Consider the following 144,179-nt stretch of genomic DNA (forward strand, 5'->3'; position numbering starts at 1 on the left):
CAGTGGTTTGCAGAGTATAAATATAGACATAGATGTTGACGGCACCACATTTGTCATGTGATACAAATTGTATGATTATCTCTGGATGAAACCGTAATTCCCGATTAAAAGTAATCAATCATCATTCTGTTGTTACAGAGTTGACATTCACATTTTCTCTAAATTAACATCTTCTTCTTTGCTACTAAGTTATTAAGGTGCTTGTGAATCTCTATGGCCTCTTTGTACATGTATACATGATAATACATTATCTTTGCTAAAATACCTGTATCACTGAATTTTATTTTGTGATTTTCATCTCAAAAAATATGTTCTGCTATGGCTGATTTGTCAATATGTTTCACATAGCAGTTCCTTTTGTGTTCAACTAAATGGTTGTTAACACTTCTATTTGTGGTTCCATTGCATACTTACCTATATTTATATGGAATTTTATACAACCCAGGTGTCTTAGTGTATGCCCTACATCTTCTGCTGATCTTAAGCATTCCTTTATCTTCTTGTTGGGCCTAAAGGTGCATTTCAAATCCGTTCTTGTCCAAAATTTTTCCAGTCTATCCAAAAGTTTGTTAAGATATAGAAGGAAAACTTTCCCATTAGATGGCCATTGTTCGTCATTGTATATGGCTTTCTCTCCTCTTGGTTGGAATGCGTGGTACACCTCCTTTCTGGACAAACCATTCTTCTTGAAAACTGACTGTAAGTGATTCAGTTCATCTTGTAAATAAACTATTTTACAAATTTCATTAACTCCGTCCATCAAGGTTTTAATGACACCTTTATTGTCTTGGAAGATGATTGGAATTCTTATGGAGGTATCAATCATTGTATGTAGCTTTCCTGTATGCCTTATGGCCCAAAGTACCATCCACCCATTTGACCACACATACATCCAGGAAATTAAGTTGCCCATTCCTTTTTTTTCATTGTAAATTAAATTTTTTGGGTTGAACTTACTGAGATACACCGTGTGGACAGCTTACTCCTCTTCACTGTATGACCACACTAGAAATGTATTATCCATATAATGATGCCACTGAGCTGGTCTTTTACTGGCTGTCTGCAGTGTTCTTTGCTAGAAAATCTGTATAAACAAATAGACAATAGCTAAATTAAGATAGCTGCCCAGCATTAAACCATCAATATTCTCATAAAATTCATTTTCTGCAGTGGAAATAGGTTGTAGTGAGACAGTGTCTAAATAAAGCTACTGTACCAGTCAGAAAAATGTCTACATCTGAAATATCTTCATTGAAAAGAACCATCAAAAATAAAAACACAGTATCAAAGCTGGTAAGATGATCACCTGGGCCCATGTTCATGTCATCTAGTTTTTCCATAACATGTACTGAGTTTTTAATACAACTGTAAGTTCTGCGAGAGCACAATTGCACAAGTGGCACTAGATATAACAGCACATCATGCATGGATGCCCCATTGCACTCACAATAAGTCTCAAAAGAGCTTCCAGTGTGTGCACTTTTCGTAGGCCGTATGGTCTGGGCAGAGAAGCTTCTGTCCTGCAGAGTAATTTCTTATGGCCTAAAAGAAAGAAGACACTTTTACCAGTTGACTGGTAATTCTTAAAACATTTGTTCTAGGGATTTACAAAGCCTTTTATAAGTAGTTGACTCCAAAAGGTCATTAATCTTCTTATGATAATCTTCACTATTCATTACAGCTGTGGCATTCCCTTTGTCAAAGACAAGGACAGTCATTAAAACCTTAATGGACAGAGTTAATGAAATTTGTCTACATTGATATCCCCCATTGCCTTCTTTTTTGCTTGTAAATATTATTACCATAGATGGCTCAGATTCAATAATATTCTAGTGGTTTACTCCATAATTTCATGTCATTTCACTGTCTCATCTTGACCTTTCCAGTCACAAACAAGATTGTCCTGCAGTACATCTTTGTGGTAACTCATCAAGTCAAGCTAAAGTTTTCTGAGTACAAAAAATGTATAATTAGAATCATTGTCTAATGTGAAATCAAGATCATCCTACAGATGCCTGTCTAGGAAACAAAGTATACCAACTACTGCCTCCCAATATACTCATTCCTTAATGAAATTTGTAATTAAAAATTATATACCTCTTTTTCAAATGATGTACTTAGTTTATGGAATTAATATTACAAATATGAATAACCTTCACAAAGATATGCAGTCAACCACTTTGGTCAAGAAAGGTATGCATTATTCAGGAATGCACTTTTTCAATAACTTGCCAGCAGCCATATAAAGTTCATCTACAAATGAAGTTCATTTTAAGAGGAGCCTAAAGCATTTATTGATGGCTAAGTCCTTCAGCTCCACTGATGAATTTCTTAGCAGAACGGATTGATGTGTATATGTTACAAAATAATATCAAATAATGTGAGTATTATGTACAATCAGACTTCTCTACAATTTCGGTGCAATAATGCAATCACTGTAAATAAGTATTGTAAAATGACTTATCTATCTATTGGTGCATTGCTAAAACAGCCTAAGAATTATCTTATTCGCCTCAGTGTATTAGACATTTACATGTATAGTAACAAGTTTGTTATTACAGGGTGACAATATTATTGAACTATATTAAAAAAAATGTAAATCAGTTACAAACTACAGCATGTCCATACTTTGTTCAACATGTAAACATCACTATATATATTCAGATTTAGTTTATGACTTATTCGATATGCCTGACATCATTGATGATAATGTGGCGCAAATGAATAGCAAAATTCTGCATGACCTGCTGAAGCGTCGGAACATCGATGCTGTTGATGACCTCCTGAATGGCTGTTTCAGCTCAACATTGGTTTTGGGGTTATTCCTGTACACCTTGTCTTTAATATAGCCCACAAAAGAAGTCACACATATTCAGATCTGGAGAATATAGCAGCCAATCGAGGCCCATGCCAGTGGCCTCTGCGTACCTCAGAGCCAGAATGCAGTCCCCAAAGTACTCCTCCAGGACATCAAACACTTTCCTGCTTTGGTGGGGTCAAGCTCTGTCTTGCATGAACCACATCAGGGTCACTTTGGATAATGGAAATCACATCATCTTCCAAAACCTCCACATACTGTTTGGTAGTCACTGTGCCATCAAAGAATATCACAACAATTATTCTGTGACTGGACATTGCACACCACACAGTCACCCATTGTGGGTGAAGAGACATCTTGATCATAAATTGCTGATTCTCAGTCCCCAAAATGTGCCAATTTTGCTTATTGATGAACCCATACAAATGAAATAAGATTCATCGCTAAATCAAACCATACAGTGCGTGCTAATTCTCATCATGCCCCATAGCCAACCACGCAGTTTGAACTTCCTAATGCGAACCATTCAGAAGTTATGATGATTTTATTTCATATAGTTCAATAACTGTCACCCCATACCATTTAAATGAACATATATTTAAGGCTTTTTAACTTATTTGACATCCAATTTTTGTTTTCTTTCGTGTTCTACACCCTGGAGTAAAATTGCATCTAAAAAATACAAAACACAGCTGAGCCTATACTGTGCATGATGTCGTATAGAACCGTATTGAATAGTGTTTAATTTGCCGAAGAAGTTACAATGCTGTATAATGCATACATATGATTTTGGGCCACTCAGTTACACAATTTAACAAGTACAGAGCACAAGTGGTTGGTTTGTTTGATGGCTAGGTAGCCTCCACTGTGGATAAATCATAGGGGTAGGTGTCTGCAGTGCCAGGGGAATTGGATCTACTATTTTGGACTGCATTCATATCAACAGGTCAGCCATCTTCGTTTCTAACATCGCTGAAGATGTCATGATTGCAATCTTGTATTCTGAACCATGCAGGTTAGTACTTGTGCAGGAATAATGATATCCTCCTCAGTAGTTTATTGTCTTGGAGAAGTGCTAGAAATTCATAGCAGAGCCTTCATTCTTGATGCGTAGGAAGCCTGGATGCTACAGGTAAGCTGTAGATACAAATCTGCTGGAAATCTTAGATGTCATACATACAAGCCTCACTGCCACCCTATGTGAGCTGCAAAATTGCCGCCTCCCCCCTCCACCTCCATTTTTTAAAAAAGTTTGTGTAATGTTAAAAAACGTCCATTATTTGGTATGTGTGGTAACTTGACTTAAATAGTTAGTCACATGATTTAACAACTCCAGCTCTTAACATTTATTTTAATAAACAATGTGACTTTATTGTTACCATAAATGAACAGTTTTTACAGTTATGTCTCAATAATCTACTCTGTGGAAAACAAAATATATTACAACACAGTTTAAAATTTTCATGTTAATTTGCTTTGAAGAATAAGGTATAAATAATAATTTATTTCACATTGAACAAAATAAAGCATAATATTCGAAAGAACTATACCTCTGAATACTAAGAAAAGGAAAAAAAAACAGACAAATCAGACTTTCCTGGCTTTTGCTTATGCAAACTCTTTCACTTGATCCACATAATTTAAGTCCTCTGCAAGCTTGTGCTCAGTAAATATTGTTGGAGGTTCACTTAAATGAGATTGGCTCATTGTTGAACTGAGATATGTTTTCATCAATTTCAGTTTTGAGAAACTTCTCTTTATTTATTTATTTATTTCATTCGTGTTCTGTAGACCCAGTAGTGATAAATCGCTTGGGTGTAGAACATGTCATTTAGATAAATTTGAGACATTTCTTTATAATAATAGGTTGTACAATGAATAATATATTACATAGAAAAAATATTTACAAGAATTGTTTTTTTGTAAAAAGTTACAAATTACATTGAACAGACTTACAATAGATCAAAATCAATTCACATATTCTCTTAGATAAATTCGTCCAGTGAGTAAATGGTTTTACTTAGCAGATATTGTTTAGGTTGATCTTTAAAAGTATGTGGATCAGTAACTGACATTTTTATTGCCTGAGGGAGAGCGTTAAATATTTTTATACAAGAGTAGTGTACTCCTTTTTGTACCATGCTTAGATTCTTTTGTTCAAGATGAAGATCATTTTTTACCCTAGTGTCATAGTTATTATACATGCTCTTCATTTCAAAAAGGGTATGGTTTTTACACAAGAAACACATGAGAGAGAAAATGTATTGAGATACTGTTGTGAGTATTCTCAGCTCTTGGAAGTGTTTCCTGCAGGAATGTCTGTACTTGACACCACACAGAATCCTAATGACTCTTTTCTGGGTTATGAGGATTTTGTTTGCCTTTGGCTGGTTTCCCGAGAATACAATTCCATAGGCCATCAGGGCATGAAAATAACCAAAATAGGCAGCTTTCAAAGTATTTAAGTCACTGAAGGATGCAATCGCATGAATAGCGTAAACTGCTGAGCTTCGTTTTTTATATAGGTAAGGAAAGTGTAAGGACCAGTTTAGATTGCTATTAACAAGAAAACCCACGAACTTTGTTGATTCCACTCTTGCTAAATTCCCATCATTTTATTTAACTTTAATCTCACCTTCGATATTTTGGCTTGTATGGAACTGAATCAAAAGAGTTTTCTCAAAATTTAGTGTTAGTCCATTAGAGGTAAACCAGTTAAAGATCTCCTGAAAAATTGCATTTACAGTGATCTCAAGATTAGTATTTGTTGAATTGTCTACCAGAATCGTCGTGTCATCAGCAAAGAAAGTAAATTTCACCATAGCCCTTGTACACATTGGAAGGTCATTTATGAAAATAAGGAAAAGTAGAGGACCCAGAATAGCGCCCTATGGGACTTGACAGTTTATTGTACCCCAAGAAGACGACACTGGTTCCCCATGAGTGTTGTTTACCATGACTTTGTGTTTCTGGTCCTTTAAATAGGAGGCAAGCCACATCCCTGCTTCTGCAGTTAACCCATAAAATTCTGCCTTTCTCAGAAAAATCTTATGGTTCACGCAATCAAACGCCTTAGAAAGGTCACGAAAAATTCCAGTTGGAGACATTTTATTATTGATTGATTCAAGAATTGCGTTGGTGAAAGTATATATTGCATCTTCTGTTGAGATGTTTTCTGGAAACCGAATTGACTTTTATTGAGAATATTGTATTTACTAAGATGTTCAATGAATCCTTCTGTGTACAAGTTTCTCGAGAATCTTGGAGAAACAAGTTAAGCGTGAAATAGAACGATAATTGGTTACTTCGTTTCTGTCACCCTTCTTGTACAATGGTTTCAACAACTGTCATCAGAAGTGTTTGGAGAATTCTTTGGGAAATGTTAATACCGGGACAAAAATTATGTCTTCCTATAAACTTCGAAGTATCTGTTGGACTTATTCTGGGTTTTGCAAACGCTGAAAGGACTTTAAGTTCTTGCCTCAACTCCAGCACGTCAATGATGCTTGACTCATTAACTGTACCTCTAAATGTAGTTGCGTGTGTAGAACTAAACGTTTCAGTAATAGTAACGTTAGATCTTCTAGCTCTAATTCTGTGGTATGTTCTTTGGAATCTGTCAAGAAAGACACAAACTTTTCTTCTGTTTTGCAGTTCTCAAAATATACTTTCATACTTTCAAGTATTTCTACAGCCTCAGAAATATTTATGTCAGTACTCTGCAGGAGGGTCTTACTGACTACACTGATGTGAAGCAGTACATCATATCAGATTACTGGAGAAGTTAGAAAGGTGTAATTTTTTATTTGATTCACAAGTCCCATAGTTTTGTGAGCAGTCATACCATTGAATTCTTCTGATATGTGAACAAACGTGACATAAACTCCTCCAGCCTGAAACTTCAGGGGAGTTGTGTGCATCAATATAGCTTTCCCACCTAGTATTGCTCAGCAGTTTTAGTGTCAAGTTAGAAAGATACTTCTTCAAGGTAGTCCAACACTGAATGGAGGAGGAGAAGAAATCGTAGAAGCTATTCACTGTCAAAAACATGGAAACAGCATATTGAGAAGACATAGCAGAATCCTTTACCACAAGAATGAATGACTGACTGCTACATGGTGCATAAAATGCTCTTTTGTTCAAATATAAAATTCTTTTCTGGAGACCAGAATACTTTCCATTCATGGTCACCCCACTGTCACACCATTGACCTCTCATATTCTAAAATGAATTTTTTTTTATCTTCCAAGGACTTGAGTATGAACCTGCATCAGAGTGGAGCTTGAAGAATTGGATATTGAAAGGAATCTCAGGAAATGCCCCAGAACTCAGGTGTCGTATACCCCTCCAAGTCATGTCTCCTGGATTAAGCATACCACAGTTGTCATAAGCTCAACATTTAAAATACCTGGTGTGCAATCCAGAGTGATACTGTAATACTTTGCAGACATCATCATTACTAAAATAATGACCCTTGTCTTACCTTTCTTTGTTCTATACAGGTTCTCTATCATCACAGCTCCAAACTTTTTCAAATAATTCAATGACTTTAAAGAACTTTCCATTGTCATGCTGAAAAAGTTTATCAGTACTTCTTCTCAAGGGCAGACATTGCTGGTCCAGGAAACTTATTATAATTATTAAATGCTGAAGAACATTTTTCCAATGTTTGCTTTCAATATTCAGTAGCCTTTTATGATGGGTGTCAACAGTTCATGAATTTTTCAGTCCTTTAGAAAAGGCAATCACCTTTTTGTGTGAATTCAAATCCTCAGTAGACTGCCCATGAGTTTTGAGTTAAGAAGTAAGATGCCACCAGCTGCTTATACTGGTCCTTGCAAGTTTTACTGTAGATGACAAAAAAAGTTTGCAACAAAAGCGGAAGATAGCTGTTGGAGTTTACCAAGCAATTTCTGTCTGCTTTTCATAGATTTGTTAAAGAATAGCTGTAATGTACAGGGCTGAAGCGACAGTTGTCCACGTTTTTAGGACGTTCTTCAGCTTCTTTAACATGCTCTGGAGGAGCTTGTATGACCAAGATCATTCAAATGCAATCATTAATAATTTCCAGCCATCTTCTGGAATCGGAGTCCACTGTGTCTTCAAGTTTAGGCTTGCCTTCAATCCCACCTGTGGTGATGCCTGCTTAAGCTGATTTTCCCCTGGTATTTTAAAAGTCGAGTCATCTAATTTCATTTCTGCATGATGTGTCATTCTCGGAGCTTCTCTCATAAACCAGGTCTTCAGTCGAGTGGAGGCCTGTAGAACATCCTGTGGATGGCCCACTCTCAACATTGCTGCTGTCTTCACTGGTCACAAGGATGTTCTTGCCAGCTTTGTGGTGCTGTCCTGAAGAACTACGTCTTATTAAATTCAGTAGTTTTCCAGTCTCTTTGGTCTATGGCTCAGCATACATCTTTCCATCCTCGATGCTCCTGGATTGTTCTCCCTTTGGGCTGAAATATCTTTGTAGTGCATCCTTTTACTTCTCATTGTCTCTTCTGTTGCACGTGTCTTGACCCAGCTTGTAAAGAATGAGTACATAAAACTAACTGTTGATGTCAGTGCTACTGTAAGATTTATCTTCATTTGGCTTTCATCATCTCCACTTGCCCCTTTTTTAAACTAAAAAATTATAGAAAAGTGGGAAGGATGGCCCCTGGTGGAAACTAAGGAATGATTCCGGCATTGGTCTCATGGAGCTGAGGAATCCTTTTCTTTTCCTATCATTTATTGAGATTATTTTCCATTTCATCATACCCATAGACTTTTCTTTCTAACTTACTAATTAGGCCCTCGGAATTTTATGTAGATTGGGTTTCTGGCAGTTCTTAGAAATCATTTTTTCTGAATTAAAATTTCTTGAACTCACACATTAACAAAACTAATCAGAATATTATAGAACTTCATACCATGAGTTATTGATGATGTAACAAGTCAAAATTTATCCAAGGAGTGAGCTGAAGTACAGTGAACATAATAAATAACTTGTTGGCACAACAATTTAAATTTAAAATTCTATTCAAACAACTAGGCTGTTCAGTTTGAGTTCAACATATTTTTTGTTGGGGAAAAAATGCTTACACACAGGGCTCTCTGTGTTCACTAGTAATTTCTATAAATATAAAAAATTGCGTTTCTCAATCAAATACTTTAGGAGGAATAACCACTTAAAGTTGTCATCCCAACAACCTGTACTCTTGATTGACTACGTGATATAAAATTTGATTTCTGATAACCAAAATATACAATATTATTATGTCAAAATCAACTTAAATCCCTCTCTCCAGTTGCCTTTTTGTCCACCCTGTGAAACATGGTCTTTTCCTCCTCATTCCTATGATATTTTTCTGAACTTCTCATGCAACAGCAAAGCAAGCATTTCAGACAAGTGCAGCCTGCTGAGAGGATCTGACTTCATGGTTCAATAAGGCTCAATTTCATAAATTTTTATCACTTTCTTTGGAATTTGCTGTTTCATATGTAGGACGTAGTGGAGACTATGTGATTCATAATAGCATCTTCAGAGATAAGGAAAAGATTTCTCGCAATGCGAAGCAAACTGCATGATGTTCTTTACCTTTTTGCTTTATAATTCTGAAATTAAGAACATCATAGAAGGTAAACAGAAAAGTATTAACGCAGGGCACCACAGTCACTAATTAGAAAGAACTACCACTGGACATATGTCACCCTTACCATGAATTATGAGGTAAGTCTTTCATGTCTGATTATTCAATAAAGGGTAACAAACTAGTCTTCATCATCATATAATTTCACTTTTCTTCCCTTTATTTTCAGTCTTGCTATTGGGGTAACACATGCTTATTTGCAGCCCTGCCATTTTTTCAAGTAATAGATCATAAGAAAACAAAATTTTCCTTTCTGCAACATTGAAGGAAAAATGTCTTAACTTATGAGCAACATGCATGCACAATATTAATTGTACTGTACATAACATCAGTTTAAATTACATAATCCAAATTTATAACAAGTTTTTTTCTGTGGTTAGGGAAAGTAATGAATGTACATCAGATCAGTCTTGACTCTCTCTATTGTTGTGACTCGCCAATCTTTCAAAGTGCGTCCTCTACATGCGGCGCTGTCTGCCAGCCATGCAGCACCCGCCCCACCTAAGCGGCCAGCCAGCCAGCAGCCGCTAGACTCGGACTCAGTTGTGATTTGACTGTGAAAGTGTACACCCGTCTTACTCTGTTTACTTGATCTGTGACTTTCATGTATTGCATCTTCCTTGAAATATATTTCTTCAACTTGAAGTTATAACAATTGGCGACGAGGTATTGAATTTTCTTTTCCATCGTTGACCCACATGTTTCCATGGCTACTTTAGAGCAACTACTGCAAGATCTCATAGAACAGCAAACGCTTCTCACAAATGTGATTCGTGATTTCGTCACGGCATCAAATGCGGGGCGTCTCTTGTCGTTGTCTATACCTCCTTTTCCTCCTTACGACGAGACGGCGGAAGACTGGTCTGATTACGAAAACCGTCTTCGACAGCACTTCTTGGCATTTCATGTCGCGGACGAACAAACATGTAAGTCTCTGTTCCTTTCGTGGATTTCACCTCAAATGTATCGGTTGTTGTCGCAATTGGCTCCTTTGAAAGAGCCTGCGTCTTTGTCCTTTGCTGAAATGTGCTCACTTCTCTCCGTCTATTTTCAAAAGCAAAAGCATGTGGTAGCCTCTCGTGTTGCCTTTTATCGTTGCAAAAACAACCAAATCAATCCCATCGCGCTTGGGCTGCTGAACTTCACGGCCTCAGTAGAAAGTGTCAATTTGTTACTGAAGTTTACAAAGAATCCTACGCCGATTCCTTGGTACGGGATGCTATTATGCCATCGGCGCCAGACAAAGAAGCTAGGCAACGTGCCCTTCAGTTGGCAAATCCGACTCTAGATGAAGTCCTATCCACCACTCAGTCTTTTGAAATTTCTCGCGCCGCTGGAGCGCAAATAGAGGCATGGGGCGACGTTGGGGAAATACTCTGTGCGATGTTGACGAAGCGTCCGGCGTGTCCCCCACCGGCCGGCGTGGCCGCAGTACGCTCCCAAGCGCAGCCTCGGCCTAACCGTAAACAAACCTCTAACAAGGGAACCTCCCCATCGCACCCCCCCCCCCCCCCCCCCCCCAGATTTAGTTATAAGTTGGCACAGTGGATAGGCCTTGAAAAACTGAACACAGATCAATCGAGAAAACAGGAAGAAGTTGTGTGGAACTATGAAAAAATAAGCAAAATATACAAACTGCGTAGTCCGTGCACAACATCAAGGACAAATGTTAGCTCAGGAGCGACGTGGTCCCTTGGTTAGCGTGAGAGTGAAAAGCTTACATTCTTTATTTTCGCAAAGTTATGATCTGTCCATTCGTTCATTGACGTTTCTGTTCACTGTAATAAGTTTAGTGTCTGTTTTGCGACCGCACCGTAAAACCGTGCGATTAGTAGACGAAAGGACGTGCCTCTCCAATGGGAACCGAAAACATTTGATCGCAAGGTCATAGGTCAACCGATTCCTCCACAGGAAAACACGTCTGATATATTCTATACGACACAGGTGCCGGCATGTGCGTCACATGACAGAAATATGTTGTCGACCCACCTAACTTGTACACTTGGCGAATGGGTTTTAGCTTGCACGATTTAGGTTCTCTTGTGGATGTGATAATCACTCCCAAAAAAGTGATGAAAACATAAGAGTGTCACATAAACTGCTACAAATGAATGCAACAGTTTCACAGTCGCACGGTTTTCCCTGTGCTCTGTCAAAACATATGTTTTAACGGTTTTTAACGTTTCAAATTATTCATTGTGTAGAGCGTCAAATCCTGAATATGTCCAAGCAAATCTGAACATGTCCTGGAATTTTGGAGAGCGAAGTTGATTATGTGTGAGTGCCTGAACTTTGATAATTGTCTGAAAATAAAAAATTAAACTTTTCACTCGAGGAAAGACTTGAAGCAAGATCTTCTTTCTCCGCAGCTGCACACACTAACCACGGGACCACGTCGCTCCTGAGCTGACATTTGTCCTTGATGCTGCCTATGTTGCGCACGGACTACTCAGTTTGTATATTTTGCTTATTTTTTTATAGTTCCACACAACTTCTTCCTGTTTTCTCGATTGATCTGTGTTGAGTTTTTCAAGGCCTATCCACTGTGCCAACTTATAACTAAATCTGAGGGGGGTGCGGTGGGGAGGTTCCCTTGTAAGAAACATAAATTGGGTTCAATAGCTGCTGCAACATCATTAAAAATGAGCACCCTTGTACCCAGTAGAGCATTACATATGTTAACACAATACTGTAATATTGAAATCTTATACTTTCGTTCTTAACTACTGCAATTTTTTTTCTTTGTTCGTAACTTTTACAAATTCATTCTGTCTCATGCAATGAAGAATTAAAATTGGCTGCGTAGAAGGAACATCTACCTACCACACTGTACGTCACAGACACAGCTATAGTTCCATGGACTGCACATTGAAAATGATTAAGAAACTGTATGATACCAAGTTTAGTTGTGCAAGGGCAAAAACAGAATGTATAGTTCACAATGTATTGGAGCCATCGTGCAAAGAGCTTCTTACTGAAGACCTTAATGAAATGAATTTTATAAGCATTTCTATTGATACCAGCAATCATAAATCAACTAAATTACTTCCTCTCATTGTCAGATATTTCAAACCTGTAAGTGGGGTACATGTGAAGTTATCAGATTTCTGTTCTGTTGAAAATGAAACATCAGCCGTCTTATCAGCATGTACAACATGTTCTACAGGCCAATAACCGGAAGTCAAAATTTGTGTGTCTCTCAGCTGATAAAATGAATAGTATGTTTGGTGGAGTTAAGAGAGGGGCTAAACAAAATGTTTCCAGCAAATCAAAAGTCAGTCCTAAAAAGCCTCCTATAGGGATTGATTGCATGGCATATATAATTCACAACACCACAGTAACAGCAGTAGCCCACTGGTGTGGAAAACAATGTGTGTAAAATTTATAAGCATTTCCACATATACAGTGTTCTGGTGGAACGAATACAGAATTCTGTGATGTTGTGAATATTGAATATTAGCAAGTACTGAGTTACAGCAGAGCAAGGTGGTTAGCATTATTGCCTGCACTTTTAAGGATTGTGAAACTGTATCCTGCTTTAAAATCATTTTTCCTGTCAGAACCAGGGTGTTCTGCTACTTTGTATTCATTTTTCAGTAATAAGGAATCAGAATTATGGTTATGCTTTGCGCACAGTCAGCCAAATATCTTTTGAACAAGCATTCTAGAAACTTAAAGGCAGAATATTTGTGTTGCGTAAGCATTGCATTGTTATAAGCTACTAAAAACAAAGGTAAAAAATCTACATCTACATTTATATTCCGCAAGCCCAACGGTGTGTGTGCGGAGGGCACTTTACGTGCCACTGTCATTACCTCCCTTTCCTGTTCCAGTCGCGTATGGTTTGGGGGAAGAACGACTGCCAGAAAGCCTCCGTGCGCGTTCGAATCGCTCTAATTTTACATTCGTGATCTCCTCGGGAAGTATAAGTAGGGGGAAGCAATATATTCGATACCTTATCCAGAAACACACCGTCTCGAAACCTAGAGAGCAAGCTACACCGCGATGCAGAGCGCCTCTTTTATTTGTTAAACATCTGCGTAACGCTATCACGCTTACCAAATATGCCTGTGATGAAACGCGCCGCTCTTCTTTGGACCTTCTCTATCTGCTCTGTCAACCTGACCTGGTACGGATCCCACACTGATGAGCAATACTAAAGTATAGGTTAAACGAGTGTTTTGTAAGCTACCTTGTTTGTTGATGGACTACATTTTCTAAGGACTCTCCCAATAAATCTCAACCTGGCACTTGCCTTACCAACAATTAATTTTATATATTCATTCCACTTCAAATCGTTCCATACGCATACTCCCAGATATTTTACAGAAGTAACTGCTACCAGTGTTTGTTCTGCTATCATATAATCATACAATAAAGGATCCTTCTTTCTATGTATTCACAATATGTTACATTTGTCTATGTTAAGGGTCAGTTGCCAGTCCCTGCACCAAGTGCCTATCCGGTGCAGATCTTCCTGCAGTTCGCTGCAATGTTCTAATGCTGCAGTTTCTCTGTATACTACAGCATCATCCGCGAAAAGCCGCATGGAACTTCCGACACTATCTACTAGGTCATTTACATATATTGTGAAAAGCAATGGTCCCATAACACTCTCCTGTGGCACGCCAGAGGTTACTTTAACAGCTGTAGACGTCTCTCCAATGAGAACAAGATGCTGCGATCTGTTTGCTAAAAACTCTTCAAACCAACCACACAGATGGTCTGATATTCTGTAGGTCCTTACTTTGTCAGGCGACAGTGTGGAACTGTATCGAATGCCTTCCGGAAGTCAAGGAAAATGGCATCTACCTGGGAGCCTGTATCTAATATTTTCTGGGTCTCATGAACAAATAAAGCGAGTTGGGTCTCACACGATTGCTGTTTCTGGAATCCATGTTGATTCCTACAGAGTAGATTCTGGGTTTCCAGAAATGACATGATACGCGAGCTAAAAACATGTTCTAAAATTCTACAACAGATAAATGTCAGAGATATAGGCCTATAGTTTTGCGCATCTACTCGATGACCCTTCTTGAAAACTGGAACTACCTGTGCTCTTTTCCAATCATTTGGAACCTTCTTTTCCTCTAGAGACTTGCGGTACATGGCTGTTAGAAGGGGATATAATAATTTTTTGTCCAAGTTAAATCCATCTTACTGAAATTGTATGTGTGTGACCGAGCAGCTCAAGATAGATTTTATTCATCTGCAAATATCTTCTACTGTGTAGCATATGACTATCTAGTTTCATGGAGTCAGAAATTTCCGTATAACACTGACTTATGTTGGTCTACTTTGAAATCAGAACTAAAATGGTCAGATGAAGAGGCCAGTATTTCCACAGTACAAGACATGGGTAATACAATCCTTGATTGTTCACTCTTGTTTGATGAATTTTGTATGGCTAAAACAATTACAGCAGAAAAATTATGTGAATGGAATGCTAACACTGTAGCAGTACAGGATAGGTGGGTGGGAATTTTCGATCTATTTAAGGAGAAAAACATTCCAATAACAATCCTCCCTAAGGTTAAAGAATTTATCATTTGCCTTCCGGGCTCAAATGCACTCATATAACGTATTTTTTAAAAAATGATTAAGTGCTGGTCATGTAAAAAGACCAATGTTTTGGAATCTATGATCGTGAATTCTTTAATGCTACAATGTAATTTCACTTTCCCATGCACAGAAATGTATACCAGAGAGTTGACTCTCAGAAACATTTGTGAAAATATTCACTGCAGTGCAAAATATGTAAATAAGCAAACTTGAATGACTGCATGATATTTGCACTATACAGAAAAGATTTATAAAAATGTTAAATGGTTTTAAACGTGATAGTGTTCTTTCTTTTAACTACTTATTACTTGTTTTACATAAATAACAATGGCTCTTTGTTATCTCTGAAATGCAATTTCCTTACATGAATATCGATGGTAAAAGTCATTATTATCATATTCCAGTCACAAAAAGCAATTGTTGATCCATTTCAGTTCCAGTTAAATAGGATCAATAAGTTGTTTTAGTGGATGCCTAGGTCATCTTTGTGTCAGAGAGTGACACTGGAGTATTTTTGTAGGTGTCCCGTATATTTGAAAAAAATATATGGTAGGCTGAGCCAAAGTCGTCCACACATCTGTATGGACTATTATAGCACTTTTTCTTACACAAGAACCTTTACAAATGTGTTGCGTGTGGTGTTAAAAACTTTGATGCCGCTTCTGCTATGCCTCAAACCTTAGAAAGATAGCTGTGTATAGTCTACAAGCCTACATACAACACATTGTGGGGAATATCTTAAATAACTGCTAACTGGCCCCTTTTGCTATTCTACTTGCATATAGAGCAGTGGGAGAATCGATATATACCACTGACAAGTACCTTTAAGTGTTCAAATGGGGTGAACACATGTGACTTGTACTCTGCAATATGGATCGTTAAGGAGATACTACTTATGGTCGACATATCTGAACTGATGTTCTATTATGTCAAGTATTAGCTGGAGTTCTTGACATGTAGAGAGAGAGAGAGAGAGAGAGAGAGAGAGAGAGAGAGACAGGAGACAGGAGACAGAGAGACAAAGACAGGAGACAGAGAGACAAAGACAAGAGACAGGGAGACAGACAAGAGACAGGGAGACAAAGACAAGAGACAGGGAGACAAAGACAAGAGACAGGGAGACAAAGGCAAGAGACAGGGAGACAAAGACAAGAGACAGGGAGACAAAGGCAAGAGACAGGGAGACAAAGACAAGAGACAGGGAGACAAAGACAAGAGACAGGGAGAAAGGAGCGAGGGAGACAGGAGAGAGGGAGACAGGAGACTGGGAGACAGGAGACAGACAGAGGAGGGGGAGGTGTTTGGACCCTTTTGCTACTCCATGTGCTTATGGAGTAATGGGAGAACAAATACATGCCTCTGTTAAGTACCTTCATGCCTTCAATTGTTGTGAGTCTACGTGATTTATACTCTTCAATATGGGTCGCTATGGGGAGACTCAGTCTGTGGTGGACATAGCTTAAAGTACTCTTTGATTATGTTTATTTATTTATCTATGTATTTAGCTTTGGTCCTGTGACATCTTGTACAGATATTGGACAGGTCAATAAATGATTCACGAAGTTAAAAATTACACACACACACACACACACACACACACACACACACACACACACACAGGGTGGTCCATTGATCATGACTGGGCCAAATATCTCACGAAATAAGCGTCAAACGAAAAAACTACAAATAACGAAACTTGTCTAGCTTGAAGGAGGAAACCAGATGGCGCTATGGTTGGCCTGCTAGATGGCACTGCCATAGGTCAATTGGATATCAACTGCGGTTTTTTTAAATAGGAACCCCTGTTTTTTATTACATATTCGTGTAGTACATAAAAAAATATGGATATTTTAGTTGGACCATTTTTTTCGCTTTGTGATAGATGGTGCTGTAATAGTCACAAACATACGCCTCACAATTTTAGACGAACAGTTGGTAACAGGTAGGTTTTTTAAATTAAAATACAGAACGCAGGTACGTTTGAACATTTTATTTCGGTTGTTCCGATGTGATACATGTACCTTTGTGAACTTATCATTTCTGAGAACACATGCTGTTACAGTGGGATTACCTGTAAATACCACATTAGTGCAATAAATGCTAAAAATGATGTCCTTCAACCTCAATGCATTTGGTAATACATGTAACAACATTCCTCTCAACAGTGAGTAGTTCACCTTCTGTAATGTTCGCACGTGCATTGACAATGTGCTGATGCATGTTGTCAGGCATTGTCAGTGGATCACAATGGCAAATATCCTTCAACTTTCCCCACAGAGAGAAATCCGGGGACGTCATATCCGGTGAACGTGAGAGCGATGGTATGGTGCTTCGACGACCAATCCACCTGTCATGAAATATGCTATTCAATACCGCTTCAACCGCATGCGAGTTATGTGCCTGACATCCATCATGTTGGAAGTACATCGCCATTCTGTCATGCAGCGAAACATCTTGTAGTAACATTGGTAGAACATCATGTAGGAAATCAGCATTTAGATTTCCATCGATAAAATGGGGATCAATTATCCTTCCTCCCATAATGCCGTACCATACATTAACCCACCAAGGTCATTGATGTTCCACTTGTCGCAGCCAACGTGGATTTTCTGTTGCCCAATAGTGCATATTATGCCGGTTTACGTTACCGCTGTTCGTGAATGATGCTTTGTCGCTAAACAGAACGCGTGCAAAAAATCTGTCATCGTCCCGTAATTTCTCTTTTGCCCTGTGGCAGAACTGTACACTTCCAAGTCGTCGCCATCGCCATGCAATTCCTGGTGCATAGAAATACGGTACAGGTGCAATCGATGTTGATGTAGCATTCTCAACACCGACGTTTTTGAGATTCCCGATTCTCGCGCAATTTGTTTGCTACTGATGTGCAGATTAGCTGCAACAGCAGCCTTCTTGGGCATCATCATTTGTTGCAGGTCATGGTTGACGTTTCACATGTGGTTGAACACTTCCTGCTTCCTTAAATAACGTAACTATCTGGCGAACGGTCCGGACACTTGGATGATGTTATCCAGGATACCGAGCAGCATACATATCACATACCCATTCGGCATTTTGATCACAATAGCCATACATCAACATGATATGGACCTTTTCCACAATTGGTAAATGGTCCATTTTAACACGGGTAATGTATCATGAAGCAAATACTGGTACTGTCTGCACTGGCGGAATGTTACGTGATACCATGTACTGATGCGTTTGTGACTATTACAGCGCCATCTGTCACAAAGCGAAAAGAGTGGTCCAACTAAAACATTCATATTTCTTTATGTACTTCATGAATATGTAATTAAAAATGCACTCACTCTGTCTTCTGCCCACGAGTGGCCTACCGGGACCATCCGACCGCCATGTGATCTTCATTGGAAGATGCGGATAGGTGGGGCATGGGGTTAGCACACCGCTCTCCCAGTCGTTAAGACGGTATTCTTGACCGAAGCCACTACTATTCTGCCGAGTAGCTCCTCAATTACAAGTCTAAGTACACCCCGAAAAATGGCAACAGCGCATGGAAGCTGGATGGTCACCCATCCAAGTGCCGGCCACGCACAACAGCGCTTAACTTCGGTGATCTCAAAGGAACCGGTGTATCCACTGCGGCAAGGCCGTTGCCACAATAAAACATGGGGGTTCCTATTTAAGAAAAACGCAGTTGATATTCATTTGACCTATGGCAGCCCCATCTAGTGGGCCAACCATCTGGTTTCCCCCTTCAAGCTAGACGAGTTTAATTTGTTGTAGTTTTTTCGCTTGATGCTTATTTCATGAGATATTTGGCCCAGTCACTATCAATGGACCACCCTGTATATATATATATATATATATATATATATATATATATATATATATATATATATATATATATATATATATATCAATACAATGCTGTGGACTACAAATATCTACATTCAAACAACATTAAATGTACAGCTAGTACACTTTAATAAACAAATAATTGTCATAAAATGTTTATTAATTTAACATTATAAAATTCTGTTTCATTCTGAGTGGTATTCATTTACAGAGTAGAAACTGTGGTCCATCAGAAATGACTTCAGCTTTTTTTTTGAACAAGCTGTCTTGCTTTACCAACTTGATGTTGTTAGGGAGGTGGTTTAGACGATTGTGTGCTTCTATGAAGGACACTTTTCTGGTAGGCTGTTGTTCTAGCATAGGAGACACGAATGTTATTGCCATTTCTTCTTGTGTAATTGTGCACAGAGCTCTTCAGCTGATAGGCATTGGAGGTTCTTAAATATTCTGTTACAAAGACTATTGTTTCAAATATATATAGGCATGCAAGGTTCAATATCTTTAGAGTAGGAAAAAGAGAGTGACATGATCCTTGGCTCTTCATGTTGCAGATGATTCTGATAGCTCGTTTCTGGGTTTTGAAAACAAATAGACTATAGGGTGCATATTATTCCATATCTGATTGCTGACTGGAAATGTGCATGATGTGCCTGTATTACTATTTCTCTATTACAGCTTGTGCTTAGTATCCGTAGCATTCAACAGATTGATGATAGCTTGATTGTAAGAGCTTTAATGTGTGTATTCCACTTGAGATCACTCTGCAGATATATTCCAAGGAACTTAACATCACCATTAATTCTACAATCTTGTTGTTTATTTTCAATGCGTGTTCATTTTGTTGTTTATAGTGGGACATATGAAAGTTCATGGCCACCATTTTCCCAGTGTTAATTATAAGTTTATTTTTCTCAAACCAATGTGTTAGCTCCAGCAATGATGCACCTGTAGTTAATTGAAGCTCTTTTCGGTCTGACCCTGTAATCGAAATAATGGTATCATCTGCAAATAAAGTTTTCTGTTTGGCATGGACAATGTCATTCAGGTCATCAACATACAAGAGAAATAGGATAGGACCTAATGTTGATCTTTGTGGCATACCATATTTAATGGTAGTTTTTTCTGAAGTGTATGTTGTTGTTCTTGAAACGTTTTCAGTTATTGCGTCCTGTCTGAGAAAAACTTTTAATTGCCAGCTAGTAAGATATGATCCAATCCATTGATTTGGAATACCTCTAATTCCCTTTCTTTCCAACTTACATAGCAGGATACCATGATCTAAAATGTCAAATGCTTTGGATAGGTCCAAGAATATTCCAGTAGCCATTTCCTTTTCATCTACAGGTTTTAGAATGGTGTGCAAATATTCATAGACTGTTGTGGTTGCGGATCTAGATTGCCTGAAGCCATGTTGATGATTTGACAGCAATGAGTTTTTGTTAACAAACTCTAGCAACCTATTATAAAAGAGCTTCTCAAAGAACTTTGAGAAGCCTCTAAGCTGTGCTACAGGTCTGTAATTGTTAACATTGTCTGTGGCTCCATTTTTGTGCAAGGGTGCTAATTTTGCAATCTTTAGAAAATTTGGAAAGGTACCTTTGGAAAAGGAGTGGTTAACAACATGCTTCAGAGGTTCTACAATTTATCATTTTGTTTGGTTTATAATACATTCCGGAATCTCATCAAAACAACATAAAGTTTCCTTAATGAGCTCATTGCCAGTATGAGCTCACTCTGTGTGACCTGCTTGGGTAACAAAGACCCCATCAGTGGTTTATAGTTCTCAATGTAGTTCATATTAGTATTCTGAAAGTTGCTTTGGATAAGATCATTTGCAGTTTTGCCAAAGTACTCATTGAAGATATTAGCTACAGAGGTAGCATCTGATACTTGTTTGTTTTCCAGCTTTAAGTTAATATTTTTTGCCACTGGTTTTATGTGTGTTTCAAATCTGATGATGTTCCATGCGGCCCGTGTTTTGTTGTTTGATTTGCAGATATATTCATCATTCCCCCTTTTCTTTGCCTCTTTAATAACTTTGTGGTAGATCTTACTGTATTCTTTGATATAATTTTGCATTTCTAATGATAAAGTGTTTTGTTTTTTATACAAATGTAGAAATCTTTTCCTTGCACTGGAGATTTTTATGCCCTTAGTAATCCAACTTTTGTTTCTGGTTGGTTTTAATTTATGTTGCTTTAGTGGGAAGACTGTGTCAAAATAGTACTTATATGATCCATGAAAGTTATGAAACATTCTATTTATATCTGTTTCATTAAACACTTCAGCCCATGTTCCTCACCTTATTATGTTGCAAAAGTTTGTTATAATGCCATCAGTGAAATCCCTGCACTCAGTTATTTTAATGGGAGATATTTTCTCTGAACATAATTCCAGTGATAACAACACAGAATCATGATCACTGTATCCCATCTTAACTGCTTCACTACTGTAGTGAGAAAAGGCTTCTTGAATAAAAATTTGGTCTGGTGCAGTTTTACTACGCCTAGTGATTCGTGTTGGTGTATTTACTGTGGGGATTAACTTGAAACTCTTTGTCATGTACAGTAATTCATCTTTGTAGTTTGAGGGTTTCAAAAAGTCTATGTTGAAGTCCCCACAAATGATTTTCTTTTCTTTAGTTCTACAATATTTAACATCATATCAAATTTATACAGGATTTCTTTTATGTCAGCATCAGGGGATCTGTATATAGTTATAATAACTTGTTGAATGTCAGTAAGTTCAATAACCACCATTTCAAAGACTTTTTCTTTATTCAGTTCAGAATATGTTCGGATTGCTTTATACCTCAAATGCTGCTTTGCAAAGATAGTTCTCCCTCCATGTTTATAATAAGACCTGCAAAATGAACTGACTAGAGAAAAACCATGGATCTTTAGAGTTTCTATTTGTGGTTCTTCTAGCCAATGTTATGTTATGCAGATAACATCAACATTTAGGTCAGAACATAGTATTATTTCTAGTTCTTGCAATTTGTTAGTGAGAGACTGAACATTATGATACATTATATGAAATGGCAGAATGTTAGATTTAATTTGCTTACTGCAGCTACTGCTTTTAGTCATTTCTGATGAACCATTCACCTCCAATAAAGCCCTGACCCTGTTTATCTTGTGTTGTTCTTCTTTGCTCTGTTTTCTACTAAAAATCATTCAGGTGGGAAGGTGGTACCATCAAATGGGGATACTTTGACCAAAATTTTCAATATAAGTGTGATATCAGAACACACAAACAGTTCCTGAAACTGAATATTGTATATTGGGGGCTAGCCACCTAGCTACTGATTAATTTACCTAATAATTTTTTCATGTCACTGGTCAAAGTTACCCCATGGTTGGGGGTTCGCTGGGGAGCTTCTGAAAAGCTTGGAAGGTAGGAGACGAGACACTGGCAGAAGTAAAGCTGTGAGGACGGGCCGTGAGTCATGCTTGGGTAGCTCAGTTGGTACAGCAGTTGCCCACGAAAGGCAAAGGTCCCAAGTTTGAGTCTTGGTCCGGCACACCGTTTTAATCTGCCAGGAAGTTTCAACTCAACAGATCTGAGCTGGATTATGATGTTATAGTGCCTACATCTACATCTACATCTATACTCCGCGAGCCACCTTACGGTGTGTGGCGGAGGGTACTTATTGTACCACTATCTGATCCCCCCTTCCCTGTTCCATTCACGAATTGTGCGTGGGAAGAACGACTGCTTGTAAGTCTCCGTATTTGCTCTAATTTCTCGGATCTTTTCGTTGTGATCATTACGCGAGATATATGTGGGCGGTAGTAATATGTTGCCCATCTCTTCCCGGAATGTGCTCTCTCGTAATTTCGATAATAAACCTCTCCGTATTGCGTAACGCCTTTCTTGAAGTGTCCGCCACTGGAGCTTGTTCAGCATCTCCGTAACGCTCTCGCGCTGACTAAATGTCCCCATGACGAATCGCGCTGCTTTTCGCTGGATCATGTCTATCTCTTCTATTAATCCAACCTGGTAAGGGTCCCATACTGATGAGCAATACTCAAGAATCGGACGAACAAGCGTTTTGTAAGCTACTTCTTTCGTCGATGAGTCACATTTTCTTAGAATTCTTCCTATGAATCTCAACCTGGCGCCTGCTTTTCCCACTATTTGTTTTATGTGATCATTCCACTTCAGATCGCTCCAGATAGTAACTCCTAAGTATTTTACGGTCGTTACTGCTTCCAATGATTTACCACCTATGGCATAATCGTACTGGAATGGATTTCTGCCCCTATGTATGCGCATTATATTACATTTATCTACGTTTAGGGAAAGCTGCCAGCTGTCGCACCATGCATTAATCCTCTGCAGGTCCTCCTGGAGTACGTACGAGTCTTCTGATGTTGCTACTTTCTTGTAGACAACCGTGTCATCTGCAAATAGCCTCACGGAGCTACCGATGTTGTTAACTAAGTCATTTATGTATATTGTAAACAATAAAGGTCCTATCACGCTTCCCTGCGGTACTCCCGAAATTACCTCTACATCTGCAGATTTTGAACCGTTAAGAATGACATGTTGTGTTCTTTCTTCTAGGAAATCCTGAATCCAATCACAAACCTGGTCCGATATTCCGTAAGCTCGTATTTTTTTCACTAAACGTAAATGCGGAACCGTATCAAATGCCTTCCTGAAGTCCAGGAATACGGCATCAATCTGCTCGCCAGTGTCTACGGCACTGTGAATTTCTTGGGCAAATAGGGCGAGCTGAGTTTCACATGATCTCTGTTTGCGGAATCCATGTTGGTTATGATGAAGGAGATTTGTATTATCTAAGAACGTCATAATACGAGAACACAAAACATGTTCCATTATTCTACAACAGATTGACGTAAGCGAAATAGGCCTATAATTATTCGCATCTGATTTATGACCCTTCTTGAAAATGGGAACGACCTGCGCTTTCTTCCAGTCGCTAGGTACTTTACGTTCTTCCAGCGATCTACGATAAATTGCTGATAGAAAGGGGGCAAGTTCTTTAGCATAATCACTGTAGAATCTTAAGGGTATCTCGTCTGGTCCGGATGCTTTTCCGCTACTAAGTGATAGCAGTTGTTTTTCAATTCCGATATCGTTTATTTCAATATTTTCCATTTTGGCGTCCGTGCGACGGCTGAAGTCAGGGACCGTGTTACGATTTTCCGCAGTGAAACAGTTTCGGAACACTGAATTCAGTATTTCTGCCTTTCTTCGGTCGTCCTCTGTTTCGGTTCCATCGTGGTCAACGAGTGACTGAATAGGGGATTTAGATCCGCTTACCGATTTTACATATGACCAAAACTTTTTAGGGTTCTTGTTTAGATTGTTTGCCAATGTTTTATGTTCGAATTCGTTGAATGCTTCTCTCATTGCTCTCTTTACGCTCTTTTTCGCTTCGTTCAGCTTTTCCTTATCAGCTATGATTCGACTACTCTTAAACCTATGATGAAGCTTTCTTTGTTTCCGTAGTACCTTTCGTACATGATTGTTATACCACAGTGGATCTTTCCCCTCGCTTTGGACCTTAGTCGGTATGAACTTATCTAAGGCGTACTGGACGATGTTTCTGAATTTTTTCCATTTTTGTTCCACATCCTCTTCCTCAGAAATGAACGTTCCAGTATTCCAGGTCAGCCAGCATGACAATTGACCATTTTTAATTTCCTTCAAATTTATATTTTGGACCACAGACCTCCTTCCATAGGAAACCCACCAAGCTGTTGTAAATAGCCCAAAAGGTCTGAGCTGGATTGTGATGTAATACAGCCAGTGCCAGTATTCCTGTTCTTGGATTATGATGTTGTAGAGCTCGTCCCAGTATGGGCTGGCCGCCATCTTGCATTTTTGAATTAGGATAATGTCCTACTTCAACAGGAAAGATGCTAGCACAGTTGGGCTATGTTTTGAATTGCCCATCAAAATTTGAATTTCCTGCCAAAATTTGCACTTTTGACCACTTTATGGAGGGGCAATTGACCTTTGTCAGGCAAGGGAGGGGTGGGGTTGGGAACATCTGATGACCAATCAAGTGCATCATCGATGACATCATCAGCAACATACTTTGTATAGTACCTCTACTTGTTAACCTACTCATTACTTCTATCAAGTCTTCCCATAGTGCGAGAAAAAATGGCGGGCCCCACACTTGCCTCTACTTGTTAACCTACTCATTACTTCTATCAAGTCTTCCCATAGTGCGAGAAAAAAATGGCGGGCCTCACACTTGCCACCACCTAAGCATGTTGATTAACTTTTTGGGCTATAATTTCTGTAAAGTATTTATGATTTGTAGAGTATTATTGTCTATTAGCACTCACAATGCACTCAAGTAACACCCTCTGTCTATCACCATCTGTCTATAAGTTTCTTAGCATTACATGTTGGCCCTATAGTTTCCAACATGTTATGATGCACTGATCTCCCAGGTGCATGACATGGTGCAGTCAAGTCCACACTTTTCCACTTGGTGCAGTCTCCTCACTCTAGCTTCTAGATGCTGAGATGAATGTGATTATTTCCATTTTCTTCCTTGACTGTGAGTAGGGGTTTGAGGCAACACAGGAACTGAATCTATAAGAACTGGATTATTTGTGTGTTGTTTTACAGGTTCTGAATATTCATCTTGCACCTCAGATGATTCCCCATGTTCTGTTTCATGAAGCTGATATTCTGTGTCATCTTTGACATCTTTATCATCCAACTCATCAGAATCATAAATATCTTCTCGTGCAGACTCTTCTTCTGGTAAACTGTTCAAGTAGTTCAGTAATTCTCTACACATGTGGAAACACCAATGAGCCACAATAATGAGGAGCCCTGAACTTCTGCAGAGCACAACAATATACTGACAGAGAGCAGCAAGAAACACACGTTTGCACTTCCACTACATCAAGTAAAATGGAAAGAAAGATAGGGATGATCAGAAGAATGAAATAAAATAAGTTAAGCAGATGTAAAAATCCATTTTTGCACATGTAGAGATGATAAATGTAAAAAATACTCTGCAGACTACATAACTGGGTGCCATTTTATGATAAAAATGTTTATAGTTATCCACTTTTTGTAATAGGTTCTTGTCTTTTACAGAAGCTATAAACCACCAAATTACATTAAATAAAGGCATACACTATTTATTGAATGTTAAACAATGCTCACCAGTCAGAATGACTGGTACAGACCTTCTAATGATAAACAGAAAGTGATATTCTAGCTCTCTCTCTCTCTCTCTACACACACACACACACACACACACACACACACACACACACACACACACACACACACACACACACACACACTCCCCCCCCCCCCACACACACACATACACACACAGTGTAATGCTTTCAGGGTGTGGACATCATTATTAGCCAGATGTCCAATTCTGCCCTAGAATGAAGTGTGTGGGAAGTGTGGTTTGTGTTCCACCAGTATCACAGCAAGTGCAGATCAGGAGAACTCAATCAGTAATAATATTCTTTATGCTGCAAGACTTCTGTACAGAGGTTGATGACAGCATCCCAGTGGTCACCCAGGCAATGGTCACTATTTCAGTATAGCTCCATGCTACATGTCCAGCTCAAAGGAGTGTTTGTGTACTAAAGGCAATGATGCTTGCCTCAGCAGAAGACCACAGCTAGCGCCCCAGCTATACTATGTATGGTAGGCACCTATGGCAGCCAGCAGGCTTATGAGGCAATGACTGTGAACAGCAAGTCAGATGCACAGATGCCCAGCACTTGGCCCAGGGTTCTTGATGGTGGCTAGGGTAGCAGATGAAGACACCCTAAAGGACGTCTTCCCTTGGTAGTCCCAGTTCCAGACCCAAAACTATCAGTTCTAGCAGTGGTTCCTACAATGTGCTAGGTGAAGTTGAAGCTGATTTGCCCCACAGAGACAGCTGACCTAGAGGTGGTGTCAGCTGTTGTTGGACATCCCAGAGCCAATCATAGTATGAATAAAAGTGCTGGTAGGTGCTGAGTAATGAGTATGTATAGTAACTCTGCACAGCTACGGTGTGATAGGGCCCTGTCTCTAGTCATGTAGGTGACCATGAAAGTGTAGAATTGTGTCATGACATGTGGAATTTCAGCCCACCACTGTGGCAGACTGTGGTCTTGCAGCATGCTGTGCCAGCAGAATTCTAGCACCCAGTAACAAGATTTCATATTCAGCTCACCTGCCTGACTCTCAATGGGTTGTGAAGTCTGGACTGTGTTACACAAAACATCTTCCTCTTCAGGAATATTCAGTCCTCTGAATCCCTGGCTTGTTCTAAGCCTGTTAATCATTTAAAATAACCTAACACTGTAGCATCTCTGTCCTCTGACACCATTATTTACAATTTCTACATTGAGCGCCTTCTTTCTTTGTTCACTTGATCACATGGTTTATGGAGGCTGGTAGACCCACAATTGTTCAGCACTCTGGGGCTGACACACTTGATCAGTATGTAATAGACTGGAATTTTGGGTCGACAGTTGGTTCTCTAGCATTCATAGACAGAGGTTCGGACTGGGATTAAGATGGTGCCCCAGGATTAAATTACAATTACCATGACTCTGTGCTGGTACCTGCTGCAATATTACTGAATCTATTGGAACATCTGTTCCACACTTATGTGCCCCTTTCTGTGCAGCTATATGATCAATGAGTGATGTCAGTATGGAGTGATGTAGAGGATTATCAAGAAAACACAGCAGTAAATTTGTTATGTTCAGAGTCATAGCTCTTGTTATTGTTGCTGGGAGCTGAAAAGTCAGTCCCAAGATGTCACATTTTGTACCATTCAACAGTGGCCCACTGTTCCATAGCTCTAAGCACTCTGTTCCCCTTGAACATCCCTGCTCATAGCAAGTGCTGATAACTCTAATTAGGTCACACACAGATTGTGCCCAGTAGGGTCCTGTGTTTTGGAAATATGCTTGTTCTGTGAGGATGCCTGTGGGCATCTTCTTGCTCCTGTCCCCTTGAGAAACAGCTGTATCTTGCACATCTCTGTGACAGTTTGAACCATTGTCACAAAATCACTGCACACCACCCCATTCCAGTAATACAATTTCTCTAATGCTGTACCATGTACCAACTGTGTGGGTTACTTCCTCTCCCAATGTTCCATCTAAATCTACAACCTGAAAACATTAGTAGCTATACCTCACTTACAGTATATTTATAGAGAAAAATAAGCAAACACCATCTCCCACCATTGCAAAACAATAGAAATCCCCAAATTACTATACTAACAAAACACTAGAATCAATTCAGACAACCCAAAAGATATTTCCTGCACAGCTGTTAAAATATCACAAGAATGAAATTCATCCACTAATTGCAACCACCAAATTAACATCTCAGTCAAAATACATACAAATTAAAACAAAACTCATTCATCATGTGCACATAATACATTCAGACACTCTCATTATCATGGTATATGAAGCAATAAAATATAAGCACTGCTGTTCTTGCCACAGATGAGTGAACTGTGCCTGACCAACCACTGTGTCATGTATCAACTAATGGCATCATGTGGATGTGGTATGGAGGAGCGGGAGTCAACACACCTAACCCCCAGCCATTGTTGAATAAATATGGTGTCATTATGATGTGGTCGAGTATCTCCTCAGTTACTGGCATCATGAACCTGCGTGTAGCCTGTTCCAGTCCTCCCACCAATGAAAAATTTCTGGCAGCATGGGGAATCAAAACCAAGTCCTCTGTATGGTAATCAATCAAGCTGACTTCTCAGCTATGGAGCTGGATGTGATACATGATATGAGCTATAAAATGCATCTTATAAAACTATAAGAAAATTTAGTACACTGTCATTTCCTCTATACATTTGCTTAACTGTCTGTCTTAATGTGAAAGTGACTTGTATGCAGATTGCACAGAAGTAATCCACTCCACTTGTGTTACATTCTCCTTCCTACATCTTCCCCTTTTTTGGAAATGACACCAGTAATGGCAGTAAAGAGTCGAGTACACCCTAAGGCAGATGGATATGCCCAATATGGATGTCTCGTGTACTTGGAGGAGGTTGTAGCTTCATGTTCACTAATGAAGTATGGACCTCGGTAATAAGTGAAGAATTTGGTACCTTTCCCTCTGGGGTGTAATAGCTTGTTAACATACCAGCTGTCCTACATGGTATTCAGATAACTTAGCATTTCATTACCCCATCCACTGAAGATGTTCTGGGGCCTTTGTATTTGCTCTTTGCACTTCTGTAAGGTTGAGCCAGATAGTAGGGGATTCTATCTTTATTTTATTTCAAAAGGTTTATTTCATTCTCTTGTTATGGTCAAGCATTAGCCAGTAGATCCAGCTGCCTGTAATTTTCTCGTCCCATGGTCTGGCAGCAGCAAGTCACCACCAAGGTGGGCAATCTCAATCACGCACCTACCTCATGTGCTGATGAGGTAATACCACTTAGGCAAAGCTGACCAAGTCATGCTTCAGAACTTTCCATGGTGCTGCTGTGGTTTTCTCGGCTCCTGGCCAATCAGGGTGGAGGAAATTGCATGGCTGCGCTGGAGGTACCCTGCTGCCCATCAGCTGAAAACGCTCTCTGCCACGCGCCCTGTGGCTGTGAACATCATCTTCTCTTCCCGGTGCTGCGGCACCGAGGACTTTGTTTCTGTAGCTGCCATGGCATTCAGACTTGTCCGAATGGCAGCCACCACTTTTCTTTAACTTCACCTAAGTTTGCTGCAAATTATGTTTTGCCCACCACTACATCTTGGCTCACCCTTGCCTTCCCAGGCCTGACTCATGTTGTCCATTTGAATTCGCATCTGTTGGTTTTTTGCCAATAAATGGCCTCATTTCAAGAAAAGGTGTCAGAACAATTTCTTTCAACAAATTCGCCCACCGCCTTAGCCCCTCCTAGCAGAGCCGTTCCTGCACACTTCATTCCATACCTTCTGTAAAGCTCTTGTGGAATTCCATACCTATTCTCCATTCCTCCCTACTTTAGCCTTCACTACCTCAAATAGTGAAGGCATTTTCTGGCCATATACTACCTCACAGTGTGACAGACTTGTACTCTCAGAAACCTTAGAAGAGCCTAAGATCTCCATATCAATCATTGCAAATGATTTACTAGCCTCTGTTAATCTTTGCAGTGGAATATGCTGATGGCTTAATTCAACCCACTGTGCACATGATACATGTACAGTCTTACATCTTCTTCAAGTGTCCACTGCCAATATTGTTTTGCTATATGCTGCTCCATGGTTCTTCAACCCCCATGGCTGGCTAACAAATGATCATGTACCTGTCTCAACATTTCCTTCCACAGTGTGGCTGGAATCACAAGATGGGGGTCCTTGTTTTCTTTTCTTACATAACACTCCACCATGCTGAATGAACTGTAGCTGCATAACTTGCAGTCTTCATCGGATCTTGTGCTTTCTATCACTCTGCAGCTGTGTGACCCACTCACCATAATACACAAACCTTGAGACTGAGGCCGTCTGCGTTCCCTTGTGTTCTGTCTGGTCCATGGATTACCTCAAAATTGAACTCGCTAAGCTTCAGTATCCAGTGCATCAATCTGCTTGATGGATCCTTCAAACTTAATATCCGTGTCAACACCACATACCTGTTATTACTTTTAGTATACTACAATGTGAGTAACATCAAAAGTATGTTATGCCACATATGAGGCTTAAGCATTTCCTTTTTTGTTTTAGAGTAAATTCTTTACAATGTATTCAATCAATGTGAGGAATAGGCAACTGCATGCTCTGCTCTGTCCACTTCCTAACTCAATAAACAGCTAAGCAAATTATTGCTTGCATCATATGACAATACAAATTCATTTTCATAGTTTGAAAAAATCAACACTGTACAAGATCTTAACAATTCTTTTAATTTACTGACTGCATCCCTGCACTCTGATGTACAATGACACATCATTCCTTTTCTCAGTTGGTGAGTAAGTGGCCATGCTACCTCTGCAAATTTCACATTGAACTTTCTATAACAATTCAATAAAACCAAAAACTACTATAGCTCTTCCTCAGAACACAGTGCAGAAAATCTTGCATGGCCCTTACCAACTAGCATCAGTCCAGACCTCTTCATGATTAATCACATGTTTCAATACTCAGTCTTAGATGTGCTGTGCGCAACTGTCAGACACCTTCATTAACAGTAGCACTTGTTCTTCCATATCCTGAGCAAGGTCAGCAACGTCATCCAAATGTACCGTACACTTCCTTGCTTTCAAACCTTGCTAAAATCCATGTGGCAAATGCTGAAATGTGGCTGCCACATTCTTTAATCCAAATGGCATATACCAGTGTTGGTAGTTACCCATAGGAACAATAAATGCATTTTTGGCTGGTCTTCCAGTATTGCTTCTAGCTGGTGATAACCACTCTTTAAGTCCATGGTGGAGTCTATCCAAAATTATCCATAGTTTCTGCTACATTTGAGATCAGATAAGCACCTGTAATCATGCGACTACTGAGTTATCTGTAACTAAAACAAAACTGATATGATTTTGAGCTATCCATACACACTCTTTTTTGGGGATGATCACCACAGGTGCTCCACCGGATTGATACTTTCCTCAATAATGCCCGCAACTGCTGATTAATGAATTCTTCAGTAGTTGGGCTAGGCCAGTTTCAGGATAGTCTGCATTTTTGCTAGATTTCCCCCTCATCTACATCATCGTTAATGATGCCATGCAACTCTGACAGATTTTGTCCCCTCCCCCATCCTTCTGACATAGGTAAACTGCTATAAGTGCAAAATGGTGCGAAAATCAAAAGGTGGTGGGAAACTCAAAAGAGCCAAATTTTGCTACACAGTTTTCCCCCACCCCTTTGACATCACTGTGGAAGTAGGACAGTTCTCCTAAGTGCAAAATAATGGGAAAAAAATATTGTGACTCGTCCATTTGGTTCTGACTGAGACAATACAAAATGGTTTCACAATAATTTATCGATGTCTTTCAGGAGATGACTTTGTGTTTTAGATTGCTTTTATGCCTGATGTGCTTTGTTGAGTTCTTGCATTCACTTCCAAAGTGCTTCTTTTTTCACTCAATTTTCTTTGATGATCTCCCCAAGGTACTTAAATTTATGTACTTTGTTATCTTTGTATTTTATACAAAGTTGTGGTGCATCACCAATTGTACTGGTCATTACTTAAGATTTCTACAACATATTTTTAAGCTAATATGTTCTAGAATTTCTTGTACTTTATCAATTTTGGTCCTAGTAATGTGTATGTCATTTACATTTGTACTCCACTAGGCACCACGCAGTGTGTGACACCATCATTAGCCAACCTAATGTGTTTTCTTTGGATTTGGTTCATTTTGATTTATGTACAGATTTGGGTGTTAGCATAGTGCATTTGTATACAAACTGCATGGCTGGCTCAATAACTTAACATATATGCATGAAGTTCAACAAGACTGGAACAGGAAAGGGAGGTAATGACAGTGGCACGTAAAATGCCCTCCGCCACACACCTTTGGGTGGCTTGCAGAGTATAAATGTAGATGTAGATGTAGATGTAGACATGTAAACTACATATTTTTGGGGTACTCATCCATTTCACATAAATATTTCTGGTATTTATGATGCTAATATATCATTTATCCCATATCTCTTATATTGTATACCATAGGTTGGTTAGGAACAACAATTTAAAAAAGTTTAGAATATGCAACAATGAAAAATGATTAAGTTAAAAAATAATGTATGAAAAGGGATAAGGAAAAAATATATTATCCATTCTAAAGCTCCTTGGGCTCATTCTGATACCAGAAAACTGCCCATATAAAGTACATAGGACTAACGCTGACAGCCAAACGCTACAATAAGAATTCTTTCTTCTTAATGAGAATGAGGCAAAACAATTTTCATATCTTTGTTCGATTCTATAGAACACACCACAGTAAATCTTAACAAATAGTCCAGAAACAATTAGTAAATATTTTGTTTCAAAAAATGAGCAAATCAGTAATAATGGTTAGTGAGTATGGGAAAGATTAGTTTAAGAATACCATACATGGATAATCTTTATTTCAGTCTGAACATGCTAGAAAATTATATCACATGTCATTTTACACTTCATAAAAAATAATCATCACTTCAAGGTCTCTAGCAAGATCCAAATTCTTCCATCCAAACTTAATATTTTGCAATGTCTCCTGCTGATACACTTTTTTTACATCTTGTTAATGCTTCATCAAAATCCTGCATAGTTACTGGTAGATCAACATCTTCTTTCTTGATTTTCTTAATTTCTTCTGGACTCCTGCCACATATTTTATGCCTCATTGCCATAAGGGCAGCATCCCTGAGAAGAGCACACAAAACATGAATAATTACACAAAGGTTTAATTTACTGTTTCAGGATCAAGTGGGGTGGTTTTTTTAGTAACATTTCATGCATTTTATACTGAGCTCTGGAATCTATAACACATTAGAATCCATAACTCAGTACCACAACATAGGTGACCTTCTGCCATTTGTGTTTGAATCCTCAGCATCAATTTGCATCTGAGTCAATACTCAAATGTCTGGTACAACTAAACTGAGCAAGCATTATTTTCTCTGATCTTGCCCGCTTCAAGTTTCTATATCATTCTGACAACAGCAATGATTGTCACTGCAAAGCACAACAGGTAATTAGTACTGGTTCATAAGCATCATGTGTCAGAAATATCAAGTGCTACAGTCTGATGTGACACCAGTTACTGTTTGTTATCACTTATTGTGTTCACTAGAGGCTGTGAGATAGACAGTGATATATTGCAACTGTCCAACTGTACCATTTATTGCTATTTCATTGCATGATATACACTGCAATTTTTCACCATTTTAAATCCAATGTTTACTTAACACACAGCTTGTTGAAAAGCTATGATCTCTATCCATTGGCCTGCAATGTCATCTAAGTTGTAACCCATTGAGAATACTTATTATGTGATGAGGAAAAATTCCTTTCACTGTAGATAGAAACTGAAATTGCCAGAGAAATAGTGGAATGTGTTTTTATTTATTTATTCTGATACACATTCCATTTATCCATTATTGTGTGATCACACATGCTTGTGGAATGACTTGAAACTGTTAACTCATTTTGTATTTTTATGTCAATACAGAGTTTAAAATGTAAATTTCAGATATTACCTAAACACAGCCTTTGATTTATAAAATACAGTAACCATCTTTATAACTTACAGGACACAATGTGATTTATAAGATCTAATTAAAGAAGAAAGAGACAATAAAACAGCAAAACACAGGTAGATATGGAAAATGCTCTTACCTGTGTCTGTTAAAGAATTTGTCTAGAGAACAGAAACTTTTTCAAGATGAAACTGCTCCAGCTTACTTTTAAACATTCAGTTACTGCCTTGTAGGGATTTAATATGACTTGGAGGTGAGTTCAAGATTTTTGTGCTAGTGCATTTTACACATTTTTGCACTAGAGAAAATTCTTCAAGTTTTATTGTATGCCACATTTCCTTCTTGTGTTATGGCGATGGCAGTACTCATTCATTTATTTCATATTGAGAAGTATTGTGACGCATGAATGGCACGATCAAAAAGAGATTTTGAGAGGTAGTAATTAATATCTCTATTTGCTTCAAAAGATTAGGACATGAAATTTTTAGAGGCAGTCCACACACCACTCTGACAATCTTTCTCTGGATGATAAAGACTTTTTTCAGTATCAGTGAACTGCCGCACAAGATGAGCGACTGGAAGTAACCAAAATAAGCAGATTTTGAGACGTTGATGTCTCAGAGTTGGGAGATTATCCTTTTCAAGATTTGAAGGATGTGATGTTCACAGTTAAACCTGTTATTCATTAGTATGCCTAATTATTTCAAACAATATGCCCACTGTATCTGATGGCTCTCAAGTGCAGTGTTAATTTCTTATGGGCTTTCCTGATTAGAATGGAGGTAAATATAATTGGTTTTGATGAGGTTTATTGTCAGGGAATTTACTGTGAACCAGTTCAGAACATCTGCAAGTAATAATATGGCATTAAACTCTACATCTGTGGATGTTTTATAGTGTATCACAATGCTTGTGGATAAGAAATAGCAGGTGACTGAGGACAGAGTCTTGTAGGGCTCCATAATTTACCATTCCCCATTTGGACTCCAGCCCTCTTACCTACATGTTAATCCCATCTGAGATTATTTTCTCTTGTCTGTCATGTAGGTAGGATTTTAGCCTGTGGCTCAATTGTCCTCTGATTCCATACTGGCATCCATAATTCATGCTTCATACTGCGCAGAATTTTTCCTCTTTGAAAGTTAAACAAGGCTGCTTGTTGTCTGTCGGACTTATTAACTCTAATTTGTTATATGATATATGAGAAAATGATGGTTTCATGAAGTAGCTTAAATCATAACAGTGAGCAGTGATTTATTCATATAATGGTCTATTATGTTACAGAGATAAGTGTGACCTGTTGTTATTTATGAAATGAAATTACTGTGTCAACCATTAGCAGTTGGGTCACTGTTACATAAGCTGCCATGCAGCATGACTGACAGTAGTACAGAATATTCAAAGTCTTTCAGTTAATACTATTACTAATATGTTTAACTACTTTATTTAGTATTTTATTAGTGACAGTCTACATTTATAAGCAAGAATATACTGATCATTCATGTAATTTTCTGTGAGTCAACCACTGGCATAAAAACTTGATCATAACAGGGATATTACTAATTGCCTTGTGTAATGCTGAGGTAAACACAGATGGATGCCACTCATAACATGGTATTGTGATCACTGGCCTATTTATTTATGTCTCATGATGTGTGTGTTGTTCAGGTGATCTCCAAGATGCCAGTATGTTCTGGTGCATCATTTAACATAATGAAACAAGAAGATAATTAGAGAAGATAACACATTTCTCTTACACTATTTTCTAAGGTGAATCCTGTAATGCTGAATGACATAATATGTATTGGTGTCAATGGATAAATTAGTGCACACACATGGGTGCAGAAAGACATGAGCAATCATGAATCATGAATTGTGTGCTCTCAAGCACTATTATCTCCTCCAGCACTGTTTCATTTTTCAAGCCATGTCACATCTGTGATATTCACTGGAAAATCATATTTGTCAAGTTGCTTTGGTTATCAGCTTCCCTCATTTAAATGGAAGAAAGATGGTCATAATGTTCTGCCTTAGTAGTGTACTTTGATTTTCAACAAATTGTATTTTACTTACCTACATACATTACTTATGTCTGATCCTGTGTAGCCCTTAAGGCTGTCAGCAACTTTGTTAGTATCTAGAGGAGGATCAACATTTACTCCTTCTAGGCATAGTTTCACCAAGGCAGATCTTGTTTCATCTGAAACAACATGAAACATCCTGATATCAGTAATGACAATCTGTGTAAAAAAGGGTCCATTACACAAAGTCTGTGAAAGAGAAATTGGAAAGGAAGAAACTGCCCCATACAAATAATATAGGATTTATTCTGTGTAATGAAGGCGAATTAATTCTCATCAGTAACACAGACTGTGTGGATACACCAAACTCTTTACGACATCCACTGTCTCTAAGTCAGTTTACGGAATGTGCTCAAATGATGCAGTGGGTTTAAGATACATAACATAGTCTTCACTTGTCCAGTAGAACAAACTCTGCATATACTCTGTGTAGAGTAATTTGTTTTCAAAATTATTTTATACGCATAACATCCTCAAGATCACTACACAAATCTTGGAAGAGAGCCAACAGGTGGATAATTTACTCCTTCCTGTGCATTGCTAGGTTTGTATAAATGTTAGGAAATGTCATTTTTCACTGTTGTATTATATTTATGAAAGATACTGCTGTTTCTGTTTCAACTGCTATTGATTAATGTCAACAAACTTCCTTTCACTGTCATTTCCTGTTGCATTTTTCACTATGAACGTACTATTTTTTGCTCCATTAAAATTTTTCTTTATTGTGGTAATGGAGGATGTCCATGAAGAACTGTGAGACGTACTCCAACTGCCAGTATTGGTGTGGGGTACACGTGGTATTATTGTACTGAAATACGTGAGTTAGGGGCTTGTGGTTGGTGAAAATTACAAAGGGATGAGCTTCTACTGATAGGCGGCAGAATTTTACTGCCTTGAACAATGCAAGCAACTCACAATCCTTAGCACTCCATGTGTGTTGCCACTCTGAAAGCTTCCATGAGAAGAAACTGAGCATCTGCCAGCTGCTGCCAATGCGCTGTTGAAGCACTGCACCTATAGCTGTCTGGTTAGCATTCATGACCACAGCCAGTTGAGCGTCGTGCACCAGGTGAGAGAGCAGTGTCACTTCTGCAAGGCTTTGTTTGGAGTTAATAGATCCTCTCTCCATTGCATACTACCAGTTAACAAGGGTCTCTCCCTTCAAGGTAGGAAAAAATGGTTCAAATGGCTCTGAGCACTATGGGACTTAACATCTGTGGTCATCAGTCCCCTAGAACTTGGAACTACTTAAACCTAACTAACCTAAGGACATCACATACATCCATGCCCGAGGTAGGATTCGAACCTGCGACCATAGCGGTCACGCAGTTCCAGACTGAAGTGCCTAGAACCGTACTGCCACACTGGCCGGCTTCAAGGTAGGACCACGTAGCACCACAGTCAGAGGTTCCAGCAATGTGGTGGCATTAGGCAGATGGCACCGATAAAAATTTATCATGTCAAGATAGTGGCTTAAGCCTTTGTGTGTCTGTGGGTGCACCCTGTTCAACATCCCCTGCACCTTACCCAGTAGTGGCTCTGAGTAAATGCCCTTGAAACTCAATTTGTGTGACCCCAAACATAATTTTTGAGGGATTAACGACTATGCCGGCCTCGCTCAGCCACTGAAAGATGGTCGTTATGTGGCAGTGATGGCATTCAGATGACTTTGAATAGATGAGGATATCAGTGAGGTACATAAAATACCACAAATATGCCTCGTAAAATGCCATCCAGTAAATGCTGCTATGTCTGGGCAATATTCTGTAGACCGAATGACAAGTATAAGCTTTCAAAAAGAATGAAGGGCATTATAATTACTGTTTTCTGAATGTCTTCAGGTACCACAGGGATCTGCATGAACACCTTCGTGCAGTTAATTTTGCTAAGTATAACAGAGCCCACCAAGGCGTGGCTACAATTCTATAGGCGTGGTTTGAGGTATCGGTCTGGCACCGTTTGTGCATTTAAGGTAGGTAGTCTCCTCATGGGCATGGCACGGCCGACTTCCTTCCCCGTCCTTCCCTAATCCGATGAGACCGATGACCTCGCTGTCTGGTCTCCTTCCCCAAAACCAACCAACCAACCAATCTCCTCATGGGCACCAAAAATTATCTATCTTTGGCACAAATTGCAAGGCAGAGGACCATTGGCTACATGGTGGACGAACAATGCACTGTCACAACACGGCCTCGAACTCAGCCTTTACTACAGCAAGTCACTCGGGTGCAAGTTGATGTGGACAGCATGAGGTTGGTGGTCCACATGTAGTCATAATGTGGTGGACTGCTGAATGTTCGACATGCCTCAGTGCACAAGGCAGACAAGTGCGCTCTGGAAATTTGTCCAGTATATCTGCATATGGTCTGGGGAACTTCACTAGTTTAACACTGAACGAGGCAGCCAGCTGTTACTGTAACTCTATTTTCAAATTTGTTGTCAAATCAGAAGGGCACTTGTAATGTCAGCTAATATGTTGTTGTGACCAAGGAAATTCGCACCCCGGATTGGTTTGTTGACATCAGCCACAACAAACTTACAAGGAAAGGTGCGACACAGTCCAGGATCCAAATTTCTGTGACAAGTGCTGTACATTTTTATTGTTGAGTTGTTTGCCACCATAAGAGATTGTCTAGGCCTTCCAGCAAGCTCTTAGCATAAATCAAGGGGAAAGAGACAGATTGGAACCCATGCAGATGAGGTACTTCACGCTGCTAGGCCATTCCATTTTGAGGAGATGCCTGGATATTGCACTGCAGCTGGGTGAACCTAGGCCCATTTGCAGCTGGCATTTGGGTGCAAGCAGAGAGGCCGACACTTTGTCGCTTTATAGCTAAAGCAGGAATGATACCAGCAGTGCCCACTCAGCTGATGCTCTAATGTTGTCGGCTTACCACCAGAATGGCTGGTAACACACTGATGGTGGTGGGAGCCAGATCGGTGGTATCGAAATCTGTGCCACTATGGGGACTGCTGCTCTCTGTTTGTGAGTGTGCCAACTGGTCGACCTGTGTACTGCCACCTTTGCAGCCAGGTCTCGAACTAGGTAGGGCAGGTTGGCATCTGTACTGGTAACTACGGGAGACACATATCACAACAAAGCCAAATTTGCAGGCACAGCAACAGCATTGTAGGCTGCCACGGCGGTGGTATTGGGTGTTGTTGCCGGTGCGTCACACACCCTATCAGCCAAGTTCATGACAGTGTCCAGCTGCATTTCTGTTTGTGCAGCAATGGCTGCTTGCACTTGTGCTGGAAGGCTGCGCATCCAGACAGCACGCAATAGCAAGTCTAGGACCATGTCGGACTGTGCGAGGCTCTGAAAATGGCGCAGGAACTGCGATGGCCTCCTGTCATTGCACATTGAAATAAGCAGTTCTCATAATATGCAAAGATCAGCACATTCCTCAAACTGGGGAACTATCAAGAATGGGGTTCCACAAGGGTCAGTCTTGGGTCTGTTGTTGTTCTTAATATATATTAATAACTTGCCATTCTATATTCATGAAGAGGCAAAGTTAGTTCTCTTTGCTGATGATACAAGTATAGTAATCACACCTGACAAACAAGAATTAACTGATGAAATTGTCAATAATGTCTTTCAGAAAATTACTAAGTGGTTCCTTGTAAACGGACTCTCACTGAATTTTGATAAGACACAGTAGATACACTTCCGTACAGTAAATGGTATGACGCCATTAATAAATATATACCTTAATCAGAAGCATATAGCTAAGGTAGAATATTGAAAATTTTTAGGTGTGTCCATTGATGTGAAATTAAATTGGAAGAAACACATTGATGATCTGCTGAAACTTTTGAGTTCAGCTACTTATACAATAAGGGTCATTACAAATTTTGGTGATAAACATCTTAGTAAATTAGCTTACTACGTCTATTTTCACTCATTGCTTGCATATGGCATCATATTTTGAGGTAATTCATCACTGAGGAATAAAATATTTATTGCACAAAAGCGTGTAGTCAGAATAATAGCTGGAGTCCACCCAAGATCATCCTGCAGACATTTATTTAAGGATCTAGAGATATTCACAGTAGCTTCTCAGTATATATACTCTCTTATGAAATTTGTTATTAACAACCAAACCCAATTGAAAAGTAATAGTAGTGTGCATAACTACAATACTAGGAGAAAGGATGATCTTCACTATTCAATATTAAATCTAATTTTGGCACAGAAAGGGGTGAATTATACTGCCACTAAAGTCTTTGGTCACTTACCAAATAGTATCAAAAGTCTGACAGATAACCAACAAGTATTTAAGAAGAAATTAAAAGAATTTCTGAATGACAACTCCTTCTACTCCATAGAGGAATTTTTAGATATAAATTAAGAAAAAAAGAAAAAAAAAACCAAACAAAAAAATTATTAAAAAAATTAAAAAAAACAAAAAATAAAAAAGTTGTTATATTAACTTAATTATGTTGTTAAATTAACTTAATTATGTCATGTATTGGAAAATTTGACTCGTTCCACATCATTACAAAATATCGTATTCATGATCCATGGAACTAGTATTAATCTAATCTAATCTAATCTCTCCTGTTGTCGCAGCAACTGATTCACCTGTTGTTCCCGCAGTGATGCAATTCACCTTATTAACTCCTCTGTTAGTCACTAATATGAAGACTATGTCGGCGTGGTGGTGATATCCCACACTTTGGCTGCATAGTCTTGATCTAGCTGGCTCATGACATGTCCAAATTTGGCGAGGTCACAGGTGATGTTGCTCATGAAAACTGCCTCCACTTGGCTGAACCACATGATTGGGCCACGGGGCCAAATGGAGGGCAGCCTAACCAAAACACACATCCTGTGCTTTCTGCCACTCCCGTAAACTTGTTCTCCAGTCTCTGGTTGCGCACTAGCAGCTCAAGTATTGTCTGTTGTACACTGTCTATTGTCTTTTGCAGTTCTTCCAAAGCTGTCACCTTGCTTTAGCGCCTAGTTCACGAAGTTTTGTTCGTGAACTCACTCTTCATACGCGAGGACGAAAGCGTTAGATCACTTGTGGTTCTGCATCACTCACACTGATGAAAGTTCATCACCGCGTATTTAGCGTAGCGATCGTGTTGGGGTCACCAGTGAAGCGGGAACGTGTGGGTATCGCCGCTTACATGTCAGTTGTAGAGTGATCCGACTTTACTGACACCCACGCACTTTGTTCGACGGTGTGGTAACAGGAAATTGATAAGTACACTTTCCGAAAATTATTTTGTCAAATGAGTAAATGAACAAGTGACAAAAATGAAATTGATTCGCAATGTCCATTAACCGTCGATCGCGATAATTGTCTTTGCATAACAGTTCCGCTCGAACACCGACCCCAGACGGTGTACCCTCCTCGGTGACGAGCGTGTCGTCTGGTTGTGTGAGGGCAGGAGAACAGTGGAAGCATGTCCGGAACAAAACGAATCTTTTTCTCGTGATCGTGGGGGTGCTGTGTGTTTCGCAGACATGATGAAGCAAAGGGAGAATGAAAAACAAAGATCCTTATGAGTCTGTGGGGAGCTCGCGTTAAGCTCGACCCTCCTGATCCGCGGACTGAAATTACAGAATCTCGAAATTCGCGTCTGTACTATACGACAGCTCAGTTGGCACTGCCGTTGCTTCTTCTGCTGACTCGCATGTGTGCGTGCCACGTGGGACCGTCGTGACAGCTCTGGTCCTTTCACGCATTTTTGCGGCACCCCTTCCACAGACGCACCTGGAGCGATATTAGTTTGTTTTATTCACAGTGCATAGTTTAATTTTTGTTCCCACGTATTTCTTCGAAAAAGTGAATTGTACCTTTGTATTTTACTTTCTAGACTAGTGTTTACTATCTTAAGGTTTTTTGTATAAGTCTTAGTGCATTATCTTTGTGGGAGCCAACATTCTAGTGCAGTTTTGCCCCGTCATAAGCACTACAGTTATGTGATTCAATTTGGATCTCGTGAACACTGGAGACAGTTCTCGCATAGTCAATGTCCGGTAGTCTCAGCAGAGCGATGTGTGTGTAGTGGGAGGGGGGGGGGGGGGGTTGAAATTCACATTAGGGGGACTTCCGGTAACATGACCTCGATTCTCTGCCATGACATTTGGAGCACTGCAAAATTATCAGTACATCATCTCGCTTTCTTATCGAGTGATTTAATGTCTTCCGTATTTGATTTCGTTTCGCAGTAAACAGAACTGGGTTTCATCGCATTGTGTTCCTGATATATGACTTCCCGTGTGTATTGCACTCTTTGAACTGCACTGTGAATAAGCTGATTGTATTCTGCTCGATTTTTGCTTGCATCTGTATTGATTGTTGGAGTAAATAATTCCATATTTGTTTTCGTTTCATATAAAACAGAAATTGGTTTTGCTGCATAGTGTTCTGTTGACATTTGTTCCTGCCTACGAATACGAATGTGAACTGCCCAGTTTAAGTGCATTTTAAGTATATTTCTCATATCCTACTTTATTTTAGTTCACATCCATTCTTCATCTTTCTCCCATTTCACCCAGTGACTTACTAATATTTTTCCCACAGTTGACCATACATTTACTATTTAAATTTACGAAAATCATCATATGTTGTCTTACAAACTTTCCTCAAAGTTATATATATTTTTGATTACAGTTCTTTATAAATCTATCCTCACTATTTATTGAATTGTTGAGGAATGAAGATAACACTGTTTTAGAAGTTTTTGTTGGTGTGATATACCCGAAAAATGCAGGCATGTTCAACGCCACTAGAGTTTCTCACATTCATATCGTGTATCACTTTTCTTCTTCCTTGCTTTACACACTGCACAACTTCTGGGGGGTGTTTTCTTGATGGGATTGGGGAGAATAAACCAAACAAAACCTGAAAGTGTTTGCTTAAAACTCGTAAAATATCGAAAGAAATCGTGTGTGGTACTCACCACCAAACAGACCGATTTCTCAACTTTCCAATGGTATATTACATTCATGCCATCTAGTAACAGCGAAGAAGAAACACTAAGGAGGCGCTATAGCTGCTCGGTCCGTCTCACAGCTAGCAATGTAATGACGGACTTGAAACCTGTGGCTGGCTGTGACACAGCTGTATAAGCTGTATAATCCAATGGGTTTATGGGGACCTCCATTTAGCAGCTTTTGACAGTAATGCTATTCAACTTTATTACATCTTTTCACGCAATGTGTATGTATTTCTGCATTGAACTGTGTGGCTTCTTGCCACTGACCGGGAAAGTACTTGGGCTCGAACAAACACAAATACACCAAAATAGTGTGAGAAATAATGTAAAGGTCTCTTATTGCACTATTGATACTCCCGCATCTGCAAAACTCTGCAGTCGTCCGTTAGAGGCACTGCGTATGCCATGCCGCATTGCACTCTGACCTGTCGGTACGCCAGTCGGGACCAGTAGGGACGGTGCAGCGTGCCTCTGAAGTTGCGTTTTGTGACATTATTTGTGTATTGAAGCGTCAGATGGGTCGGCGATTGATAATCAATCCTGCTAATGTATTGCGATTGGTTGAGAAGAAGTTACGAAGAACCCTTCTTCGCGAAGATGGTATTGGTGTAGAAGACGAATCATTCGCATGTTTTCTGTCGTCTATTATAGCGCAGAAATATGAGCATAAGTTAGAAACAGATACTGTTTTTACACTAACACATAATGATGATGATAGGGATGATAATGACGAACAACTCATTGCAAACGGTAGTGCTACGGCAAGTGCGGGAAGAGGCGATGGAAGCAGTGACAGTGAATACCAACCGTCTCCTAAGAAGAAGGTTAAAGTTGCAAGTATCATCACGGCGTTTGATGACAACACACTCGAGAACATGTACGATGATTATTACGTAAGAGGTTTCGACACATACGACAAGCTTCTGAAAAGATATCCTAAACTGAAGTCTAAAAGCAATATTAAAAACATACTGGATTACGTGGCAAAGAAAAGAGAAGGAAATACAGTTTTCAAAGGAAATCGTACACTGCTGTTCAAGACCATCAAGGAGCGTGTAATGGCGAAATTCGATGAAGCGCGAGAATGCGGTTCCACCGTTCATTATTGGCATTTACAACATTGGGCATTGGACGTAGCCAGAAATCTCGGGTGTACAAACTTTACAGCTTCACTAGGATTTATTACTAATTTGAAAAAGGAGTATAGGATAACATCACGCCGTATCACTATGCTCCAAGCACAAAAAGATAAGGATGACGAAGAAGAGCTGATTGAAAGAGCTCAAACGTTTGTTGTTGACGTCAATGAGCATGTCACGAGAGAAAACATCGATATTAGTTCTGTATGGAACTGTGATCAGTCAGTTCAACTATGAACTTTCTTGTGACAGAACACTATCCACGAAAGGGGAGAGAAACACTGTCGCGGTGTTGCAATCAGTTAACTGTGCAACACATACACTGCTGGCCACCGTAAATGCAACACCAAGAAAGACAAGAGGTAGCACAACAAAATTTATTTTGTAGATAACATGTTGACCAAGTATCAAATGATTACGTTTACAGACGTCTGTGACATGTGGTTCCTGCCAGAATCAGTAGCCAGAGTAGCCGCCATTGTTGGAGATCACCGCTGCCACACGTCTCGGCATTGAGTCAAAGAGACGTTGGATGTGTTCCTGGGGTACAGCAGCCCAAGCAGCTTCCACGCGTTGCCAAAGATCATCTGGTGTGGCAGCTAGGGATGTAATCTGGGTCACTCGTTGAGCAACCATGGACCACATGTTTTCTATCGGCGAAAGATCCGGAGAGCGAGCCGGCCAGGGAAGCACTTCAATCTGGTTATTGACGAAGAACCTTTGGACAATGCGTGCCACGTGTGGTCGCGCATTATCCTGTTGAAATACGGCTGTGGCCGAGCCCTGAAGGTAAGGAAGGACAACTGGCTCCAGCACCTCGGATATGTAGCGCCGACTATTTAAAGTACCGGCAATGCGTACTAGAGGCGTGCGAGAGTAATATCCAATACCGCCCCATACCATAATACCCGGTGCAAGACCAGTGTGGCGGTGCATAATGCAGCTGTCCAGCATCCTCTCTCCACGGTGTCTCCACACCAGAATTCGACCATCGTGGTGCTGCAGACAGAAGCGTGCCTCGTCAGTAAAGACAACGTCATTCCATTCTGCCGTCCACATCCGTCTGTCATCACACCATTGGCGACGGAGACGTCTGTGGTTCTGCGTCAATGGTAGACGAAGCAATGGACGTCTTGCGGACAGACCACTCTGCTGTAAACGGCGTCGAATGGTACACGCAGACACTGGATGATGCGTTACAGACGCAATGTGCTGTACTATGGTTCGGGATGTCACTGAGCGATCCGTCACTGCCATGCGCACAGTTTGCCTATCAGCACGTGCAGTGGTGCACCGAGGTGAATGCGATCGACCACGTCGGTCCGTCGTACCCTCCTGCACCCAACGGTCACATATCTGCATTACAGTTGTTTGGTTTCGTCCAACATGACTAGCGATTTCTCTGTATGATAATCCACAATCTCGGTAAGCCACTATCCTTCATCTGTCGAACTCGGATACTTGATCAAACGATGTTCGCTGTTGTCTACGAGGCATAACTGATCGTCTTGTGAAACAACCACAAGGTAAACACACGTGCCGAACGTACACTCGTCGAAATCGCCAAGCCTTAAATGGCGCTATGAGGTGGCGCCACAGGCGCGCATGATGTGCGTCTGCGCTGAAATTCTAATCAGTTGCATATCTCATCACTGCAATTCCACGGTGTAAATTTCACTTGATTCGGATGCTTCCTTCAGGGTGTTGCATTTACGGTGGCCAGCAGTGTAGTTACACGAGCGATGTTGCTATATCAATGGACGATTCCACGAATCCAGTGGAAAGTTTGGACCCCGCGTGTCAAGGGAAATAGAAACGCGGTGCCCTCCAAATGTCGTCGTCGATGCAAGTGTGAATGGGAAGATGACGAAACAACATCTGAAGACGTTTTTTCTGTCAGTTTTGAATCCACATTTGTCGAGAAAGTCATTAGTACTTTGTGACTCCTGGTCTGGATATAAGGATGAACGAGTACTACTGGAAGCACCTGGTGGAAAACATGTAGATTTAAAAATCATTCCGCCTAAAACTACAAAATATGCACAACCTCTGGATGTGTATTTCTTCAGGCAATATAAAATATATGCCGAGAGAATAAAACACTTCATTAAACTACGCTCCAGTAATATGCAGCCGAAATTGCACGACAGGTTCTTTATCATGAATATGCATTCTGTCATTTACAATCAGTTATCTGCGGGAGTGTACAGACCAATGTTTCGTTACGCGTGGCAGAACGCTGGCTACGATATTGGTGAATCATCCAACAACTTCAAAAGTGTCATTGACGTGGCGTTCAACACTGATATAGAATATGCAAATACGCCATGCGATCAACTTGCATTTCTTCACTGTGCGTTTTGCAGTCATTCGTATTGCTCGGAGCATTTTAATGACATTCCGCATTTACATTTATAGTTAAGATTGCTGCATTGCGTATGGCGTCTACAATTACATCTACAGTGATATCTAGAGCATGACTGCAGAGTTTTGCAGAAAAACGACACCCACCAGCACATTCAGAGGAACATAATGGTCCTGTAACCAAACGTTCATACAGATCTGTTTGTTCGAGCCCAAGTACTTTACTGGTTAGTATGTTTTGTAATATTAGTGACAGAGTTCTTAGTTATTGTGCCATATATTATAACTAGAAAAATTATTCTACGTCGAAGTACATATTTGTACATCGGATTGTGTGCTATAGTTTGAAAACACTTTCACTGAACTGAATACTACTGCATCTAGCAAACTCTAGTTATAGAGGATTCACTAGTAGATCCAATTATGAAAGCTTGTGTGTGTGTGTGTGTGTGTTTGTGTGTGTGTGTGTGTATGTGTGTGTGTGTGTGTGTGTGTGTGTGTGTTTGTGTCTGTGTTATTTCCTATCAAATTTTCACTGGTGTGGAAGGATGATTGTAGTGCATTGTATTGTCAGTAGTCCCTGTTACAGGTGTCCGTTACTACGTCCACAAAGGATACTTAAAGGCAAGAAGCAACACTATACAAAGCAGAAATACATACTTACTTCATGACCAGATGTAATAAAGCTGACTACCAATTATGTCAAAAGCTGGTAACATGGAGTATTCCATTAAATGTGAGAAGTATAAAAATGGATGCAATCTAAAGTAAAGCAGAATACTAGCAACAAACTTGTAATACCTTTAAACTGAGCAGTGCACACACAGATTAGTAAGCAGGAACAAATTTACATGAGTACATACTACACTATCCAATGAAACAGTTCCTATTTTAGTCCTACATGAAACAAAAATAAACATGAAATCAAATACTCCACATAATATTATGAATGCATGCAAAAATAAAGAAGAATATGAGCACATATTCACAATGCAATTCAAAGAGTGAAATATACACAAGAAGTATAATCAGGAACACAGTGTGATGAAATCATCCTCTCTGTATTGTCATGTCAGATGATTTTTTTTAGATTTTGCCATATGCTAAGGTACAATCATTAACACGTGTAATGTATCACGAAGCAAATACCGTCCGCACTGGCGGAATGTTACGTGATACCACGTTCTTATACGTTTGTGACTATTACAGCGCCATCTATCACACAGCGAAAAAAGTGGTCCAACTAAAATATTCATATTTATTTATGTACTACACGAATACGTAATAAAAATGGGGGTTCCTATTTTAAAAAAAAAAACGCCGTTGATATCCGTTTGACCTATGGCAGCGCCATCTAGCGGGCCAACCCTAGCGCCATCTGGTTTCCGCCTTCAAGCTAGACAAGTTTCGTTCTTTGTAGTTTTTTCGTTTGACGCTTATTTCGTGAGATATTTGGCCCGATCACGATCAATGGACCACCCTGTATATTAAAGGTTCTTTTTTTACCTTAGTATTACTTAGCATCTGGAGCTTCTATTTTTCAGCGCTGAATTGAATGTCTGGCTTTTCTGGGAGCCTGCAATTGAATGTCCAAAGTTTCTACAAGTGCGACATGCCTCTTGGGAAATTTCTTGATATTAAGTTTCTCTGTACCTCTCCAGAGTTCTTATTACACCGTCTACCATCTCATAGCAAAAGTTAAGGTCTAATGTAACAGCCTAAAGTTGGCGTGAAAGCGAAACAGTAATCTCAAATACAGGGGTTGTTACCGTCAAAGGTAAGCCATCGTCGAATAGAAACCAGAAGACTTGCACTTTCCGATTGCGGAGAAGGTCCGTCAATTACTTAAGAAAAAAAAAAAAAAAAAAAAAAAAAAAAAAAAAAAAAAAAAAAAGGAGAGAGAGAGAAAGCTGTACACTATAGTGAAAGAGCTCTTTGAATTGGAGTGCATCAGACTTTGAAGCCAGCGTGTATCATTAAGATTTTGAAACCATTTTTGCCTTCGGATGATTTCAAGGACAGTTCGCTTGATAAGTTCCAACCCTTTTGCTGACTCACTCACTTACAAAACTGGTAATACTACTTACATCTTTCATCATACTGCGAACACTAGGCAAGCTGCAGGCCTCCACGGTAGCTAGGTTTAGTTTATGTTATGCAGAATGCATAAAAGTCGCTAGAAGCAGGAGTTACTTTAATCGAAATTGTACACCACTTAACTTTCAAGAGATGTTGGCATCTCCGTCATAACCTTCACATCTCAAATTGTGAACTTGAACGATTTGATCGCTTAATGCAGCACCAGTCAAGTCAATTGCAGACAGGAAGCTTATGAAATCTCCATGCACTGTGCTGTTAGTACATCGAAATACCTGATACATACACTAAATTGTCCTGCACCACTGGTATCCTATTTCGTCGCCAAGGGTAGCATAATATTTCGCTTCGTCGACTTTGGTTCAAATGGCTCTGAGCACTATGGGACTCAACTGCTGATGTCATTAGTCCCCTAGAACTTAGAACTGGTTAAACCTAAGTTACCTAAGGACACCACAAACATCCATGCCTGAGGCAGGATTCGAACCTGCGACCGTAGCGGTCTTGCGGTTCCAGACTGCAGCGCCTTTAACCGCACGGCCACTTCGGCCGGCTTCGTCGACTTTGTTGAGTACCTTTCTTATTATGACAGAATGGTAACAATCAATCATCTAATTATGAGCTTTTTTGCTCAGATATGTAGCATTTTGCAGCGCTGTCTCTAATTTTTTTTTGGAGAGATGAATCAACTGAGTCAACGCGAAATTTTAAAACGGCTTGAAATTTTCCTTGGCCGATTTCATCACTTCATCTCGGCGGCCTCTTAACGGTATATTTTGTCGATAACATAGTATAATAGTATTTACTATAGGAATCAGCCACACTCTCTTTGATTTAATCATTTTCAGTTTCTCTCCGTTTCGATTAAAATATTGGCAGCCTTTTCAGGGTTTTCATATGAACTTTCGAAATGTGTACCAGACAAAGAAACGACGCACCAAGTAGGAGTTATGTAAATTGCTCACAAATTGGTATTCATCAATGTATCGAAGGAAAATGCAAAACTGTAAACTTTGACTGCTGGTGGATGAATGTGTGACACTGCAGCACGGTTTTACTGCGCAGCTGGCAAGGAGAATAAACAGGGGACACGTCAATACTAGGACATAAAATCTTTGCGAGTTTCATTCTGTGGATTCAATTAGACAGCAACTGTACCTCGTAAATGGGCGCGCGAACAGTATACGTAGATATCAGCATTTGAGAAAGGACGTGTAGTTGTTCTGAAAGAAGCTGGTTGGAGTAATCGATGAATTGCTCGACGTTCGGATAGGAGCGATGCTACTATTCGATGATGTTGGCAGGAATGGATTAACCATGGCAGAACACGATGTCAAGAAGGAACAGACGACAGAACATGAGGACCGAGCAATCATCAGAACCACGGATTCATCATTATCATAGAAGCAACGTGCAACTGGTGCTTCATTGACCACAAGGACCATCAATAGGCGGCTCACAGGAAGAGGGCTGAGCTCACGGAGCTCCTTGCACCGACTACCATTAACCTCTGTACACCAACAAGCCTGTCTGCAGTGGTGTCAGCCACTTTCTGCCTGGAGTAGAATTGTCTTCAGTGATGAGTCGCGCTTCAAACTAAGCCTTGATGATCAGCAAAGACGTGTCTGGAAACGCCGCGGACAGAGTGGGATATCAACCTGACTCTCACCCGCCATACAGCCCGACAGTTAGGGGTGATGGTCTTGTGTGCCATTTCATTTCATAGCAGGACCCCTTTGGCAGTCATCGCGGCACCCTTACAGCAAAGCTGTAGGCCGACGATATTCTAGGCCTCGTTTTGTTATCCTTCACGGGAAGCCATGCTGGGCTTACATTTCACCAAGACAATTCCCTTCCGCATATAGCGAGAGTTTCAGCTGCTTATCTTCGTGCTTGCTAAACCCTACCTTGACCAGCAAGGTCGCCGGATCTCTCCCCACTTGAGAATGTTTGGAGCATTACGGGCAGGGCCCTCCAAGCACCTCGGGATTTTGACTATCTATCGCGCCAGTTAGACAGAATTTGGCATGATATCGCTGAGGAGGACATATATCAACTCTTATCAATCAGTGCTAAGCTGTGTAACTGCTTGCTTAAAGGGCCAAAGGTGGACCAATGCGTTGTTGACTTGCTAAATCTGTGAAGCGCTTTCTCTTGAATAAATCGTCCAAATGTTCTGAAACTGTAATGGTTTGTTTGTCTGTAGATGCACAGAACATCTACCGATTTCTGTCATATTCAGGATTCTTTTTCATTTTATATTAGAGTGTATTTGCAAAGTGGACGAGTGGCTAAAGATCCTAGCGCTACAGAATGCTTTCCCCTACCACCTGGACCAGAAAATAGTACGCAAGACAAACATTATGCACCATTCTGTTTTTGGCTACAGACAGTATTTCTTTAGCCAATCCAATTGAAACTTTCTTTCTTGTCTACTCTGGATATTCATAATTCGAGGTGGTTCTGAAGACTGTGTCAGATGTTAATACTTTTCCTCATCGCTAAGTGCTTTTCCTGTTACATAAGAAATATCGAAACGATTTTCAGGTCAGGTAATGTATGTACTAGCCACTCCCTATAGCACTGGGTCGGGCTCTGTTAACAGCAGCCAACAAACTGATGCTTGTACACGAAGTAGAGAATCGTGCACGATGATTCACATGGTTCAAATGGCTCTGAGCATTATGGGACTTAACTTCTGAGGTCATCAGTGTCCTAGAACTTAGAACTACTTAAACCTAACTAACCTAAGGACATCACACACATCCATGCCCGAGGCAGGATTCGAACCTGTGACCGTAGCGGTCGCGCGGTTCCAGAATGAGGCGCCTAGAAACACTCGGCCACCAGCGGCCTGCACGCACGATGAAATCAACAACTTACCAACTAAACTAACTCTGCGGAGCTACTCTACAGGGTTATTTAAAAATAGTCAAAATTCCTTTTAATGGGTTAGAATAATACTCAGCAGCTTCGAAATCCCGAAAAAAATCAGCTGCACAAAAGTTACACATCTGATAACCTACTTGACCGAAGTGTATGAAATAGCTGGTGCTTTGCGCGATTTCGAAGTAGGTCCGATAGTAAAAGTTGTTCTTATGGATGAGTACTTTAACCTGTAAAAGATTATTTACCGATTTTAGGTAAATAATAGAATATAAAACTATGAAATTCAGAGCAGTTGCAGGCGTGCGAAGAAAGCTAGTTTAAAAAGAATTACAAACCGAAGAAACCCGATGATTTATGTTGTATTACATTATTTACATTAAGTTTCACTTCACGCTGTCCCTTGTAGGGCCAGCAGGGAGGAACGAGTGCTCAGACTCGTGTCCACAGGCAGCCACACCACACCTATCGAAAGATCAACGAAATCAACCGAACAAAAAGTCACAAACCCGACTAATCGCGTTTATATGAATTTCATTTAAAACATACAAAATAATCAGAAGGATGCACCTGATGAACGTTTGTGTTGACAATAAGAAGTAGCTGGCATTGTTTTCGGGTAATATTGGTCCATTTTCGCGCGATTCGGCCTCTTCTTTTGCTGTTAAAAAAAAAAAAAAGTAAGAAAACCACTCATTGTTTACTGCACACTACTCTCTCATATACCACGCGGGACCCCGTCGCGGGCGGCTCTGCGGCGGTAGCAGTTGGGCGTCGCTGTTGGTGCATCGCCAATGAGTAGCGTGCGAATTACAGACTCATTATGTAAACAGCTTCTTAAGTAATTTAAAAGTTGATAACATATTATACCTACTTAAAATCGATTACGTTAGGATAAGTAATGAAAATTGTACTAAGAAAGAAGGACAATACGAAGTATTGTATCTGGGTAGACCCTGATGCTTTATTTTGTGGGGGGGGGGGGGGGAGGGGGGAACCTTGAGCCACTTAACCCACCCCCTGCATCCGCAACCGTTGCTACACTTTAAAAAAGTTTATTTATTTTACCACGTATGCTGGTTATTACTCCAAATGCATTTCCATGTTTTATACTGTGTGGAATTCTCTTCTAGCAGCAAGCACACGATTCGGACCAGGCGAACTGCAGTGGCCTTCGTTTCCTGGAGCTCAACCTCGTGGACAGAGCCACATATCAGGTCGAGCGTGATCGTATGGTTACTATAGCAACTAAGATGTCACCTTCTTGAGGTTTTCTGTGGAGGCGGCATGCAGTGATGTAGATGGGAATTTTATTCCCGGCTGCTTCCAGCTCAAGGCTGTAAAGCAGAGTTTGTTGTGTGAGTGGAGCACGCATAATGCATTTGGCGGTATATGTACTAAATCTGAACCCCGCTGATGATGCAGTATGTATTTTATTATTTTGTATGGCAATGAGAAAGATTCCCACAGGAAGGATATTATAAATGCTTAACGAGGCTAAGGATATTTTCCCGGCTACTTATGAAGCGTTCTCCTTCATTCTGTCCATCTCTTCTACTACGGCATCTACGGAAACACGCTTTCCTTGTCTGAAGCGTATAAAAACGTACACGAAGAATGCAGTTTCAGAAGAAAGACTTTCTTCTTTAGCGAATATTTCAATTCAGAAGGAACTTCTACTGCAGTTAATATAAACACAGCATTCTATGAAGACATCACCGACAAGTTTGCACCCTTTAAGTTCAAAATGGTTCAAATGGCTCTGAGCACTATGCGACTTAACTTCTGAGGTCATCAGTCGCCTAGAACTTAGAACTAATTAAACCTAACTAACCTAAGGACATCACACACATCCATGCCCGAGGCAGGATTCGAACCTGCGACCGTAGCGGCAGCTCGGCTCCAGACTGTAGCGCCTAGAACCGCACGGTCACTCCGGCCGGCCACCCTTAAAGGATCCAAGAATTGATTTGGAGTACAACAAAGAAATAAATTCAATTATTTAGATAAGCTTGTATGAATCTAGGTATAGTTTTCTTTCCTGATAGCTCTTCACCTAACTTCCCAGTCACGAGCCGCCACTGTTGTACAATAGGCCTAGGCTTTAGACTTGTACATGCCGAGCAAAGTTGTGAGGGATGGAAAAGTCCAGCCAAAGTTCGACAACCACGTTAGAAAGCTATTACGAAAGCAAAGAGAGTTTGACTGCAAATTTAAAACCAGCAAAAGCCTCACACACAAACAAAAACTAGACGAACCCAAAATCAGCACAGGAGGGCCATGAATGAAGAGTTCAATGAATCTGAAAGTAAAATTCTGTTGACCGATTTGACAGAAAATCCTAAGAAGTTTTGTTCAGATACACTGTGAGCGTAATGAGAATGAAACGGAGGATGACACAGAAAAGGCGGAAATGACTTTTTCTAAAATTGTTTCACAGAGGGAAAGAGCACTGTAGTTCCTTCTTTAAATCGTGGCACAAAATGACAGATGTCGAAATAAGTGACCATGCGATAGAAAGTCTACTGGAATTACTAAACAGAAGAAAGACCAATGGATCTAAAGGAATACCAATTCGATTCTACATAGAGTATGCAAACGAACTTGCCCTCTTCTAGCAGTCTACCGTAGGTCTTTGGAGAAACAAAGCGTTCCTAATGATTGAAATAAAAAAAAAAAAAAAACACAAGTCACTCCCGTTTTCAAGAAAGGTCGTCGATCAAATACACAGAACTATAGGCCTATATCTCTGACGCCGGTCTGTTGTAGAATTTATGCTCGCGTATTATGACATCTCTGGAGACCGACAATCTCCTGTCTGTAGGAATGAAACAGCTATAATGTGAAACCCAGCTCGCTCTGTTCGTCCACGAGACCCAGAAAGTAGTAGATGGAGGCGCACAAGTGATGCCGTGTTCCTTGACTTCCTGAAGGCGTTTGACAGAATTCCGTAATGCCGCTTAGTGAACAAAATATGATCATACGGAATATCACAGCAATTGCGTGACTGTAGTGACAAGTTTCTAGGAAACAGAACACATCATGTCATTCTCACTGACGAGAAATCTACAGACATAAAAGTAACTTTGGACGCAACGCAAGGAAGTGTTTTAGGACCATTACTTCTCACAGTATATATAAACGACCTAGAAGATAACGTCGGGAGTTCTGTTAGGTTGATCGTGGATGATGTTGTTATAGACAGAGAAGTCATAAAGCTAGAAAACTGTAGCAAAATTGCAGGAGGAACTGCAGAGGATCGGCGCTAGGCCTCGTACATAAACAAATGTAACATATTGCGAATACATAGAAAGACTCATTATTGTATGATTACACAAATGCAGAACAATCACTGGAAAGCGATATGCGTAGGAAGCAATCTGAAGTAGAACTGCTGCATACAGCTACTCTTGGGTACGGCAGATGCCAGACAGACCCATTAGAGGAATTCTTAGGAAATGTAGTCCATCGATAAAGAAGATGACTTACAAAACACTCGTTTGACCAACACTTGAATTAATCTAAACATCTATATCTGTACTTTGCAAACCACTGCAAAGAACACGCATTGTCATTAGTCTAAGATGTGTGACAAACAGGACTAATAGAGGAAACAGAAAAGATCCAAAGAAAAGCAGATAATTTAGTTACACGTTCATTTAGTAAGCTTGAAAGTGTCAGAGATGCTCAGCCAACAGTCACAGGGACTGCGAGAGAGTAATTTTGGATCACAGTGTAGTTTACTGTTAAAATTCCAAAAGTGCATGTTCCTTGAAGAGTCAACCAATATAGTGCTTCCTCCTACGTTTAGCTCATGAAAAGACCATGAAGATAAAATCAGAAAGATTTGAGCCAACATGGAGGCTAACCAGCAAATGTTCTTCCTACGAACCATTTGTAACTGCAAGAGAAAAAGAGGGAAGTGTCACTGGTACACGAAGTACCCTCCACCAAACATGATGAGGGTGCTTGCAGAATATAGTGTAGATGTCGACAATAACCCCTCAGGTTACTTGGTGCCCTTATGACAGCTGGGTCATTTCATGGCACTCATATACTGTTCCAGTAGCAGGGGTTGATGTATGGTCTGCTGCTCAGACAGACAGCTCCACATGCTAACTCCTTACGGACTACGCGCATCTGTGTTGGCACTCCTGATGCATCGAGCTGGGTCACCTGTCAAACCACCACATGTCTAGCCACACCTGTCTTTCGTGTCTCACTATCCTATCCAAACTGTGAATAACGTAAAAGGCAAATGACTTGGATCATCTCCATCTGCTTCCCAGTCTCTCTTAGTTGGTGCTCATATTTCATGTGAATGTCGTAACAATGAGAAAATTGGGATTAAGGAAGCAGGCAGGTGTGTTCTGAGTCTTTCTTCTCTCACTAAATTTACAAATTTGGCGGGACAGGGTCTGAGTAATAACGGTAGAAAATTTTCTTTACCAGGGGATAAAACTCTCATAACACTGACTCATGTAAGATGTTGCCGTGACAGAGCTTGTATAATACAATTCTTCTTTTTTGACTACAAATAATGTTTCAATCACTTCTTACGCATTTCGACCACTGGGCCGTCCTCAAAGGACAAAGCTATTTAAAAACAATGTTTGATCTCGGGAGCAACAGTTGAAACACTATGTAGTTTAAGTTTTGCACAGAATGGCATTACACCATACGAGAGGCAACATGTATTAAATTTAAGTCTGATAATGTTTCTTGTAATACCTCTATTGCACATGTTTTAGCGCTTAATTTTTTAATTGCCTGCCCAGAGAGAATCTTGGAAATATATTGCATAAAAACACCATGAGATACAGCAGCCATGTTGCTCTTCAACAACATATACTGAGGTGACAAAAGTCATGAGATACTACCTAATATTATACCAGACTTCCTTTGGCTTGGTGTAGTGCAGCAACTTGACATGGGATAGCCTCAACAAGTCATTGGAAGTCCCCTGCAGAAATACTGAGCCATGCTGCCACTACAGCTGTCCATATTTGCGAAAGTGTTGCCAATGCAGGATTTTGTGCACGAACTGATCTCTTGACTGTATCCTATAAAAATTCAATGGGATTCATGTCATCTGGGTGGTCAAATCATTCACCTGAATTGTCCAGAATGCTCTTCAAACCAATCGCAAAAAAATTTGGCCCAGTAACATGGTGCATTGTCACCCACAAAAATTCCATCATTGTTTGGGAATATAAAGTCCACGAATGGCTGCAAATGGTCTCGAACTAGCTACACTTAGGCATTATCAGTCAATGATTGGTTTAGTTGGACCAGAGAACCCAGTCTGTTCCATGCAAGCACAGACCACACCATTATGGAACCATCACCAACTTGCACAGCACTTGACAACTTGGATCCATGGCTTCATGGGGTCTGCACCACATTCAAACGCTACTGTCAGCTCTTGCCGGCTGATATCGGGAATCATCGGACCAGGCCATGGTCTTCCAGACTTCTAGGATCTAATTGGCTGCCATAGCCCACTAATGCCATATTTCACCATACTGTCCCAATGAATATGTTCTTTATACATCATACATTGATTACTGTTGTTATTTCACATAGTGTTGCTCATCTGTTAGCACTGACAACCCTACGCAAACGTCACTGCCCTCAGTCATTAAGTGGATGCCATCGGCCACTGCATTGTCCATGGTGAGAGGGGTTGCCTGAAATTTGGTATTGTCAGCACACTCGTGACACTGTGGATCTGGAAACGTTGGATTATATAACGATTTACAAAATGGAATGTCCAACGCTTCTAGCTCCAACCACCATTCCACGTTAAAAGCCTGTTAATTTCTGTTGTGTGATCATAATCACATCAGAAACATTTTCACATCAATTAGCGTAGTACAAATGACAGCTTAGCCAGTGCACTGCCCTTCTACATCTACATCTACATTTATACTCCGCAAGCCACCCAACGGTGTGTGGCGGAGGGCACTTTACGTGCCACTGTCATTACCTCCCTTTCCTGTTCCAGTCGCGTATGGTTCGGGGGAAGAATGACTGTCTGAAAGCCTCCGTGCACGCTCTAATCTCTCTAATTTTACATTCGTGATCTCCTCGGGAGGTATAAGTAGGGGGAAGCAATATATTCGATACCTCATCCAGAAACGCACCCTCTCGAAACCTGGACAGCAAGCTACACCGCGATGCAGAGCGCCTCTCTTGCAGAGTCTGCCACTTGAGTTTATTAAACATCTCCGTAACCCTATCAAGGTTACCAAATAACCCTGTGACGAAACGCGCCACTCTTCTTTGGATCTTCTCTATCTCCTCCGTCAGACCGATCTGGTACGGATCCCACACTGATGAGCAATACTCAAGTATAGGTCGAACGATTGTTTTGTAAGCCACCTCCTTTGTTGATGGACTACATTTTCTAAGCACTCTCCCAATGAATCTCAACCTGGTACCCGACTTACCAACAATTAATTTTATATGATCATTCCACTTCAAATCGTTCCGCACGCATACTCCCAGATATTTTACAGAAGTAACTGTTACCAGTGTTTGTTCCGCTATCATATAATCATACAATAAAGGATCCTTCTTTCTATGTATTCGCAATACATTACATTTGTCTATGTTAAGGGTCAGTTGCCACTCCCTGCACCAAGTGCCTATCCGCTGCAGATCTTCCTGCATTTCGCTACAATTTTCTAATGCTGCAACTTCTCTGTATACTACAGCATCATCCGCGAAAAGCCGCATGGAACTTCCGACACTATCTACTAGGTCATTTATATATATTGTGAAAAGCAATGGTCCCATAACACTCCCCTGTGGCACGCCAGAGGTTACTTTAACGTCTGTAGACGTCTCTCCATTGATAACAACATGCTGTGTTCTGTTTGCTAAAAACTCTTCAATCCAGCCACACAGCTGGTCTGATATTCCGTAGGCTCTTACTTTGTTTATCAGGCGACAGTGCGGAACTGTATCGAACGCCTTCCGGAAGTCAAGAAAAATAGCATCTACCTGGGAGCCTGTATCTAATATTTTCTGGGTCTCATGAACAAATAAAGCGAGTTGGGTCTCACACGATCGCTGTTTCCGGAATCCATGTTGATTCCTACATAGTAGATTCTGGGTTTCCAAAAACGACATGATACTCGAGCAAAAAACATGTTCTAAAATTCTACAACAGATCGTACTTTGTGTATGCAATACTACTACCCTCTGGACATGTGTACTGCTATCCACTGACTTTTGTCACCTCAGTGTAATAGTCCTATCTTGACAACAATCATTTATGAATAACACATTGTTATGACATAAAATTTCATGAATGGTCACATGATATTGTTGTATGCACTGGACAACACTTAGTTTCAGCAGCGCACAAGCTGGTCAGCTTATGTTCTTGTGTTGTAATTATAGTGTATTTCTTAGTTTCACTGTGCACCAATTTGTCCACTATGACTATCATGTAGAAAACATATTGGGAGGTAGTAGTGAGTATCCAAACTTTCTGGGAAAGGTTACAAAGTGGGTTATAGGTGGCACACTGTATGTAATTTGGCCAAAAAAAATTTTTTAGACAGAAAAACAAACAATGGGACAAGGTCCCATCTGTTGTCATTATGAACACAACTGCTAGGAATTATATATACTTCTGATAGAAACTGCTTTCTAAGGGACAAAGCGTTCATGTCTTTCTTACAACACATTATGAACTACCGGTATGTTTTATTTAGCACATCTGTTCACTTAGCATACCACCAGTTTCATTGTGCTGTATTGTATTGTATTTTTACTGGTCCAGATTTAACAAGCAGTAGGCCCTAAAGGTTGTACAGACAACTGAATAGGTCTATATAAGATACAGTAAAGTAATACACCAGACTTGAAGTAATTGTGGGGGAAGGGCTGCAAAACAAGTTGAGTAAAGCCAGACAGTATGTTGAAAAATTTGATGCAGTTGTGGACATTCCCACGGAGATGCAAAGCTGCAAACAAGAATGTGTACTATATATATTAGGCGTAAGAAATTCTCTCATCCTGTGTTAAGAACAAACGTTTTTCGTGTTCCACTAATGAGCGAGTACAGGGTTCGAAGTGCAGGCAGCCCAAAAAAGTCGAAAAAAAATTCAGTGTCAGAGGAAACTGCTCAGAAAAATCTATTGACCAAAAAACTGCCAATGGAAACTCATTACCACCATGTACAGTACTATTAGAAGTAAAAATTGTATTAGTGCAACAAATGATGAAATTAAATGCAGTGCAGAAAACCAGACAGTGAATAAGAAACATATCAATGAGTCATGGTAGGGGACTAGCCACAGTCTTATCTGATATTAAGTCAGAATATAAAGTGAATAGAATTTGAAAGCCTGGAGCTCGATTACAAGAAGTGCTCAAAAACCGTGAAACTGCAGTAAAAAGTGATGTAAACTGTGTCATAATCAGAGAAGGAAATGATGTATATAAAAATAAAAGCAGCCTTATTGAAGGAGCACTGATAACACCATACATAATTCTTATAACACACTACCATCACCTGAAAATAATATTGCTCATATAAGTAGAGCATCCCCATAAAATGATCCCATAACTCATTATTGAATGAAAATGTGCAGAAAAAACTAGTTTCTTCATTTTTAAATTACGTATGGCAGTAGGAATTGAAACATAGCCGAACTAATGCACTAAAATAATTCCAGGCCACAGTCCTCCAATTAAAGTTGTGATCCAAAACAGTGAACACTTTCTATTTCTTGTACTTCATTGTTTCAGTAGACTATTTCTGTAGCTTGTAGAGTTATATGAGATGTACTGAACTGAATGTACACAACATAGCACAAATATCATTACATTGCATTGCATTTGTGTTAAAACAACTGATGACGTTTTCTAATCTTTCAACAGCTGCCTTTTCACTTAGGAAATTGATATTACCTCTTATTTCTACACTTATATCATCTACAGAAAATAATAAAATTTGTACTTTTTGAAACTGCAAATGAAGGATTGTTTATGTACTGGTAGATCAGAAACAACAGAGGACCCAAACTTGAACCTTACAGTACACCATGTCTGATTGGTTCTAATTCTGAATGCCTATTGTTAAGTGACTGACAGGCAACAGATACACATTGCTTTCTGTCATTCGCATAAGATAAAAACCAGGAATACACATTGCTTTCTGTCATTCACATAAGATAAAAACCAGGAACCTGCTGTGTCTACTACTTCATAATATTTAAGCATTTCCTTGGGAATACTATGGTTCCCTTAGCTAAGTCACAAAATTTCCCAATGGTAGTAGCTTCTATTTTACTGATTCTAGTATATTGTATACCAAGGAAAAGACTGAACATTATTTTCAGTTAATCCTATGCTGAAATGAGTGCACATCTGCTGAACTCCTTGGCATACATTTCGAGACTAAATTTACTTCAAATAGTCACACGGATGGTATATCTATAATTCTGTCACTTGTTATTTATTTGTTGGGGAAACAATGCACATATGTTTTTAAACAACTATCACTGAGTTCCTATTATGATATCTTCCACTTTCATTTAAAATAAGGTATTGATTTTAGGGTGATTCTCCCTGAGGAAGAAAAAGAAGAAGAGAGAAAAATTAAGAGGGAGAGAAAGGGGGAGGGGGGGAGCATCTGTTTGAACAAGACCAACAGGTGCACATCTGGAATTTCCATGACTAAAATACCTTATAGGCCTTATTCCACACAGTTAAATATATTAACAGTTTATTTCTCTCCATATGCAGTTACCTCTTGCATATAGAAGTAAATTATAGAAGGAATAGCCTAAGCCAACCTGTACACCAAGATAATTCTTGTCAAACATTAAAAATAGAAATACATACAACTCAACTAAATAAAATAGAGTGTACTTACAAATGTCTAGGCATCCTTTGCATGCAGATGCTTGAAGATGGACAAATAAATAAACAAACAAAAGTGTTTACAACTTATATGATCTTCTAAATTTTTTTTTTTGAAAATACTGGCAATAATAAGACAGATTGGTAATTTGGAATAGTGTCTTGACCCCTTTTTTTGTGAAGTTGCAGAAAACAGAACGCTTGTCTCTCTAGGAAAAGATTAGTTGCATAAGTAAGCCAATATATTACTAATTGTAAGCTCAGCTGAACAACATTTCATTATTTTACTTTTGATTTCTTCATAACCACTTGACCATTTATTTGTAAGAGAATTAATAAAATTTGGAAACTTATTTTGGAAATGTAGAAGGATGCTGAATTTTATGTAACTTGTTTTGGAAAGTACTCTATGGAAATATTCAAACCTAATCTATCTGTTATTGGCCAAATAAATTTATGCAGAATTCCTCATTTTTTAAAGAAATTTCTCCATTTTCTGGATTCTTTTCTCCTGTCTCATTTTTTTGGTGGGTTCCAAACAGTTCTTATCTTGTTCTTTAAGGAGCTTATTTTTTATTGATAATACATACCATTTGGCACTCAGATGACTTTACTTGGATTTTTACAGCACAGTTTGAAATGGGCTTTAATCCTATCATCATCCATGTCCCTTGATGACTAGTAGAGTTTTCTCGTAGTTCTGCATGATATTCTGATTACATATGTAACCCAAGGTTCAGATGCATTTAATCTGCTTCCATATTTTAATTTCTTAGGAATGCAGTTTCTATTAGTAGCCTATTACAATGTTACAGAATACATTATGTTTTTCATTAACACCAGGAATGTTGTACATATCTTTCCAGTTTGTATCTGACAATTTCTTGTCCATTTATCACCCTTGTATTTTCCAATTATTTTTATTTATGTGGTGCACTCTGATATTAAACATCAGCAATTGACTATAATATTCTGAGAGGACATTAACTATGGGAATTTCAATAGCACTTTGTAATCTCAATGCATCTATAAAAATGTGGTCAGTAGCAGTAGTGCTCATTCCCATAATTCTTGTTGCAAATTGCATAAAGGAGCTGGATCACATAAAATGGCAAGGAACTTAAGTAAAGCTCTGGAACAGGTGTTCTCTGAAAAATTATATGTCCACATAATATTACCTTATTTTGCTTGGAAGTCAAGAAGTTTAATAATGCATCAATATTTCATAAATAATTCAAAATTAACAGATGGAGTCCTGTATGCTATTATTATTATTAACTTTCCAAGAAAATCTACTTTTGCAGCATAAGTTTTAAAACACTGATCACTGTAAAGTATATGGGTATCAGTGTTTTTATAGTTTCATGCCTTCTTAATGTAACTGGCATCTCCTCCTTTCTCCATGCTTGACCTGCAGTTATTTCTGCCCATATTCAGCATTCCTGTATCAATGGTCAAAGGATGTTCGGAAAATCGTATTACATCTACATGATCTGTGTCAACCTGTTCAAGAGCCTTCATGAGGAATCCTTTCTAATCACTCACAGTCCTGAAACCCTTAGTTAGTTCTGATTTACTGATGACATATTTATGATTTAGAGACCCAATGAAGACATCCCACTGTCATTCATTCAAAATCTTAACACCGGTCTACCACCTGTTTTATATTGTCCTCCTTGGCCCCTAGAGCCACCTTCACTTCACTGATGGCCACTTTCAGACTATTTAAATTAAACCCATCACTCACCAGAAGTACATCCACTCTGCAGCTGCTACCCGTCTTATATAAAAAACGTCTCACCTCCCTCCCCCATACAGACTGGCAACCAGTGGATACCAAATTTTCAGTGACAAGCAATTCTTTTCCTAGGGTACTGAGGATCGTACTGAAGCATCAGCAGAGTATATCAACCCTTCCAACCCTGACTTAAACAGAACTCCTCTACCCCTATTCAGTTGTCCACCAAAATTATGCAGTATCTTTGTGTGTCCTTATGGCCATCTTGTTTTCAATCCCTTGACCTCTGGGTGACATTCCTGTATAAGACCCAGATGCAAGACCTGTCCTATACATCTGCCAACCATTCCTAGACCAATTCTATCACTGGCATCACTCATCACAACTAGAGCCACACATGGAAGCAGTCACAGCATATAACTATGTTGAAAGTACTATGCAGCATTCTATGTAGATATGAGCACTAAACTATCCACTCACATGAACAGATATTGTCAAACCGTGACTGAAAGTTAGCATGCTATGAAAGTGGTTGTCCTCAGCATTTGTTTTACAAGCCATGCTACTTGGATTCTTGCCAACAGCCTTAAGTTTTTCTGAATGTTGTGGGTGGGAAATCTCCCTTCTACATATCGTTCATTCCAGTTAAGATTTCAATATTTGCTAACTCTTGTGTCACACTTGTCCTCCTTCTCTTCTCCCTTCATGTCATCAACTAATGTCACCAATTGTTCCCATAACATGCTCTTACTTTTCCTGTTTCCTCTATCTACTACTCCATCCTTACTCATAACTTTGAACCTTTCGATATCTCCTATATGTATCTACGAGTTTGTATTGTTACCCCAGTACTCTCCCATTTTCCTCTCTGTTTTCATCCTGGCACACCTATCCCTAACTTGACCTTGCAAAACAGTTACATGTTCCATCCTAGCACTATCCTTCATAACTCCCCCCACCCCACCTACTGTACCATTCATCCATCTCCTCACTCTACATATATCTCTGTTCGCCCACCACTTATCCCATTTGACATCATTGCTGACCTCATTTAGATAAACAGCATTGCAATACAAGAGCCTGTGCTGAGTTGAGCATGTGCATTGGTAGTCCTAATAAAGGACATTCTCCAAAAATAAAGCATTTTTGTCTTTTATAAGCAATTACCTACTGTTCAGAATTGCTTCTATTTGGCGGGCAGTGTTCTATCCTACATACATACTATCTCTATTCCTGGATTTTCAGTTACTGATATTGCATGTACATGCACAGTTGTACATTATATGTAGATCTGAGTGTATATGTGTATTGATTTTAGGAATATAATAAGGAGAAAGTTAATATCTTTCCATCAAGTGATGCTAGAGTATGTGTAACAATTCTGTGTGTCATAGCTCAATGATTTGGGTTTAAGTACACCCCTGTGAATCAAATACACAGCTGTATGAATACCATTATTATGATGAATTATGAATGCAGATTTACCGTTTGGAAGAGGAATATATATCCTTTTCTCAAATCTTCGGCGAAATGCCTCATCAATGTTCCATGGATGGTTGGTTGCTGCTAGTACCATTATCACCTTGTTATCTGAACTGAAAAATTTTTGAGAGCACTTTTGTTATTTCTGTATGATGGAGGAATTACACACACACACACACACACACACACACACACACACACACACACACACACACACACACACCTAAGAAATGCTCATAGACTTGATGCACGTGCAGACACATGAAAAGACAAATGGACAGGTATGATATTTACTGCACTATGGCTATAATGCCCTTTAAGACCTGATTTAAAGATTGTTATGTATCCATATTTGATCTTCAGCTGTACCCTGATCAGAAGATTTATATTTGTTATCATTGGAAGAATTATATGCAAGGTAAAAGTGAAGTTTTTGTGTGCTTGGAGGCTTTATTTAATATATGTGCAATGTAACTTGGCATTTTACATGGGGGATGCAGGAAGCAGGGGAGTAGGTATAATCCTCTCCATTACTCCTAGCACAGTGTAAAAGGTTACAGTGCACATTTTGTAGTGACAATTCTTCTTGTTAGTTTGATCACATGGTCAAAGAGAATTACATGTAGCAAAATATGCTACATTTGCATCACTGTGTAAAAAAGCTTCTTGTGTTCCAATACTGATTTAGAGATGGCTGTAGATCACACTTGAAATCAATAATTGTATAAACACAATCAGTGATTATTGTCTGGTATAATAAAAGACAGAAAAATAACTAATTTTTTCAGTCATTGCCCTACAATTATCTTTTATTTCACGAAAGATGCGCACTGTTTACTTATTGGTTTTAACCTATATTTATTAATACATAATATATTTCCATAGAAACATTGAAATTAAAAAATGAAATCAGTTAATTAACTCAGTTCCTGCAAAATCATTTTTCTATTGTGACAACAGAAAAATTGTAACAGACTAGTACTTGAACCTGGATTTAAATTAGACTCATAAATAATAATACAGTAGTAATTTGATTAATGAATCTGTTTCGTAGTTTTCAATGTTTCCATGGATGTTAACGTCCTTGGGTTGGTGGTACAGGGTACAATGTCCATTACCCCTGTGATGCTGCTACCACGTATGCTTTGGAAGAATCTCTTGTTGTAATGTTCAGAAGAAATACAAGGGGAATAGCAATCATACTGAGGCTTTGGGTCACTCTTGGAGACATAACTGGATAGGCTTGCATAACCACAGTAACCAGATGTGTCTCAAAATTCTGATAAATATTGTCTATTCAACTCTTCTATGGTATAAATGGAATTGTCCAAAAAATATACGTCTACACACACACTCTGCCAACTACTGTGACATGCATGACAGAGGGTACTTCTCACAGTATCACACACTACAGTTTCTTCCCAGTTAATTTGCATATGCAGTGTGGGAAGAATGACTTTGTGTACGTTCCAATTAAACTAATTTTGTATTTGCAGTTGGTATATGAGTGAATCTTTTAGGCATCTGCAATACATTCCTAGATTCCATATATATTAATAGTTCTTGAAACTTTGTGAATAGGCTTTCACAGGATACTTGGTCTCCATTTTAAAGCATCTGCCAATTCAAGTTTTTCAGCATTTTCGATGGTCTCCTTCGAGTCAAACAAACATGTGACCACTTGTATAAGTTCAGTATCCCCAATAAGTCCTGTTTAGTATGGTTTCCACACACTTCAACAATATTGTGCTGTGGAACACACAAGTGTTTTGGAAGCAGTCACCTTTGTAAACTGATAGCATTTTACCTAGGCCTATACATTTTCTGGCCAGTTACATTATCACAACACATTATTACACCCACATAATAGGATGAATGGACTGACTCCAACTGTGACTGCTGCTTATGCCATTGCTGTTTCTGTTGTGTGAATATTTCTTGTTATTTATTTTGTTTGCTTCAGTTGTAAAATTAATACCGTATTTTCAGTACAGGTACTTTGTTGTTAGTGATTTTATCCTTTTTGAAGTGCTAGAAACCTGTTGCTTATTGTAATAATTAAGGAAGAATCATTCGCAATTCTTTTCACAGTTTTAAATGTTTTTTTAGTCGTAATATATTGTTCAGTTCTCGTAAAGGTTTTCTTTGCAGGGAATTGGTTTTTGCATAATTTAGCGCCAATTTTGTTGTCTCTGCATATTTCGCCATCATTTTATAGCTTCTGTCAACGGAGTTCGTCGATTTTACTTCTTAAATCTTTAACTTCATCAATGAGCATACTGATAAAAAATGTAAGTACCATCTTTGTTATTAAAATTTAGTCCTAGCTCATCTTCCATGCACAACCATATCTTCCATTTCGAATTCACATTTGCACAAGAGAAATGAAGCAGTTTTATATTTGATGCACACAATTCCTTTAAAGGAACGATTTCCACAGTAGCAAAGACCTGAAACTCTTCGACTTAACGTCGCATTTTGTTCGCTTCTGTACTCTCGAATTTCTCTGATTCTACATGTCTCTTTTCCATAATTTTTGATATTACAGTGCAAGCTAGACACATCCTGTCACTAAATATGTTGATTTTTTTTTTTTTTTTTTTTTTTTTTTTTTTTGCATGTTCAACACGTATTTGCTCATAGTTTACTTTTGTTTGGCGAGCAATTCGACTGATTGTTGGTGCTTAACGCCAAGATGGGGAAACGTTCTGCAGCTCAGAATTTTCATTTATTACATGCGAAATCTTATGTCTTATAAAGCCCACATTTTTTTCTAAATTTGTAATGCATTCTTTCAATTTGACTGTCATAATCCCCATAAATAGGCTACCTGTTTTTATGGCAGAATTGAAACTTTTAGTCCGTAGCTCGTGGTCGTGCGGTTGCGTTCTTGCTTCCCGCACCCAGGTTCCTGGGTTAAATTCCTGGCGGATCAGGGATTTTCTCTGCCTCGTGATGACTGGGTGTTGTGTGGTGTCCTTTGGTTAGTTAGGTTTAAGTAGTACTAAGTTCTAGGGGACTGATGACCATAGATGTTGAGTCCCACAGGGCTCAGAGCCATGTTTTTTTTTTTTTTTTTTTTTTTTTTTTTCCTTGCTTGGTAGAATAGAATAGAAACTTTATTGTCTCATAACATCTAATTGTAAGTGTACAGAATAATTACAGGTATTTTATCATTTTAAGTACCACAAAATGGTTTAAAATAATCATGTTGAAAATAAAGTAAAATTAAGAATAATTATTTACTTAAAGTACTTTTTTAGCATGAGAGAATAAAATGTAACATCAGGCACAGTTATTTGTAAGTTCTTTAAACCATACAGAGCTTTTGTATGTTTACAAACTTTGCCATTAATTTTACTGCAATAACCAGTAGTCTCCAACTATCTCTCCATAGAGAAATGCACTAAAGACATCCAGTTGATAGATGGAAAAGTTATTCTCATTAAAATTAACCAGAAAAAATTTCAATGAAACCAGTTTTGCTACTGCACTGTATACCTCTAAATAAGACAAGCTTTGTAAATTGTCTAAGACTATTTACAACACATCCGCCAGGAAAGCTTGAAGAGTCACAAGACAAGCTTTGTTGGAAACCTTTGCTACAAGACAAGCTTTGTGAGAAACAACATTACCCTTTTCACCCCTTTTTTTGCCTAAAAACCCATTTTCTGTCAATAACATCACATTCATTTGGCTTACATACATAATACCATGTGATGTCTTCTTCTAGGGCTTGCAGCTCTCTTGGTTGAGCATTTTCCAATTTTTAGCTTCACTGCTAGACATTGCTTCAGCATAGGTGCTGGGGTCTTTGTCAATCACTGCTGTCAACAGCTCTGACACATAATCCTCCAATTGATTTGGGTGTTGAATTTTCCTCCTGGATCTAAGATTGTATGTGTTCTTGTCCTCTGCATCCTCTAAAAAAATTTCTGTTTTCACTGTCTTCACTGATTTCTTGCTCTCCTCTAGGCTGACTTTTATTTTCTTCCACAACATCAGTCCTCATTTCTTCTTTCCATTCCTCTAAATCTGAAGCTTCATCTATGTTCTTTTTATCACAATGAATAGTATCTGACTATTTTACATGAACATCAGCTTTCTTCTTCCTTTTGGATACTGCTGGAGGCAAAAAATAATGTCTTGCTGCATCTCAGTTCTCTTTGTGGGAGGTATAAATATTCTGTAGCCCTTCACATCATTATCATAACCCACAAATAAATCTATCTTGTTTTTGGGGCCTAGTTTCAGTCACTTTTCCTTGGGTATGGGGACAGACATATGCGTTTCAAATATTTTCAAATCTGCTAAGGGCAATTCTCTAACATAAAAAGCTTCAAAAGGAGTTTTACTTTCTATAGGGCTTGGACCAGTTTGATTTAATAAATAAGCCACCATGTTAACTGCTTCAGCCCAGAAATGTTTGGGAATTCCTGAAATCATTGAATGAGCAGCTTTAACCAAGGTGTGCAGTTCCCTTTCAGCTTTTCCATTTTTCTGTGGAGTGTACACAACACATCTTTGATGGGCTATGCCATTTTCACTCAAAAATGTACCTAAGTCAGTACTCATAAACTCCAGTCCATTATGACCTCTTAGAACTTTAATTTTCCGACCATTTTCTCTCTCAGTGTTTGCATAAAATACCTAATCAAACATTTTACTTTATTCTCCTGTTTCATAAAAAATACTTTGTGTTAACCACAGTTGTCATCCTTCAAATGCAAAAAATATCTTGCTCCTCCAAGAAGCCGGCCACAGTGGCCAAGCAGTTCTAGGTGCATCAGTCCGGAACCACGTGACTGCTACAGTCGCAGATTTGAATCCTGCCTCGGGCATGGATGTATGTGATGTCGTTAGGTTAGTTATATTTAAGTAGTTCTAAGTTCTAGGGGACTGATGACCTCAGATGTTAAGTTGCATAGTGCTCAGAGCCATTTGAACCAGCTCCTCCAAGCTAATGCATCTCCATGGGTCCACAGACATCTGCACGAATCAGTTCGAGTGAGGCATTAGCTCCAGAGGAACTGACAGGGAAAGCAAGTGATGTTGTTTACATACTAAACATTCTTTACAAATGTTTTCAATGAATCTCACTCCTTTATATGATAAAAACTCTTTCATGTGCGTAATGCTCTGATGTTACAATTATTTGTGCCAGACACTCAAGTTTTCAATATATATAGACAAATTGACATGTTATTACTGTCAACCACAGTGTGTGTTTCATCCACATGCATAAAAGGAACCATTGACAGTTGTGACTGTGTTCCGTTTAGTGAAAACAATGTATGATACATTTTGTTGACATGTTTGAATAATGCACAAACTTTGCCTTTACTCTTCAAGATTTCACATTGTTCCTTGTTTGAAACTAAACACATATCTTTGTGTAACACAGTTCTTACAGAAAACAGATTGAATTTCAGTTCAGGAACAAAAGGCACTCCACTAAGTACTGTTTTGATAAATTTAACTCTGATCCATGCATACAGTTCCACAGTACCATGCTCAGTCACATCAAGAAGTTTACTGTCACCCACAGTAACTTTCATTGAGCTTTGCACACTGTCCAGTTTTGTCAACAGTTCTCAGCACATATGCTCGCTAGCACCTCATCCAATAATTTTCTAGGTCAACTCCTTGATTCATACACATAAAGGCATTTACATTCTGAGCCTTTTTGCCTTCCTTTGATTTCAACAGCCTGCAATCTGACTTCAAATGACATCTTTTCTTACAATAATTGCAACTTCTTAGTTCTATATTTGCTTTACTTTTGCTGTCCTTTGCGTAGTAGCTCGTCTTACCACAAGCATAACAGGTAATTTTTTATTGCCTGCTTAGACTGACTAAAGCTACCTCCGGCTGATTGCACTGATTATTTCTCTCTTCCTCAATGAGCAATCTTGAAATTAAGTCATTAAACATTTCCTTCTCAATGACATTACCACTTTTGTTATGATCATTTTATCTGAAAGTGGTTCTCCCACTTGCTTCAATATTGTGTTGATTTTTTTGTATTTTCGACACAACGGTAACCACTGCGTCATCATCAAACTGGAGCAAGAAACACTTTTGCTGAAGTAGGTAAATACTGTGGACTCTTTTTCATACACAGTCTCAGTTTTGTCCACATGCCAGCTGATGACTGAGTGGTGCTACCTCCATCCAGGTCACAATAAACTCCTGTGTTTTTGTGTCCTTTTCCTGCCATGTTTTTACTTCTGCTTCTCTCTCCTGTGGTGACTGAGTAACAATGCTATTGGCAGTATCTAAAAGGTCTTTTACTCTTAATATCACATCCATTTGGAATTTCTACACCACCTAATTGTCCCCTGCAGACAATATTAAATGAAACTGATGTGTAGATTGTTCCAGTGTGCCACGCCAACACTATGCCGGTGACATTAAAAGTTTTGCTGTTACGCATGACACCAGGAAACAACTCTCTGCCACTACACTGAAAACAGACTTATGCACCTAGAACCATAACCTGTGATCAGGAACAGTAAATGAACCATGAAAATAAGCCCATTTGTACGGAGTTTATTGCAATGTGTAACAGCTTACAACTAATGGCAGACAACAATACAAACACAGAATAAACAGAAAATGCGAAAGCATTTAAAAATGGTAGATAACACAAATCAAAGATAAACAGTGTTGCTTCTTTAAGATATCATTAACATTGTACCATTAACAATTCTTCTGTGGGTCTGACAAATCTGTGACCATTCATACTGTCCTTACACCAAGGACAGCACAAATGGTCACAGATTTATTAGACCCATGGAAGAGCATTATAGAACTACTGCATAGCTTGAGTGTTTTGTAAGCAACCTCCTTTGTAAACAGATTATGTATTCTTAGTGTACTACCAATGAGACAAAGTCTGCCACTTACTTTATCTACAACTATGCTTAGGCAATTTCTCCATGTAATATAACTACAAATTGTTACAACCTTGTATTTGTACAAGTTGACTGATTCGAGTTGTGACTGATTGTTATTGAAGTTGATGGATACGACTTTTTTCATTTTGGGAAATGCACAATTTTATATTTCTGAAAATTTAAAGCAAGATGTGAATCCTTACACCACTTTTAAATCTTATTAAGATTTATCTCAGTAACTGTGCAATTTTTTCAGGCAGTTCTTCATTACACATAAACGCATCTGTGAAAAGTTTGAGGTTAAAAGAAATGGCTCTGAGCACTATGGGACTTAACATCTAAGGTCATCAGTCCTCTAGAGTTAGAACTACTTAAACCTAGCCACCCACGGTGGCTGAGCGGTTCTAGGCACTTCAGTCCGGATCCGTGCGACTGCTACAGTCGCAGGTTCGAATCTCCTGCCTTGGGCATGGATGTGTGTGACGTCCTTAGGTTAATTAGGTTTAAGTAGTTCTAAGTTCTAGGGGACTGATGACCTCAGATGTTAAGTCCCATAGTGCTCAGAGCCATTTGAACCATTTGAACTTAAACCTAACTAACCTAAGGACATCACACACATCCATGCCCAAGGTAGGATTCGAACCTGTGACTGAAGCAGCCGCGCGCTTCTAGACTGAAGTGCCTTGAACCGCTCGGCTACAATGGTTAGTGTTTGAGGTTATTATGAGTGTTGTCTGATAGGTCATTAATATGCAACGTGAACAGCAAGCATCCCAAGAAACCTACCTATGGGTTGCCTGAAGATACTTTTACATTTGTTGATGGCCCTCTAGCCAAGATAACATGCTTCATCCTCTCCACCATGAAATCCTCAGTAAGTCATAAATTTCAATTGATATCCCACAGAATCATACTTTCGATAAGAAGTTTAGGTGAGGTACTGAGTGAAATGCTTTTCAAAATTCAAGAAATAATGCATCTGCTTGACTGCTTTGCTCCATAACTTTCCAGATATCATGTGAGAAAAGTGTGAGTTGGGTTTGCATGAACAATGCTTTTTAATCCATGCTGGTTACCTTGCAAGAGGTGATTTTGTTTGAAGTCCTAGTTATGTCTGAACTCAGAATATGTTCTAAGTTTCTATAATGATGCATGTCAATGATATTGGACATTAGTTTTGTAGATAACTTTTGCTATCCTCCTTGTAGATGGGTGAGAGCTGTGCTTTCTGCCAACCACTGGACACAGTTTTTTTTGTTTGAGAGATCTATGGTATATAATATTTTTACGAGGGGCACTAACTCAGCCACAAATTCTGTATAGAATCTAATAGGAATTCTATCAGGTCATGGAACTTCATTCAGTCTTAGCGGTTTAAATTTTTTCTTAATAGTAGTGACCCTAATATCTATATCACCAATCTTGGCAGTGGTGCAAGCATTAAATTGGGATAGTACTCCTGGAGTTCAGCATTTCTGTTTTTAGGAGTGCTATTAACCCTGGTGCTTTGTTGCAAGTGCTTCAGCAATTGATACTGATAACTAGGACTTCTATACTTTTTTGGGTGGATAGGGGGAAGGTGGCAAGGGGAGTGCATTAATTTTGACCTTACACTGATGCTTTTACAGGTGTCATTACTCAGACAGCATGAAGAGTCAGGTAATATAAAAAAAATCTTTTGTGCACCCCACAAACCATCAACTGTCTTGGTAACAGCTTCTGATGTGTAGTGCACACCTGACACATCTAGACAGACCGTAGATTTCTCTACTCTATGGTGCAATTCTAAGAATCTGTAGCCTAACTTGTCGCAGAACCTCCAAAGTCAAAGTGATTCAAGCCGCCTTCTCAACTGAGAACCAGGGGAAATGCTGCAGAATGTATGTCTGTGAAAATGGCTATTCTTTTCAGCCTTTCCTTCCAGTCGTGGAAGGATTCAAGTATGATTTTGAAGCTTGCCTGACAAGCACTGTTTGTTCAAATATGCTCCACAATACACAGTTGTCTGTTCCTTCAATGGGTGCTGGAACGGCCTCCTCAGAATGTTGAATGGGCATACGTGTGGAGTGCATGTGGTGATCCTTCCCATCCTTTGCTGAAATTTTTCTAAGGGTACAAGTATTCCTGTATGTTATAAGTGTCAGTGCTTAATAGACCCCATACTCTTTTAAATTTTCTCCCCTTGACATGATACACAGCAGATTCCTAAATAAGTGAAGTGAGTCTTACTGGCTCAGTTTCAGTTTCAGTGAAAGACAGAACCTTGAATTCATTGGTTGGGGGTGGGGTGGGTGGCTGTAAAACCTTGAGTTCTCTCTGGTCCCTGTCTCCTCTGTACAGGGCCCTGAGACCTATCACACCATCCACAATGGCGAGTAGTGATAGATCCTGTACTTGCTGTAGAGGAAACAATGGGAAGATTGTATTCGAGGTATCATTGGTATCTTTGGTACATGTTTCTCTGTAGCCCTCCAAGTACACCTGTTTGGTGCAACTCCAGTCATCTAACAGTTGTCAGATCTGTTTCCAGCTGTCTACAAACAGTAAGTAACTCATCGCAGGCCTGAGAACAACATTCGCAGTTGAGCGTATTGTGACTCATGGAATGTTTCACAAAAGAGTAAACTTATAACTTTAAATGAAGCTTGCTGATTTGTGTTTAATTTTTGGATTTGTTATGCTACAAGTATTACAAGTGCCCATTAAGAACTGAATCAATTAACACCCAACGAAGACATTTCTATTATGACAAAAGAAAAACCTGGGATAAAATCTGCTGATTTCCTGAAAGAATTTGTTTTCTGGGGTTACACTCAATAGCAATCTCAGCTAACTAACTAAAAAATAGTGGACACATGCAGTGCACAGTCTGTTATTTTTCAGAGTGTTTTCAAACTTGTTCTTATTTTGAGTTTTAAACACCAGTGGAGTAGTTTGGCATTTTCTGTGACAGAATGAAGCACTTTTTGTTTCAAGGAAAAAATCTGGTCAGATATTCTTTAATTTATAGAGTAGCAGTTGTAGTGACCAAGAGTGCATAACAGCTGGGACACCCAAAAATCCAATACACTACCTGGGAAAATATAGGCTATATTTAATATCCCTTGTATTTACTAAAAATACATCAACACTCAACAGATTCTTGAGAGTATCAAGAAATCGGCACCCTGAATCATGTCATCTGAGAGTTTATCAGTTAAAAAAAGTCTCAGATGAGGACAGGAATCTATTTAGTGCCAAAACAGTATGCTGAGGAATGACACAATAATAAACAGTTACATTCTCTCTCTCTCTCTCTCTCTCTCTCTCTCTCTCTCTCTGTGTGTGTGTGTGTGTGTGTGTGTGTGTGTGTGTGTGTGTGTGTGTGTGTGTGTGTGTGTGTGCATGTTTCAGAACTGCTTATTGTATTTTATGTGCAAAATTTTCACACTGTCAGCTCATCTGGAATTCACAACAATGGCTTAGGGACTACATATGTTTCACAATCTCTGCATTATTAATCTTCCAATGTGCCTGTACCCTAACCTTTTTCTTTTCTCAGACTCTACTCAAACACTGATTGCAGTGTCAACCAACTTATATCTTCATTCACACAGGCAACACTTGTCCATATGACTTAATTAATGGATGTTTCTTTACCATTTGAAGTAAATATGGTGTTCATACCTGTTAGAATTAAGACCATCCATTTGAATCAACAGTTCTGCCTTAAATCTTCGGGAAGCTTCATGTTCTGAATCTGTACGACGTTGTGAACACAGTGAATCTGTTTCATTTATAAAAATAGTGCTTGGGGTATAAAAGTGAACCTGAAATATAATGCATATTATTAAGGAAATATCTTATTCATTGCAGCAAATTAAAATGTTCAAGTTGAAAAACTGGTATGAGTGAGACCCAGAAAACAAAATCACTTTGAAAAATTAATACAAGTATTCAATCACTATTCCAATCATATTGCCTTTTTTCTACATGTCATTATATTTTGAAATGTATATTGTGTATTTGTAATGTAGCAGTATGAGCTGTTAGCCTAGAATATACAGTATATTATAAGAAATGAGTTGATTGGCATATATTTTAGATAAACTTGTTCTACCAATATTGAAACATGTAGGCAACAAATTAGCTTTATGTGATCATATGAACTGAATTATTTGTTATAAAGTACAGGCCACAGCATATGCAGTGGATCTCCTGAAACACTGCTTTACAGAGACACTTTAATGGAGCATTATGATGTGGAGATGCTTGTGTCAAAGTTACTCTCAACTATTTTTAAATAATTAAAATTTTTGATATTTATATCCAGTCTGACAGGACAGTAGCACTGAGCATTTTCCTAACTATGGGTATCAGAGTCTAGGTGTACAATGAATATCCTCTTTAGTTTCTTAATATTCAATCTGGAGTTGCCAAACTTGATTATCTATATTTCTAGTTTCACACTATGCTCCACTTTTTTCTGAGTTGTTGGCTACCCTCTCCACCACTTTCGTCTTCTAGTTTTTAAATCTTATCCATTGGTTTCATTATTTATTTATTTCTTATCCTGTGACAATATGACTTTTTTGACTTGGGAACCTGGTTGGGTCTCCTGCATATCTCTTAAATTGCCCCTTTTCTTTCAGCCCTTTCTTCTATTTTAGTCAATAAAGGAACATCTGATTCCAAAGTCTACTATCTTTATCATCTGCTGTTCTTGTGTTTTTCTACTGGAATCTCATAAGTGTCAATTTTCCATTTCAGTTTAGAATTATTAATATTAGTTGAACTGAGAACAAAGAGTATCAACTTAGTTTACAAATTCCAAGGATTTTAGAAAAGGGAAGGGAAGGGAGGAAAATGCATTGAAACCTGTAAAATAAAGTGTGAGAAGGATGATGCACTGAAAGAATCAGCTCAGAGGACATTAAAAAAATCAGAGTGTAGCAACAAACATATCAATTCTGAAGAAATTAATGAAATGCTATTAAAAACAAAATAGTGTACAATGTAAATGCCTTGAAGTTGTTCTCAGAATGAAACATTAAACCTGAAGTAACCTTTAAGCAACAATAAAAATTCCCAATGGGTTAAAGCTTTATGTCAGACTGAGACCTGAGTATAGATCTTTGCTTGCCTTCCACATAAGTCACATAATTTTAACCTTTCAGGAATATTTCTCTGCAATAAATGTTATACTAGAGAGTAATAATTTAGTTTTGCCAGCACTGTGATCTAGATTGTTCCAGCTTGAATGCAAATGGAGTAGAGAGTATTAAAATGTACTATTAGAATCTGCACAGTTTCAGTTTTTTAACTCAACTGTCCTGTTCTTGAGATTAATAGCAAATTATACCAAACCAACTCCAAAAAGACATACTGTGCTGCATGGTTTGTTTGTAGAAATATGCTCTATAATCTCCTCAGGCTCTGTAACACTAACAGTGCTGTCTTCCCTACTAGATGTGTTGAAGACAGGATTCTTCATTATAATGTCAAATGTAAATATATGTAGTGTTAATGTCAGTCTACTTTTATGACAGTGATAGAACTGATTTGTTCTTTATATAATTAGGACAACTGCAAATGAGTATTTACCCATATACAAAAGAGGGCACTACTTTTTAAAAAATCTGCTTACTTCTAAAAAATAAATTATTATCCATGAACTGGAAAAAAGGAAAGTTACTTTATTTAGACCATTATGGTCTATGGTATGCATATTCCTATTGCTCTCTGAAAAACCCTCAAGTTTTGTACAGATTCTGCATTATCTCACTAACATAAGCATAACTGATAAATACACAAACTGCAAGCTTTACTTTTCATACACGTCAGATGCTTACTTTCGAAATTTAGTGTACCAAAGCAACCCAGGCCACTTTTGTTCCTATATTTTTTTTTCTTATGCTGCATACACTGCCATTGTCTTCAAATGTCTGAAATACAGCTTTTCAACTGGTTCTATAACTTCATTGTTAATTTGTACAATTTTTTTCCTGTGTACTGATTACAAATCATTTGCAGGCAAACAACACAATGTCATCAGCAAAATGAAGATTGTTCTGTTACATTCCATTAACAAATATTTTTCACCATATGTACCTGAAAACATCACCTAGGGCTGCTGTGAATAGCATCGGTGATACAAAACTCCGTACATGCTTCTTTTCTCAATTTTAAAATTCCCGTTATCCTGGTTAAATCTAATGATAGTTATTGCAGTGGTTTATGAATTCATCAGCATAATAACATAGGTTGAATCAATGTATTGTCTGTCAAGGACTGTCAGAAGAGAATTTACTGACATTAAATTTAAAGCTTTCTCAAAATCTCTGAATCGTAGGCAAAGTGCAACTACTTTCATGACTTATAAATGGTTGATTGTGCTATACTGACTTCTAAAACCAGATTGCTACTTTGACTGATTAAAAGTGATTTTTATGCAGTTAGTGAAAACTTAAGTGAATTTCCATTATTGTATAAGCGTACCATTTCAAATAATAGTCGCACAAGCTTTTCTGAGTCTCCACGGTATTTTGAGGTAAGTGTTGCTGAAGAAATATTGAAGAATGTTGAACCACACTCAGTTGCAACTGCCTTAGCCAACATAGTCTTTCCTGTTCCTGGAGGTCCCACCATAAGAATTCCTTTCCATGGTCTTCTTATTCCACAGAAGAAATCAGGCATCAGCATTGGGAGTACCATGGCTTCCTGAAACATAGAGTGCTTTTTCAGCCTATGTAAATGTCAATATGCCATTCACTGGTCAGTAATTGATGATTATATAGAACATTCATTCTGGAAGTTCTCCATTTATCAGAAAGAAATGAGTTTGTAAATTAATAATAAAGTAGATTTAATGGCAATGTATGTTCCGGAAATAGAAATAATTTCACTTGACTGATGCATGTTCTTTGAGGATCTTGGAAAGAATATTTGTAACATTCTCATAGTGGATTTTTTGGCTTCAAAATTAAATTAGTTACGCCAACTTTCTCACTGTATGTCCTACTCAGTTAAGTAACTAAAAATATGACTCAATTAAAATAAAGTAAGTAAAACAGATTTCTTAATAGCACAGGTTTACAGAGCCAGTTTTTCTACAACAGAATATTTGCACCTGTATGAGGTCAGATATATATGCTGATGGGAAACTGATTGCTACCACATTGGAGTAATAGCACTTTTGTTGTTTCACTGAATTGAGTGTTTCAGTATGGTACATGACTGAAATGTAGTCAGACCATGCACTGGCTGTACACAGAACAGCTGCACACAGAAAGGCAAGATGTTTGACTGACAAGTGACACAAGTCAGATGCGAGGGACAGCTTCATCCCTGAAGCTATACAGGTACTGGAGCTTTCATTGGCCACAATTTCCTGTATATACAGTGGCTATGTTGATCCAGGTAATACTGCAACTACAGTTATCAAAATTTAGCTGGTAGGGATTTCCATCACTGGGCTGAGAATTTAACCTTAGATAGACAAACCACAGCCCTCCAGATCACTTGCTATTTTTGTACACAATATTTGGGAAACAATACCATCAAGACCTATCGCATCACCATAAGGTACAAAAACCGCCATCACACAATAAACAATTTGCAAACCACACCTCGCAGACCAGAGCAATTAGCATAAGGGCAAAAACACTGCAAATGGATGCTCAACAAAAGGAAAAGGTCACTAAGGCAGATGAGTTCCAGTAGAGAATTGCATATTTCTAAATGTGTGTGTAATCCTATAATGATCAAGATGCAGTCTAATAAGTGGTAGTCTCTTCATGTGATGAAATTCATATGAGACTGAACGTGACCTCTGGTGCATGTACTCCTATCATTCATAGGCTAAGGATTCAGGTAGTGGCTGGCAGATCATGTGTTTATATTTGTGATTTATAGGGTCCTACTGGAGATATGTATTTTCAGCATGATAATAATACACCCATCAAAAAAAGTTTTGCATCACCTCGGTTCCAAGAGTTCCAGAACCTGTACAGAAAATTGGAATAGAGATCAACATAAACATAATTTCTGCCCTTTTTATTGCTCATGTTGTTGTTGTTGTTGTGGTCTTCAGTCCTGAGACTGGTTTGATGCAGCTCTCCATGCTACTCTATCCTGTGCAAGCTTTTTCATCTCCCAGTACCTACTGCAACCTACATCCTTCTGAATCTGCTTAGTGTATTCATCTCTTGGTCTCCCTCTACGATTTTTACCCTCCACGCTGCCCTCCAATACTAAATTGGTGATCCCTTGATGCCTCAGAACATGTCCTACCAACCGATTCCTTCTTCTGGTCAAGTTGTGCCACAAACTTCTCTTCTCCCCAATCCTATTCAATACTTCCTCATTAGTTATGTGATCTACCCATCTAATCTTCAGCATTCTTCTGTAGCACCACATTTCGAAAGCTTCTATTCTCTTCTTGTCCAAACTATTTATCGTCCATGTTTCACTTCCATACATGGCTACACTCCATACGAATACTCTCAGAAATGACTTCCTGACACTTAAATCAATACTGGATGTTAACAAATTTCTCTTCTTCAGAAACGCTTTCCTTGCAATTGCCAGCCTACATTTTATATCCTCTCTACTTCGACCATCATCAGTTATTTTGCTCCCCAAATAGCAAAACTCCTTTACTACTTTAAGTGCCTCATTTCCTAATCTAATTCCCTCAGCATCACCCGACTTAATTAGACTACATTCCATTATCCTTGTTTTGCTTTTGTTGATGTTCATCTTATATCCTCCTTTCAAGACACTGTCCATTCCATTCAACTGCTCTTCCAAGTCCTTTGCTGTCTCTGACAGAATTACAATGTCATCGGCGAACCTCAAAGTTTTTATTTCTTCTCCATGAATTTTAATTCCTACTCCGAATTTTTGTTTTGTTTCCTTTACTGCTTGCTCAATATACAGATTGAACAACATCGGGGAGAGGCTACAACCCTGTCTTACTCCCTTCCCAACCACTGCTTCCCTTTCATGTCCCTCGACTCTTATAACTGCCATCTGGTTTCTGTACAAATTGCAAATAGCCTTTCGCTCCCTGTATTTTACCCCTGCCACCTTTACAATTTGAAAGAGCGTATTCCAGTCAACATTGTCAAAAGCTTTCTCTAAGTCTACAAATGCTAGAAACGTAGGTTTGCCTTTCCTTAATCTTTCTTCTAAGATAAGTCGTAAGGTCAGTATTGCCTCACGTGTTCCAGTGTTTCTACGGAATCCAAACTGATCTTCCCCGAGGTTGGCTTCTACTAGTTTTTCCATTCGTCTGTAAAGAATTCGTGTTAGTATTTTGCAGCTGTGACTTATTAAGCTGATAGTTCGGTAATTTTCACATCTGTCAACACCTGCTTTCTTTAAGATTGGAATTATTATATTCTTCTTGAAGTCTGAGGGTATTTCGCCTGTTTCATACATCTTGCTCACCAGATCGTAGAGTTTTGTCAGGACTGGCTCTCCCACGGCCGTCAGTAGTTCCAATGGAATATTGTCTACTCCGGGGGCCTTGTTTCGACTCAGGTCTTTCAGTGCTCTGTCAAACTCTTCACGCAGTATCATATCTCCCATTTCATCTTCATCTACATCCTCTTCCATTTCCATAATATTGTCCTCAAGTACATCGCCCTTGTATAGACCCTCTATATACTCCTTCCACCTTTCTGCTTTCCCTTCTTTGCTTAGAACTGGGTTTCCATCTGAGCTCTTGATATTCATACAAGTCGTTCTCTTATCTCCAAAGGTCTCTTTAATTTTCCTGTAGGCAGTATCTATCTTACCCCTAGTGAGATAGGCCTCTACATCCTTACATTTGTCCTCTAGCCATCCCTGCTTAGCCATTTTGCACTTCCTGTCGATCTCATTTTTGAGACGTTTGTATTCCTTTTTGCCTGTTTCACTTACTGCATTATTATATTTTCTTCTTTCATCAATTAAATTCAATATTTCTTCTGTTACCCAAGGATTTCTACTAGATCTCGTCTTTTTACCTACTTGATCCTCTGCTGCCTTCACTACTTCATCCCTCAAAGCTACCCATTCTTCTTCTACTGTATTTATTTCCCCCATTCCTGTCAATTGCTCCCTTATGCTCTCCCTGAATCTCTGTACAACCTCTGGTTCTTTTAGTTTATCCAGGTCCCATCTCCTTAAATTCCCACCTTTTTGCAGTTTCTTCAGTTTTAATCTACAGGTCATAACCAATAGATTGTGGTCAGAGTCCACATCTGCCCCTGGAAATGTCTTACAATTTAAAACCTGGTTCCTAAATCTCTGTCTTACCATTATATAATCTATCTGATACCTTTTAGTATCTCCAGGGTTCTTCCATGTATACAACCTTCTTTCATGATTCTTAAACCAAGTGTTAGTTATGATTATGTTGTGCTCTGTGCAAAATTCGACCAGGCGGCTTCCTCTTTCATTTCTGTCCCCAAATCCATATTCACCTACTATGTTTCCTTCTCTCCCTTTTCCTACACTCGAATTCCAGTCACCCATGACTATTAAATTTTCGTCTCCCTTCACAATCTGAATAATTTCTTTTATTTCATCATACATTTCTTCAATTTCTTCGTCATCTGCAGAGCTAGTTGGCATATAAACTTGTACTACTGTAGTAGGCGTGGGCTTCGTATCTATCTTGGCCACAATAATGCGTTCACTATGCTGTTTGTAGTAGCTTACCCGCATTCCTATTTTCCTATTCATTATTAAACCTACTCCTGCATTACCCCTATTTGATTTTGTGTTTATAACCCTGTAGTCAACTGACCAGAAGTCTTGTTCCCCCTGCCACCGAACTTCACTAATTCCCACTATATCTAACTTCAACCTATCCATTTCCATTTTTAAATTTTCTAACCTACCTGCCTGATTAAGTGATCTGACATTCCACGCTCCGATCCGTAGAACGCCAGTTTTCTTTCTCCTGATAACGACATCCTCTTGAGTAGTCCCTGCCCGGAGATCCGAATGGGGGACTATTTTACCTCCGGAATATTTTACCCAAGAGGACGCCATCATCATGTAATCATACAGTAAAGCTGCATGCCCTCGGGAAAAATTACGGCTGTAGTTTCCCCTTGCTTTCAGCCGTTCGCAGTACCAGCACAGCAAGGCCGTTTTGGTTATTGTTACAAGGCCAGATCAGTCAATCATCCAGACTGTTGCCCTTGCAACTACTGAAAAGGCTGCTGCCCCTCTTCAGGAACCACACGTTTGTCTGGCCGCTCAACAGATACCCCTCCGTTGTGGTTGCACCTACGGTACGGCTATCTGTATCGCTGAGGCATATAGAGGCTCATAAAGACCACATATTGCATGTTGTACCATCACACAGCGAGACCTTCAGAGGTGGTGGTCCACATTTCTGTACACATCGGTAGCTCTAATACCAAGTAGCATGTCCTGTTGCATTGATGCATGCCTGTATTTGTCATGGCATACTAGCCACAAGTTCATCAAGGCACTGTTGGTCCAGATTGTCCCACTCCTCAATGGCGATTTGGTGTAGATCACTCAGAGTGGTTGATGGGTCTCGTTGTCCATAAACAGCCCTTTTCAATCTATCCCAGGCATGTTCAGTAGGGTTCATGTCTGGATAGCATGCTAGTCACTCTAGTTGAGCAAAGTCATTATCATGAAGGAAGTCATTCACAAGATGTGCACGATTGGGGTGCGAATTGTTGTCCATGGAGACAAATGCCTCGCCAATATGCTGCCGATATGGTTACACTATCAGTTGGAGGATGGCATACACGTATCGTACAGCTATTACAGCACCTTCCATGACCTCCAATGGTGTATGTCAGCCCCACATAATGCCATGCTAAAACATCAGGGAATCTCTGCCTTGCTGTACTTGATGGACAGAGTGCATTCAACCTGACTGGGTTGCCTCCATACAGGTCTCCGACGATTGTCTGGTTGAAGGCATATGCGACACTCATTGGTGAAGAGAACATGATGCCAATCCTGAGCAGTCCATTCAGCATGTTTTTGGGCCCATCTGTACCACATTTCATGGTGTCATGGTTGCAAAGATGGACCTCGCCATGGACGTTGGGAGTGAAGATGCGCATCATGCAGCCTATTGCGTGCAGTTTGAGCCGTAACACGACGTCCTGTAGCTGCATGAAAAGCATTATTGCACATGGTGGCGTTGCTGTCAGGGTTCCTCTGAGCCATAATCTATAGGTAGCAGTCATCCACTGCAGTAGTAGCCCTTGGGTGGCCTGAGCGATGCATGTCATGAACAGTTCCTTTTCTCCCTGTAACTCCTCCATGTCCAAACAACATTGCTTTGGTTCACTCTGAGACTCCTGGACACTTTCCTTGTTGAGAACCCTTCCTGGCTAAAAGTAACAATGTGGACATGATCAAACTGTGGCATTGACCATCTAGGCTTGGTTGAACTACAGACAACATGAGCCGTGTACCTCCTTCCTGGTGGAATGACTGGAACTGATCGGCAGTCGGACCCCCTCCATCTAATAGTCACTGCTCGTGCGTGGTCGTTTAAATCTTCAGGCAGGTTTAGTGACATCTCTGAACAGCCAAAGAGACTGTGTCTGTGATACAATATCCACAGTCAATGACTATCTTCAGGAGTTCTGGGAACTGGGTTGACACAAAACTTTTTATGATGTGTGTAAATACCCACATCATCACATCACTCTTGAATGTTGTCAGTGTGGTGCTCTATGGATATTAGAGTATGGTCTAATTTCAGTCCTATTGAGCAAGCCTGGGATTCTACACATCATTAGACTAGTTTCCACTAGATGTGAATCATCAATCAGTAAGAGTCCATGTGGCAACTAGTCTCTTGCAAACCCCATGCCATTACAAGTGTCCACCATCATCATGGTACTGTATGTTACTAAGGAAATGTGTATCATTCCATTACTCTTCAGTGTCTATTTCAATGATGTATACATCTTCATAAACAATCAATAATGCACAGTATGTGAATGTCTAAGTACCTCCACACTTGTTCTCCTATATCTTAGTTCTTCATCGTGATCATAGATGTTAACCTCGAAACTTTATTATTAGGATTTTTGCTGTATTGTGCTTATATGCAAAGTTAACCATCTGAAATGTTAGCCTGTCATCTGAAACACCAGGAACTTTATGCCATACTTTCTAAAATGAAAGCAGCTTCTTGTACCTTTACTTATTTTCTTCAAGTGCTACTAAACACACTTAAGAGCCAAAGAAACCAATTCACCTGTCTAATATCATGTAGGCCCCCCAAAAGCATGCAGAAGTGCCACAACACAATGTGGCATGGACTTGACTAATGTCTGAAGTAGTGCTGGAAGGAATTGACACCATGAATTCTGCAGGGCTGTCCATAAATCTGTAAGAGTACAAGGGGGTGGAGATCTCTTCTGAACAGCATGTTGCAAGGCATACCAGATATGCTCAATAATGTTCATGTCTGGGGAGTTTTGTGGCCAGCAGAAGTGTTTGAACTCAGATATGTTCCTGGAGCTACTCTGTATCAATTCTGGATGTGTTGGGTATTGTTGGAATGCACAATGGACATGAATGGATGCAGGTGATCAGACAGGATGCCTACGTACATGTCACCTGTCAGAGTTGTATCTACACATATCAGGGGTCCCATATCACTCCAACTGTACATGCCCCATACCATTACAGAGCCACCACCAGCTTGAGCAGTCCCCTGCTGACACGCAAGGTCCACGGATTTTTGAGGTTGTCTCCATACCCATAGGCGTCCATCTGCTTGATATAATTTGAAATGAGACTCCTCTGACCAGGCAACATATTTCCAATCATCAACAGTCCAATGTCGGTACTGACTGTCCTAAAGCTTTGTGTTGTGATGTTTCATTGAATGGTTCACACCGACACTTGTTGATGGCCCAGCATTGAAATCTGCAGCAATGTGCAGAAGGATTGCACTTCTATCACACTGAACAATTCTCTTCAGTCATTGTTGGTCCTGTTCTTGAAGGATCTTTTTATGGCCGCAGCAATGTTGGAGATTTGATGTTCTACCGGATTCCTGATATTCACAGTACACTCGTGAAATGGTCATACAGTAAAATCCTCACTTCATCACTACCTTGGAGATGCTGTGTCCCATTGCTCATCTGCTGACTACAAAACCACATTCAAAGTCACTTAAATCTTGATAACCTGCCATTGTTGCAGCAGTAACCTATCTAACAACTGCGCCAGACACTTGTTGTCTTATATAAGTGTTTCCAACTAGAGCACTGTATTCTGCCTATTTGCATATCTCTGTACCTGAGCATGCACACTTTTACCATATTCTTTGGTGCTTCAGTGTATATTCTGTTAATTTAATAACTGAGGTTGCACACCAGGGTTGATATTTTGAACAGAAAAAGATTTTAAAATTTCTGATTTTTTTTACACATTTGTAAATGTATTACTGCATATTTTTCTTTTAACCACTATGCCAGACATAAACATTGTGTTTATAACTCGATGTCTACTGACACATGTTATGCAAGGATGTTGTTCGTTGGGCAGGTGAACTGACAATCTCCCATGATATTCTTACCATTATTTTACTTTATCTTACAAATCTTATATTATGCAATTGAAATCAGTTAAAAATGTTACAGCTACTGGTTAGAAATAGATGTCAATGGGAATACAATAAATGAAACTCTATGTAAAAGTCTAAGCATTCAGATGGATAATAAACTGAGTTGAACCAGCATAAAGGGTAAGTTCTCCAAAAAGCTCCTATCTGTCTGCTTGGCATTTGAAAATCCCTACCACTGTGTAATCTGCAGATTGTGTTTACATACTTTCATTCAGTACTGCACTATGGTGCAGTGACATAATTTCCTGGGACAGTGCAGGAAAGGTTAAAAAAGTATTTTTTCTAAGGGCACATGCAGTTAAAATATTTTGTAAAGTTTCTAACCAAGCATTTTGCAGAATCCTCTTCATAGACTCTGGGATTTTTATACTGGTGCACCAATAAATTTACTTCCTAACATTATTTGTGGTTAATAATAAGTGCAAATTTAGACTACGCATACCTGGCTAGGGTTCAAAATGTATGTGTCAGCCATGAATGTTAGCAGTAATATTGACACAGTTCATAGTAGTTATGTTACTTTCTGAAATGACCATAGGTCTCACAGAGGTCTAGGTAAGCTTTTACATAATATCCACCACAATCAATTTATGCTACATGGTGCATGTGTCATGAAGAAATTACCATGAAAGACAGTTTTCCCTAACATGTATGAATCTGGCAGTGTAAGACGATAGATAATGTTTAAATAAACAGCAATCCTGTTACAAATATGTTAATGTAGGATATGATGTCCTTTGATTTTTCTGATACACCGAGCTGCTCACTTGGTAGGTATAGGAACTTTACCTACATATTGCTGTAAACACTGATAAATGTTTAGTCACTGCCAAAGAGTTTCAGAGGACTGTCATCTGCAACAATAATTTCACACTAAATGTTTAATTTTTTTCTCTGTTGCTATTGCCATATTGTTGAAAAACACTAAAATTTAATTTATGCTGACTAGTCTAAGCTATATGACATATCATGTTTTTACATGTCACCTAGAAAGCAAGAGCAGCTTTCTATATTCATTATCGAATGAGTTATCAAGAATGAAGTATGGATCACATCAACATTATATTCAGTTGATAAAAAGTTAGTTTCAGTATAAATTTTGTAGTCTGATCAGCCTGAAGTAATTACATGCAGAACTGTGAGTAGTATAAAATGTCTATTTTCCCTAGCTTACTATTATTCCGTGAAGAAATGAGATCTATCTGTTTGTTGAGAACGGAGAAGGTCACTCTTCCAGGTGAAGCACCATACATTAGTATTTGTGATTATGGGGCAACTATTCACAAGTCTGAGCTGCAAGAGATGGCTGTCATGTATGTGTGAGGTGTGCTTGCTTGTGTGAATGAATGTGTGTGTGTTTTCTTATTAAAAAAGGCTTTGGCCAAAATCTAAATGTGTAATAATATTTTCATTGTGCCTGTCTCCAGCTCAACATGTCATCTTTATGGTGAGTAGCAATCTATCCTTTTCTTATACAGCTGATATTTCAACCTGGTGTTTCCATTGTTTTATACATGAGTGATTTCAGTTCAATAACCTATTCTTCATTATGAATTATGGGAATATTCTGCATCTAAGAAAAAATAAGGATTTTTTAAACCAGTATGCTTAGAATACTATCAGAAATTCCTATGCGTCTTATGTGTGATTAACATATATGTATTCCCGAAGAAAAAAATTAATGTTTAAATTGATGTGATTCCTAAAGTAGCAAGATTATGAAACTGTGAGACTCCAACGTGTTCAGAACCCATACCATCTGTAACTTCCAACTAAAGGACAGATCTTTTACACAGATGCAAAATGTTCTACATAAATGGATAATGTCCATATAGAACACCCAACATTCCTACATTATCCTTTGTCTGAACTTCAACAATATTATGTAATCTGCCTAGCTCCTTCTGCTTTCACACCACTGACTCTGTCACACTGTTCTTCTTTTTTCTTCCTATTACTATTCCAGTCCTCCCTAACATTGGTTCTATAGACTGATATTTTTCTGAATACCTCTAAATTTTATGTGTGTAATTCACTTTTTACATTAGTATTTATTTAATTTGATATTTATTTAAATATTATGTTTTTATTTTGTTCCAGTATCCAAAGCAATATATATGAGCAACCTCAAAATTATGTTTATCTTCCTGATAACCTTTTTGTTTGAGGAAACGATGTCTTACCACTCAGCAAGTGGAAATCTCCATTTTTTTGTGTGCCTTACTGTCACTCAGTACTATTTTTAAAGGCAAATTGTGGCTGTCTCTACATAATTGCACATCATCATGAGAAACATTCATTGTCTTGCTAGTTAGTGATGATTACATGAAGTAGTAGTGGAAGGCTAACTATGTTATGTACTTAATTATGGAGACAGGAAATGGCGTATCCCATTTCAATGAAATACTACTGATAAAATTCAGCATATACAGGAGATTAAAAATGAGTATGGCTCTGGCAAGGCTGCATTGGCAAAGCATATACATGAAATTTAGAGATGAATACTGTAACTCCCAATAGCATGTCTGGTCCAAGTTAAAGTCTTTCAGAAGATTTATAACATAGAATGTTAAATTTTGGATGTTCTTTCTGTGGAAAGTTGTTAAGGAAACTTTTGAACACCGGTGTGTTATGGAATTTGGTTTTACTTTGTTGTTTTTGTACCTGTAAGGGAAAATCCACATGAGCAAGATAAGAAGCAGTAGGACACACATAGGTCTCATCATGCTTCCTCTACATATAGAACACAGGAGGAAGAGAATGGTGGTCGTGTTATGCAGTACCTGACAGCCACTAACCAGTGGCATGAAGAGTGCAGATGTCAATCAATATCCAGGGCACCTGAGGTGAGGCTATTTGCTCTCATGTCTGATGCAATGATTTAGTATTAAACTGTTCTTTTTATTAAGCAGGAGATATAAAACATAATTTCTGATACCACACATCCAAAGTGTATTTTAAATACAAAAAGTTATTCAAGCAGTAGAGAAACATTTCTCATGTACACCTTCTTCTGGTTTTTTAATACTTTCATCATATTTTGCTGAAATTTTTGATTATTCTTGAGTTGTGTTAGTAATAACATGTAACTCAACAAAATATTACTGTCTAAAATAAGTGTGTAACTGAATATTGTTCATCACCTGAAGTATTGCTTTTGCTTCGCTCAGCCCAGCAACACGGTTCCACTGCACATTAGGATTTCTATGAATGATATCCTTTTCAAGTGTGTCTACAAGATGCTGTTCATACTGGGCAGCCTGGAACACTTTTGGTGGGGTTTCATGAGAATCACTATCTTGTGAAGGTATTGCAGATGGTAATGAAGGCGGTCCCTCATTGCTCCGTCTTACAGGTTCTTGTGTTTTCACGCTCACTGCTGCTCCAGGATGTGACCGCTTTGTCAGGCATGGAGTGCGGTCCATTGAATGAGACTTCCTGGATCGGCTACAATGAAAGAAGTCAAAAGTCTTAATGAAAAATTTACTTGGTGAAATTGTAATGACTTATTGTTAAATGTGTAATGAATTTAGATATTCACTAATATAATACTATGACAACTAGCTCGAAACTGAAGTTATGGTATGCATTTTTGTTTATAAGAATTAATTATGAAGCACATTTATGATTCAAACTTTCAGAAAATATTGATGGTACTTCTTTCCTATCTTTCCACATTTTCAGTCATTGCAAAATTTGTGGTAATCAAAATTCAGACACATCTTAACCACATTTTCATTAATGAATAGCTTTCTAAACCATCTTAGAAGAGGTGATATACTGTGTGAGGGTCAATTTAAACATAGGACAATGTAACAAACTCTTAGTCAATGAAGAACCATCAAACACAGTGAAAACATGAAAGCATGTGACAGTATGGCTTCATGAACTGCCAGTAATGGAGGAGATGCATTGCAGTTTAAGAATCACTAAGTAAGAAATGGTGCTGTCCCTTAACTAAAAGTGGCTCATGTCAAAAGTGTGGCTGTGGTGGTATGCTCCTTCAGAACTACTTTTAGTAAAAAAAAGAAATCCAAACTTAGCGACATTAAAACTATATTATAAACTGTACCATACAGATATGAGTTACTGAATATTAATGACAGGATATAACCCTCTATGGTTGTGCTTAACAAGTTTGTAAGCTTCCAATACATTGTAAAATAGTGCTGTGACAATTTGTTGAATCACTTGAGCAATTGCATCTTGGGAATGTGGAAACATTTGTTTCAGCTCTTCATACTTATTATGAATGATCTTACAAAGGGTAAGCTGTGAACTTTTAAGAAATTCTACAAAAAGTGGATAATTTTGAGAAATATCTGGATAAAAAATTACTATGATAGATATTATTCCAAAACATTGTGACTATTTTCTTTAAGAATTACAAATTTGTTAACTTAGGCATTCACAAGAAAAGTTGTTTTTATATAAAATCAGCCCTACAGAATTTTATGCAAAGAAGAGTAGTGTATTTGCTTGTGTGGCACACAGAGCAGATGGAGAGGGTGGCAACAGTTACTTGAGTGGCTCCTTTAATTATACTGCAGCTGTTTTGTGCTAACAAATAGGTGAGCTACAAGAAACATTTCTGAAAATGGTAAGGTTTTGGCTTTTATCTCCATATTTGCTCTGCAGCATGATTTAAAATTGTTTCTGCGATACTAATTTTCTGTATACCTTTTATGTAGCTCTCAGAGATGAGTTGTCCATCAAGACAATGTTAGACAATAAGGAACTGTTTTCTGGACTTCCACAAAAGATAATGGTTATACAGGTCACAAGTATCTCATTATTGTGTATTTCCATGTGTCAGAAAAATGTATATACACTGCCTGACAAAAATAGTGAAGCACCCAGTTGGGGAGGAGGGAACAAAACGAAACTTCATGGGTTGAGAGGGTATGTGATATTATTTCAGTGATTACAAGATTGGGGCAAATTTACAAAGAAGTTGACAGTAAAGTGGACCCACCTATCAGTATGACATTGCACTCTCTTTTGCCTGGCTTTATTTACTGATACAATTGTCAAGGGTGTCATAAAGCCATTGTACCCTCTCCAATGGCAAGTCATTCCTTGGTATCCTGGATACTGGCACTTTGACAGAGTTGATGTCTCAGCTGGTCCTCAGCATTTTCTATCAACAACAAATCTTGATGTTGCTAGAACAGGAATACCTCAACATCACACAGAGACTTCACAGAGGCACTTTCCATGCATGGATGAGAATTGTTCCGTTGAAAAGTAGCACCACAATACTGTAGTACGAGTGGTAGTATGCGAGAATGCAGGATGTCTGTTATGTACCATTTTGCCATCACAGTTCTGTAACCAGTACCAGCTACGATGTAAAGTCATACCCGATGGCTCTACACACCATGATGCCAAGACTAATACCACTATGCCTCTTCAAAACATTGGAAGAATGGGACATCTTCCCACGTCACTACCATGCTTGTCGACGATGATCATCTAGCCTAGTGCATAATCATGATTCATTGCAGAATACAATGTGACATCTTTCATCAGCAGTCTAGGTTCCATGTTCATGGCACGTCTCCGAACACTGCTGTTTGTGTTGTGGCGTTAATGGGAGCCTACATATGGGAAAGTAGTTCCCTAGTCTGGCTGCTGCTAATCTCTGCTGAATGATGCAGGATGATACAGAACATTGCAGGGAATCCATTACTTGTTCTTGTATGGCAGGCACAGATGTGGAGGGGTTACAGTGTGCTTCATGCACTAATGAACTACGGTGGCTGTTCTACCTGTCACAGAGAATTGCAACTATAATCTTTTACACAAACACTGGTGTTTTATATGTTTGACAGCCGACCATGTCTTCTGGGTGCTTCACTGTTTTGTCAGACAGTATATATAACTACTAAGAAGCCAACATTTAATTCATCTGTAAAATCATTTCTGTAAAAAATAAATAACACTGCATAATATATTATAAAAAACTTGATCAATATGTCTTTTTATCAAATATCAAAATATCTTATATCATACCCTTGTATATTACAAATAGAGCACATACAATATTTTGATTTTATTGATCAATAATTCTGTCCACAAAGAGTTCAGCTCATGGAGAAAGATATCAGCTATCCTCATAAAAGAGCCCTATTGTCACTTTGGAATTCTGTAGATGACATAGAACTAGTAGTAGGCACTCATGTGACCATCCACCATTGACAAATCATTTCAGGCAAGTGATGTCAGTTGTACGAATCACTGCAGTAAGCTAGGTTGAGAAGGAGATGTGACAGAATGGAAAAGGAGATATTGTATTTGGATGTGCATATAACCACACTGTGACTGATGTTGCCCAGTTTGTTAGTGTATCAATGTGGAATGTCGAATGTGTTTACAGGGAATAGTGTACTATTCACAGCCAAGTAACAGCATTTTAACTATGGTCATGATAAGGTCTTAACTAACAGGGATATCAATGATGATCAGTTTCAAACTTGCCAGGAAATGGCATCAGTGAATGCAGTTTCATCTCAATAAGTTGTGAAGGGAGTGCAATGGACATTTAGCGTAGGGTGGTACCTCACAAAAGGCCATTACTCACAAATGCACATAAATCTACTTAATGAGCCAAACAACACAGAGGAATGGAGGCACATAGTGTGGCCTGATGAGTCATAGTTTTTCCTCTTTTCAAATGATACAAGGTGCTGAGTGCATTGGTGGCTCAATGAGGCATTTAAACTATAATGCACTGAGGGTGTAAGTCAGGATGGAGGTGGTCCTGTGATCTTCGAGGGATGATTTTTTTGTACCATGGCTTGAGCCCATTCATTCAGGCTACGGATGTATATTTCAGCATTCTTGCCAAACAGTTATCTTCCCTTCTTCTATATATTCATGGTGATATGTCATGGACACTACCATCTTTCATGATGGCAGCAGCTATGTTCACAGGTCTGCAAGCATATGTTCCTGGTTTGATGAACATTCAGGGACCCTATCAAACCTCAGCTTATAACAGACCAGAAAAGTTCAAACAAAAACTACCATATCACACAAGTATACCACACTGATTGAAAGAAACCGGAAAATTAATAGGTACATCTTTCTACCAAATTCTGTGACAAGGATCATTTTTCCACACAAGTGACAATATGTCATTTGCCACCCCCCCCCCCCTCCCATTTTTCCACACAAGAAACATTTCATGCCCCCTTTCCCTTCTACTTCCCTTGCACGTACATTACCTGCCAAGCTGCAATTCCTTGGGCTCTTCATGAGACCTGTCAAAATAAACCTAAATCTACTGAACATGGAAATGGATTGGTTTTGCTACTAATTATGATACACTCTGTGTCAAATTTTACACAAGAGGCACCTCTAGTGTGCCTCAGCCTGGTGCTTCAAGTGGCCCTTGGCCTTGGACCGTAAACAGGGCCCTCCTGTGGCAACGTAGAGATTATGACTCAGAAACATCCAGACGTGACAGAAATCTATGTAATGGGGAGAGTAAATGATTTTGAATAAACTTACAAAGTTTGTGGAAGTGACCTGGTATGATGAGATATCAGTAGTATGAAAAAGGCAACACCAAGTACTAGTACTGAACTAAGTGTTATTAGTGTTCTATGCCCCACAGAAAATTGGATATAGGTAGATGAGTTAGTTTCAATTTCTACATGAGGCTACATACTGTCAGATTATTTGTGTAAAAGCAGTTATGAGACTAAAAAAGAGTAGAAATGGAAAGCTATTATAAAATTCTTTATACACAGAGATATATGCAAATACAGTTGTTGCTTACATCTATAGCTATGCAAGAAATCAACACTTCTATGTGGGAAATTCAACACTGATTTATATTGGAACTAGCAGTAATGGAGTAAGGTGGAACTATTGACTTGTTCTTATACCATTCCTGATAGTAATATACACATAGGGGACAATTTCACAAAATAGTTAATTTTGTATTCAGGTTGTATTTTATCAGAATTAATTGTTCAAAATATTGTTGCAGAAGAAGCTGAGTAGTGCAGCCGCTGTAGTGTAGTGGTTATGATACTAGACTGTTGCATGGAGGGTCGTGAGTTCAAAACTCACCTGAACTGAAACATTGCTATTCTAGAAGTATCCACAAACGGCAAGAATCATTGTACCGGAATGTTCTGTAACAGTATATATACTGTATGTGTTCTGGCTGGAGGCAGTTCACTCCGCGCTCTTGTATGTGCAAGTGCTGAATAAACCTTCGATAAGTAAAGTTAGTGTTCGTCATTCATCTCCTAACACCTTCCTCTGCGTGACATTACTCTGGTGGAGGCGCTGGGTATTGGAACTTGTGATACCACACATTGTCGACGACACAGTGGCTCCCATCAGGCCATTTACGTGGCGAGAAACCCGAGTTTGAGGCATATTCTATAGATCCCAATCTATTAGAGACAGAAGAAGAAGATGACGTCACGATAACAGCAACTGTGTGCCATCACATGAGACATCCTTCCGGGTTCTCTGGTGACGATGGTCAAGATCCAAACAAGTGGCTGAAGGTATACGAGCTTATAGTAAAATTTAACAAATGGGATGACACCGTGTGTTTGGCTAACATATTTTTCTACTTGGAGGGCACTGCCAAGCAATGGTATGAGAACAACGAGGAGAAGTTCACAAGCTGGGAAGTATTCCAGGCGGAACTGCGCGAGTATTTTGGCGACACACAACGACAGAAGTGCAAGGCTGAAGATAAATTAAAGTGCAGGGCACAGCGTCCAGGAGAAACTACAGCATCCTACATTCAAGACGTCTTGGAGCTGTGTAAAATAGTGGATCCTCAAATGAAGGAGGAAGATAAGGTTGCACATCTCATGAAGGGTGTCGCTGAGGACATGTATCAAGCCCTACTCCTGAAGGAGGTTTCGACAGCAGACGACTTGATAAAATGGTGCTAGTATATCGAGACAATGCATCAAAAAAGAATTACACGCAAGAAGTTTGAACGGCTTCCAAGCGTCGTATCGATGTCTGTGATGGAGGAAGAAACTGATTTCACAAGTGTTCGTTGTCGGATAGTGAGAGAGGAAGTTCATAAGGCACTTGGATTGCACGTCGAGCAAGAAACCGAGACGGTTCAAGAGGTCATAAGGGAGGAAGTGGAACGGACATTGAACCCAATCTCTCGTCCTTCATTTCTCTTTAAAACAATAAAAAAGTCGAGACCCATGCGAAGTTACGTTTCTACAATGCCGCATGAGGAACCTGTTTAGGTACCAAGGAAGACTGATGTCTGGAGGACCCAGGGTAACCGACCAGTATGTTTCCACTGCGGACGACCGGGACATGTGATGCGTTATTGTCGAGAAAGGATATTTGATGGAGCCCACACCAAAAGACAGCAGAACGATCTTAGCCGTCGCCAACTCCGGGACGACGAAGATGAACAAGAAGAGGTGGGCGCCAGACGACGTAGGTCACCATCGCCGCAAGCTAGCCGCTGGAGAGGACGCTCCCCAACACGCCGATCAAGGTCCACATCGCCGTTTAGAAGCTACAGCCGATCACCTAGCCGCCGCCACCTGGAAAACTAAAGAGTGCGACCTTCCTTGGAGGTGAGACTGTCGAAGAGAAAAATCCTCCGCCGTCGATCACTACGAAAATGATAGGAAACTACGTCGATGTCCTCATGGATGGCCAACCAGCCCAAGCTCTTGTGGACTCTGGAGCATCATAATCAGTCATTTCGGAGAAGTACCATCGCCAGTTGCAGAAAACCGTATTCGTCGACAGCAAAACATCTCTGCTGAAGGAGGCTAATGGGAAATATGTAAAACCTACAGGAAGATGTGTCATTCATGTGGGTATAAGTGGCCATACACAGCTGTTAGAATTCATCGTCTTCCAAGAGTGTAATCATGACGTCATTCTCAGATGGGACTTTTTGATAGCTTCTCAAGCAATTATAGATTGTGGTCGCTCAAAGATTATGGTAGATGCGATGAGGTACTCTGGACAGGAAGATGCGCATCCTAGTGTGTGGAGACTATGTGTGCTGGATGAAGTGATCATTCCTACAGTCAGCACTAGAAAGGTAGCTGTCATGTGTCATGCCATGCATCAACCAATGGATCTTGAGTGGAATGTAAGAGAAGCAAACCACTGGAGAATAACTTGGTCATCCCAGCCTCTGGCATCTCGTTTAAGAACGGATTCGGTGAATTGTGGATAGTTAAGTGTCGCCGAGAACCGCAGATCCTTCCAAGATGCATGTGCGTAGTAAATGCTGAGCTGTTAATTGCAGAACAGCTGAGCGTCATAGAAACTTCCCAGGCCGGGTCTGTGGGCGAAATTAGCGCTACTTTCGCGCTACCACTACGAGACAAAATCTTCTAGCTCGACTATCACCAGATCTCACTAAGGAACAACAGAAGAAGCTAACTACCATTCTTCAAGAGTTCTCTGAATGCTTCAATCCACAGGTGAAGAGCAAATTAGGCAAATCGTCAGTGAAGCACTGGATTAGCACTGGAGACCATCAACCAATAAGCCAGAGAGCATAACGTGTGTCAGCAACGGAACGTCGAATAATTTGCGACGAAGTAGAGAAAATGATGAAGAATGACAGAGCCTATGGTCGCGACCAGTGGTTCCTGTCAGGAAGACAGATAGCAGTTGGCGCTTTTGTGTTCATTACAGGAAGCTTAATAAAATAACTACAAAGGACCTTTACCCTCTTCCATGAATTGATGATAGACCAGATTGTCTGAAAGGGGCTAAGTTTTTCTCAACCATGGACATGTACTCGGGATACTAGCAAATCGAAGTAGATGAGGCTGATCGTGAGAAAACTGCATTCATCACCCCTGAGGGCCTGTATGAATTTAAGGTAATACCGTTTGGTCTGTGTAATGCACCAGCAACTTTGGAACGAATGATGGATAATCTTCTAAGGCACCTGACGTGGACGATGTGTCTTTGTGAATTAGGTGACATTATAGTGTTCTCAGAGACATTTGATGAATTCATAAAAAGACTGAGTGCCGTTCTTAAGTGCCTCCAACAAGCCAGACCGTACCAACAAGCCGAACTGAAACTTAATGCAAGAGAGTGTCCCTTGGAGCAAAAGAAATCTAAATGGTTGGACACCTTGTGTCAAACGAAGGTGTACGGCCAGACCCAGAAAAGGTGAGAGCTATGACGGAATTTCCTATCCCTAAAAGTATTAGAAATGTGAGAAGCTTCCTCAGATTGTGTTCTTATTACCGTCGTTTTATCAAAGACTTTTGTATCAAAGTAAGGCCACACAAAGACTTGTTAAAAGCCGATGCTAAATTTATCTGGGGTAGTGCTCAACAAGATTCTTTCGATTTGCTGCAAAAAGCTCTGACGACTGACCCTGTACTTGATCTGTATGATGAGAGAGTACCTACAAAACTACACACAGATGCCAGTGGGTGTGGGATCCGTGCTGTTGTAGTGCAGATTTCGGATGGAAAAGAGAAGGTTATAGCCTATGCGTCTAGGACACTTAAAAAAGCCGAGAGAAACTACTCAACTACAGAAAGAGAATATCTTGCTGTGATTTGGGCCATGTGCAAATTTCGACAGTATCTCTACGGAAGGCCATTCACAATTGTTACAGACCATCATTCACTTTGTTGGTTGACAGATCTTAAGGATCCAACAGGACGACTCGCCAGGTGGGCACTACGACTTCAAGAATATGACATTACCATAATGTGCAAAAGTGGGATAAAACACCAATATGCCGACTGTCTCTCAAGAAGCCCTGTGCCAGACCATCAAGACTTTGATGAAGATAATGACTGTCTCGCTGCACTCTAGGATCTCTCTGCTGAGCAGAAGAAGGACGCCAAGATATCTCAAATTATGCTTCCTTAAATCGGTCAGAGGATGTGAAAGGACAATTTAAGGTAGTTAAAGGATTACTTTGCAAGAAAAACTTTGATCCGTTTTTGAAAGAGGTGGCTACCAGTGATTCCTAAACACATGCGCTTAGATGTTCTACGAAATTCCATGACACACTTGAGGCCGGACATTTAGGATTTATTAAGACATACGATAGGATCCGCAAGAGACTTTTCTGGCCGGGTTTATTTAGGAGTGTCCGTCACTATGTGTCGCACTGTAGCGAGTGCCAGAGGAGAAAGGCAGTTCCTCAGAAACCACCTGGCCGACTCACGCCAATTGCACCAGCCGAAACGCCTTTCCATCGTATTGGGCTTGACCTCCTCGGACGGACGCCAGGAGTGGCCGAGCGGTTCTAGGCGCTACAGTCTGGAGCCGCGCGACCGCTGCGGTCGCAGGTTCGAATCCTGCCTCGGGCATGGATGTGTGTGTTGTCCTTAGGTTAGTTAGGTTTAAGTAGTTCTAAGTTCTAGGGGACTGATGACCTCAGCAGTTAAGTCCCATAGTGCTCACAGCCATTTGAACCTCCTCGGACGATTTCCAACGTCTGCTTGTGACAGTAGATGGATTGTTGTTTGCACTGATTGTCTGACGCACTATGCCATTACAAAAGCCGTGAAAACAGCCGAAGCATTCAAGGTAGCCAAATTCATCGTAGAAGACATTGTATTGAAACACCGTGCCCCAAGGTCGTTAATTACGTATCGAGGGAAAGTTTTTCAATCGAATCTTGTGACAGAGATAAACTGTCGGTGCATTACTCATCACATGACGACTGCCTACCATCCGCAAACTAACGGGCTTACTGAACGCCTTAATAAGACCTTGGCCAACATGCTATCAATGTTCGTCAATGTTGAGCAGAGCAACTGGGATTAGGTGCTACTTTTCGTGACGTTTACCTACAACACCGCCAAACAAGACACCACAGGATTTACGCCATTTTTCCTGGTGCATGGGCGTGAGGCGACTACGACGATCGACACTGTGTTTCCGTTACATCCTGATGACGTGGAAGACGTCTACATCGGCCAGATAATAAACAGAGCTGAGGAAGCTCGGCAGTTAGCTAGACTCCGTACGTTGCAGGCTCAAGAAAACGATCGCCGTATGTATGACACAAGCCACCGCCCTGTTGTCTACCAGTCTGGTGACCTCGTCTGGATCTTCACTCCTGTTCGGAAGGTTGGTCACTCTGAGAAACTCCTCAGGCGCTACTTTGGCCCTTATAAGGTTGTAAGACTGTTGTCTGATGTTACGAAGTTGAAGACTTCGAACCTGACACAAGACGACGAAAGATCAGAGATACGGTCCACGCCCTTCGAATGAAGCCCTATAAGGCTCCTGCAACCCAGGGTACAGTCGAAGCTCCAGCGACAGGCAACAAGTGGAAAGGTAACAAAGATCGTAGCGGCAAGGGAAGTTATAAGAAGATCACCATCAGGGTGAACATCAGTCATCGGGAGTCAGAGTATGCAAGACCGATGACTCATTCCTGGACTAGGAGGATGTAACAGCGAGACGCTGTTCTCTTAAGGAGGGAGCAATCTCGCAGAAGAAGCCGAGTAGCGCAGTCGCTGTAGTGCAGTGGTTATGATACTAGATTGTTGCATGGAGGGTCGTGAGTTCAAAACTCACCTGAACTGAAACATTGCCATTCTAGAAGTATCCACAAATGGCAAGAATCATTATACTGGAATGTTCTGTAGCTGTATATATACCGTAAGTGTTCTGGCCAGAGGCACATCGCTCTGCGTTCTTGTATGTGCAAGTGCTGAATAAACTTTCGTTAAGTAAAGCTGGTGTTCGTCATTCATCTACTTACACCTTCCTTCAAGTGACAATATGGTTTCTAAATCACTAATAATGATACTTATATTAAATAACCTGGAAATAAAATTTCAAGAACTTGTAGAGATGGAACTTGTAAAGTGAACTAATAACTGATTTTGACTGACAGATTATTATTCAGTTTAATGCTTTCACCCTCCCCTTTTTAGAGAACATCTTTATTTCTTCTAAAATACCATATTTCCCCAAATATTTGTAATTAAAATTCTTATTTGATTTCTGATTTTTAATCAGTGGCTGTTTTCAAAATTCAGTTCCACAATTTTGTAGCTCTGATTTGTCTGAGTTCAAAAATGCCCCTCTCACTAGCAAAACTTGTTAATTTACTATTTATTCTATCTACAAAATTTGAAATTTTAGCCATTTTTTTCCCAGGATTTGCAGATCCCGATGAGTATATGTATGGTATTTACAACATAATTCTCATAATATTGTCATTTTCCTTGATAAAAAACACATAGTTAATGACACTTCTTTGTCTGATCGTAATTTTGTGTCCACAAATTTTGCTAGTTTCCCTCTATAAAGTAAAATATAACAATAAATTTTGAATTTTATTAATACACACTTCTGTAACTCACTGTGCAGAACAGTGTTCCAGTTACTCCTTGTCTAACCACCAGACACTTACATGTAAATATCTTTGTGAACTTCTTTTAGCTGACCAGTCCAGGTTAACATCTTATGGTCAAGCTCAATTAAAATATACTATTGGTCAACTAAATGATTCCATCCAAATGTACTCTTATGATGTGATTCACTCTGTAGTTAATTATTATTTTACAAACATAATATAAACTGTTCATAGAACACCTACTGTGTGCAGTTTTTGTATGACAGGATATCAAATTTTCAAATTCCTCCATACGCGAACAAGCAGTTTGTCATCCTTTGCTAGCTTTTTAAATAATTTACTATGTGTGGCTTTGTCTGATGCATTTGTCAAACATTTAGAGTGTTTGATGTGTTTGAGAGAAGTTTTGATATTTGGTGTTGATGTTTCATTGTGCAGATTTAGCAAAAAAGAGATTATTACAATACATCTCACTATCATGAGTTTTTGCAACTGTGGAAACTATGATCAAGGATAAAGACAAAACAGTACCGGCAATTACCAAAAGGGTAGACGTCTTGCCTCTTTCCCAGCCATATATGGTATTATGCTGGAAGAGTTAAAAAAAAAGCAATATTTTATGCACAACACACAAGAAGGAGTGCAATAAAATAAAAAAAAATATCAAAATTCACATCTTCTTCCAAACACCATGTATATGTTTCCACAGTGTGATATTTTAATAAACTGTTGTTAGGCAACAAACTAGATGAAAATAAATTTTTGCATACTTGTGTCTTCTTTTTCAGTGTGAGGGCCAAGTAAAAAAAAGAAAAAAAATTCCTTTAGCAAAATTTCATAGCTATATGTCTCTCAGTTTTAACTATTTCCTGGACTAGCATCTCGTTTTCTTTTTCTTTTTTATACACAGTGTTAAAGCCAATGCAAGGAATGCTTTGTTTGCATTGGTTGCCATTCCCTCTAGAGTCAAAATACTTTGTAACATGCTATGCAACACACCTGCATCCATCATTGCCAAAGCAGTATGCACACATGCTCTTAGTTTGTATCCATCCATTGGTGGAATACTATAAACTTGTTCCTTTAGGTGTCCCCACAAATAAAAAGCTAGTGGAATAAGGTCCGGGGAACATGGAGGTCAGAATATTTGACCTCAGTGACAAATCTATTTCCATGAAAACGTTTAATTTAAATAGTTACACACATTCATTGTGAACCGTGGCTGTGCACCATCACGTTGAGACCATAGCTTTCGCCGAACACTAAGTGGGATGTTTTCCAATGAGCCAGGCAAAGTGCTGTAAAGAAACATACAATACAGGAGCACATTCAAATTTTCCAGTAATATGTAGGGGCCCAAAAGCACTCCTTCCATGATTCCAGGCCACAGATTTATGGCAAAGCGTGCCTACAAGTCATGCTTACGTGTGACATGTCGGTTGTGTTGTGACCAATAATGTCTGTTGTGGAGGTTAAAAATACCTTTGCGAGTGAAGCTAGATTTGTCTGTCCATATCACACTCTTCATAAAATGTTCATTATCTTCCACTTTTTGCAAAAGCCATTCACAAAACTGCATTCGTTGAATGAGGTCTTCTGGCCACTGGTGTTGAGTAAATGTGTAATGATACAGGTGGAATTCTTCACTAAGCAACGCTTTAACAACCAATTTTTGAAATATCTGAACTGCCTTGCAATATCATGGGTATTTCACTGAGGTGAATGGTGAATGGTATCAAGAATTGCATCCTGTGTTTGTGGAGCATGTCTAGTCCTTGAATGACACCTGTCCATTACTTGTGGACAAAGACTACTGCTTCCCTGATGACATTGCTCCAGGAGACAAAAACATTCTTATCAGGATGTCACCTTTGAGGGTACTGTGCAGTATATGTACGAGCAGCAATAGCAGCTTGGTTATCGAATTCACCCAGTATCAAAAGCATAGTGATGTATTCATTGTTTGTCTACTCCATCTGGAAGTCACCCTACATGAACTGGACAGGACTAGTTATGGTTGTGCACAGCCCAGTTAGTGGACACATAGAACAATGTCCTGATTATTAATGATAAGAAATGATAAAGAGTAGGGAAGAAACATCTAAAAAATAAAAACGTAAACTGATGAGGATTAGAACCATAAATGTGGTTTTGATGTCCCTTCAGTCCACTCAGTGACTTCCAATGTCTGGTACAGTAGTGCAGGGTGATACACGTTCCTCTGCACATTCCAATGAACTGCGTGCCAAGGAAGAACAAACTGCATGTAGGGGTATATGTGGTTCCCGAGAATAGATGGATAACTGTGTTAATCCACTGTGTCTTCCGACATGACAAGAACACCCAGGGAAGCCATGAAGACATTCCCCAGACCGTCACATTCCCCTCTCTATCCTGGACCCACCTGACGATTGTTGCAGGGTGTTTGCTTTCAGAAGTTTGACATAATGGAGCGTAAAACTGATTTATCTGAAAAGACCTTCTGTCACCACTTAGTGGATGTCCAGTGGTGCTATTGGCAAGCAAATTCCAGCCTTCGTCGCTGATGAACAGCAGTCCACATGGGTGCACCTACATCTGCATCTACATGGTTATGGTTCAAATAACACTTAAGGTTGTGGCAGAAGATTAATCAAACAAAGTGCACTCTAATTCTCTATTACTCCACTCTAGAACAGCACGCATAAAAAATGAACACCTATGCATGAACCATGCACCTTCTGCAGAGACCCATACATGCACTAAATGGCCATGAGGAGATACTGTTAATAGTCCCTTGGTTCATCTTGTCAATTGCTCAACAGTTTTACATCTATTTGTCTGTACACATCTCTGCAGGCATCGTTCAGCCCTGTCATCTATAGTGCATGATGCACCACAGTTGCACCACAGATTTATAACCACTTAGCATCAGTTTTGGATATTGCAATTTTGCCATGCATGGTATGCTTTAACCATGGTGGCACGTGAACAGTTTACAAACATAGCCATTTCGGAAATGCTTCCACTCTTTTAAAATTTTAGAAAGCATTTTTGACTGGAGCACAGTGATTGGTATAAAATGTTAAAAATCAGTAGAAAACAGTCTCGATCACATTTTCAGACTTTTTATTTCTTGACAACCCCTTTTAGCCCTTTCCTCGGACCATCAGGCTCAAATCCCTGTAATACAGTAATGATACATATTCGGTATAGGGGGATGAAAATATGGCTAACGACGTCTAAAATATAAGCTACTAAGTATGATGTTATGCCCAGTACGTGTGGCGGCAGACAGAATGAGATACTTTGAAGTACAGTTGTTACTACTGAATAAGGCCTGAAAGCAAATGATCGGGCCCTTTTAGACATTAGATAAATCACACCATTTCTGCACTGACAAAGATTGCGCTGTTCCTGCATACCCCGACACACATTATACTCTACACTGCTAATGCTGCCACCTGCTGTCTGTAAGTGGCTATAGCGCTTTGATGTCGAACGTAGGTAATGGTTACATTAGTGTGACTGGGTCATGTACACTGATCCAGCCACAACATTATGACCACCTACCTAACAGCTGGTACGTCAACATTTGGCACGGATAGAGTGGCAACGTTTGACGGTACTGAAGCAATAAAGCCTTGGCAAGTCGCTGGAGGGAGCTGGCACCACATCCGCCCACATGTCACCTAATTCCCATAAACTCCAAGGATGGGGGTGACAAGCTCTGACTCCACATTCAATCACATCCCAGAAGTGTTCGATCGGGTTCAGATATGGTGAATTGAGGGCCAGCACATCAATTGGAACTAGGCACTGTATTGAACCACTCCATCACATTCCTGGCCTTGTGACATGGCGCATTATCTTGTTGAAATATGCCACTGTTGTCAGGAAACATGATCGTCATGAAGCGGTGTAAGATCCTGCTTGGCAATCATGGTGCCTTGCACAAGCTCCACTGGATCAATGAAAGCCCACGTGAATGTTCTCCTAAGCATACTGGAGCTGCCACCAGATTGTCTCCGTCCCACAGTACAGGTGTCAAGGAAATGTTCCCCTGGAAGGTGACGGATTCGTGCCCTCCCATCAGCATTGGGGTTCATCGGACCGTGCAGAGCATTACCACTGTGTCATTGTCCAGTGCTGATGATCACATGCCCATTTCAGTAGTAGTCGCTAAACTCGTGGTTAATATTTGAACACGAAAAGTAGTATACTTCGCATATTTTCATACGCTTATGTCATATGGTATTATTTTTTGGGCAAATTCTTCTGATTCAAAAAGGGTATTTTTGGCTCAAAAACGGGCTGTTCGAGCTATGTATGGTGTAAGTTCGAAAACCTCTTGTCGACCCCTATTCAATAGTCTGGGAATTTGACATTGCCCTCACAGTATGTATTTTCTTTAATGTCGTTTGTTGTTAGCATTATTAGCTTATTCCCAAGAGTTAGCAGCTTTCACTCAGTTAATACTAGGCAGAAATCAAATCTTCATGTGGAATGCACTTCCTTGACTCTTGTGCAGAAAGGAGTGCAGTATTTTGCTGCATCCATTTTCAATAAGCTACCACAAGAACTCAAAAATCTTAGCAGTAGCCCAAACACTTTTAAGTCTAAACTGAAGAGTTTCCTCATGGCTCACTCCTTCTATTCTGTCGAGGAGCTCCTGGAAGAGCTAAAAAATTAAGCAAATTCCAGTGTTACATTCTTGATTTTCTTTATTTAAACTAACGACTTGTCGCCTGAATATGTTTCTTATATTTCATTTTATCTGTTTCTACAATCGTGTTATAATTTCATGTATTGACTCGTTCCATGACCATGGAGACTTCTCCTAAATGTGGTCCCACGGAACAATAAATAAATAAATAAATAAAAAACATTGGCACATGCATGGGTCATTGGCTGAGGATGCCCATCGTTAGAAGTATTTGGTGCATTATTTGTTCAGACTCACTTGTACTGTGCCCAGCATTAATGTCTGATGTTATTTCCACCACATTTCACTGCCTGTTCTGTTTTACCAGTCTGCAACATCCGATATTCGTACTGAAGGGTGGCTGCCCAACCCCACGATGTCTCGAAGTGGTTTCAGTTTTTCGACATCTATAATGAAGGGTGGCCACCCAGCCCCATGATGTTTGGAAGTGGTCTCACCTTGGTTCCGCCATGTGTTGAAAACCCTCACGATAGCACTCGCCGAACACTCGACAAGTAGTGCAGTTTCCAAAATGCTCAAGCTGAGCCTCCAGGGCATCCCCATTCTACACACGGACAACACATTCACTGATACTGCATGCACCATGCGTGTGTCTGACTAGCAGTCACTCCTTGTCAGATAATGCTGCTATCGTCTGGATGGGTTTATATCAGTAGTAGGTTGATGGTCATAATGTTGTGGCTGATCAGTGTATATACACTAGTCCTTTCCCCCACCTTCGCTCATGTATACATATTCAGCACATTTCTTCCTCTCCACTCTCTGTGTCCATCCCATTCTATGTAAACACAAACCCTCTCTCACTTCCTTTCTGTCTGTCTCTCTCTGTCTCTATCCCATACACACACACACACACACACACACACACACACACACACACACACACACACACACACACATACAAGCACAGTGCTTCATTTGTGACAGTGCGATTCAGTACCCAATACCGGTACCTCTGACAAAAGAAAGCTTTAAAATAACGTTTTGGGATGTCTAAATTAAAAAAAAAAAAGAAAAATCACCCCTTAGAGTGCCACAGTACCAGAACGTTTTTTTGTTTTTGTTTTTGCAAATAAAGCAGTATGTAAGTTGCATTTTTGTTCTTGCACCAACAGAAGACCACTACGCTCCAAGCCAGGCATCGTGGTGCAGCCTGATGTGCTTGTGGTCGCCACCGCCAGACACACTCACTACAGGCAGGAAGCACAGGAACTTGGTGACGCAGCAACAGCTGTATAGCAGCAGAACGCACAGCAGCTGGAGACCATCGCCTCTGGGAAGATGCTGTCACATTCTCCATGTCACACACTAATGATTGAAATCAAACCTCAATAAAGAGGTCATTGTATCCATCACTTTACCTTCTTCAGCTGCACAACATTCTCCCTCAGCAGCGAATCCTAGCCCCCACTAAGCTATCAGAGCCGTCATGTTATAACTTATGTTAGGGGGACTGCTGGGGATGGACATAAAGAAGAAGATGAACAGCCAGACGACAGCAGCCATAAGCTCGGATCTTCTGCAGCACGGACATCCTATGAAACAACACAATTTTTGTTAGAGCCTGTATGGTTGTTTTCCTATCCTCTCTCAGTAGGCAACATGGTGGAACAAATTTCGGCTCAGGGCGCTTATTTAGCAGTTAATAAACCAAGTAGCTCAGCTACTAAGTGAATCAGGGCAACTAAAGGAGGAAAGGAGGGAACAGACACTTCCTAGTGCACTTGTCCTGGGCACCAGCACTGCTGAATTGATAACACCATTTTCAGGAAAATCTGGAGAGCATATTTTGGCGTTTGTCGATAGTTTGGACACAGCTGCTATGTTAGGAAATTGGAGTAATGAGCAATTGTTGAGTACAGCCAAGTTAAAACTACTGGGGGCACATGGACACATGTGATGTACCACAAGAATTTAAGCAAAACGCTGTTGTTTGATGTCTTGAGAGAAGTGTTAGTAGGCAGATGTAGAAGGAAGGATACATCGAGACACTACCGTGAGCAACTTAACAGCTTGTTTCAAAAGCATGGGGAATTAGTAGAGTGTTTTGTAGATCGTATTAAGAAAATGAATGTCAATACATAAGAGCTCATGGAGGACGATAATGCTAATGAAGCCTACTTGTAAGAAGCTGAGCAAAGAGAACTTGACGCCTTATTACTGGGTTCACACCCAAAAATGTCTCGTAGAGTCGCGATGGAATTTCCAAAGACTCTAAACAAAGCAGCAGAAACAGTGTTGGTGCTAGCCAAAACTGATGTGGTCACCGAACCTTTGAAAAATAAGGTCCTATTTAACACAGATCTTAAATGTTTTACATGTGGGTATATTAGGCCTGATTGCAGAGAATGGCAGTGCCAGATATGTACATGGCTTGGACATTCTGAACAGAATTGCATGGACAGAAACTCGGAGAGGCATGGAACATGGCTAAAGGCCAGACCTCGCTCTTCTCAGTTAAACAAGGCAGCCAGTAAAAGTCAGCGCAAGTGCAAAATCAGTGGCAGACCCTTTTCTGACCAGTTACATGAAAGGGGACTTTGTAAATTTTTGTAAGACACCGGATTGCAGGTATCTGTGGCAAGTAAGGCTATACCTGATAAAGTGAAAGTGAATCCGCCATGTTGGTCACTAAGCAGCATAAGCTGGGGTCTTGTAGATTCAACTGGTTCAACTTTATTTGGTTTCTGAGTTGGGGAAGATAACTTCTGCGTTGGTGTAGACGTTTTTCCTGTGTTCGGCAGTGGCTATGTGGTCATTCTCGGTTTAGACTGCCTGGTTGCACATCACACCAAAGTTGACATTGAATGGCATATTGTAGAAATGGATGGAGTACCGTTTCATCTTTACTCTATGACCAGAATGCCATTACTGTCGCAAGATTCACCCCTAGGTCAGTGGCGACCACGTGATTGGTTTGAAGAACATTCTGGACAATTGGAGTAGGTGATTTGGCCAATTCGAGTGGATGATTTGGCCATCCAGATCATATGATATGAATGCCATCAAATATTTATGGGACATAATCGAGAGGTCAGTTTGTGCACAAAATTCTGCACTGGCAACACTTTCGCAGTTATGGACGGCTACAGAGGCAGCACGGCTCAGCATTTCTGCAGGGGATTTCCAACGACTTGTTGTGGCCATGCCACACCGAGTTGCTGCACTACAGGGGGCAAAAGAAGGTCCAACACGTTATTAGGAGGCATCCCATGACTTCTGTCACCTGTGTAGACCTCAGTTGCCACTATAATTTTCACAGTAACTGGAATCATATACTACCAACTTATGTGGAAAGTAAACCCAATCCCATCCCTGCCGACTTCCATCTATGAGTTCAAACTTGTCGCAATGGCATCAACCAGAAGCAATGATATGAGGGACAAAGTGTACCTTGAACATAGACCTCTGCACAGAAATAAGTGCTACTGAATTCGAGCAAATAATGTACAGTGTGATACAATCAGTGGGGAAATAAATCCGAAGTGTAAATATTTGTAAATAACTAGTGTTTTTACTGCAGTAAAATTTGAGGCCGAATTTTCTTCGTGGCAGGGAGGAATATAAAGGGATAAAGTTACAAGCGAGTCTTGGAAACAGCAAAAATTGCATCATGACGAAACCAGGGCACCGCTATTTCATTTGTAGTTGGCAAAGGGGCTGCACGGTCAGCAACTTCGCAACAGTACAGTGACGACAGACGACACGTGCCACTTGACGTAACCTACACAATTACTGAATCTCAGTTATGACAGCCGGAAAGTCATTGACACGTTACAGACAGTTCAGTGTGGCACACTAGCCGTGGTGAACAGCACGGAGAATCAGTATTTAAGGACGCTCAAAGCAGCCTGTCGTCTTCGAACAGGTGGCTAGTGCTATGATGTTGAGGCTATGCTATTCTGTCTCAGTGACGCAGATACTTCTGGCACAGGTGGGACATTAACCGCTGCCTGATGCCTAAGCCTCTGGGCACCAGGTGCGACTCCACACTTGACCACCATCCCGGGAGTATGACAGGTGGTTCCAGTCATGTCTGACCCCGCCAGGGTATTGACAGAAGACTGATACTCTCTGTGATGCAGGCTAATGTCCCTGCGTTAGCTGCAGCCAACCACACTCACTACAGCGAGGAAATATGGGAACCTGGCGATGCAGCACCTGCCGCCCAGCAGTGGAACCTGCCATCAGTAACCTGAGGGAGACGCCGTCATACTCCCCACGCCACACACTAATTATTGTAATGAAGCCTCATTAAAGAGGTCATTGAAACCATCATCGGACCTTCTTCAGTTGCCCGACATTTTCACTCAGCAGCGACTTCTAGTCCACACTAAGCTAGCAGTGCCATCCTGTTTGTTTAAATTCGGATACATTACTTTTAAGCATGCACTTGAAGCTTGTTTGGAATCAATTTAGCATTTTTGGTAAATATTTGTAACTTCTTATATTGCTGCAATCAGACTTCTGCCATATTAGCTCGACACTGATAAGTGTGCGGCAGTATCGGATACGTAATGACATGGGATTGCCAGCTTGTTACCATTGAGCGGTTTGGCATCTGGCGGCCCCCATACACTGTCAGTCACAACGCTTCTTACACACCTGATTTTGCTCCCTCTCTGCAATTAGGTAGTAACATGGCACTTACCTCAGCCTTCCTTTTGCATGATTCATTTATACCTCGGGCTTATCGCTTGTAATTGCACAATGTACCTTTGATGAGAGATGGTCTTTGTCGAATGATCATCTGTCGGTTGGAACAGAATGCATTAATATGCCAGGTGGTGGCTAGCTACCGTCTGACATTTTTACCAGTCGAAGAGACTGTATCTCCAGGATTGTGGCCGACCGTGAAGAAGTGGTCACTGGTACCTGCCTACACCACAGTAGAGATCCCTCGCTCTCCACCAGAGATAATAACACAATTCTTCACTCACAGCTCGAAGAAGATCGTAGCGTACGTTGTATTCAAGGACCAATATGAAGCAGTAACAAACAATCAATAATTCTACCAAGACCACGTGCTCTGAGATACACTGGGCAAAAAGATGAATAACGCATTTGTTTCTTTTAATGTATGTGGTACTCTATTAACTCACTTTCTTTCATTTAACGTTTTCCCAACACCACATACCTGATCGTTGTTAATTTACCTTCAGTGATCTGGCGTCCAGCAATTATTAACAACGGCTGATAGGAGAGGTGAGATACAGTATAAATAGTCCATGAAGTGGGACTATGCAAGTTGCTATCTACAAGATGAAGCTAATAAAATGGATTGAGGAAACCATTGGACTTGTGTAATATAAATTGTCACGATGCTGAGTTCTGTCTGGGAAAGTAATGAAAGCAATTTGATTGTTTTCAAAATTATGCAAACATTGTTGGGAAATTCGGTTTTGCATTTGATTTTGGTAATCATTCAAAATATGTGGCAACCTTTTGTGTTAATAATAAAATGGTGAAACCCTCATGTCTCTCTGTTTCTCCATTTAAACACGCTAATCTCCAAAACTATTAGACGAATTTTCGTAGGGTTTTCACTGGTAACACGAAAGTAGCTTGGTGCAATGCAAAGACTTTATTTCATCCATATCAGATAACGGAAAAAATATAGTGTGATTTAAAGTTTTATCTAAAACTGTCGTGTATGTATGTTTGTTTGTACATGCTAATTTTCAAAACTACTACACGAATTGTCATGGGGTTTTCACAGGTAACTTGAGCGTGACCTTTGGCAAAATGTCGGCTTTATTTCATTAAAATCGGATCACGGAAAAAAGATATCGGAATTTAAAGTTTTATCCAAAATCGTCTGCTCACCTAAAAGGAGAGGAGGAGCAAACAATTGTTTAATGTACCATCGACAACCACACTCATGCTCATAAATTAAGGATAATTGCAGAATGTGGTGCCACACAACGTGGCACTACACAAAACTGCCGCTAACAGCATAGGCACATAGGGAACACACACGACACAGATCTGTAAGTCCACGGTATTGGTGATAAGTTGAGAAAACCGTCCCGAAACACATGTGCTACAAAACGTCACTGTTTCCTGCACATGTACCCCTACATCAATATTGGATATGATCACCAACCACATGTACACAGGCCGCACAACGGGTTGACATACTCTGGATCAGGTGGTCTAGCAGCTGCTGGGATATAGCCTCTCATTCTTGCACCAGTGGCTGTTGGAGCTCCTGGGATGTCGCAGGGGTTTGAAGACGTGCAGCGATAAGTCGACCGAGAGCATCCCAGACGTGCTCGGTGGGGTTTAGGTCTGGAGAAAAGGCAGGCCACTCCATTCGCCTGATATCTTCTGTTTCAAGGTACTCTTCCATGATAGCAGCTCGGTGGGGCCATCCATTAGGAGGGAGGTGGGGCCCACTGCACCTCTGAAAAGGCGGACATACTGGTGCAATATGACGTCCCGATACACCTGACCTGTTACAGTTTCTCTGCCAAAGACACGCAGGAGTGTACGTGCACCAATCATAATCGCACCCCACACCATCAAACCACAATCTCCATACAGGTCCCTTTCAAGGACATTAAGGGGTTGGTATCTGGTTCCTGCTTCACGCCAGATGAAAACCTGGCGAGAATCACTATTCAGACTATACCTGGACTCCTCTGTGTTGGGACCACTGTTCCAATGACCATGTAATGTGTTCTTGACACCAGGCTTTACGGGCGCTCCTGCGACCGGAGGTCAGTGGAATGCACCTTGCAGGTCTCCAGCCGAATAAACCATGTCCGTTCAGTCGTCTGTAGACTGTGTGTCTGAAGACAACTGTTCCAGTGGCTGCGGTAAGGTCCTGAGCAAGGCTACCTGCAGTACTCCGTGGCCGTCTGCGGGCACTGATGGTGAGATATCGGTATTCTTGTGGTGTTGTACACTGTGGACGTCCCGTACTGTAGCGCCTGGACACGTTTCCTGTCTGCTGGAATCGTTGCCATAATCTTGAGATCACACTTTGTGGCACACGGAGGGCCTGTGCTACGATCTGCTGTGTTTGACCAGCCTCCAGTCGCCCTAGTATACTACCCCTCATAACGCCATCAGTATGTGTTCTTTGAGCCATTTTCAACAACAGTAACCATTAGCGCGTCTGGAAACGTCTGCACAATTACTCACTGCACCGTACTCTGACATGCACCAACACACCTCTGTGTATGTGGACTGCTGCCAGCACCACCGTGCGACGACGGCAGGTCAAATGCAGACTGCCCAACAGAGCGTTGTTTCACCATGTATCAGCATTATCCTTAATTTATGAGCATGAGTGTAGATCACCAGAGACGGAGCAAGAATGGGGAAGGAAATCGGCTGTGCCGTTTCAAAGGAACTAGCGTGGCATTTTCTTGAAGCAATTTAGAGAAATCATGGAAAACTTAAACCAGGAAGGCTGGATGCGTGTTTGAACCGTCATCCTCCCGAATGTGAGGCCAGTGTGCTAACTGCTGCGCCACCTCGCTTGGTCCCACCCAGAGATCTCAATAAAAACAAGATACACAACTGCTGCGCTTTGGACCCTTGAAAATAGTGACGATCAATTTGTATCAGATTGGCAACTCTGTACGTACGGGTGTAGGTCGTGTTGTTTTGTGCTTTCTGTTGTTTGATAATCATTCATTCGAGAGCGATTTATTAAGTTTGTGAAGCTATAATGGTGAAATATTGAGTAGCTTATGGTTGTAAAGAACTCTAGAGGAAAGACAGCGGAGTTCATTTTCATAGGTAAGTTATGTTTTTGTTTAGAACTAGTGTTCCTGCCGCACTGTATTTCATGTATAAATTGCACTACTGAAGACGATATTTCTTGGATTTAGTTCTGTATTTGCCTCTTGTTTATACAGGTTTCCATTTTCGCGTTCGGAAATGCAGAAATTGTGGGCGCAAGCAATTCGTAGAGACAAGTGCTCACCTACTGCGTACAGTACAATATGCAGCAGACACGTTACCGAAAATTGCTATAAAGTGAGGCCAGGAGCATCATTAAGACTGTTAAAAGAAGATGCCGTCCCATCCATCTTTGATTTTCCGAAACATATTCAGAGAAAGATGACTGCAAGGCGACAATTGGTTCGTAAAGAACCTGCTAGTACTCAAGTAAGTGGAATATATTACAAGCTTTTAATTATAATAGTATAGGCCTGAACAAAATAAACGTCAATAGGCCTATATTTATAATTATTGTTATAAGCTTGCTTATGAAGGTTTTATAATTTTGAACTGTTGTGATGAATGCAAAATTACAATGACCTCCTTTCTTGCAGGATGTAAATCACACAGGTGTACAACTGGAAAAGTCTCCTGAAGCAGTTGCTGAAAATAAAGGAATTCAGGCAAACCTCCCTTCACTATCGAAAACAAATTTAAGAAAGAAGATAAGAAGATTGCAAATGACTGTAGGCCGACGAAACAAAAACATTTCGACAATGGCACAGCTGATTAATGAACTTAAAAAAAAGGACACCTGAACAATGATATAGAGAATCATTTAAATTTTAGATTTAGTGGTTTTCCTTTGCACTTCATCGTTAACGAATTGGAAAACTCCATGTGTGACAAACAAGTAAGAAGATACTGAGATATTATAAAACAGTTCGCTCTGACACTACATTTTTATTCACCTAAGGCATATAGATACGTTAGATCATTATTTAGTTTGCCCCATCCAAATTGCATCAGATCTTTGATCTCATCTGTCAGCTGTGAGCCTGCTTTCATCAGTGAAGTGTTCAGTTTCTTAAAAGAAAATATAGAGAAAAAACCCTGCTTAAAATAATGTGCTTTAATTTTTGACAATATGATGATTCATAAACAATTCTTATGGGACAATATTAAAAAAGTTAACAGTGGTTATGTAAATTTTGGTGGCATTAAGCCAGTAGATTTGAATGGACTAGCTATAGAAGCATTAGTATTCCAAATTGTTTCGTACAGAAAAAATTTAAATGTCCAGTTGCATATTTTTTTGTAAATAGTATTCGAGCTGAACTTTCAGCTGAATTAATCCATACATGCCTCCTAAAATTACATGAAGTTGGTGTAGTCGTATGGTCCGTTACTTGTGACGGCCTAGTTGTAAACCTGCAAGCTTTGAAAAACATGGGCTGCAACGATGAACCTGATAATATTATTTCGTATTTTAAGCACCCTTAAGCTGAATGCAATGTTTATGTAGTTTTGGACCATTGCCACATGCGTAAATCAACAAGAAAGGCTGAGAAACAGATTTTGCAGATAGTTGATGGTGAAGCACAGTGGAGCTACATAGTTAATTTAAATGAACTACAGGAGAGTGAAGGCTTGAAGTTTGCTAATTGAGTCACCAACTAGCATGTTAAGTTCCACAATAAGACGATGAATGTCTCTCTTGCTGCTCAAACCCTGAGTTCAAGTGTAGCAGATGTACTGAATTTCTTGAGTCACATCAACATACAGGTTTTCGAGGATCAACTGCAACTGTTACTTTTATCGGAAAAGTAGACAAACTTTTTGAGTTGAATAGCAGAAATATTTTTGCTAAAGGCTTAAAACCACCTTTACATAAGTTCAACATTAATTTCTGCCATAATTATTGCGAAGAGATGGAATATATTTTGAAGTCTATCTCCATTGAAGGTTTATCCATTCTACGGCATCCCCGTAAGATATTTGCTCTGGGTTTCTTGCTGTCTATTAAAAGTGTAGGAATGTTTGCTACAGTATGTCTTTCCCATGACATAGACCCATTTCAGCATTTTTTAACGTATAAAGTGTCTCAAGATCAACTGGAATTACTATTTTCATGTATTAGAGGTAAAAGAGGCTGGAACAATAATCCAAAATTTATTCAGTTCCAGTCAGTTCTCAAAGCCATTAAAAAATAGCATAAACTCTGGATGTAAGACTAATGTACTTGATTTTGAATCAAACAGTGTGTTTTCAATTGCTCACTTTAGGTACCACCATGTTCAAACAGAAAATTTAGTGTAATAGATGCTTCATTGAGACAGTGTTTAGATTATTGTAGTAGACTGAATGACGTAAACCTCAGTAATTATGTTAATAATATTTTGTATTACGTAGAAGGATTTGTAGTTAAAAATGTTAAATAATTTGAAGTGTTGTGAGTGTGCTAGTTTGTTAATTTTTGGTAATGACAAAGTAAGTGACCACACATATTGTAGGAAGCCTTTGTCTGACCCAACTGCTTTCACTCAGCAGGTTTCTAGGAGAGGAATTAAGTTTGCAATTTACAATATTATTGTTTATTGTGAGAAGAAGTTTCGTGTGTTTGCAAATGTGGAAGATTTCGGTAAAGTTTATTCCCAGTTCGTAATTTCGGTGTCTCACCATTTTTCTATTAATGAAAAAAATATTTTTGGACCTAATGCACATTCTGTAAATTCTGTATTTGACCTAGACGACATGCACGAAACAAAACTTATTAAAGAAATTGCGTCAGTATATATTGGAGTTAGATTAAGAGCAAATGCAAAAAAATGTAACAAATAAGGTCAATGGGAAAAACTGTTCTGTTCGACAGAAGCTGACAAAAATTATTTTGTTTTCAAATGTCTAACGTAAATGAAAAATATAAATTAATGTTGAACTGAAAATTATTTACTTTTAAGTTTTTTTCACCCTTTCCACAAAAGCGAGATCAAAGTATCAGAGGTTTTATCATTCCAAAACTTTTGTTTAAATAGAGGAGAATGGGGATGGTAAAAGTGGACACAAAATAATTTTAATTAAGTGATCTTTTTGTTTTGGGAAAACTGGTCTTATTTATATATATAAAAACGGTATCAACTTTTACCCTATGCCATTTCAGTTAATGTCAACACTTTACAATGGAGTAAATGTGGTCAGATTGCATTTGTTTAGGTTTTTCCATTTGGTGATCAAACTATTGAAGAAACATAGAATCACTTTAATGATTCTTTTAGTATGAAAACTGGTTAATCGAAATACATTAAATCTTAAAAATCTGCCTCAAATTGTTTCGAGATAAATCGTGAAATATAAAAACTATCTGTACTAGCCCCACCAACTCCCTACATAGTGCATTTTTTTTCGTATGAAGGTCGTCAGACTTTAACGAAACATGTAATAATAGTTACAATCAAATTAAAGAATTGCTGTGACTTCAAGGAAGTTTTGCTTTACAGTTTTTCAGCTGATAATGTGAAGAGGATATTTTTAAACAGTAGGCTACGGTTCTTTATTTTCTGTAGGTATTTAATGCTTCCTGGTCAATTAATTGCCAGACTCAGCAATCAGGGATGTCAAAAATACTTAATTCAGATAAAATGCGATGTTTTGTGCACATAATGATGGCAAAATAAAATTTTACTCGTTTACTTGCGGGACAGCTGTATACTGACAGTTGGATAGGGAGAGACAGATATACGTTCAGCAAAATGGCGGCTAAAGATGTCGAGCGTCAAGATTTCGTAACACATATAGTCCAGTAGAACTGTCAGAAAAAAGCCTGTTCCTTGCAAAAGGTGGGGTAGAAGATTTTATTTTTTTAACTCGTTCAAATTGTTAGAAAGGTTACAAAACTAAGTTTTGCCAACAAAATTTCTCGTGGGAAAACTTTCTGCAGTTAAAAAACTTCGAAAATTTCATACTTTTTCAGTTTTTTCAAAATACCTCAGTTTCATTTGCTCCTATCGCTTTAACGTCTATTTTCTTTTTTAAAGAGCACAAAATTCTCTACAAATTTGGTTCTTACCATTTTTTTCTACTCCCAGTATCTAAGGCGCTACAGCGCGTCAAAAATTACCAATTTTTCAAATTTTGAGCAAAGTGGCAAATTACCTAATTTTTGAACACTGTTATTTCAGTTTCTATATGTGTAGTATAAACATATTACTCATCATGTTATTCATTGGAATTTACCATCTCACTCTGCTGCAGGGCCAGGACAAACAGCATCATATTCAGTAACTACGAACACATTCACGTCGGATTGCGTGAAGTTTATTTATGTTACAATATGTAATACGATTGCATGCAGGTGCCGTACATTTTCTACAGTTGATTGACGTTAATGATCAGTTATAAGAAAAAGTATGTAGGAATTGTTCTTTAGCGGGCAAAAGCGTATTTATTCTTTGGCGGGCGGAAGGCAATTATCTCTGGTGATTGTTCACAGCGCGCTGACAGCTATTAGCACACAACAATAAGGGTCTTACAGTTTAGAGTCGCTTCCATTCAGTATATGTTGTGGTGCTGAAAATGAGTATGTCTGACATGAATTTGTGTTTCATTTGCGAAAAAACTGTGGTGAGTGGTGGACGCAATGTGAAAAAGAAGCCGGCCGGTGTGGCCGTGCGGTTCTAGGCGCTTCAGTCTGGAACCGCGCGACCGCTACGGTCGCAGGTTCGAATCATGCCTCGGGCATGGATGTGTGTGATGTCCTTAGGTTAGTTAGGTTTAAGTAGTTCTAAGTTCTAGGGGACTGATGTTAAGTCTCATAGAGCTCAGAGCCATTTGAACGATTTGTGGAAAAGAAAGGACTGAGCACACTTATCGATTGTAGTGCTAAACGCAGAGAGTCTGCCCACACCCGTTTTTGAAAACGCTCAGTGAAGTGATGTTGCGTGAAGCATGCTACAAGAAGTACATTAATGAGAGAATGATAGCAGCTAGCCTTCTACATCCTCAGGAACCAACAGGCGTGCTACGTCAGTCGCAGGAAAAAGGTCAGTTCAATTTCTAAGAGAAATGCTTCTTATTTGCAAAAGGCAATTCTGATGACTTTTTAACCAAGCAGTTAAGATTGCCATATGCCAAACGAAATTTTGTTTACAAAGTAATGAAATTGGAAGTGCAATCGACAGTATTAGAACAGGCTAAACGACGTGGTGATGAATTTGGTCAACAAGTGATAGAGCGGATTGAAAATGTAAATGATTTGGTTGCTGCAGATGGGCGATACCACAGATTTTGCTACAGAAAGTTCTTTCACCGTGTTTCAGCTACTGGACAGAATCGAGGTAACCGACCTGCAACACAAGTAGATGAAGGCATGGAGGCTATATTTGCCTACCTGGAAACCAGTACGGAAGAATGTCAGTTTTCTATGGACGATCTGTTAGAGCAAATACCCACATCATCTCGTCCTGATATTCGAACTGTCAAGGCTCGCCTTTTCCAGAAATATGGTGACGATTTGGTGATGGCTGAAACAGCTTCAAAGCCAGGCACAAGAAGATGCTGACGTTATGATTGTAACATCTGGCATTTCAAGAACCAAAGATTTTGGAAGTGTTGTCATTGTAGGAGATGATGTTGATCTGCTTTTGCTCATGACCGGTTTGGGGCAAGGCATTGAAAACTTATTTTTCTTAAAGCCCGGAAGAGGAAATGCAGAAGACAAGTGGTTTTCCACTGCATCTTACAAATTTGACAGTGAATATATTCTGTTCACTCACGCCTTTAGCGGATGTGGTGCAACATCCGCTTTTTTTGGTCAAGGACAAATTAAGTGCTGCAATATTGTTGCGAAAAATGAACACCTAACCTCAGCACTTTGCACGTTCAATAAACCACATGCTACCAGTGAAGAAATAATAACAGCAGGAGAACAGGTTACTATCGCATTGTATAGTGGAGGTGTCAGCAGTTCCGACACACTAGACCATTTGCGGTACCAGCTATTCGCCAAGTCTGCCACAAAAAGCAAACTGAATCTTGCACGGTTGCCATCTACACAAGATGCTGCACAACATCATTCGTTGCGGACTTACCAACAAGTCCAAAGTTGGATGGGAAACTGGAAACCTCCTGAGAAATGGGGCTGGAATCACAGTGACCACGGTCCAATATTCGTTATAATGAGCCAAGATCCAGCACCTGAAGCACTTCTTCACATTGTTTCATGCTCATGCAAGCTGAACTGTGGCGAAGCGCGCTCCTGCAGAAAAGCGGGTTTGAAATGTTCTTCAATTTGCAAGAAGTGTATTGGGGTCCACTGCGAAAACGTGCCAAAATTTTTATATGAAGACAGTGAAGAAGATGTTGAGGATGTTGAGGAAACCGCTGACGAAATCAACGAACTTGCTGAGGCTGACTCGCTGTTTAAAGAAGAGGTCAATCTGGGATCAACTCTATGTACAGACCCTGAATCCGTAACTCAAAGTATTTCTGGTGACACTGAGGAACCTGGCCCATCAAAACGTTGGAAGTGATGCTCATACCTGTGTCAAGTGCGCTAAAGTGCGATATTACAAGTATTACAAACCCAGAATTGTCAACATTTTTTAGTAACTGACAATGTATTTTAATTGTAATAAAGCTACTTATTTTTAATGTCAACTGTGTGGCCTTTATACACAAGAATAATTACCTACCTAATTAGGTTGCCTATTGCACTAATAATAGTTCAGTTTCCTGAGACAATTTATTTTGTGTGTGTGTGTGTGTGTGTGTGTGTGTGTGTGTGTGTGTGTGTGTGTCTTTAATGATGCACATTTATATTTATAGTTTTACAAATACCAGGGCTGAGGTGGCCCATAGTGAACTTCAGGTAGTGATGTAAGAATCACAATAGTTGGTTGCCCAGCAATCCTCATGTTGCATACAGAGATATTGAATACCTGAAAGTGAGGTGGTAAATTCCAACATATAGCACATTGTATCGTGTATTTATACTACACAAACAGAAACTGAAAAAATAGTGTTCTAAAATAAGGTATGTTGGCACTATGCTCAAAATTTGAAAAATTGGCATTTTTTGACGCGCTGTAGCGCCTTAGATACTGGGAGTAGAAAAAAATGGTAAGAATCAAATTTGTAGAGAATTTTGTGCTCTTTAAAAAAGAAAATAGACGTTAAAGCGATAGGAGCAAATGAAACTGAGATATTTTGAAAAAACTGAAAAAAGTCTGAAATTTTCGAAGTTTTTTGACTGCAGAAAGCTTTCCCAAGAGTAATTTTGTTGGCAATACTTGGTTTTGTAACCTTTCCAACAATATGAAGGAGTTAAAAAAATAAAATCTTCTACCCCACCTTTTGCAAGGTATATCTGCAATTTGACTGGATTAATTGTGCTGCCTCTAGATTTTTCTTCTTTGAGCTCACTTGTCTCACCTTAGGAGTTCGGATGTTAAATCATCACGGTTTAGTACACCAAACAACAAATAGACTGCGCTGTTAGTTTGGTTGTACACCAAAGAACCAATAGATGGTGCTGTCAGTTTTTTTCTTTCTTTTTAACTGCGCGTAAAAATGCATGTAAGTTCTCGATGGCACACGACAAAATTAGGACTATAGTAGGTATCTTTTCAATTAAATATTGATTTCCCGTGGGCCCTGCACGGAGCCGAGTGTCGCGAAGTTTGGCAAGCAAGACTACTAGTGTGATGCCCAAGTTCGTTGCACGGCCCGTATATCTCGCTGGCTTTGATTTTCAGAAGTTCAGGTCAGTGACAGAGTTACGCGATACAGTCTCATCTTTACAAATACAAATCAACAGCGAATTTACTACGTATATATGGATTTACTGGTTTCCGTTTGTGAATTTAAAACTGAACGATATTGCTTTGCTTCTTTCGATAGGTTTGACTTACGTTCTTTGCTAGGAAAGACGAATTTATTAAATTTGCTATGTGATTTGGGTACTCATTACATTTTGCCGGCCGCGGTGGTCTGGCGGTTCTGGCGCTGCAGTCCGGAACCGCGGGACTGCTACGGTCGCAGGTTCGAATCCTGCCTCGGGCATGGGTGTGTGTGATGTCCTTAGGTTAGTTAGGTTTAAGTAGTTCTAAGTTCTAGGGGACTTATGACCTAAGGTGTTGAGTCCCATAGTGCTCAGAGCCATTTGAACCATTACATTTTGATTTCGTTTTGTTTACGAAAACGGTCGAGCCTTTCTGAAAACGGTCTCAAGAATCCAGTGAAGATTACGAAATGGGACTTGCTGCAGGATCTAGATTTTTCTTCTTTGAGCTCACTGGTCTCACCTTAGGGCCCCTCCCATCGGAGGTTCGAGTCCTCCCTCGGGCATGCGCGCGCGCGCGCGCGTGTGTGTGTGTGTGTGTGTGTGTGTGTATTTGAACATCATACTGTAACTCGTTCTCTGGAAGCTACTCTGCAGGTGAAGTGCAACATAACTCTGATGGAGAGCGTCATGCATTATCATCTCGCTCCTCAGAACTTTTCACTCGCAGAGGGTTAAAGTTACTTTTCTTCAACGTAACATTATAGAAGCGGAAATTTTGACGGGAAATAACACAGGCGAGTGAGTGTTCATACCCTGAATCTCACTTATTCCTGTCAATTCACGATTTCGCTTTAAACATGTACAATTCTTCGTAAGCTTATGTTATGCCATGACCGTAAACAAAGTACGAGGCCAGACGCTGTGTGTTGTGGGTATTGACCTTATTGTCAGCTGCTTTTTCATTGGCAACTCTATGTGACTCTCTCCTGTATTAGTCAAGTAAACAACCTCTCCGTTCATGTCTCGTATCATATTACTTCAAACAGTGTATACATCGAAGTCTTGCCGCGCGGAGTGGCCGCGTGGTTTGAGGCGCCATGCACAGATTGCGCGGCCCCTCCCGTCGGAGGTTCGAGTCCTCCCTCGGGCATGTGTGTGTGTGTGTGTGTGTGTGTGTGTGTGTGTGTGTGTATTTGAACATCGAAACCTTATGCGACAAAAAATTCCGCACGTACGAAGTCTCGGGCACAGGTGTAAATGAATACCCAAGAAATGCTGGGTTTCTCAGCTAGCATTACATAAAGGTTGTCACAGTTTTCCACTGAAACTATAATCTCCACTTTTACACCATATACATATGAGGTAAAATATTTCATTCACCTTTCATTGCCACTCTTCAAATTACACGTTATATGGATGTTTTCAACTGTGGTTCAGTTTCGATACATTAGATAATCTTTAGAAGTAGTATGGTCACGTTTGAATTCAGTCGTTTACTCCTGATCCCTTGAAAATGAAGAAACTCAGTCCTTATAAGCCTTCATCAATCTTAGACGAATTGCCACTGCCGATTTCTAAAATAGTAGGAAAGATTAACCCTATAATATTTACGGTGAACCAGTATTCCATTTCAACAACTGCAACAAAACATGTACGACTGCTATAAAAAGCTGCACAAAGAACAATTCTGCATATCAAGTTCATATTCAACTTACACGTATTAACATAAGAAATACAAAATGTCATTGATATGTAAGTCGTATTTGTGGTAGGCCGAGAAAATTTCACCTGTGACCACAGAGTAGAATGTCAGTTCACACAGCTGTACTTTAGCTCTGTTTAATGTAGTGTAGCCTAGATCTTAGAGCAGTGCAATAGAATTACAAGAAAATACCAGTCCAGGAAACATTTTGGCTGCAAATCTGGATCCCGTCTGCGAAGGGAGGCTACCCACTAGTCGGCTGGCATTCTATTGAACCCAGATGGCGCTTCACTTTTCTGTGTAGAGGTGTTTGAAGTATGACCTGTTTGAAGTCAAAGTACACCAACAAAGGACTTGTAATGAATTGTTACATAAACATATAATAGAGTTATGTTCTATGCAAATCAGAAAATTACAATACTTTCATTTAAACAGTGGTCCTGTTACTTTATTTATTAAATACTAGGGACGTTCAGTAAGTAAAGCAACTTATTTTTTTCTGAAAGCAGGTTGGTTTTATTCGGGATTCTAATACACCATATTATTTCTCCACTCTCTTGGCTATATAACCCTATTTTTTTAACATAATCTCCTTTCAATGCGGTAATCTTACGCCACCCTACTGGGAGGGCCTGTAAGCTCCCATGGTAGCACTCCACTGGTGTAAGTTAGGACCAACGTCTTGCTGTGTCATAACCTCCACATCACCCACGTATTGCTTCCTGTGGAGTGCATCCATCATTAGCCATAGATGGAAGCTCTTTATGGTCTTCTATTAGGTGACGCGAAACCCTGTGGGCACAAACCTCTGAGTACCCCAGATGGTGGACAACTGTGTCAGCACTACCAACAGAGACGTTCAGTTGAGTAGCGAAGTGTTTGTGATCCGTCGATAACCTCGAATGAGAATGTCTGCGTGTTCCAGTATTGTAGGAGTCACAGATGTGTGCGGTTAGCCGGTACGGATGAGATGAAACAGCTTTGCACGACCTCGTTGCGATGATGACAGATGCCTAGCTTAACAAGTCACCGTGCCTTAGTCACAGCCAGGTCTCCGTAGGCATACTGCAAGCACCTATGAGCATCTGCGATGCTCTGGTTTTCCGCCAAAAGAAACTCAGTGACAGCTTTCTGCTTAGAACGCGACTCACCAGGAAAGTACTTGGGCCCGAACAAACACAAATACACCAAAATCGTGTGAGAAATAATGTAAAGGTCTGTTGTTGCACTAGTGATACTCCCGCATCTGCAAAACTCTGCAGTCGTCCGTTAGAGGCCTCTGCGTATGCCATGCCGCATTGCACACTGACCTGCCGGTACGCCAGTCGGGACCAGTAGGGACGGTGCGGTGTACCTCTGAAGTTGCGTTTTGTGACATTATTTGTGTATTGAAGCGTCAGATGGCTCGGCGATTGGTAATCAATCCTGCTAATGTATTGCGATTGGTTGAGATGAAGTTACGAAGAACCCTTTTTCGTGAAGATGGTACTGGTGTAGAAGACGAATCAAATGGTTCAAATGGCTCTGAGCACTATGCGACTTAACTTCTGAGGTCATCAGTCCCCTAGAACTTAGAACTACTTAAACCCAACTAATCTAAGGACATCACACACATCCATGCACGAGGCAGGATTCGAACCTGCGACCGTAGCGGTCGCGCGGTTCCAGACCGTAGCGCCTATAACCGCTCGGCTACCCCGGCCGGCAGAAGACGATCATTCGCATGTTTTCTGGTATCTGTTATAGTGCAGAAATATGAGCATAAGTTAAAAACAGATACTGTTGTAACACTAACACATAATGATGATGATAGGAATGATAATGACGAACAACTCATTGCAAACGGTAGTGCTACGGCAAGTGCGGGAAGAGGCGATGGAAGCAGTGACAGTGAATACCAACTGTCTCCCAAGCAGAAGGTTAAAGTTGCAAGTATCATCACGGCGTTTGATGACAACACACTGGAGAACATATACGATGATTATTACGTAAGAGCTTTCGACACATACGACAAGCTTCTGAAAAGATACCCTAAACTGAAGTCTAAAAGCAATATTAAAAACATACTGGATTACGTGGCAAAGAAAAGAGAAGGAAATATAGTTTTCAAAGGAAATCGTACACTGCTGTTCAAGACCATCAAGGAGCGTGTAATGGCGAAATTCGATGAAGCGCGAGAATGCGTTTCCGCCGTTCACTATTGGCATTTACAACATTGGGCATTGGACGTAGCCCGAAATCTCGGGTGTAGAAACTTTACAGTTTCACTAGGATTTATTACTAATTTGAAAAAGGAGTTTAGGATAACATCACGCCGTATCACTGTGCTCCAAGCACGAAAAGATAAGGATGACGAAGAAGAGCTGATTGAAAGAGCTCAAACGTTTGTTGCTGACGTCAATGCGCATATCACGAGAGAAAATATCGATATTATTTCTGTATGGAACTGTGATCAGAGTCAGCTCAGCTATGAACTTTCTTGTGACAGAACACTATCCATGAAAGGGGAGAGAAACACTGTCGCGATGTTGCAATCAGTTAACTGTGCAACACATAGTTACACGATCGATATTGCTATATCAATGGACGGACGATTGGCTGACAAACTCTATATTTCCTTCCACGAATCCAGTGGAAAGTTTGGACCCCGCGTGTCAAGGGAAATAGAAACGCGGTGCCCTCCAAATGTCGTCGTCGGTGCAAGTGTGACTGGGAATATGACGAAACAACATCTGAAGACGTTTTTTCTGTCAGCTTTGAATCCACATTTGTCGAGAAAGTCATTAGTACTTTGTGACTCCTGGTCTGGACATAAGGATGAACGAGTACTACTGGAAGCACCTGGTGGAAAACATGTAGATTTAAAAATCATTCCGCCTAAAACTACAAAATGTGCACAACCTCTGGATGTGTATTTCTTCAGGCAATATAAAACATATGCCAAGACAATAACAGACTACATTAAACTACGTTCCAGTAATATGCAGCCGAAATTGCACAGCAGATTCTTTATCATGAATATGCATTCTGTCATTTACAATAACTTATCTGCGGGAGTATACAGACCAAAGCTTCGTTACACGTGGCAGAACGCTGCCTACGATATTGGTGAACCATCCAACAACTTCAAAAGTGTCACTGACGTGGCCTTCAACACTGATATTATAGAATGTGCAAATACGCCATGCGATCAACTTGCATTTCTTCACTGTGCGTTTTGCAGTCATTCGTATTGCTCGGAGCATTTTATTGACATTCCGCATTTACATTTATAGTTAAGATTGCTGCACTGCGTATGGCGTCTACAATTACATCTACAGTGATATCTAGAGCATGACTGCAGAGTTTTGCAGAAAAACGACACCCACCAGCACATTCAGTGGTACATAATGGTCCTGTAACCAAACGTTCATACAGATCTGTTTGTTCGAGCCCAAGTACTTTCCTGGTCAGTTACCGATATAGTTTAGAAGGTTGCGTACAGGGGCACCATCTATCGGAACGTCATGAACTGTATGGGCTGAAGCGGGAATATTCCACAATGTCCCACAACAAATTCCACATTTTTTCATCTGAAATTGGCCGAAAAAAGTGTCGTATTGCTTATCTAACACCCCTCTTATGTTACAACTTATTAAAATAAACAAAGAAAGAGAACAAGATTCCACTTAGAATGAGCTTTTCTGTCTCACTACCTCAGAGTAGCTAGAGCGAAATAAGGAAGACGAATGAAACAAATATTGCCATAATTAAAAATTTGTACTCACCCCCCGCCCATTGCCGCGCCTCTATCACTGTATCCCTCCTTCTCTCCACCTCCACAGCCTCCATCTCCTTCATCAGGGCAATTTCCAGCGCCTCCCCCTCCCGGATGATGAACTTCGCCGTAACATCTACCCTTCCTTCCAACTATAACCTGGCCTTGCCCCCACCCCTCCTTCTCCCAGAGCGGATTTTCCTCCTTCCGCCCCCCCCCCCCCCGAGACCCTGCACCCCATACTTGCCTCTTTCCTTCCCACATCCCTCCCTACCTGGCCCTCTTCGGCGCGCCCCCGTCGATCTCCCCCCCTCTCTTCCCCTCCCACCCTCCCGGTCTCCCTCATCTCCTTGCGCCTGGCAGATCCACCGTTTTGATCATCGTCAGAGTACCACGTCAGTGTTGTGTTTAGTGCTGTTTCTCCTGTGCGTCGAGAGGTGTGATTTTAATTGTGTGCTGGCATTGTACTTCGTGTCACTGTCAGTGTTTGTTTGTGCTACGCCATCCGGCGATACTTTTATGCTCTGGTCATACTATGCCTTGTGTTCTTTTAACTGTCCCAGTGTGTAGTTTTTTGTGTGCACTACTTTTTTACAGTTTTTATCTCCATTTTACAGTCGCCCCTTTTTTGTCTATTGTCTTCCATGATGTTCCCCCTTTTTTAAATCTATGTTCATCATGTTTTCTCCTTTTTATATTTTTAAATGTCTTCTATTGTTTGTTCTATGTCTTTCGGCTGAAGAGCAGTGCATATGCTGCTGCCAGCCCACCCCGATGGGGAATTGAAATACAACAAAGGGGGAAAAAAATTTGTACTCATTTCTCTGTCACCTGTAGTACCTTTAATGCATCCTTATACTGAGCTGAAAATGTACATTTTCTGTCAAAATAAGTTCAGATTTGATTTCTCTCCGCTGTTGTATTTTCATACGTGCTTTGTAGGAAAAAATGACAGCCTTCCAGTTTTCCGAGAAATTGATTTGTATGTGACAGCCCTGCGGTAACTTATATGATAAGTAATTTTCTATATTTGAAGCTATCCACAGCAAAGTACTAGAATAGCAGGTCAGAAATTAGATGTAGGCATTTGCAGCATGTTAGTGCAAGAAAAAATGCACAATGGAGTGACAGCACTAGGTGACTTTCGTAACATTACCTAGAAACAGTATCAGCGTTTGTTTGTGTGGCCATCTTCCGCAGCAAACATATAAATACTTGTTTTGCAAACCAAACTGCCTTTTCCTGCTGCTCTGACGTGAAGTGAGCTACAGAAACAGCACGTTTGACATTGCTAACACTAGTGGAATCCAATTGGTAATTCGGTTCTAGGAGAGTAACTGCTCTCCCAAGTACTAGTACTATGAAAACCAAGGAAAAGAGACTGTGAACACAGTTTTGTCGAGAGACAAAACTGCAGTTCGCCGCACGGGATTAGCCGAGTGGTCAGGGGCACTGCAGTCATGGACTGTGCGGCTGGTCCCGGCGGAGGTTCGAGTCCTCCCTCGGGCATGGGTGTGTGTGTTTATCCTTAGGATAATTTAGGTTACGTAATGTGTAAGCTTAGGGACTGATGCCCTTAACAGTAAAGTCCTATAAGACTTCACACACATCCAAACATTTTTGAGAACTGCAGTTCTAGGGACTAAGACACACTTCCTGAAAATAAAACAACAGTATCGAAAAGAAGGCACAGTGGAGCAGCCTCAGAGAGAACAAGAAGCAAGGCTTAGAGTTTAACGACCCATTGACGTTAAAGCCGTTAGAGACAGCGCAGTAAATCATTTAGAAAAGAATGAGGGTGAGAAATGTGACCTACTTGAGAATCCTGTCTCGGCATTTACCTAAAGGGAAACCAGCTAAAACTTAGACTAGGATGGCTGGAAAGGGGCTTGAGTTAAGGTTACTCACTGCACCACATTACCCATTCAACATGCATTGAAAGGCAAAGATCAGTAGCTTCCTGTGACTCGTGATGGTTTTCCATGACTAAGAAATGTATAGAGGTAGCGATGTAACTAAGAAATGCCACGAAGAGTGGTAGTGTAATGATTTCCGAGGAGTACTTTTGATCCTTGCAGTTCTACAGTCAGAGGGTGAAATTCATTGTGTTGCAGTAACTCACAAGCTTGACTATGTTTGAAGCGGTGATAAGATGGTTCAAATGGTTCAAATGGCTCTGAGCACTATGGGACTCAACTGCTGAGGTCATTAGTCCCCTAGAACTTAGAACTAGTTAAACCTAACTAACCTAAGGACATCACAAACATCCATGCCCGAGGCAGGATTCGAACCTGCGACCATAGCGGTCTTGCGGTTCCAGACTGCAGTGCCTTTAACCGCACGGCCACTTCGGCCGGCTCGGTGATAAGACACAGAGGTAAGTATGTACACTGATAAGCCAAAACATTAAGACCATTTGTTTACTTGCGTGTTGGTCCACCTGTAGATCGCAATACACCGCCGATTCTGCGTGTCATGGTTCGACAAGACTTGGTAGGTGTCTTGATGCATGTATCGACAGACGTCTATCCACAGGTGACGCAGTTCCTACAAATAACGGGATGGTGGTTTTTGGGCGAGGAGCTGATGCTCGACTGCATCCCAGATATTTTCCATCAGGTTCAGAGCAAGCTAATTTGCCGGTCAAGTTGCGTTGCGACAAGGACAGTTACAGAGCTCGAAGGTATCGTCACCGTGTGTTCGACTACTATCACAGATCCCGTGGAAGCCCAGGTGAATGTCCCCCATAGGATAATACTGCCTGCGACCATGGCCCATTGCTTGCTTCGTGCATACTAGCTGCCACAAGATAGTATGAGTCATCCGACCGGTCGACACGTTTCCAACGATCCACGGTCTAATTTCGATGATAACTTGCCCACAGTAATCATAACTGACGATGTTGTTGGATCAACATGGGAAGACGTAGGAGTCGTCTGCTGCAGAACCCTATGTTCAGCAATGTGCGCTCAACAGTGTGTTCTGAAGAACTTGAGCCTGCATCATCACTGTACTCTGTACTCAGATCTGCCACATGTTGTTGTTGTTGTGGTCTTCAGTCCTGAGACTGGTTTGATGCAGCTCTCCATGCTACTCTATCCTGTGCAAGCTTCTTCATCTCCCAGTACCTACTGCAACCTACATCCTTCTGAATCTGCTTAGTGTATTCATCTCTTGGTCTCCCTCTACGATTTTTACCCTCCACGCTGCCCTCCAATGCTAAATTTGTGATCCCTTGATGCCTCAAAACATGTCCTACCAACCGATCCCTTCTTCTAGTCAAGTTGTGCCACAAACTTCTCTTCTCCCCAATCCTATTCAATACCTCCTCATTAGTTACGTGATCTACCCACCTTATCTTCAGCATTCTTCTGTAGCACCACATTTCGAAAGTTTCTATTCTCTTCTTGTCCATACTAGTTATCGTCCATGTTTCACTTCCATACATGGCTACACTCCATACAAATACTTTCAGAAACGACTTCCTGACACTTAAATCTATACTCGATGTTAACAAATTTCTCTTCTTCAGAAACGATTTCCTTGCCATTGCCAGTCTACATTTTATATCCTCTCTACTTCGACCATCATCAGTTATTTTACTCCCTAAATAGCAGAACTCCTTTACTACTTTAAGTGTCTCATTTCCTAATCTAATTCCCTCAGCATCACCCGATTTAATTTGACTAAATTCCATTATCATCGTTTTGCTTTTGTTGATGTTCGTCTTATATCCTCCTTTCAAGACACTGTCCATTCCGTTCAACTGCTCTTCCAAGTCCTTTGCTGTCTCTGACAGAATTACAATGTCATCGGCGAACCTCAAAGTTTTTACTTCTTCTCCATGAATGTTAATACCTACTCCGAATTATTCTTTTGTTTCCTTTACTGCTTGCTCAATATACAGATTGAATAACATCAGGGAGAGGCTACAACCCTGTCTCACTCCTTTCCCAACCACTGCTTCCCTTTCATGCCCCTCGACTCTTAAAACTGCCATCTGGTTTCTGTACAAATTGTAAATAGCCTTTCGCTCCCTGTATTTTACCCCTGCCACCTTTAGAATTTGAAAGAGAGTATTCCAGTCAACATTGTCAAAAGCTTTCTCTAAGTCTACAAATGCTAGAAACGTAGGTTTGCCTTTTCTTAATCTTTCTTCTAAGATAAGTCGTAAGGTTAGTATTGCCTCACGTGTTCCAACATATCGTCTGCCACATATCGTCGGATATCGTGACATACAGAGCGAGCACGCCTCCGGCCATCATGTTCTATGATGTGGTGTAGACTACCGACACCTCATCATCTACTCGTGGCTTCACCATTCTTCAACCACTTTTCATACGCATATGCTAATAACATACCATAGAACCTGGCGACTAGCTCCGTTGTTTCCAAGATGCTCGTTTCCAGGCGACTTTCCATAACAATTTGCCCTTTGTCAAAATCACTTACGTCACTGCATTTCTCCTTGCGGCTCATATCGTCGCTAGAATGGTTCCTCATTCGTATTCGCTATAATTATACAGCGTTATTCTAAAGTACATCCGGGTTTTCAGAAGACATACAGAAAGTAGACACATATGAGTGGAGAGAGCATTTTCCCAAGTTTTAAATTCACTTTACAGATGCTAAATATGGGCACAGTTTGTGGCAAGGCAAATGTCAATACGTGCGTGCAGTGCACTTAGGTTGCTGCTGCCGTTGCTACTTGGGAAGGTGCAACGGTAGCAGTCCTCTTTGGAGATCTGTTCAGTGGGTTGCGTATCTGCAGGCGTAAACAAATTCGATGCAACAATCCGGAGTGGATGGTTTACGAGTATCTACACTGATGGAGAAAAACCGCAACACGAAGGAGTTGTGCTACTTAAAAGCAAGTTGGCAGGCCTGCAGCCAATCTGTCTGCGTGCTAGACACACTGGACCTATACCTGGAGTTGTGGTCTCGGGTGCGATTTCGTATGACAACAGGAGCACTCTCACGGTTATATTACGCACCCAGACTGCAAAACTGTACGTCAATCTACGTTCATTATGTTTTGATGTTGCGATTTTTTCCATCATTTTATGTTCTGATTTGCCTACCCCCTGATACTGCACTCTGCACTCTGCAACTACTTCACGGCATGTTTTACTGATCGAAATTTGGAGGGATATTCTGATGCGTCATTTTATTGTGATGTCTTGTAGAGGTACGGAGCTGCTTGTGAATAACTCTATATACTTTCATTACTGCGTCACATGAATGCGTTATTATACATCTGTATCTACACTTCGCAAAACACTGTGAAGCGCATTGCAGAGGGCACGTCCCATTGTACTAGCTATTACCGCTTTTTCCCTTTCCATTCATGCGTGGAGCGTAAGAAGAACGATTGCTTAAATGCCTGTGTACATGATGTAAAAAGTCTAACACTGTCTTCGCAATATGTACGGGAGATATACGTAGGGGGTTGTAACATACTCCTCGATTCATCACTTTAAGTTGGTTCTAGAAACTTTCCAGACGGGTTTTTACAGGATAGTTTGCGTCCATCGCAAACGTGTGCCAGTTCAGTCTCCTTTGTGGATTGAATGCATTTCCCTAGAATCCTACCAGTGAACAGCGCAGTATTACGCCTGCTATACCTAGCCTGTGTGATCGGTTCATTTCATACCCCTATATACTGTTACATCCAGCTATTTGCATGAGATGACCAATTCAAACTGTGACTCTTTTATATTATAGTCATAGAAAACTAACTTTTTTCGTTTTTTGAAGTGCACAGTGTTTAATTTCGCACACTTTGAAATCTTATCAGTATTTGACTGAATGTTTGTGCGGATTCTTTCAGGTAGTACTTTATTATATAACTGTCATCTGCGAGGTTACTGTTAATATTGTCCGCAGTGTTATTAATAAACAATATAAATAACAAGGGTCCCAACCCACTTTCCCAGAGCACAGCCGAAGTTACTTCTACATGTGTTGATGACTCTGCTTCCAAGATAACTGCTCCGTGCTCCCTCCAAAACATCCTCAATACAGTCACTAATTTTGCTTGATACACAATACCCTCGAACTTTTGCTAATAAGCGTACATCTACGTCTACATCTACGTGATTACTCTGTTATAAAGTGCCTGGCAGAGGGAACAATGAAACACTTTCAAGCTGTCTCTCTACCGTTCCACTCTCGAACGGCTCGCGGGAAAAACGAGCACTTAAATTTTTCTGTGCAGGCCCTGATTTCTCTTATTTTATCGTGACGATCATTTCTCCATATGCAGGTGGGTGCCAACAGAATGTTTTCGTAATCGGAGAAGAAAACTGGTGATTCAAATTTCATGAGAAGATCCCGTCGCAACGAAAAACGCCTTTGTTTTAATGACTGCCTCTCCAATTCGCGTAACATGTCTGTGGCAATATCTCCCCTATTTCGCGATAGTACAAAACGAGCCGCCCTTCTTTGAACTTTTTCGATGACATCCGTCAGTCTCACCTGATGCGGATCCCACACCGCACAGCAATACACCAAAATAGGGCGCACAAGCGTGGTGTAAGCCGTCTCTTTAGTAGACCTGTTGCGCCTTCTAAGTGTTCTGTCAGTGAATCGCAGTCTTTGGTTTGCTCTACCCACAACATGATCTATGTGATCGTTCCAGTTAAGGCTATTTGCAATTGTAATCCCTAAGCATTTAGTTGAATTTACAGTCTTAAGATTTGTGTCTTATCGCGTAATCGAAATTTAGCGGATTTCTTTTAGTACTCACGTGAATAAATTCACACTTCTCTTTATTCAGGGTCAGTTGCAACTTTTCGCACCGTGCAGATATTTCATCTATATTTTGCAATTCGTTTTGGTCATCTGATGGCTTTGCAATACGGTAAATGACAGCATCATCCGCAAACAATCAAAGAGGGCTACTCAGATTGTCTCCTATGTCGTTAATATAGATCAGGAACAATAGACAGCCTATAACACTATCTTGGGAAACGCCCGATATACTTCTGTGTTACTCTATGGCTTTCCATCTATTACTACGAACTGTGACCTTTCTGACAAGCAATCACGAATCCAGTCGCACGACTGAGGTGATGTTCCATAGGCACGCAGTTTGGTTAGACGACGCTTGTGAGGAACGGCGTCGAAAGCCTTCTGGAAATCTAACTATGTGGAATCAATTTGACGTCCCCTGTCGATGTGGACTGTGGTGTGTCCAAAGCGATTCCGGCATCAATATGGGGAGTCTGGGGAGGACTGAGTATCTTAAAGTGGCGTCGATATTTTCATCAGGACGGTTTCGCCGCCACCTCAACGGCCATCGCGGTCGACCCGATGCAATGCGTGGTTATGGATGGTCACTCTGTCAGTGTCGGTCATGCGCGGCTCAGAAAGGCACGCCACATCATTTCCGTTGCGACGAAGCAAGTGCTCCAATTCGTACTTCTTGTCAGAAACGCTAGTGGATATCCAGTTTAGGGTATGGAATGCACTCAGTCTAACCTGAGCCATCACTGAAGACAGTTATGACAGCGTCAGCCACAATGACGACCTAGGAAAACTTGTCAGTGAGGGCCCGTAGTTTCGCGATGGTTTGCGTCGTAACTCGTGGATACTAAATTCTTTAAACAAATCTTTGATTTATTTCAGGGTTCCTGCGAATTCTGAGGGTATTTGCAGCTGGTAATGGGCCACGGAGTTGTGTCGTTTTGATAACGGTGGGGTGGGGAAGCAATTTCGGCGTTAAATCCGCTGCGGACTCGTTCTGGCCGCTGCTGCTGACTGGTGACAGTTCATTAAAGCGGGAAACTGTTCGGGGGTTGAGGTGTACATGGTTAGGCGTGTTGCAGTGGTGAGTGTGTCTTGCACGGAGCTGCAGTACCGGTATGTCGTCAACTTTCCAATATTTTAACGTAATTTGGCACTGGCTATAATGTGCTCGATGTGCTTCACCACATGGCACTCACGTTTGCTGAGTTATTCCTCAGTGTGACACATTTTCGAGACAGGTGATTCCCAGCGTACGTTACGCACGCTGGTTTCACGTGACACTGCTGTGCGTCATGATAAAATACCTCAGAGCGTTAGTACTGCGTGGGACCTTCAAATTCCTCGTAGTTCGTAACTGTCACCTTAAGGTGCAATAAGTTGGTAGGTCGACAAGTTCTTGTGTTTGTTCAATTAGGTCGCCAGGAACCGGAGCTGCCTAATCCTGCCTTCATTTGGACGTTCAGTGGTGGACACTTGGTCATGACTTTCACGCTGTCTACGGTGAAGTTCTCGGGAAGCGCTGCCACTATGGCTCTGTTTTCAGATCTGTCAGGCCGGATGTCACGGACGACCACCTGAATCTTGTATTTCTGTCCAGTAGGATATATGTAGAATTAGAAACTTTGTTTCCCAAAACCTTGGAGAAGGAATATATTGTCTTTCAAGGTGTCTGCCGGAAACCTAAACGTTTTAGGTTTGAACGCTGTCTCCAGCTGACCAGTGAGACCAGTGGGTAGCTCACTGAGTTCCTCGTAGTTGCTGGTCGTGCATCGACAGGTGGGGGTAGCCTCCCAATGGCCGTCTTTTATCATATCTCTTCGTTAATTCACTCCTCAGCAAGCAGTGATAACTAGTTGCTGGTCGGAACGTTGTCAGTCATCTGAGGAGTGTCCTATGCGCCCATGTTGTCGTCAGAGTCTTTTGAGTCAGACTCTTCTATTCCCTGGGTGCCAGCATATCGATTTCACTCCACCCTCTGTTACTGAATAATTTCGCGCGCTTTGTGCTTAATGTGCTCACTAGTCCTGTAACGAACGCGGTAAACAAAGTTTCGGTAGTGTTCAGCGAGTGATTCAGCATGGGCGCTAAGCAGTTACGAGACCAATAATTTATCACCAGTTACCCTTAGAGCTACTTCAAGGTAGGTTTCATGTGTTTAATACACGCATAGTTCATTCTTTCTCACATGTTATTCGAGAGAGGAATGATCGTATTCGGAGAAAACGGCATGGAGTGCATGGAACGAACACCGCATCTAAAAAAGAAAATAGCGACAGCTCAAGGAATAAAAGTTATTTTGTCATCCTGCCACTGGATTGTCTGCAAAGAAAGAGGGCGGTAATGACGTAGTTAAAAAAAAAACATGCATCTATCATTGCTTTGTAGTCCATATTTAAAAAAAGAAAATCATGACTGACAGTAGAAAAAAGTTTTTTGTAAAAAAATTTTACATTTCTTTCCAAACACTGGAGTCTGTGTCTATCATTAACCCCCGTCACTGTTCCATGTGTTGACCTGTGATCTTGCAATGTAAATCACTTAAATATGTTAGCCGGTCGGTGTGAAAAAATGGTTCAAATGGCTCTGAGCACTATGGGACTTAACATCTATGGTCATCAGTCCCCTAGAACTTACAACTACTTAAACTTAACTAACCTAAGGACATCACACAACACCCAGCCATCACGAGGCAAAGAAAATCCCTGACCCCGCCGGGAATCGAACCCGGGAACCCGGGCGTGGGAAGCGAGAACGCTACCGCACGACCACGAGATGCGGGCGGTCGGTGTGACCGAGCAGTTCTAGGCGCTACAGTTTGGAACCGCAAGACCGCTACGGAAACACAGTGGAGTTTGAGCCTGACGGAATAACTACATTTAATGGTAGTTCACTTGAAAACGTTGTAAACTTACAGTTGTACATCAAAAAATACGTGGAGTGCATTAACAATATTTACTTGCACATCTATATGAGCAGACATTAATAAAGAGTGGAAGCCATCTTAAATTAATTCGAAATAAATTCACTGTTTGCAAATATCTTGGCATTGGCAGTGTTAGGTATAGACTTACTATCTGTTAGTGAGATATAAGAACTTGTGCCGGACAAGGACTCGAACCTGCTTATCGCGAAAAGTCGCCTTAACCACTATGGCCATCCACCCACGCCTCCCGAACGGACCCACACTTCCATATGTCCGCTATCTATATCCCTATGACATTGTCCAGTATATTCATCACTTAATGCCTACAGCTTTACTCAGTATTCCCGCACCGGTGAGGACGAGACTGTGAGGAATCGAGACCCTTGCGATCACAGTGGCATGTAATATTTACTTTCGTGTCTGGATGAATAGACGTTAATGACGACTTACAGCCGTCCGAAATTAATTAGAAAGCCTACCATCAGCTGTGCCTCATAGACCGACTCAAACTTTCATTGTATAGGTATGCAGACAGTGTGACATATGGAAGTTTATGTCGGTCCGGGAAGTGTGCATTGATAGCTGAAGCTGTTAAGGCGACCGCTCGTCATCATTGGGAAATTCGAGTACGAGTGCCGGTCCAGCATAAATTCTCTTACAGGAAAAAAATTAGATACGTATTACAATTCGGGATCTGATTACTGGTTGGAAAAAGAATGAGAAGATTCTGATGCAGATTAAATTGTAATTTAAAATTAGCTAGAAATTATCAAAATTACGCCAAAAAGATGAAGGAAGAAATGTATCTTGCATGTAAATACGTATGCAACAATTAATAAAGATTTTGTACAAGAATATTTGTTTTCATATTCAATACACTATCAAGAATGGGTTGGTTTCTTTGACACCGAGTTGAGATTCGGATTCCCCCACCAAAGTTGTGTACCTACAAAATATTTGCAAGAACACTCCTTCACCATTATCATTTTCTTCCAAATAACTGCTCAGGAAAACTTTAGTCAACACAATGCTAGCTGTCAAAGCTACCCCTTGCACACAATAAAAGTGCACATTACATCCACACGAACTTCCTGTCGCATTATACATTCCATCATGTCACTGAATGCTGACCAGTTATCTGACATATTCTGTCTATGGCAAAATACAAAGCTTCATATACCCTTCCCAGGTCACATTAAATTTTATTTAATCATATACAACGTTGGGCGACATGCATGCGATCGTTTAGTTGGCGTCACGGATTTTCTAAACAAACTCCAATGGTAGACATTACAAGAGTGGCGTTGTGTTTCACAGAAAGGTTTACTGTAGAAAATCCGACAGAGTATGTTCGGAGAAAGATGTATTATTTCCTGCCACATACATCTCGTAGGATGTTCACAAAGAGGAAATCAGAGGATTCAAATTCAAATTGCTCTGAGCACTATGGGACTTAACTTCTGAGGTCATCAGTCCCCTAGAACTTAGAACTACTTAAACCTAACTAACCTAAGGACATCACACACGTCCATGCCCGATGCAGGATTCGAACCTGCGACCGTAGTGTTGGCGCGGTTCCAGACTGTAGCGCCTAGAACCGCACGGCCACTTCGGCCGGCGGAATCAGAGGAATTAGAGATAATACTAAGGCTTACCTACAATCATTCTTTTCATGCACCATTCACAAATGGAACGGGGATGGGGTTAAATGATAGAGGTAGCAGAAGTTCCGTTTCTGGAACGAAATGTAAGTAATGGATTTGTTTCTAGAATAACTGTATTCTAAAGTCAGTCACGATTTTATTTTTTAAACACCGCCCGTGTTTCGACCTGTCAGTGGTGATTGTGATGCATTCCATGCTGTCTTCTTCAAATATAACCATTCCACTCTTGAACAGTACACGAGAACAAATTAACAATGCATGATGGAATTGCTCTGCATCTCATGATTGCTTACTGTTATGGTCCTCTGTAATATATAATTGTTTAACATGTGTTGCACATTATGTGTGTTCAGTAATGATAAATTGTAATCGAATTACACATGACAGTGACCAAAGTTGGAGTCACTATGGTTGAACGCAGTGCTTGGCAACGATGTCTTCAGCAGAACCACTTTTTCAGCATCACTCGCTCATCGTTTCATTGTAATAATTATTAATTATTAGGAGAGCAGGTTACCAGGTTTGGCTGTAGGAGTTGGCTGTGTATTTAGCTTCTGTGATCCAGGGACCGAGGGACATGATTGGGGCGGATATAATGCACAACTGGTTCAGGGAGTGGGGTGGGGGGTGGAGGCGCTTCATGTGTTAATTCAGGCTACAACCAGCAGCAGCTACCCCCGCGATGTGTTTCCGCCAGTGTGCTCTTAGCTGCATAATATACATCTGCTGTAGGTCCTTCACACAATCAGTGATAGTTAAATACCACTGCTTGCATGTCCAAGGAGGTAGTGGTAACTGTTAAATCTAGAACCAGGGGACTATCAGTGTAATACTGCTACATATATGTTGAAGGGACTCGGAGAAACATTACGAATGTTTTAAATAAATAGATTATTCAATATGAAAAGTATGTTTCTCCGATTTTTTAAAAATTTCCTGCCTTTTTTACAGCACTGGCGTGTTTTGAACGTATCACTGCTACACACATATCTGGAGGGACCTAGAAACAATAAACAGTCCGTTTCATATTGAAGCTATCCCACTCGTATTTGTTTAATCTTCCGCTGTTTTTACATTCGGTGACGTCCATTTTGATGTCAAAATGTCAGACTTTTCTTGGGCAGCTGTGTTTGAATCCTACAGCCATATTGGGTAAGAAATTGTCGTGATAAGGACGATAAATTATAGGAGCAAGAAATGCAGTAGTTCTAATAAGGTAATAAATTATAGCAACAGCCATAGTAGTCTGTGCAATAAATTAAATCCTAAGTATACACCAACATATGCAGTCCAACTCATAGGATAACACACCATATTCGTAAGTTAGATCCTCAATAAACGCAGGATAACAGCACAAGCAACCTACAGGGAAAAGGGGAAGAAGGTGGAGGGGGGCAGGGGGAATAAGAGGGAGGCAGATAGTAATGATACGAGGGGCGTTTGAAAAGTCCTTGCAAAATCCGAGAGATGGCACCACCGGTGTATATCGAGGTCATGTTTAGCTAGTAGCATCTTTGGAAAGAACGCACACCAAGTTTCAGCCATATTGGTCTATTTCTGTGTGTTTGGCATTCGTGTGAATCAAGGAATTCGAGCGATTGTCAATAAATGGACGAAAAAGAATTTCGTGTGGTGATTAAACATTACAAAACGACACAGGAGACTAAGGAGAAGCTTGATAAACATTACGGTGTCTCTGCACCTTCAATTAGAACAGTTTATAAGTGGTTTCAAAATTTTCGGAGTGGCCATATGGGCCCAAGTGACGTTGAACGCTCTGAACGCCTCATGGAGGTTACGTCTCCAGAAATCATTGATAAAATCCATGATATAGTGATGGATGACAAAAGAGTTAAAATGCCTGAGATTGCTAGTGCTGTGGGCATCTCGAATGAACGGGTACATAATATTTTTCATAAGCATTTGGACATGAGAAAGCTATCCGCAAGATGAGTTCTGCGACTGCTCACACTTGACCAAAAACGGAATCGTGTGAAGTGTTGCAAGGATGGTTTGCAGCTGTTCAGGAAGAATCCGCGGGACTTTAAGTATGGTTTCGACAGTGTGGATGAAACCTCGTACTCCAGAGACCAAACAACAATCTAAACATTGGGTTTACCAAGGGAGAATCTGCACCAAAAAAGGCGAAGACAATTCCTTCGGCCAGAAAGATTATGGCTACTGTCTTTTGGGATTCACAAGGGATAATCCTCATCGACTATCTGGAAAAGGGTAAAACTATTACAGGTGCATATTATTCGTCATAATTGGACCGTTTGAAAACCGAGCTGAAAGAAAAACGCAGGCGATTGGACCGCAAAGAAGTCCTTTTCCATCATGACAATGCATCAGCACACACCTCAGCAGTTGTGGTCGCAAAATTAATGGAAATAGGATTCTAACTCGTTTCACATCCCCCCTATTCTCCAGACTTGGCTCCATTGGACTACTATTTGTTCCCCAATTTGAAGAAATAGCTGGCGGGACAAAGATTTTATTCAAATGAGGAGGTGATTGCAGCAACTAATAGCTATTTTGCAGACTTGGACAATTTATATTATTCGGAAGGGATCAACAAATTAGAACAGCGTTGGACGAAGTGTATAAGTCTAAAAGGAGACTATGTCGAAAAATAGAAAAGGTTTACCCCAAACACGTAAGTAGTTTTTATTTTTGCATGGACTTTTCAAACGCCCCTTGTAGGTCATAATCATTGCCCAGGACCCTCTCAGTCAAGTTTGATTGTGATGTCATAGTGTTGGCCGTACTGCATCCGCCATATTGAGTCACAAATTATCCCAATTGGGTAATAAATATCAGCGATAAGGTAATAAACTGTAGTGATAAGGATAATTAATTGGATAATATATTACATTCTAAATAAACACCAACATTTGTCCTTCAACCCATAAGATCCACTCCAGGGTAATAAATTAGGTCCGAAATAAACAATGGATAACAGCCCAAGTGGCATAGAGGGGTGGTGGCGGGGATTTGGAGTAGGGAAGGAGTGAACTAAGGACAATAGTTCATAAATCTTTGCCTCAATTACGGTGGCTAAGAGGGTATGTGGCCAGAGTCACCAGCTTCAAAAGTGGAGGGGTTTGCTGCCAGTGAACCTGGTTGCCCTTTCGTTAGTACCTGCAAGGAGGTTTCCAGAGCAGAGCCAGTCCCTCAGAACTAACGACACAAGCGGGTAACGAGGTAGTGCCACGGGCTGTGGTATGCTGGTTTCCTACACTCAAACCCCATTTTACACCAGCGACTTTCTCGCCACAAACGACTACTCATTGTTGGTGCGCATTCTGTGCTTGCGTGTAAATCAGCAGCCAGCTAAGTAGGGAGCGGAACAGTGACGTCAGTGACCGACTGCCTGTGCCTAGTGTGGAGCTATGAAATCTTGAGCATGTTTCAGACTTTGCATGCGCAGAACAGATTATGTCGTCGTCTGCTATCATCAGAAGTTAAGGGAGGTAGACCAGGGTGACGCTCGATTTGGAACCGATGTACACGTTCCTTTTTTTTTTCCAACTAAAAACAAACAAATTACCAAACTGACTTTAGACATTTATTGTACACCCTTAAGATTGTTTTCTGTCTTTTTAAGTAAAAGATTTGCGCCCAGAAGACACTACACGACATCGACGAAAAATCTTCACAGAGTGCGAAGGCAGCTGGTGGGAGCTCTGAACGCCACAATTTTCGACCTAGAATAAAATTTCAAAAACTGCTTTGAAACTGATGATATTGTCTATCGTAATACGTACGGATATTTTAAATGGTTTTTAACAAAATGGCTTCACTCTGAAGTACAAGTCAATGTTTTGGGAAAAGAATCGTTATAAAAATGCTGGCGCCCGATAGCGTCCCAGTTGGGTTTAATCTGATTCAGATAAGCCGAATTTTATGACCAAGACATCAACGTGAGCTCACAATCATGCTCCTCAAACCATTGCAGCACGATTCTGGCCTTCTGACACGGACTGTTATCCTGCTGGAAGATGCCATCGCTGTTGAGGAAGACATCTAGCATAAGGAGTTACAGGTGGTTCCCAATAATGTTCATGGAGTCCAGATGTGTCATGGTGCCTTCGATTACTTCCGCAGGTCCCATGGAAGCCCAGGCGAATCTCCCCCATGCCATAATACTACTCAGACTGGCCTGCGTCCGTGGTGCGCTGCATGTTTCGAGCAGCAGAGCGCCTGGATGACAGCGTATCTGGACACGACCATCGACTTGGTTTATCAATAAATGGGATTCATCCGACCAGGCGACACAGTTCCACTGACCCGCTGCCCAGTCACGGTGATCCCGTGCCCACTGTAATTATAACCGACGATGTTGTTGGGTCAACGTGGGAGCACGTAGGGGTCCTCTGCTGCGGAACGTCACTGTGCGCCGAATGGTGTGCTCCAAAACACTTGTGCCTGCACCAGCACTGTACTCTGTAGTTAGATATGCCACAGATCGCCACCTATCTTGCTTTAGAGAGCGGGCAAGCCTCCGTTCCCTATGTTCCGTGATGAGGTATGGACGTTTATTCATTTACGTTATTATTTACGCATTGTCTAGGCTTTTACTTTGTACACATATTGTAAAACGTATTGTCATCTGCTCCTGGTTTCATCATTCTTCAACCACTTTCCATAGACGGTCACGACAGTAGCAAGCGAAAAGCCGACTAGCTTCGCCGTTTACTAGATGCTCGCTTACAGCCACTGGGCCAAAACAATCTGGTTTTTGTCAAAGTCGCTTAAGTCAGCGGATTTCCGCATTTGCGCTACTTATCGTCGCTAGAATGATTCCCCATTCGTTACTGCTCTGCTCATATACACTATGTGATCAAAAGTATCCGGACACCCCCAGAAACATACGTTTTTCATATTAGGTGCATTGTGCTGCCACCTACTGGCAGGTACTCCATATCAGAGACCTCAGTAGCCATTAGACATCGCGAGAGCGGAGAATGGGGCGCTCCGTGGACCTCGCGGACTTCGAGCGTGGTCAGGTGATTGGATGTCAGTTGTGCCATACGTCTGTACGCGAGATTTCCACACTCCTAAACATCCCTAGGTCTACTTTTTCAGATGTGATAGTGAAGAGGAAACGTGAAGCGACACGTACAGGACAAAGCCGTGAAAATGATGGTCCCTCGCATAGTCACTGTCACCTTGCAGGTGCCAAACTGCACAGCAGACAGCTCTGACAACGCACGAATTTTGGTGCTGCCGTGTAAACGAAAATGGTCACTCGTGACGGACGAGACAGAGTACAGGATAAAACGTCCGAGTTGTTGCAGTAGACTCACTTGCCACGAGTTCTCAACTGAGACAAGAAGTTGTTCGTGTAAAATGGGCTCAAGGTGAAACAAGAAGGTTGCCTCACAGGGGCAGTGGACGAAAGCAGGTCGGTAAGATCGGAGCCAGTTGGCACCCTTGGCCCTGCAAATTGCGCAAATGGAACTACACTCATCAGGAAACCGCCAGAGACCAAAATTACACAACTGACAATGTAGAAAAACGCAACAGGCAAATAAAACAACCACGAAAGCATGACAGTCGTGCTCGAAAAATGTTACACAGCGTGGCAAACAAGCCCTACGGCAGCAACAACGACATCAAGCTCGTGAGGCCTCACAACACACACGCTTTGTACCACAGATGATGGGTATCTGGCGGCGGAATGCGTGTCCGGCACTCCTTGTGAAGCCAAGCCAAGTCCGCTGAAGCGGGCAGTGGCGCTGCGGTGGTCGTGAGCAGTGCACTCTGCACTCGTGCCGACGAACGCTTATCCGGGCCGCCGGGCTCTAGATGAACCGGCGCGGCGTTTCAATCTATCGCGCGTAGAACACAGCAATGAGCATGTTTCAAACCGGTCGACACTAAAATGGGCTAGGGGGAGATTAGCAGTCGGATGTGCACAGTCGTGAGATTACGATGGAATCTCAAATACCACATTCATCTTCAGTCATGCAATGTAGTATAAGGGGCAGTTGTATGAAAATGAGGCAGATGGATAAAAGTAAGTAAAGTGTTCATTATTTCAGATGTTTTCGCCATAACTGTTGACACTTTGCCGTCCGCCCGTCTCTTATAAATTTATTCGCTTGGTGCCGGCAGCGCTAATTCGGATTGGCTTGTCGCCGGCCGCTTGTCACCTTTGGGTTAGTGACAAGCTTCAAACACATTGATTTTTGCGAGCTTTAATTTTTCCGGAAATCCTCCATTTTGCTGTATCGTTCCACAAACTCGAATTTTCTTTTCAAGTAACTTCTCTGCAAGTTCTACACTGTTATAATAATTATCTATGCAGAGGTGATGCCACTTTCCATAAGAAGGTGTCAATAGTTCCATCATTGTTTTTGCTAAAGGTTGTCCAGCGCCGGAACATATCTCGAATGAGGAAATGTATCCCTTACTCGAATCACACAGCTCCGAAAGCCATATTTGGTAATTTTCGACGGATTGTAAACTTTAAAATTTAACTGTCCACGCCATGGTTTCATTCCTTCATCAACTGAGATGTTTTGACTTAGATTAAACGTTTCTTTAAACTTTATGGAAAAATAATCAGTTACGAATTGCACTTTGAAAAGCCGGTCGGCATTATTCGGTTTATTGTTGATGTCGGAAAAATGTAAAAATGATAATATTTGTCTGAATCGTTTTGCGAAATATCGGTGTGTCTATCAACGAAGTTCGGGCCCCATAACGTCGACAAATTTGGCATTTTT

The 144,179-nt window shown here is 40.3% G+C and overlaps 2 protein-coding genes and 1 pseudogene across 2 annotated transcripts; 2 read left to right on the forward strand and 1 right to left on the reverse strand.

Annotated features, from left to right (window-relative positions):
• The first annotated feature begins 15,386 nt into the window (after positions 1–15,386).
• On the forward strand, positions 15,387–19,438 carry LOC126470834 (uncharacterized). The gene is made up of 4 exons (XM_050098850.1): positions 15,387–15,451; positions 15,973–16,309; positions 19,058–19,280; positions 19,398–19,438. Exons 1-4 carry the CDS (start codon positions 15,387–15,389, stop codon positions 19,436–19,438), a joined length of 666 nt encoding a protein of 221 aa, XP_049954807.1.
• A 13,543-nt stretch (positions 19,439–32,981) lies between these two features.
• On the reverse strand, positions 32,982–100,594 carry LOC126470835 (katanin p60 ATPase-containing subunit A-like 1; annotated as a pseudogene).
• A 9,839-nt stretch (positions 100,595–110,433) lies between these two features.
• On the forward strand, positions 110,434–113,687 carry LOC126470836 (THAP domain-containing protein 1-like). Its single transcript, XM_050098851.1, has 3 exons — positions 110,434–110,495; positions 113,064–113,316; positions 113,484–113,687. Exons 1-3 carry the CDS (start codon positions 110,434–110,436, stop codon positions 113,685–113,687), a joined length of 519 nt encoding a protein of 172 aa, XP_049954808.1.
• Positions 113,688–144,179: the final 30,492 nt, after the last annotated feature.

This window comes from Schistocerca serialis, chromosome 3 (genome assembly GCF_023864345.2).
Source record: "Schistocerca serialis cubense isolate TAMUIC-IGC-003099 chromosome 3, iqSchSeri2.2, whole genome shotgun sequence".
In the NCBI taxonomy this organism is placed as follows: Eukaryota; Metazoa; Arthropoda; class Insecta; order Orthoptera; family Acrididae; genus Schistocerca; species Schistocerca serialis.

What these genes read in the sequence shown, in the direction of transcription:
- LOC126470834 (XM_050098850.1), top strand. Translation starts at nt 15,387, where the DNA reads ATGGTAAAAGTCATTATTATCATATTCCAGTCACAAAAAGCAATTGTT. An exon ending in GTTGATCCATTTCAGTTCCA is followed by an intron (nt 15,452 to 15,972) that starts GTTAAATAGGAT and finishes CTTGACATGTAG; the next exon opens with AGAGAGAGAGAGAGAGAGAG. An exon ending in GACAGACAGAGGAGGGGGAG is followed by an intron (nt 16,310 to 19,057) that starts GTGTTTGGACCC and finishes ATTCATTTACAG; the next exon opens with AGTAGAAACTGTGGTCCATC.
- LOC126470836 (XM_050098851.1), top strand. Translation starts at nt 110,434, where the DNA reads ATGCAAGTTGCTATCTACAAGATGAAGCTAATAAAATGGATTGAGGAA. An exon ending in GAGGAAACCATTGGACTTGT is followed by an intron (nt 110,496 to 113,063) that starts GTAATATAAATT and finishes TTGTTTATACAG; the next exon opens with GTTTCCATTTTCGCGTTCGG. An exon ending in AAGAACCTGCTAGTACTCAA is followed by an intron (nt 113,317 to 113,483) that starts GTAAGTGGAATA and finishes CCTTTCTTGCAG; the next exon opens with GATGTAAATCACACAGGTGT.